This window comes from Carica papaya, chromosome 6 (assembly GCF_054855325.1).
Source record: "Carica papaya isolate Zhongbai chromosome 6, ASM5485532v1, whole genome shotgun sequence".
NCBI lineage: Eukaryota > Viridiplantae > Streptophyta > Magnoliopsida > Brassicales > Caricaceae > Carica > Carica papaya.
This window is the reverse complement of record NC_142314.1, coordinates 17100476-17244654: the sequence shown is the minus strand read 5'-3', so window position 1 is coordinate 17244654 and position 144179 is coordinate 17100476. Positions and strand designations below refer to the sequence as shown.

The 144179-nt window shown below is 34.3% G+C and overlaps 2 protein-coding genes across 32 annotated transcripts; one reads left to right on the top strand and one right to left on the bottom strand.

The window, feature by feature from the left end:
• The first annotated feature begins 30392 nt into the window (after positions 1 to 30392).
• Positions 30393 to 49748, top strand: GAUT7 (galacturonosyltransferase 7). The gene is made up of 10 exons (XM_022040880.2): positions 30393 to 30877; positions 31253 to 31284; positions 31374 to 31430; positions 31600 to 31659; positions 43459 to 43540; positions 43634 to 43680; positions 43771 to 44069; positions 47444 to 47798; positions 47886 to 48404; positions 48766 to 49748. The coding sequence occupies exons 1-10, from the start codon at positions 30745 to 30747 to the stop codon at positions 49042 to 49044; spliced, it is 1863 nt and encodes a 620-aa protein (XP_021896572.1). The 5' UTR covers positions 30393 to 30744; the 3' UTR covers positions 49045 to 49748.
• Positions 49749 to 51916: 2168 nt separating this feature from the next.
• LOC148253354 (uncharacterized) lies at positions 51917 to 138608 on the bottom strand. 31 transcript variants are annotated; one of them, XR_015812848.1, is made up of 6 exons: positions 138008 to 138561; positions 134744 to 137507; positions 90804 to 90933; positions 90542 to 90578; positions 59160 to 59232; positions 51920 to 52328 (listed from the first exon to the last, which is right to left on the bottom strand). XR_015812848.1 is itself a non-coding variant. In XM_088206417.1 (6 exons), the coding sequence occupies exons 1-6, from the start codon at positions 138065 to 138067 to the stop codon at positions 63394 to 63396; spliced, it is 321 nt and encodes a 106-aa protein (XP_088062543.1). In that variant the 5' UTR covers positions 138068 to 138533; the 3' UTR covers positions 62905 to 63393. The 31 variants fall into 31 exon arrangements, 3 of the variants coding, with proteins under 3 accessions (XP_088062540.1, XP_088062543.1, XP_088062542.1); XM_088206417.1 differs by lacking the exons at positions 51920 to 52328; positions 59160 to 59232; positions 90804 to 90933; positions 134744 to 137507 and adding exons at positions 62905 to 63400; positions 70022 to 70079; positions 96245 to 96355; positions 123909 to 123981 and having other exon boundaries at positions 138033 to 138533; XR_015812832.1 differs by lacking the exons at positions 51920 to 52328; positions 59160 to 59232 and adding exons at positions 70869 to 74130; positions 74239 to 80732 and having other exon boundaries at positions 138008 to 138570.
• Between the last annotated feature and the right edge of the window lie 5571 nt (positions 138609 to 144179).

Genomic DNA, 144179 nt, shown 5'->3' with positions numbered 1-144179 from the left:
AGGAAACTTTTGTATTAAAATTACACAAAATTTGTTGAGGGCGTAAGAGCTAATTTTCTATCACCTCCTTTCCTCCCTTAGTATAAAAAAGAAATAGAGAGAGGCGGAGAGACAACAACTTTCAAAAGGCAGCAGCTAGCGGGTAAAGCAGAAAAGATTGCAGAGCTTAGAGGAAGTTCAAAGTCACAAGCAAAAAAGAGAGCAGATCTAATTGCATAGCAAAATTACAAAACAAACAAGCATAGGTGGAGTGGGACTAGAGAGTAACAATGAAGCTGAAGCAGATACAAAGAGGAGAGAGAAGTTGAGCAAAAATTAATCATGTAATTTTATTTTATTTTCAATTTGCATATTTTGGCAAAATATTTTCAGGATTTTTTTATGAAACTTGAGTGTTAATGTTTATAATTTTTTAGACATTATTTTAAATTATTACATGATTATATTTTTACCAATGATAATTGATGTTGCTCAATTCACAATGTCTGGTTTTGCTGAAGTGATTGATGTAACACACTTGAAGGTACATTTCAGATTTAATTTTTAGCTTTTTTTCTAATTGCAATTAATAATATTGAACTTAATTGGATGTGAGAATTGGCCAACTCATGATTTTATCTATGAATATGGGGGTGAAATTTCATTAATGAAACTCATATTGTTAAGCATTAATTGCGACTTGAATGAGAGAAATATAGTCAAGTAATGTGGATTAATCGAATTATCAAAAAATTAATTGGATAAAATTAATAATTATTATAAAAGGTTAGTAATTGTTAATTGATAGATTTAGAGAATATAAGAAAAATTGAAAATATATTATGATAGTTTGATCATTGCAAATTAGATTAAATTGATTGCGAAATTAGAACTCGAATGTACCCAAAATTCAGGTGGAATCAATTACTCTGGTGCATTTATATTGATAATTGCCTTAATTTAATTATTTTGTTTTAATTAAGTCCGTTCAAACTTTTTCCTTTAATTCTAATTTCGTTTTCTAGATAATAGTAAAATTTCTACAATTTTAGTACTTGATACACAATCCATATGGGACGATCCTCTACTTATCACTTTATTACTTAAACGATTTTGTACACTTGCGAATTTGCCCATCATCATGGTAGAAAACCATCTGCTAATCACTTAACGATTTTTTGGTGTATTTTTATGCTTTGGTAAATTTTCAATTTCATCATAAACTTGATGAGAAATCTGAAGATGCTAGCTAGACTTAGCATGGAAGTGATGAGAAGATGCAACAAATTCCTCTTGGAATCTTTCTAACTAAAAGTCCAGATCCAACTCCTACAAATTCTCCAGTTGGTTCCTCTATGGTATCACAAAATTTATGGCATCCCAGATGTTAATTAAAGTATGTGGGTGTCATATACAGAAACGTATTACGAGTATATGATACAAATTATATACAGCAGAACAAATTAATACAAATCCCTTACAAAATATATGAGTTCTAAATACACATATAATTGAGGCCAGAAGTGGCTACAAAATACAAATGTCAAAATATGAAGAAAAAAAAATGCCACTTCTATCATTAAGCTATTGGACTCATTAGAGGGAAAAAACAATCATGCACTCAAAGCTTGTGAATCTATGGGATCCTCATAAACTTCAATGGGTAGGTCAGTTGACAGTCCCTCATAATCTTCCTCATCTATGGGGGCATAGAAATAGTGAGTTTTATCTGTTCAATAACAAAAACAGTATTTAAATAACATTGTAAAGTTTAAAAAGATGAATAATTATATCATAAACACTTACTATTAGATCGCATCAGAGTCCTATCATATCTTATGAAAATAATTTATTTATTAAGGAAACATCATGTCATAGTTACAACAATCAAAGACAAACAGCATACTTGACAATAGAGAAAATCAAATAAATCATAAATGCTCAGATTTTCGTGTCATGCTTCGTGAAGTCATTCTGACTTTCATCTCTAAGAGCAAATACAGATTTCTAACACTCATATGGAATGACCAGATCAGATACTGAAAACGACAATTTTCTTAGACACATTTCTGGTTTGCCAAACCATTGTACGATCTATGACTGCGGTCGTACCGATCATAGTGGCCCTATCAGATATTCTGTAGTCACGACAGTACTTAGCCAATGGTGACTCCTAACAGTTATTTGCTTCACTGCTCTCGTTAGAAGGTACACCATCATCTATAGAAAGCGGTCCTCTCACGTCTTTTCAAACTAGATGAGGGAGGGAGAAACAGATACCCCTCAGAGATAAAAAGTCTAACGAGAAACTTGATGTATTATACATGTCAATACATATATATATTTCGGACCATTCAGTCTTCATTCCATTTTTCTTTTCTTTTTTTTTTTGGTATATTTATTTTCCAGATAACCTTAGCAGTTTTATATTATTTTATTTATATGTAAATCATCAAGTGCTTACAAATCACATAGGATGCTTGAAATTAAGAACATTTTATTTTATTAAAACTACTAAATATAGAACATGCAAATAACACAAAATAAGAGATTTATTGTTTTAATTTCTAAAATACTCCCTAAGATGTCTAAAGAAATATCATATTCCTTACCGAAACCTCGTTAATTTTTCTTACACTATTCTTCTTCTCCTCCTCCTCTCCTCTCTCTAGATCACTTTTTCTCTCTCTCTCTCTCTCTTGGAAGATGGAAGAATGGAAGTGATGAGAAAATGGGAGGAAGGACAGGGATTTATAGAAAATAGGGGATGTCAGATTTGTGCCAAATGGCAAAATTTGGTGAAGAGAGATAATGTAAAAATGGGAGAGATGCTTTATTTGACGTGGCACAAAAAACGGATGAGAATCCTCCTCCACCGACGACAGCACACCCCAAGCGGCAACACGCCGCCATAAGTGGGCAACGGCACACTGCCTGAGGCAGTAGTGTGCCTCACCCGCCCAGTGCGCGCTGCAAGCCTAGCCTACAGGCGTTGGGCTACCACGTGCAGGGCCTATGGTGCTGGGGCACCGCAGGCTAGTCCTATCCATGCGCGATGTGACATGCACACAAGTCTGGCCCCGCACCTCGCGCGGATGGGACGTGCATACTGTGCGCATGTCCTGCGCCTGTCATGCGTGGTGCCCATGGAGCAATCCCTCTCCCCCAGGTGTTTTTCCCACGAGATTTTTCTCCATTTTTTCATTTTCTCCTAAAAAATTGTTCATTTTTTTAAAAAATTTAAAAATAAATAAATCAAAACAAAATTAGGTAAAATTAAATAAAATAAAAAATAACATAAAATATTAAAATCAGAAAAATTTACAAATTACGATATAAAATTGTGAAATAAAATTAAATGAGTTTAGTGTTTCCTTAAGTCCCAAATAAATAGGATTTTTCCAATACAATTTAGCATGGCAATGAACGGAGTGTTATAAAATTGATCATACTCAACATCAACAAGTTAAAGTTCTTTATCAAATGAGACACCATCCGAGAAATTTAGATCCTTGAGAGACATGCATCTTGCCAATTTGCTCTTACTATTTCAGATCCTATAACCTATGAAGAAGCAACTAAAAAAGAAGAATGATAAAAAGTAATGATGGAAGAATTGACAATAATTGAAAATAATGGAATGTGTGAAATGGTGGACTTACTAAAGAGAAAAATGCTATTGATTTAAAGTGGGTGTTTAAAACAAAATTTTGGGCTGATGGAAGTATAGAAAAGCAAAAAGTTCTACTCGTGGCGATAGGTTATGCATAATATGGTGTTGATTTTGAAGAAAATTTTTCTCAAGTGGCTTGCTTTGAAATTTTTAAAATTGTTTTAACGTTGGTTACACAATTACAATGGCCCATTTATCAATTTGATATTAAATAAGCATTTTTTAATGGTGATTTACAATAAAAGGTTTATATAACCCAACCAGAGGGTTTCATAGTGAAGACAAAAAAAAAGGTGTATAAGTTGGGGAAGGCTTTATATGGCTTGAACCAAGCGTCATATGCATGGTATAGTAAAATTGATGGATATTCTCAACAAAATGGGTTCTTGAGGCGTGGGAATGAGCCCACTCTTTATTCGAAGAAGGTAAAATTGATTTCATTATTATATATCTTTATGGCGATATTATCATTTATACAAGCTCCTTTAGTTCTTTTATTACTAAATTTAAATCATATATGATGCATGAGTTTGAAATGTCATATATGGGCCTACTGCATTATTTCTTATCCTTGAAGTTCAATACATTGAAGATGAAATTTTTATTTCCCAAAGAAACTGTCAAGGAGCTTCTTAAGAAATTTGACATGATTACTTGCAAATATGTAGCTACACCCATGAATGTTAATGAAATATTACAGCGAGAACATGGGGGAGAAATGACTAATGCTAAAAGTTTTATAAGCTTGGTTGGAGGATTAATTTATCTTATTCATGCTCGACCTGATATTGCATTTTTTATAGGTATAATTTTCAGGTTTATGCAAAATCCATTAAAGTTTCATTTTAGAGGAGCAAAGCGAGTCTTGCATTATGTTTCTGGAATTGTGGATTATGATATTTAGCATTCAAAGTTTCCAATTTCAATTTATGTGGGTTTATGGATAATGATTGGGCTAGTTCATTAGATGATAGGCAGAGTATTTCAACAAATGTTTTTATTATTGGATCAGGAGTAATCACTTGGAGCTTAAAGAAGCAAGCCATAACAACATTCAATTTCTCAGAAGCTGGGTATATAGTAGCCACTTCAGTAGCTTGTTAAGTCATTTAATTGAGGAGAATGCTAGCAAATTTACAGCAAAGGCAAGAGGAAGGCACACAGATATTATGTGATAACAAAGTAACAATTTTCTTGAAAAAGAATCTAACTTTTCACAGGAGAATAAAACATATTAATTTCGGTTCCATTTTATTTGTGATTTGGTTGTTAAGGATGAGAGTATTTTAAAGTAATGCAACACAAATGAGTAATTGATTGATATACTCACTAAGGTATTATCCAAAGAGGAGTTCACCTATTTTAGAAATCCCCTTAATGTGTGCAATGTTGAATCAAGGGGGAGTGTTGAAGTTTGATTTAAGTGTTAGTCAAAAATATGTTGCAGATATTTTTTGACCTTATGTAGAATAATTTTTTACTAATATTTCCTAATTTTATGCAAAATAGTTTTCCTTATTTTTCTGCTCTATGTTGATTTGTTATTAGTGACGACATTTCTTTATATTATGTGAGAATTTTTAGCCTTTCAATTTGGTTGTAAACCTATATAAAGGCATGTTCAGTTTTGGAATAATGCAACAGATAAGAACAACATGTTTTCTCCAATTTTCTATGTCTTTGATCTACAGAAACTCTTTTCCTTGAAACTCTATTTCTTAAATTGTTGCAGCAGAAAATACAACAAACAACAAGTGAAGACAGCAAAGAAATAAAGTAATAATCTAAGAGACCTTTAATTAAACATGTAATGAACATAGACGACTACTGGAATTTTTGCATACAGTTGTAAGAATATTTGATGCAAAAGTCAGTTTTTATTGAATTTAACACATCTTAAAAAAACGAATAGCAACAGAAAGTTAGAGGTACGTACCATTCAAAGAGATATAGCCATAACGTGATTGAGAGACTCCTTGATAAAATCCTTAATTCTCTGACTTATTTTGTCTCTCTATCTAATTATTATGCACAAGAGTTTTGGAACTTTAGTTGACATAAGACTCCTATAAAAGGAAAATTTGTACTCCTTTTATAGATGAGAGAAGAAGACAAAACACATTCATGATAATTGAATGTGTTGATAATCATTTCTATTATTATACTTCAATTCTCATAAAATACAATAATACTATAATTTATTTTAAGGTTACCCACGCCATCAAGGTACCTTTTCTTTTATAATGGTTATCTATTATTTTAAGTGTCATTTCAGTTGGCTTCAACCATTATGAGTTGATAAAAAAGATAAAACATCGGGTTAGTGGATCATCCACCTAATTACTGGAATTAACATTCTCTCACTTGACCCACTAAATCAATTATGAAACCAATAATAATATATATACATTTTCATATAAAAAATATATTTATTGATAAATAAATTTGATACGTGATCCCGGTAAAATTAACTAACAAACCCAAAATTACTATATAATAATATTGAAATAATTTAGATTATAAATATGAATCATAGCAGTCACATGACTTTAATGTCACATTTTCTTCTATGCACCACATCAATAACATTTACTAATTAAGTCCATAATGCCAAAATAGTCCCTATAATTTATCTTGCCAAGACATTCCCTGTTGATAAAATACTAAATTATGCACCCATAATTAAAAAATAAGAAAGAACATAAACGAACTTTAATATGTAAAATGTCAATTATTCAACCACTGAAATATCAATCATCATATTATGGAGTACTCAAAAGACAACATGTTCTACATATGTCTTCAAAGGTAGTCTTTTAGTTAATGGATCAAGAGTCATAAGCATGGTACTAATATTTTTAATAGACACTTATTATTTCTGGACTCTTTCTCTAATAATTAAGTATTTTAAGTCCATGTGTTTGGATCCACTAGAATATTTGTCATTCTTAGAGAAGAAAATAGATGCAATATTATCACAAAATATTCTCAGCAACTTGGCAATAGAGTCAACAACACCAAGCCCTAAGATGAAATTCTACAACCACAAAGCATGAATTGGGGCTTTAAAACATGCTATAAACTCAGCCTCCATTGTGGATGAGACAATAATGGACTACTTTTACACTCTTTCACAAAATTGCCCCATTTGCTAGCATAAAAACAAAACTTAAAGTAAACTTTAAACTATCACGGCTACCACCATAATCCAAGTCCGAGTATCCAATCACCTTTCATTGTTCTTATATTTTATATGTGAGCATATAATCTTTTGTCCTACCTTATAACCTTTTTTGCAGTTTTCCAGTGTTCAATTCTTGGATCACTCTGATATCTTCCCAACATACCAACAGCATAGCTGATATCTGGTCTAGTACAGGTTTGAGCATACATCAAACTTCCAATAGCAAATACATAAAGAATTTTCTTCATCTCTTCCCTTTTTAAGCTATTCCTTAAGCCTGAGTTTTACTTAATTTGTCATCCTTCAAAATAAGTGCAATACTGACTGAATAAAGCTGCATATTGAATCTCTCTAAAATTAGGTTAATATATCTTTTCTGATATAAAACTAAGAATCCTCAAGATTGATCTTTGAATATTTCTTTTATAATAACATAGGTTGCCTCACCCATATCAACCATCTAGAAGCTTTTAGAGAGATATTTATTAGTTTCGTATAACAAACCAATATCATTACTAGCTAGCAAAATATCATCCATATATAGTATCAAAAATATAATCTTGTTCCCACTAATTTTTAGATATATGCACTGATCAATAGTATTTTTCTTAAATCTGAAAGATGTAATAGTACCATTGAAATTTTGATACCATTGTCTGGAAGCTTATTTAAGACTATAAATTGATTTCATTAATTTTTAAACTAAGTTTTCTTTTCCTTTATTTGTGAACCCTTCAAATTGCTCCATATAGATATCTTCATCCAAATTCCCATTCAAGAAAACAGCTTTCATGTCCATTTGACGTAACTTTAAATCAAAATGTGCTACAAGTGTCATAACGATTCTGAGGGAATTCTTTTTAGAAATTGGAAAGAAGGTATCTCTATAATTTATACCTTCCTTTTGAGTAAAACATTTGGCTACTAGTCTGGCTTTAAATCGTTCGATACTATATTTAGCATCGCATTTGGTCATGAAGACCCATTTATAACCGATGCTTTTACAATTATTAGACAATTTGACAACATCCCAGACAACATTATTGATGTGATCCAAGATGAGTCCACCACCCTTGAATAGGCCCAAAATCCTGGCCCAATAAGTAGTCCAATAACGACCTAGGTCCTAAATTCATCTAAAGAGGGAGTTGAGATTCAATCAAAGTGCCTAAGAGAGAAGAACTTAAAGCTCTTGTGCATAGGGTTGAGTACCTAACCCAATGAGCATCTACAGAGGTCTAAACTTTGTGACCAAGTTTGGGTCAAGAAAGGAACAGCCTTGGAGGGCCAAAGGTTGCCTAAAAAAAGGTCCAAACTAGATCCCACTAAGCTTGAAGATCTAAGGCAAGATAAAAGAATGGGCTTGAGGCCCATGAGAGAACCCATCGACTTAAGGAATTGCCAAGAGGGATGGATCACTTTGGTCTGAAAAGAGATAGATTCAAGATCTTTACGGCCAAGGCAGTATTCAGCCCAAGAGAAGACCCAGGAGAGGCCAATCAGCCTTGAGGAGAATGGCAGACAACATGAGTCATGTATGTGACATACCTTTGGCACATGTGCTGACCACCACTGTAACAGCCCGAACCCCAATGTCAATGGGTACGGACATTAGTACAACATTTTCAATTAGTAGAATAAATAAATATTAAATATGTGGCGAAACTACACTTTAATACACATCCTTTGTGATTGGATAATTATTTGTTTACAAATAATTGAGGCATCTAAATTAATTTACAAATCTAAAAGAGAAACAAATAAGGTTTCCTTCTCCATCTTTTATTAATCTTGGACTTGTTTCTCATCTCCTCTAACCTGGATGGGGGGTGAATTGGGGTGAGCTTCACGAGCTCAGTAAGAAAAATAATTTTATAATGGAGACTTACATACATACATTCATGCAATATATAAAATATAATAATATTTATAATCAAGAAAATATCAAATAAAGCATCACAATCAAACTACACAGTAAAATAAATCATCACATGAAACATGTTATAATCTTCACTCTGATAACCTAATTGTTGTTCTTATTTCAAATCACACTTACACTCGAAATATTACAATACACTCAGAATATCACATCTAAGGTTTTATCACACGATGCCATTTATATCATCATCGAGGAGAGACGAAATAGATCCCCCTATCGCATGGATAAGACACACACAAAATCTCACATTGGCCAAAGAAGTTACATTTGTCAGGTGATCCACACTCACAAACACCTATCCATATCTGGACTAGGTTTCAAACTCTATCCATATGTAGGTTCACCATACCCGCTGAACTTTAGCCACACACGCACCCTCCTCTCCTCGATTTAGACTAAACGAGTAGGTATCTAAGGTCCTTACATTCTACATTCTTTCCAAATATCTCTTAGTTCTAATTCACTTATTATATATCTAAAATCTTAATTTCTACGCATAATAAAATAAAAACACACATATAAAATATAAGATATTATCACGCACATCAGAGACATACATTTCAAACTACTTTCTGAATCATCCTATATTAGATCACACAGTAAGCACAGGATACTCAGATTTCTCACACAACTGTACTAAATCACACAACAAGTATAGTGTGTCGTACATCTACACCAGATCACACAACAAGTGCAATGTACCCAAATTTCATACATGCACAGACTGTTTATACATTTCCCGTGCATAATATATATACACATATATTAATACATACACATATATTATAATACAGACATGTACTCTCACTACATGTATCACACAAAATATATATTTATATTTACACATACAATTTCTATCGATACATACACACATTCATAGTTAAACACATACACACAATCACACACAACATACCATATACATATTTATTCACACATTTGCTCTTATCAGTTATGTTCTTATCAATTCACATCTCATTCATCGTATATTTTTATATATACACACACACATGCGTAACAACATAAATATATATATATATTATATAAACACAAATAAATACAAATTAGACATACTAATTATATCTATATTACATTACACATACATTTAAACATTCACACATATTGCAGTATATATATACACATTCACATAAATATATAATTTTTGTCTTTATATGGAATACACATAATTCTTACCTATGGTGATCGAAAAAATATTAGAAATCCTTTCTAGCTCGATCTATGGTCCTCTCAAAAATTCGAATATTGTTTGGATAATTTTCTTTGTTTATGATAGACAAACCCATATATTAAATTATGAATAATTTTAAAAACTGTATTACACGAAATTAGGAACGAATTTTACCATGGGACACTCGGTCCCAGTAGCCAACGTCACCATGCGCCATCACATGCGTGTCATTATAAATGTCACCCGCTGATGTTGAGATCCGTGCTCATTGTCGTATATGGCGTACTAACAACATATTCGGTCACTGCACTCCCTTTTTTCTTCCCTTTTTTTCTTTCTTTTCTTTTCTCTTTTTCTTTTTTTTCTTTTTTAATCTTTTCTTCTTCCTTCCTCTTCCCCATGGCCTTTCCCTCTCCTATTCTTCTTTTTCTTTTTTCCCTTTTTCTTTTTCTTTTCTTGTTCTTCTTCTCTTCTTTATTTTTTCTTTCTTCTTCTTCTTCTTTTTTTCTTTATTCTTCTTCTTTTTTTCTTTCTTCTTCTTCTTCCTTCTTTTTTCTCTCTATCTCTCTCTCTCTCTCTTCTTCTCCTTTTTCTTCTCTTCCTTTTTTCCCTTTCTTTTTTTCTTCTTCTTCTTCTTTCTTTTCCTTTTTTCTTCTTTTTCTTCTTCAGCTTCCTTTCTTCTTCTTCTTTCTTCTCTTTTTCTCTCTCTACCCACTGCGTCTTTTTTCTCTCCCTCTTTTTTTCTCTCTCTAACCAATAATGATTCCTCTTTTCTTTCTTTCTCTTTTGATTATGGTGTTGCACAACACCGTGCGATCCTTTTCTCTCTCCCATCGATGCCGCTTAGCCCTCGCTCTTCTCTCATAGTCGTCTCTCTCTCTCCTTACTCTCTCCTCTTTATATTTTTTTTCTTTATTTCTTTTCTCCTTTTTCCTTAACTATATATACATATATATATATTACATATATGACGTGTTTTCTTCTTCTACTCCCAGAGTACACTCTTGGTTCTTTTTTTTTCTTTATTTTTTTTTGTTTAACTATATACTCCACATGTTTCGCTTTTTTTTTTCTTTTTTCTTTTGAATCTGCTACTAAAAGAATTCCTAATCACCTCCAAAAATAATCATCAATTTTGTAACTCTCTAAGGTCATTTCAACCAGTCACACTTTAATTGTTAAAAGTTAGAAAACCAATTAAATAAATTAGACACCTGAAACTTAATGATTGATATGCCTTTAGTTGAAATAATAATTACCTAAGTATATAAACTGTTTTTAAGAAAATCTGAATAAATCACCATCCCGTTTAAACTCACAGATAGAGAAACATGCCTTAGAAACTAATCTAATGGAATAAAATTGAGAAAAATATGAGTATGATTTCACCAAAGATATTTTCACCCAATGGAAATATTGTAACTTCACCACTTGATTAGAACCTAATTTCCTAAATGACTGTGCTTATGAAAATAAATTATGAAGAGAAATAAAACCAAGTCTCTAAAGATGTATTCTGATAATAGAATCAGTACCACGATAAATTTTAAAAAATAAGCTCCCTTATACTAAGGAAACAATAAAAAAATTGGGTACAAAAAAACACCCTTAAACCCATAGACCTTTACCTGTAAGAAATTGAAAAAGAAAATATCAAAATCTAAGACGATTCCAACTAAAGAAAATGTCATAATCACTCCAATCTATTAACATAAATATCAATAGAATACATGGATGGTTGTTTCAAGTTCTTGCAAATTGAAAATTTAAAAGACCAAATCTCCTAGGAAGAGAGGAGATTCACACATGAGATAAATTTTTCCTAGTAACAAAGATTCTCCAATAGAGATAAACATCTTCTTAGTGAGAAAACAATACTCTACTAACAAATAAAAATTTCTCCAAGTAGGGAGATGAGTGATTCTAATTCTTTAACATGCAATTTGAAGGACCAAATTATTTTGTGGGGGAGATTTATATTATATAGCTGTTGACCAGCTTGGTACAAAAGAAAAAAAACAAAACATGTAGAGTATATATATATGTATATGTGTATATATATAAATAAAATTAGAATTAGGATTTAAATGAAATAAATTTTTAAATTTTAGAGTTTTATTTAATTTCAAGGACCAAAATGAAAACAGGTAAGAAAAAAACCATCTGGAGTAAGCGTGAAATGTGCCATCCAAATCTCAAGCAAGCAAGGAAAGTCGCGGGGTAGCCGAGAAGACCATCCGGAATCAAAACTAAGGCCGAAGCGCACCACACTGGGAAGGTAAGCTTTTTTTTATGTGTTTAGTTTGTTGTTGAGCAATGGGGAGTGGGCAGCCAGTGATAGCTGGCCACGCGAGCTCGATCTAGTCACCCACCCACTCAGAATTGAGAAGCCTTCTTTGGGTATGGGAAACACACCAGTGGAAGCTGAGGGGCCTTCCTCAGGTTTAGGAACCCAATTCACCCACATAGGAATCTAATTCACCACACGGGAAGCCGAAAAGTCTTCCTCAGGTATGGAACCTGATATTTTTGGGTTAAGAATCGGGACAGTAAGGGAGCAGATTGCTCACCCTTACGTGGTGAGTCGGGCATCCCGTCGGGTTCTCATTGAAACCCATGATTTTGATTAAATTAGTTTCTGTTTGGTATTTAAATTATATTAATTAACCTGTGTTGTGTGTGTACAATGAATTAGAATGTTCAAGCGGATCCAGAAAGGTTGTTGTGCAAAGGAGTGGTAATTATTTCCAATTCTGAATCTATATTAGGATTTTGGAATTATGCATGTATTTTATTAATTTTGTGCATGTTTTAAAATAGAACGGATACTGACCTAATTTTTGATGAAGAACATAACCCGGACCTATGACAAGTGAACCTAAGCTATTAGAATTTACGAAAAGATAATACTAGAAACAAACCTAGGACTGAGGAATACGTAAACTATGATAAGAAATAAAACTTAAATTAAAAGGAATCATTTATAAAGCGGAAGATCGAGAAAAGAAAAGAAAATAATGTAAGGAATAATTATGGTTGTGAAATGATCAATTTAAATGAAATTTAAGAGAAAAATAAGAATAAAAGGGACGTAAATAAGAAATTAAAAACGAGAGGATACGAGTGATTAGGGTATGAACACTGAATACCTTTTTGTTTAGTCTAAATCGAGGAGTGGAGTATGTGTGTGTGTGGCTGAAGTTCAGCGAGCATGATGAACCTACACATGGATAGAGTTTGAAACCTAGTACAGACGTGGATAGGTGTTTGTGAGTGCGGGTCACCTAGCAAACGTAACTGTTGTGGCCATTGTGAGATTTTTTGTGTGTGTGCTATCCATACGATGGGAGGATCTGTTTCACTTCTCCTCAATGACGACATAAACGACATCGCGCGATGAAATCTTAGAAATGACCTTTCAAGTGTATATATCATCTTTCGTGTGTATGTGGTTATATTTTGAGGTTATAATTGATATTCGAGTGTATATATGTTTTTTCGAGAGTATGTAGTTGTACTTCGAGGTTGTAAATGAAATTTGAGTGAAATTAAGAAATTCGATCAGAAACATGTAAAAATGGAGAAAATAATAAATAAACTTTGCATTGAAAATATTTCTACTACATTGTCTCGTGTTGTGTGTTTTGCATAAAATCTTATATGGGTTGAAAGAATAGAAATACTTATTGAGTTAGTGAAACTCATTAAATTTCACCCTGATATTTTTTAGAAGAGAAAGAAGAGCCAGAACCGTGCCAGACGAATATAACCTGTAAAAGGGTTCCTATTTATGTACATTTTGCTCATATTCAAGATATTCTATTTTGTTTTCTTAAACTTTAAATTTTGACCTTATGTTCTATATATATAACTACTATATATATCACATGAGATGCTAGGTTATATGATAACTTTGAGCTATTTATATGTATATTTTGTGGCCCATTGTACGAAAATGGCATGAGCAAAAATAGCGCCTTACATCGAGTTTGGAGTGTTACAACCACATGTATAGGAAAGTTCACCCGCATATGTCGGGTCATTGCTCGCATGACACAGCACGCCAAGCGTTCGGATGAACAAGTCTACACACCCCATATGCATCCAAGCGTGAGCACAAGCATATATGCACACGCACGCTGCACGCATGCCGCCCAGCAGGTCAAACGCCCAATCTGTGCCCAACACGCATGTAACAACCCAGCCTGTGCATGCCCAGGCCTAGCAGGCCCGCACGCAGCAAGCCCCCATGCCCAATACGCGTTGGCTACCCAACTCCACGACATCGACAACCCATAAACACTACTTACATGCCCTTTTTGGGTCAATTCGCTTAGAAACCTAAATGCCACAACCAACGACCTGCACACCCATTCCAATAGGTCAACATGCCCCCAACTGGGCTGACCCGCGCAGGCCCATGACGCGACCCACGTCTCTTGCCTAGAGCGACTTGCGATCGAACTACCACCATATGGCAGCCCTTGAGCAAGTCCTCTTTCTTTTCTTCCATTTCCACAAGGACTCTTCTTAATTGCATATTTTTTATGTGATTTTATCAAAAATTTATACGAGATAATTTTGTAATTATTTTATTAATTTATTTATTATTATTTTAATATAAATATATCTCTTAGGATTATTTAATTATCTATTTGAACTCTAGATTAGGATAGATTAATATTTTATTATCTTTCAAGTGTTTATAACTATTTAGAACTATCCCGGAAAAAGTTAACATAAAGGTCTTTACTCACAGGTTATAAACACAATTGCTTGACTTAAGAATAAAATTAAAGTTTATGATTTTTCTTCAATTAGCAGTTTGCTAATATTTTTAGCTTATTCAAGTTTTTCAAGAAGCAGGAGTTTTCAGAAGTCTTGTTGAGGCAAGAAGTGAGGATCAACTTATCGGTAAGTTCGTGATGTTTTCTTTTTCCTTGTTTTAATTTCCTAGTTCTTGTATATGCATGCCTATCAAGTGTTGTAGATTCAAGTAGAATGAGAGATTTTCTAGGAGGTTAAGTTTTGATATTGCATATATTGTGTGAGTTATAAGAGTTGATTCAATCCTCCCCAATACCCTCCTGCATCAATTATGGTTCATAGATTTTAACTCTTCTTTCATAACTTCTATTCATTTATTAGACTCATCATTTTCTATGGCTTGTGAAAATGTAATCGGATATATTCTCATCCCAATATTAAAATAAGATTCTTATAGATATACCACATAATTATCGAATATAGCATATTTTCTTTTCCTTTGAAATCTTCTTAAATGTATTCATTGAGGTTTTTCTACAACATTTTCAATGACGACATCTTCTTTTGGTAATGAACCATTTCCATTATGTAGCTCATTTTTTTGTAACTTATTGAGAAGGTTGACCTAGAATTATTTTTCGAGGCAAAAAGAGTGGTGGGATATCCACTCTTATTTCATCAAAGTCTACTTTTCTTAGTTCTTCACTCTCACTAATTTTGCCATTCTCTAAAAATCTGGCATTACCGATTTTAACTATTCTCGTATCATGGTTAGAATAGTAAAATCTATACCCTTTGGACTTATCTAGATAACCAATAAAATATTCAGACATTGTCCTTAAATATAGCTTTTTCTTATGAGGATTGAAAATTCTTGCCTCCACTGGACAACCCCATATATGTAAATGTCTGAAACTTGATTTTCTACCAGTCTAAAACTCGAAAGGAGTTGCAAATATTGCTTTACTAGGAACTCTGTTCAAGATATACATTATAGTCTTTAACAATTCACCCCATAAAGAAATAAGTATAGAAGAGTAACTCATCATACTCCTAACAATATCTATTAAAATACGATTACGCCTTTTAATAACACCATTCTGCAGTGGCGTACCTAGCATTGTGTATCGAGCACAAATGTCATACTTTTCTAAGAATTTAGCAAAGAGGCCTGGATTTTCTCATGGCTCATCATATTTACTATAGTATTCACCACCTCGATCAGATCTCACAATTTTAACATTTATGTCTAATTGCTGCTTAACCTCTGTAATGTACACCTCAAAAATATTAATAGCTTGAGAATTATCATGCATTAGATATACATAACCATATCGAGATACATCATCTATAAAAATAATAATATATCTCTCTCCAGTTAAACAAGAAATAGAGAGTGGTCCACAAATGTTCGTATATATTATCTTAAGAAGCTTATTACTTATAACACCTTTCTTTGTATGTTTAGTTTGTTTTCCTTTTATGCAATCTACGGATACTTGAAAATCAATGAAGTCAAGATTTTTGTAAAATTCTATCATTCACTAATTTTTCAATCTTTTCCTTAGAAATATGTTCTAGACTTTACCACCACAAAAATGAAGAATTTTCAGAACCAATATTTGAATGCATGGTAATTAAAACTTGTGCAAATTAATAATTCAGGAAAATTTTATATAAACCATCATATAAAATAGTAGAATTAACTATCATTAAATGAAACATTAAACTTACTTTTCCAAAAATAAAATAAATTGAATAACCAACAACATTTAATTTAGATAGTGAAATTAAATTCTTAGAAATAAAAGATACATAAAAAGTGTTCAAAAGATCCATTTGATGACGAGTCTCTAATAATAAGCAATAGGTACCTACAGCTACCACTTCTGTTTTGAGACGATTTCCCATATAGATAAACTTTTCACTTTCTTTCAATTTTTGAGTTGTAAGAAATCCCTCATTGAATTAACAACATGAGTTGTGGCTCCAGAATAAATCTACCAAATATTAGAATGAACCTCCGTAGGAATCGATTCATAACATACAAAAGAAAGATTCATTACTTCTCTTTATGAACCAAGCCTAACACTTGGTACATTCATTTTTCATATGACCTTTCTTGTCACAAAAGTAGCAACTTAGAGTAAATTTTCTATGATGACTCTCTTTATTCTTCCTAAGTCTACTCTGTTTCTTTCATGGAATGTTATTTACTTTTCTGGATTTGCCTTTATTCTTCATGGCTTCATGAGTAACTGCAAGGGAAAATTTATGTCCATATTGCTTTAATCTCATTTTCTCCTTAATACACTTACTAGTAAGCTCATTCATGTTTCATTGCTCATTAGTAGTGTTATAATAAATTTTGAATTGAGCAAACTGTGAAGGAAGTGAGTTAAGGACAAATTTATACTAAGAAAGACTCATCCATGTCCATGCCCAATGCCTTAAGTTTTGTAGCCTTTTCAACCATGTTCAAAAAATGTTATTAATTCCTTTCTGATCATCATATTTCATGGTGGTCAATTTAACCATCAGCCTGCAAGAAACTTATCGGTGTGTTTGAAACGCTTCTCCATAGATTTTAGAAATTTAGAGGCTACCTCAGTTTGAGGGAGGGAAGTTTTGATGTTAGTGGCAATGGTCATTCTTATAAACATAAAACTGAGTTTGTTTAACCTTATCTAGGCTTTTAATTGTTCCATTTTACTCTTGAGTACTATCATCACTAGCTTCAGGAGGTTTTTTCAATTATTAAAGTCAGGTCAAGATCCAATAAACCAAGTGAGAATTGAACTTTTTTATACCATTATGCAAAATTCAACTCATCAAAAGTTGTCATTCTAGATGTAAGAGAATATAATGAAGTCAGAACTAAAAAAAATAGAACAATGCTCACAGTAAAGTCTCAAGTATAGCTATAATATAGAATTGAAATTTATAAACGATGAATTATTGATATCGCTGTATTTTTTTCCTTTATGCAAAGTGTTAGCATATCTAGTGTTCACTCAAACGGGTTTAAAATACTTAATATTTTGCATCATTTACATATTACCTTTGGGTATCCATCTAAATAACACAAAATAAACTATCAGTTTATAATTAGTAGAAAATAAATCTCCTTTGGATTAGTCTCAATCTCGTAATTGTAAAAATGTATATTATTCCTTTAAAAGTCTACCTTAATTCTTTAATATAGTTTAACTAACACAAAACTCATCAATCTGAGTTACTTTGGTAACTCGCCATATTAAATAATCTTAAGTCATAAAATTACGAAACCATAATTTATATAAAATATACATATATATTTACATTATGAAATTATTTGTTAATTTCAAATATATATATATAAACTGTTAGTGTAATAATAAATATATAAATTATTAGTATAATAGTATATACATATATATAAACTATTAGTGTAATAATATATATATAAATTGTTAGTATAATAGTATATATATATAATATTAGTGTAGAAAATATATATATATATATATAAATTGTTAGTATAATAATATATACAAATATATAACATGTTAGTGTAATAATATATATATATATATAAACTATTAGAGTAATGATGTATACATATATATAAACTGTTAGTGTAATAATATATACATATATATAAATTATTAGTGTAATAATATATATATAAACTATAAATATAATTTTAAGATGTCCAAATTCAACTTCGCTCTGATACCAAATATTAGAATATTTGACGCGTAAGTCATTTTTTATTGAATTTAATATATCTTAAGAAAAAGAAGAGCAACAGAAAGTTAGAATTGCGTACCATTCAAAGATGATGTAGCTATAACGTGATTGGAAAACATCTTGATAAAATTTTTAATTCTCTTAATCACTTTTTCTTTCTATATAACTATTATGCATAAGAATTTTGAAACTTTAGTTGATAGAAAACTCCTATGAAAATGAAATTTGTGCTCTTTTTATAAATAAAAGAACATGCTAAAATATATTTATGATAATTGAATGTATTGATAACCATTTATATTATTATACTTTAATTATCATAAAATACAATAATTTTATAATTTATTTTAAGGTTATTCACTCCATTAAATTATTTTTTCCTTTATAACGGTTATCTATTATTTTAGGTATCATTTCAGTTGTCTTCAACCTTTATGAGTGGATGAGAAAAAATAAAACATCATGTTAGTGGGTCATTTATTTAATTACTGGAATTAACAATAGTAACTTATTTATTCATCAACCAGAAAAATTCCTTCAAATAGGTTGTAAAAAACAACTGAAAACAATAAAATAACATAATAATCGTACACAAAATCCAGGTGTTATCACTACTAACAAGAAAATAGAATTTTTGGGAAAGAAAATATCTTAATAAATTAAAACTTGGTCAAATACCCAACTGTCAATTTTGAATCAATCTTTAATACTTCTCATTGATTCAAAGTTGCAAACACCAAATAGATTTTTAAAGTAGACATATTTTTTACATAAGAAAGATTTTGAGAGAGTGTCAATCACTTGTTCATTTGAGCTATATACTTCAATTTGACTAAACCATTTGTCATAAGATCTCTAATAAAATGGACTTGAACATCTATGTACTTTATTCTTCCATGGCATAATAGATTTTTTATCATAGTAATTGTAGCATGGTTGTCGCACAAAATTTCAGTTGCTCTAATATATTCTTGATAAAAATTAATAAGAATTCTTCTTAACCATACTCCTTAACATGTTGATGATGTAATAGTTGCATATTTAGCTTCTGATATAAGGCTGTTGTTGTTTGCTTCTTTGAACTCCAACAAATAGCATATGATTTAAGATTAAAAACATAACCAAATGTGCTTTTTCGATCCTCCAACCATGGCTATCTCACTCTAACAGCTTATATCATTACCTCTATTGCACTTTTTTTTATCATCACTATCATTCAGTTACCTATTTGAGTACAAATGAAGTAATGAGCTTAAGCTACTCACTTTGGTACTTAAGCTTGGCTTGTTCGAGCACCGAGACCATCGCACTCTAGCAGCTCAACTTGTTGTTTTTGCTTCAATATGCAAGCATCAAATGTCCTAATCTACTAGATCATGTATGTAGGTAAATTAATATGGATCTTAGTATAGAAGCAATAGAACAAGATGTTTGTTTTTCTGCCCATAAAGAATGATCGTTAATTGTTGACACCCTTTGTAACGATCCCAGAAATCCAAAAGAATATATATAATAATTTAAGTGCGGAAATGAAATAAAAGGTTAAGGTTTTCATCCCTTACACAACGACTTAAAAGTGCTAAATAAATATTACGGAATGAATTCTCTGAAAGGAACACGAGAAATACGAAAAGTAATTGAAAATAGAAAGTATCTAATATTTACTCGCAATCTTCCTACGGATCGGGCTTTAGAATTAGGTCCTCTTGATCTGAAATTGTTAGATAAGAGATGAGCGACACTAGCTCAGTAAGGATATCGCACTACATCACCAGCACAGAAGTAAAAGTTGGTAGAAAATCAAAACAACTGATAGAGCACTAAATTTAGCAAATTCTTTTATCAATTGTAAAATCATTTACCGTTCACTTACCATGGTGAAATTTATGAAAACAACCTATAGAGATAATAATATCATATAGATCATAGCTTCAGGTATAATTAGCAACATAAAATATGTCATAAATTCATATTTATTAACAATAAACTAAATCATAACCGTTTCTCGTTTTACCAGCCTACTAGTATCCGTGGGGATCCATAGGGGTATCCCCGCTACACGTGAACGCTTTTCTTTAACAATCTCAATTATAGGGCCGTCCCCATACCCCGTTCGGTATGAGGGTGAAGCGGGCCGTTCCCATACCCCGTCCAGTGTGAGCGTCAAATTACCAAGTCTCCATACCCCATCCGGTATGAGACAACATTCACGGTAGGGTTCCTTATGAACCCGGTCCGTTCACCATCTCCTAGGATATCTAGTGAAGCTGTCATCTTATCTGTTTATTTGATCACAACCCTTTCCTATTTTCCCTTAGTCTCCGTTACCAAATCAAACATAATCACATAAACAAATGAATATGCATATGGTAATGCAATCATATCTTAAATCCCAAAATAATCAATGATCAAGTAAGGCAGTAATACATGCATTTAAAGCATAAAATAGATAAACCAGATACCATCATCTTTTTAGACTGTAAAATAAATCAACAGAGAACAATGTCCGGTTCGGACTCCATTAGCAATCCGTAATTAATTATGCACATCTATTTAATTTGTATAAAAGACTGTATTATTATTTATTCAAATTTCAAATCTATGATAGGAAATAGGGTGAGGGGTCCTTACTTGATTTGATGCCGAAAAGCTAAATGGTTTACTGCGCCTACGGGCGGTCCCTGGTTCCCTGAATTTTTTTTCGGGAATTGAAACGCCCTTACAGTATCTACAAATGTCCCAAATAAACCCAAAAATAAGTCCCAAGGCCTACTCGGCCAATTTCAAAAATCCAACACAGTAGCTCCACTGTGCTCCAGCGATGGCGCCGCCTGCAGTGGCATTTTGCCTCGAGTCGACCGTTTTCTGCAATGTTTGGCCAAATTTGGTCGATTTTACATCAATTTTTATGAGCACACACGTTAAAGGGCCTCGGTGGGTCGAAAAAATACGAAAAATTGAAACTCACCGGCGGCGGGGTTCTCCAGTGCAGCGGCTCCTCTAGCTCATGTTGTAGTTAGGTGTTTCACTTTAATCAACCTATAGAGAGGAAAACGGTGATCACAACAGTGAAAAAATTACACGAAATTGGAATCGAAAAGGGCCTCATCGGAGGCGGTTTGTGAAATTCCTTGCGGCAGCGCCGCCAAGCTTCGGCGGTATTTTAAAGCCAATTGGCCAGTTCTTTCACTCCGATTTGGCCATGCGTGGGTTTAAAATTGAATTTTGTGCAAAATGAGAAAATTTTACCTTTTTTGGCAGTCAAAAAATATTCCAGTGCGACGGCGGGTGGCGGCGGTCGGCTCTCCGGCGGCTGGGTTATCTTCTCCAGCGAGGGGTTCTGGCAGCTAGGGTTAGAGTTTGGGTGCAGATGGGGTTATGTATACCCATCCACTTTTGATTTGGATCGTCCATCGCTTTTGATTTGGACCGTCCGACTGCGATTAAATAAGAAGTGAATCTGGACCGTTCATCGCGATTCAATCTGGGTCGTCCGTGAGCAATTTAATCTGGGTCGTCCGTGCGCGGGGGAACGGACCTCAGCTATTCGATCGCGCGCAAGCAGATCGCCTGCGTAGCTCCCCCCCGCATGGCCTCCCACGTCAGTGCCTCTGCCACTTGGCGCGTCCTGGTTGGTCGGGGCTGCTGACCGGGCGTCTGACGTGGCACAATTTCTTTAAATTACGTTTTGCTCCAGTTTCTGATTTTTCTTTCAAAAATACCCTCAGAACCCAAATTTTCATCCATTTTTCCCAAAATTATTTTCAATTTAATCCTTAACAAATTTTTACCCCTTTTTTCATTAAATTAAAATAAATTAAATTAAATAAATAAATAACTATATTTAAAAAAAATAAAAATAAAAATAAAAACAAATATTGGGTGTTACACCCTTGATTATTTTTATTTTTTCCTACATACTACTAGAGTTTCGGGTAGTTTTAACACCGCAAAACCCAAATATGTTTATGATTTAACTCAACGTGAGAGAGAGAATGGTAGTATATTATTTTTTGGGTGTTATCTTCTTCCTTTTTTTTAATTGAAGCAATTTTTTTCCTCTGTTATATACTCACCAAGAGTCACATTTTTTTACAAAGGGTTTCTCCCTTATAGACTCACAAAGAATAATGTCTTTTTGCAAATAGTGTTATGGGTATTCCTAATTTTATGCAACATCTCCCACTTGACTACACAAGCTATATTAACCACAATATACTACCACATCAACATATCTCTCACACTTCATACAGAAAATGGGATGTGTAACCAAAAAGTAACAAGTAGTGTTATATTAAGTAACCATCTAACTAATATAATAATTTCATGTTTTTAATACCCCAGATCATTTGAACATCATCGTTAGTATAGATTATCCCTCTATGGTATAATTATATTATTTGATTATATATAAAATATAACTGCTTAGATTTATATGATGATGTCAGAAAAATTCTTTTGTAGACACTCATGACAATCCATCTCAACTTGACTACTTTCCTAACATGCTCCACTGGACTATATAAGTTATGGCCCTTGGAAACATATTAAAGTATCAACACCGAGTCTTGACTTCATATGATAGCTTCAAGTCGAAGGGTATCATACGAGGAGGACACAAGAGTTCATAGATTTCACACAATAACAAAGTAGGAAATTATTTTGTCACTTCCTATATCGGTCATCATATAGCACATATAATATGATATGTAAGCCACAACATAGCTCCCACTAAGTTTGACATGTCACTCTTATATGTCGTGTGAATCATAAGTTTAGATACTACTTAAGTATCTAATTCGAGTCATTTGATCAACATACTCAATGTGTGACCTGACACTCGATATTCGGCTTTAAGACTTTGGTATAAAATTGGGTATATTCCATACTCGACTCTCTAGAGTCTCATTTTAAACATACTAAGATGACTATAAAATTTTAAAATTTTGTTATTAATACAACACAAGAATAAAGACAGTCCATATTGCACATACTTAACGCTAATATGATTTAATCTTATCCTACCCACTACTCAAGCGTTAGGGAGATCACCCATATAATAAATTCGATCATAAAGTTTGGTGACATTATTATGTGCCTAATCATATAATTATGCTCATGAATATTTCATAAGAAAATAACAGCTTTTATTTCATAAATGATTAATACACAAAAAACATAGGTCTATTACACATCAAATCCTAATAAAAAAACTAAAGTCTACACAAACCTAGACTCTTCACTTGACCCCGAAAAACATCTCTAAATCTGGGCTTAGTCAAAGGATCAACAACCATTTTGCTAGTGGATATACAATTAATATAAACCTTCCTTTTTATGGCACCTCGAATGAAGTGATAATGCCTCTTAATATGCTTGGTTTTCTTATGGAATTTCTGATCTCGAGTATCTTAGATAGTAGCAAGATTATCACAATACATTTCTACAAGTTCATTAACTTTAAGGATGATGTTGGGATCCTGCAGAAAGCTTGTCAACCAAATTGCCTCCTGTATAGTAAGATAACTAAGAATGTACTCTGCTTCCATTGTAGATAAAGCAATGTAATCTTATTTTTTACTATACTAAGATATGGCACCTCCACTAAGGACAAAAATATATCCTGAGGTCGACTTAGACCCATCCTAGTAGCCACCCCAATTTGCATATGAATATCTTTTCAACCTTAAGTCCCCTCCATGATAATAGAGGACTAGGTCATTTGTACCATGAAGGTAGTGCAAGCTTCTCTTGACTGTTTGCCAATAAGCAGGTTCAGGTTTTCTTTGATAATGACTTACCAAACCAACTGCAAAATAAATGTCAAGGCCATGTACACAACATGGTATACATCAAATTGCCTATTGCATTAGCATAAGGAATGTTGCTCATTTTTTTATTCTCTTCATTTGTCTTTAGGCATTGGTCAAGACTTAAGGCTAGACCCTTCACAATAAGAGTGTTAACGAGTTTAGAATGATACATCCGAAATCGTCCAAAAACTTTCTTAATATATGTTTCCTAGAACAATCCTAAAATTTTTTTGAGATGGTCTCTCATTATTTTTATGCCAAGGACAAACTTGGTTTCACCCATGTCTTTCATCTAAAAAAAAGGTACAACCACTATTTAGTGGCATTGATCATCTCCATATTTTTTCATGCCAATTGTATGTCATCAACATATAACAAGAGAAACATAATCCCTCTCGTTGTTTTCTTTACATACACACAATGGTCTTAATCTAACATGGACAAGCCAAACGAAATAATGACTTCATGGAATTTGAAATACCGTTTTCTAGAAGACTGCTTGAGACCATATATGGATATTTTAAGACGATAAACTTTATTTTCTTGACCTTTTGAAACAAACACAGTAGGTTGATCCATATATATCTCTTCCTCAAGTGTACCATTGAGGAAAGCAGTTTTAATATCCATTTGAAATAATTCCAAATCCAAATGGGCAAGCAGGGCTGGAAAGAGGCTAATAGAGGCAAATCTCATCACATGAGAAAAAGTCTCTTCATAATCTATACCTTCAATTTGGGTAAAATCTTTCGCTACTTTAAACTTTTCAATTGATCCATCTGCTCCATATTTTATCTTGAAAACCCACTTGTGTCTAATTAATCTATGCCAAGGTGAGAGATCAACTAGTTCCCAAACCTTATTTTTGTCATTGAGTCCATATCATCCCTAATGGTATCAATCCACTTTTTACTATTTAGTAAATTCATAGCCTCCTAAAAGGAGGTGGGTTCCTCAATTTCTAAAGGAATGCAAAGGAAAATTTTTCTTTTAATTTTAAAATATCGTCAAAAAAAATTTTCATGTTTACTCCTTCGAATTTTAGGACCTTCATCACCTGCCTTACTAGATGATAAATCTCTCATAATGTCCCTTATTGGCGTAGAATTTAGAACTTGAGAACTAACCTTATAGTCCAAGGATCTTGAGGACTAACTCCATTTTCTAGTGGGTTATCATTTGTAGGCAAGTTTCCACCATTTAGGAATAGGATCACTCTCATTATCTCTTTCATTTGGTTGAATATCACTATCCTTGGTGAATTAGTAGGTTCTCAATACCTCATTACCACCAATAGATAGTTGCATGTCTTCTTGTAACTCATACAATTCAAGATTCTCTTTTATTTTACAAATGCTTGGGAACTTATCCTCAAAAAAATCAACATTGTGAGAGTCAATTTCAGTCATGACATCATTCGAGTGTTCTCCAAATATTACTTATCATTTTGAATATTCGGGATACCTAATAAACACCATTTTGGTTGCTCTTAAACCTAGTTTTCTTTGCTTATGGGTTGGGTTATGCATATAACTTGCCAACCCCCAATAACATAAATGATCCAAAATGGGCTTCTTATCATTCCATAACTCATATAGAGTGATGGGTACACTTTTATTCGGTACACAGTTAAGAATGTAGGTTGCTCTAAGCAATGCATCTCCCCAAAAATTATTAGAAATGTTGGCATGTGCCATCATTGATCTAACCATGTCTTTATGCGATTCTTTCGCTCTACAACACCATTTTGTTACGGAGTATGGGGAATTATAAGTTGCCTACATATACCTTTTTTCTCATAATATTCTTTGAACATATCATAATGATGTTCACAACTACAATCGGCTCGAATAGTCTTCACTCTTTGATCCATTTAATTTTCCACTTCCGTTACAAAATATTTGAACATATCTAGTGCTTCATAGTGGTGAGATATTAGATACACATACCCATATCTTGAATAGTCATCTCTAAAAATGAGAAAATATATGACACCATGACATGCTTTAATATTTAAAGGTCCGCAAATATCATAATGGATTAATTCTAAGGGACTTGATGCCCTTAGAGCCTTACTAAAAGGTTTTTTACTCATTTTACCAACTAAGCATGACTCATATTTAGGTAACTTAATCTTAGTAAGTCAGTCCAAAAGACCTTCTTTAGACAATCTACTCATTCGATCTTGGACAATATGGCCAAGTCTTGCATGTCACTTAACAGATTCAGAATCATAATTAAAGTGAGAAACATAAGCAAACATATAATTATTATATATATTATCATCCAAGTTAAGAACAAAGAAATTTTTTCTTAAAGACCCATGATAAAAAACATCGACATGATATAAAATGTCTAAAGTATGAGGTTAAAGTTAAAAGAGATCCCAATCTCAACAAAGAAATAGTTGAAAGTAAATAGCATCGCACCCTGGATGCATAGAGAGTATCATGAGGAGTAAAATATTTTCTCCACGTAGCTTGAGCTGGTATATTTTGATTCTAAGGACGTCATCTTCATTGTCATTATCCAATACAACAGTTTGCAGACCCACTGGGACATGATGATAGCCCACGAATCCAGCCTGATTTTGAACTACATGTTTGGTTGCTCCCGTGTCTACAATCCAATGAGGAAAAGAATTATCAACTAATGCATAGAAACAAATAAATAAATCAAGAGTCAAAATAGAGAAATGTACCTTTTTTCGGTTTGAAACAATCACGAGTGAAGTAATCCTTATTGCCGTAATTGTAGCACTTCATACGCGCTATATTTTTTTCTCTATCTTAACCTTATGTTATTTGGCCACACTACCTTTAGGTCCATTAGCTTTATAAGGGCACTGACCTTTTTTAAATTGTTTAACACAATTAGGCTTATTTTCTCTATATTTTGCCCCATGAGCAACAAACGTTATTGGAAAGATTAAACACTTTGACGTTCAACCTCCATCTTAATGTGCCTAGCAATTTCAGAGAAAGTATTGATGTGTTCACTATAAACCATCAGAAGTTTAAAATTTTTCCAACATTCAAGTTCTTCTAGAAGTGAACGAATCACATTCAAAACCTACTCTTAATCTCTTATGTCACACCTTTTAACCTTAATACCATGAACCATAGCACTCATGACACTTAAGTATTCGGCTATAATGTGCTTTGGATCCTTTTCATATTTCATCCACTTTAAATCCAAGGCACAGAGTCTTGTTGCAGATGTTTAGCCATAAATGACCTTAAGTTTATCCCATATGTCCTTAACCGTGAAACAACTCTTGAACTCTCTAATGAGATTGTTTTGCATGTAATACAACATAGTATAGCGCGCAGAATGATCATTCTTAGACTATTCCTATAACTAGATCCTCATTGTACTAGTCACTACTGATATCTTTTGGCTTAAGTATAGTAGTGGTTAAGGTTTTCAAAACCTCGTGCTCATTAAGAAGATACTGAATTTTTTTATGTCATATATCATAATTTATCCTATCCAACTTCTCATTAGTGGACAGATTAGTAATCATATTTTTGGTTGCTATTTCTACAAGTATATAAAAAAAAATGAACATTAGACACCATTTTTTATAATTAAATTATCAAAATTTTATTATTTATAGCATATGTTAAAAAATTTAGCTATGCTCATAATTATCATATATAACACAAATTAGAAACATTATAAATTAATTATCATAATAAAAATTAAATGGAACATATATGTGGAACTCTTTAATTTTTCCAAACTAGTTAGCATAAAAAAAATAAATATCACATATACAGAGTTATCTCTACTTAACAAAAGAGACATAACTAACTAACTAATGTACATAAACTAATTAATACATGTTATTACATTGATGATAAAAAAAATGGCATAATAGACTACCAATATTGTTGTCCAAATAAAAAAAATATGCATGGATGGAATATTTTAATTAAAAAAATACTATTAGATTAAAAATACGATAATTATATAATTTGTCAATAACTATAGTACATACGTTTGTGTCAAGATGGCCAATTGGCAGGAAAGTTTTAAATTAAATTTTTGAATCAAAAGGTTGCGGGTTCGACTCCCACTCTCAACATTTGATTTTTTTATTCAAGAAAAAAAATAAAATAAGTGACATCATCATAGAGACAAAAAAAGAATAGTAAAATAAAGAAAATCCTTTTTTCTTCTTTCTTGCACACAATACACCTCTTTTTTTTTTCATGAATACATAGTGCATCATCCGCTTTTCCCTTTTCTTTTTCTTTCATGCACACACAATGCAACTTTTCTCTTTTTTTTTTTTCTTTTTAAATACCTTCATGGGGATACCAAAGTACTTAGATTTTTATTGTCGGCGACCATATCCACTGTAAATGTGTACATATATTCAGACATCTCAATACTTACATTCAAGAGCCAAGTCGAAAGAAGTCAAATGCGCCACTCAGATGAGTTTTTTTTTCAAATTCTTATAAAAAAAATATACATGAGCAAAAAGAAAAACATGTTTTCTAGATTCTTCATCATCATCAAGTTTTAAAAAAAATCAATGAACTTAATCTAAATTAGAGCATGATTATTGTCGGGTATGATGCAAATAATTAAGTTCTAATACCACTGTAAGCAAATTAATACGAATCTTAATGTAGAAACAATAAAACAATATGCTTGTTTTTCTATCCATAGAGAATGATCCTTAATTGTTAATGCTCTTGACTGCCTCTATTTTTTCCTAAATGTTACTAAAATTTCAGATAATTTTCACACTCTAAAACTTAAGTCTGTTTATGGTTTAACTCAATATAAGAGAAAAAATGATAATATATTATTTTTTGGGTATTATCTTCTTCCTTTTTTAAAATATAAATAATTTTTTCTCTCTTTTATGTTAAGAAAGAATCATGTATTTTTACAAAATATTTCTTCCTTATAGGTTCAAAAAGAGTCGTGTCTTTTTACAAATGGTATTGTAGGCGTTCCTGATTTTATGCAACAATGTAGAAATCATCTACGATGTTAGGGACATCTAATGTCCTCTTCAATATCTGTGTAATGTGTATATATTATCTATAAATTAAATTATCATAATGAAAATAGAGTAAGTTGTGTACAAAAGAGTGATGAAAACACATGGGGAATGTATCCCGATGTTTATATAGGAGGATGAGGAGAAAAAAATAAATGTTCGTTGATAATTAATTTAAAGATGTCAGTGATTTGTCCTTAGAAACTAAGATTTGAGCATGGTTCAAGTTGAAGGCCTTTGTCATTTATTTTTTATAGGCATCACGTGACGATAAGCTTACCGCTACTACTTCTTCTTTAACCAGATTCTCTTTCCCTTTCCTCCTTTCTACTGTTAACATGAATCGCGCTAGTCAATGTCCATAGCTAATATGATTAGTATGAATCTATTTAATTACCAAGATTTGAGATAAATTCAAAATCTCGAAATACAATGAAAAATGAGAACCCTAAATTTATGTAAATAAGTTTATTATTTGACAACAAAACCCTAAATTAATAAAAAAATTGTAAATTCACATAAATTTGAAGGAAAGAAGGGAGTTGAACATATATTTTTCTTAAAATTTCTTAAAAAAGACTTATTTTGTCGCATATAAATTATGTCTTCATTTTTTTTTCTAATTGTGATATGTTTGAACCAATTTGTATGCATATTTTTTACCATGTCAAATATCATATAACATATCGTGAAACATCTAACGTATATTATGACTTATAAAAGGATGTCATATGTCTAAAAATTTTGTAAGCGATATATAAAATGAGTGATGTTAGATATTAATAATATAGTAACTAAATTAATATAAAATTAAAGTAGAGATTCTATACAAAAATAAATAGTACAATAACTGAATTTTTATTGTATCCATAATATGGGCATAAATTTTTCTTTTAATTAAAGACAAAGCAAAATAAATTTTCAGATGAATTTTTATTATTATGAGAAGAAATCAAACAAGTCATAAGGATTTAGGAAAATAATGGGCACACTTGTTAGTTGTAGAGAGGTGATGTCACGCAACAGCCATGAACCTGCTGGTTACGATAATATCCCACGTGCAAAAGTAAAGTTGATAAATTCTCCCTCGTTAAATCCTTCCTATGGAAGGGATGCACGCAGGAGTGCACACAACAGTAGCAGGAGGGGACGCGGCTGTTGAAAGTGAAGCAAAATACGGTGTGAGAAGAAAGAAAGAGGGTGAGAAGCTTGGGCCGGAAGCCTGAGAAAGCAGGATTATCCTAGCTTCACAGACACGGAAGGGAACTGAGGGAGGATTGTCAGCATATGTCGACGCCTGTGATCCGTCGTTAACAGTGCTGGTTGTTAATGCCTGAGAATCGTGCTAGGAATTATGTTTTCTCCATAGCTAAACTAGAAGAAGAAGGAAAGGAAAAGAGGAAGCAGGGGAGTGAAGAAGAAGAACAGTTGGGGGGAGGAAGTGGAGGATGAAAGGAGGGTTTGGCCCTGCGAAAAGGAGATGGAAAGGGCTGGCAATTGGTGTACTCTTCCTCGTTTTCCTTTCAATGCTCGTTCCCCTTGCCTTTTTGCTTGGCCTTCACAATGGCTTTCACTCTCCTGGTATCTCTCTTTACGTTCATTCCTTCTGATCTGTTCCTATTGATTATTTCTTGTTTTCTTCTGGTTTTATATTCTCCCTCCAAGTGGGACATCTTCCAATTCCTTTGCTCAATCGCAGATCTGCAACCAATAAATAATGTTCGTCAGCCTCGGATCCATGTGCCTTTTTCTTTTTCTTCTGTTTGTTGAACTATTTATTCTCAATTTTACATTTTCTCGTTCGGATTAACGATAATTGATCACTAATGTGCTCCAGATCTCTCTATATATTATTCATTTCGGGTCTACATGATATTTTTATGCAATTCAGTTATTTGCTCTATTTTTCACTTTATTGTCGGTAAATATAATATCTTCTTTTTTGGGGTTTCCTAGGACTTGGGACTGCGCAGCAAACTCCGGCTCCGGTAAGAATTACTTTTTCTGTGAATTTATTGACAGTATGCGGCAATTCCTTTTCCTCTTACTGATACACTTCTCCCTTGAATGGAATCAGAATGGTATCAGGACTCATGGTAGATACGACTCCAAAAATGTCCCAAATCAGTCTGAGGTAATGTATTATTTTTACTCTTGGATGATGCTATCATTATCTTTATCAACTTTCTTTTCTGAGAATATGAATTTTCAATAGGAGTTCATTAGTTGTAACATTGTCAACTTCCTGCTTCAACAAATACATCTATGTCTTGGCTTTAATTACTTCTACCCTATTTTTGCAGAGTGATAAGCAGAGTCATAACAATGACCCCGTGGGAAAAGTTAGGCCCACTCTTCCAAAGGTTCATTGCTTAAGTTCTTATGGTTAATACTAACTTTTGGAATGTTTTAGAGTGTAGTCTTGTTTGTTACAATATGTTTGTTATTTATGTTGGCAATTCATATGAATATCAATGCATTGGATAAATTAGTGGATTTGAGAGCTATTTAGTTTTGTGGATTACAGTATCCTCCTCCTGTTCTAAAAATATAAGGCATCTGCTTTATGAACAGCAATCCAGCAATTTTTTGATGAATTTATTTTGTGATGGGTGGGAATCTCTTGTGCCTTTTAAATTAAAAAAAATGATGCCTCTTCCTGCTTCATGGAATCAAAGCTGTCTATGCTGATGAAAACTATATATTACCAGAATTACTGCAATAGGATCTTCGTAATTTAGATCTCTTTTTACTTTTATCACCATTGAAATAAAATTTAAGCTATAACTTACTATCTACCTTACATGTAAATATTTAATCTTGCTTATACTTTGGAATGTTCTAAATTTGTTCTTTCCTTTGGAAAATCAAAATGGGATGTGTTAGTTTTTATGGCCATGTCATTTTAATCCTCTATTATCAGATTGAAAAGTACGAAGCAATTGTCTAAAGATTTTTTGGCAGTAACAAAGATTATGGCATGGAGGGAACAAATTTATTGCAAGAGGTTTAGGCAAATGTACAAGAGAAGGATTTGTTTCGATATCTTTTCAAGAACCTCAGCAACAACTTAATATACAAAAGTACTTATTACTTTTATAGGTCCAAAGATATAACTGTCAACTAGACTTGTCTCATGGGTCAAGAAGGTAAACGCTTTTGGGGACTTCTCCATGAGAGATCAGAAGTGGCTGTGTAATTCTACCACTGCACTGAAAACTATCTTGTTATGAAGAAGCACTGCCATAATATCATCTCCGACTAACTTTTCTTATGGGATACTATTGATTATGTTACCCTTTTGCAGCAACAATGCGGACAAGTCTGTCCTAAATCTGAAAAATTAGAGACTTGAACAAATATCTATTGGACATAAACTTAAGCTGAATACTAGGAGTAGTAGGAAGCTTATGGATGGTCGGGGTACTTCTACGTGACATTCTATTAGGTCATGTTTTTGTTGTTTAGTGAGCTTGGAAGGATGTTCGATGTCACTCTTTTCTAAGTTTCTGGATCTTTGCGGTATTGATAGGTGCAAAAGTCTCTTTTGGGGGATTAACTAAGGATATCAATTTGGGACCACTTGTAAGTGCATAGTGTGGCCTCCTTCTTTAGTGCGTGGCTAAGTCAAATTTGGAAGATGATAATGTTGATTATTCGCTTTTGAAGCTCAATACTACAAAGACCTTCATAGTCAAGTCCTATTTTTATCGTCTTGCAACTATAGCTCATGATTTGGATGAGTTCTCCTGGAAGCAGATTTGCAAAAGGAACTCTAACATTTCTTGTTTTCTCTGCTTGGGAGACAATTAAGAGCAAGATTCTTATGATTGACAACCTTAGGAAGATGGGTGAGTGGACGGATGCTGCTTGTGCAAGCTGAGTATCTAGATCACTTGCTCTTGTCTATATCCTATCTTTGTATTGTACCACACTTGAATTTCTAAAGCTTATAAGTGGATGATTATAAGATGGGTGGCGATTGAGTTGTATGCTTGCGAAGGCATTTATTGAGTTTGAGTTGAAGTTGATATTCCTTATTCCTTTGTATTCTTCAGGTTTTTTGGCAAGAGAGCAATAAGAAGGTTTTTGATGGGATATATTTCTCACTGGTTGGATCAAAGATCTTTGGTCTTAGGGCCACGAAGGGTAGAGGAAGAAAGGGCAAATTGAGACTAGAGGTCAACGCTTTCTCTTTGTAAGAATCCTGTTATTGAATCTACTCCCAGTGGTTAAGTAAGGGTAGTAGGATTCGACTAGCTTGATAGGTGCAAGATGAGATTTCTTAACCTTGCAATGGGGACAATCTAGAGTAGATGAAAGAATGCTCGATTAACAAGCAAGAAAGCCTGCCTGGTGCTGGAAAGTCAAAAAGAGAAGCAAAAGGAAGGAAAATAAATTCCTAATATGTGTACTGTAGTAATATGGTTCTGGTCGGGGACCCTGGTATACTGTACTAATATGTGTAGTTCCCCGTAATTCGAGTGAGATTAGCTAGCTTAATTGTTTTAGACTACTTAGTCTATGTACTCTTATTACCTATTAATACAAACAAAAAGATAGTAATTATCATATGCCGATCGAAGTACTCCTTAGTAGGCATTGGCTATCCATCACTACAGTAATTTTCTTTGTGATGGTAACTACATGATTTAACTTGATGTATTGTTGATGCAAAATAGGAATATGCTAGAATGAAAACATTTACTATTATGAGATTTTTATATAATTGTAATGTTTGTGTATTATTAAGGGTAATTATTATGAAAATTTTTCACTATTATGATTTTACTTGAGTTGTTCAAGTTGCAATCATTGTCACAAGTCAATAATATTGCTGGAACCTCGACAATAGGAGGATCTTATGACTACAGCTCTTCGTAAATTTACCACGTATGAAAATGATTTATTTGATACTATGGGTGACTAGTTATGTCAGGACTATTTTGTTTTTGTAGGTTGGCTTGGTTCCTTGCTCTTTCCTTATGCAATTTTACTATATGGGCCTAGTAGGGTTGATTGGCGGATGCTTCCAGTTTTCCGAATTTGTATCAAATTTTTTCTTTCTCATCATCTACTGTTATTATAATGTCATCAATGTATATTAGAAGAGTTGTAACTTGCCTTGTTTATGAATGTTTGATGAATAGAGTATGGTCTTCTTGAGTCTACTTAAATCCTACATCTATCATCATCCTTATGAATCTGCCAAATCATGCTCTTGGCAATTACTTGAGTTCTTACAGAGTTTTTTTTAGTTTACATATGGAATTAGCTCTTCTCTGTCTTGGAGTGTGGCTGTCACTAGGAATTTGAAAGACTGGGAGGTTGAAGAATAAAAAAAACTTCTTCAAACCCTTGCTAACGTCAAAATGGGTACTAAAACTGATAAATTAAGGTGGAATTTAAGCAAAAATAACTCTTTTACTGTTAAATCTCTATATAAAAACTTGATGGACAGAAATCACTCTACTGCTGTTTTTTCTTACAAAATCATTTGGAATAGTTCCGTTCCACCCAGAATTTCGGTGTTTGCTTGGGAAGCAGCTATGGATTCTATTCTCATGCTTGACAACCTTATGAGAAGAGGTTTTATGTTGGCTAACTGGTGTGCATTATGCAAGCAGAATATGGAATCTTGCAGGTGAATTTTGTGGTGGATTCTGAAAGTTTTATTATGGTAATGGTGGAGAGTCATCCGCAGTTCACACTTGGGCAAAGACCCAATAGACCAGCAGAAGGCCAAACTCCTCTAAAGCTGCAGACTGCAAAAAAATGTCTGTTCTCTAAAAAAAAGTCTGAGAGATACAGATGAAGAAACTAATGGCAAGGAATTAAAGAGCTCCAATTAGTAAGGAAATCTCATATTCCAGTTGCACAGAATAGTTCTTAGAGTTGAGTGACTTCAACTGATATGTGGCAAAGGGTTGTGTGACAAAGATGGTAGGGTAAAGTCTATTAAAAATTTCGTATCATTATCTCCCAATATGACTCTCCTTGAAGATAAGGTTGAGTGAAATAGGATCTTGTCCAACAAATGTAACATTGTAGACATATAAGTTTTTGAGGAATGATGGTAACATTTGTACCATTTTTGAGGAGTAGCACCCCACAAATGTACATTTTAGACATCTGGGATCAAGTTTTTCTCTTTGATGAGAATGAATATGAACGAAAACGACATACACAAATATTTGATGTCTGAAATGGTTTGTGACACTTACTATTAAGTAAAATTTTTTGAAGTGTTTCTAGAAAAATTTTGAAGTTAAGAATTCTGGTGGATAGACATTTAATAATGTAAGTGACAGTAAGGATAGCTTTGCCTAATATTATTTTGAACACTGTTTTGGATAGAAAGGCTCGGTGGTGGTTAAAATGTTACTATTCTTGTGTTCATTACTTTGTCTTGTTGTGGAGTGTAGACATAGGATAATTCATGAAAAATTCCTTCTTGACGGAAGAATGATGAAAGTGTGATTAGAAAGATTTTTGGTTTGTTGTTGATGCGAAATCTCTTTATGGCAGTTAGAATTGAGTTTTTATCATGTTGTAGAACTACATATGATATGATTAACGTCAAATTTGGATTTGAGAAAAAGTAATAAGGTGATTCTAATGCAATCATCAATAAATAATACAAACCATTGAGTTCAGAAAGATTAAGTATGAGGGTTAGTCCCTAAATATCACTGTGAATTAATGAAATAAAGTTAAAAATTTTTTATTACTAATGAGAAATGTTATACGCATGTTTTGCAAACTCACAAATATTATCATGTAAATTTTAATATTTTGAATTTTTAAACAATTAAGAAAACATAACCTTTAAGATAGATAAGGATGAGTGCCCAAGTCTCTTATGGTGGAGTCAAATCGTGTGGATGAGATCCGTAGAAATGGGATAGAAGGCTCCTCTATGTGCATCCAAATAGTAGAGTCCATTTTTACCTTCAACACGTTCAATCATCTTTCCCAAATTCTAATATTGAAAGTTATAGTGAGAAAAGTCAAATGTTACTTTTATGGTTCAAGTCTTATGATAACTTATTGATTCACACAAGATCAATATATAATTTGGGAACATGTAATACATTTTTTAGAATAAAAGTAGGACTAATCTTAATGTTAACATTGACTGTTATAATATTGATGGAACCATCTGCACCGATAATCTTCATAGTGCTTGGACATAGAACATATGTACGAAAATATTGAGAAGTATTGATTATATAATTTTTGACTCCTAACTCTATAATATAAGAATTTTCAAAGGGTTTATTTGAGACATTTAAATCGTGTAGAAAGGAAAATATACATAAATGTTTTGTTACACTTGCATTTATGAACTTCTAAAGGTCCTCCAAACGACTTTCGCAATCAGTCAATCTTAGTTTTAAAAGCAGTAAGATCGACATGTGTTTCACATTTTGGGTTAGAGATAGGTTACCAAAGTTGTCAATAGTTAAAAAATAAATTCTCGGTAACCAAACAACCCAAAATGTGATGTCACCTATCTCTAACTTTATCACCCTCCTCCTCCACTATCTCAAAGCTTAATCCTTATGTGTAAATATCATTTTTATATGGATTGGTACTCCCTTGTGCCTGTAATTAATGAATACACTTATATTTTTTATTAAAAAAGGAGATCAACGTGTTTCTTCTTCTTGTTGGTTGACCATATGAGCCTTTGAGGATCTACTGAGATGTATTTTTATATCCTAACTTTTTACTGAAAATACTTGTCTTGCAATTTTCAATAACTTTTTTTTGTATGTTTGGGCTTTTTGCTAAAAGAATACAAAAGATTGTCCCTTCTATTTGCTCTTGGGTTGAGTCCTCAGAGTGACTCACCTCCTTTGTATGTGAGGTCAAGGTTGAACTATTGTGGGACGAGATTCTAACATAACTCATTTTCTACTTTCTTTTATTGTTACAATAGAAATTACCTCATTGAGTGGTGACATTTCATCTTTTCTAAAAAATTTTAGATTTGTATCTGATCATATTTAGGATTTAGTCCTACCAAAAATTGATAAGTATGGTCATTTTCTACAAACTTCTTGAGATGAGTTCCATTTTGAGTGCAATCCATGGAAGGTGATACTGGTCTAGTCATGCTACCAGTTTATTAGCAAGTTAAGATATTCATTTATTGACTTGTTTCCTTGTTTGGTGGACCGTGTATCTTGACCGTCAAGTTATAAATTTGTGAGGTTTCATTGAATTTAGTGTAAGTGTCGATGATTGTGTTTGACATTGTTTTTGCTGTGGGTAAGAACATCACGGTTTTACTTATATCTGAAACTATAGAGTTCTGTAGTCATAACATGATCATAGAATTTTCTTTGTCCCAAACATCAAACATATGGTCTCCTGGTTTTGGTCTAGTACCTAAAAGATGATTGAATTTATCTTTACCCTTAAGGATGATCCGAATTAATTGGGACCAACTCAAATAATATATGCCTTTAAAGAGATAAACCATCTTTCATTGATTGATATTCATTGATGAGATTTCCCATGTGGAAATATGTTTCAGTATTTGGAATGTTACCTTTGATATTCTTCAAGAATTGTATGGTAAGGTCGAATAAGAAAAACATGAGAGATTTTGCCAAAAACACAAGTGGGCGCGTGAGGAGGGAATTCGCAGCTTGAGGACATACGCAGTTGATGTGGTTCTGCTGATGAAGCATGAAGGAGGCTATGCACAGAGGTCAAACATCATGGACTAGTGTTCGGCTCAGCTAACTATGTTGGGAGCGACTAGGGCTGTGTGTCTAATTAGATGTAAGGCAAGGGCAAAAACATTGGTAGGGATGTGCTGCAGGAAACAACGGTTGAGGGGTGACCCGGTTGCTGGAGCAGAGAGTGGCGCAGAGGAGTGAGAACCATTTGACATGTGTGGTTGCTTTGAGATAACAGCCACGTCTGAGCATCAAGGCAGAACAGAGCAGCAACAAATATGAGTTGTGCGGTCACGACAGAGAACATTGCGTTTGGTCCAAGCCATGTCTGGTGGTGTAGTCGCGACAGAGAAGCTTACGTGTCTGGTGTTGCGGTCATGGCCGTGTTTGGATCAGAGAGATGTTTGTGACTGCACAAAAATATCTTTGGAACACAAAGGGAAGGTTGTGCGACCACACGAAAGAGGGGAGTCGTTGTGGCAAAGGGATGGTGTGCAACAGGATGCCGTGGCTAAATGGTTCTGGCATTAGTGATGAAGGCTGGGTTGGTTGGTCCTAGTAGCCAGTGGCTGTGGCTGGCCGCTGGTCTACAGTCTGCGAATAGGGATTTTCTTTTCTATTCCAACAATAAAGGCTTAATAGATATTGAGATTAAAGTTCTTTTAACCTAGTGCTCTGATACTATGTTAACAAAGATTTGACATATGTTCTATTAAATGTTATAAACCTATATATACAGACTTTTTAGGACGGAAAAAAAAAAATTAATTACAATTAATTCATAGGATGTAATTTACCCTTATACCCTTTAACCTAATTTATTATTTTTTACACAGTTTCCATTATGTTTGTTACCGAAGAGAAGGATGGAACAGAGTGCTTGTTATATCATCATAGGGAAGCTCAAAGGTCAATGTTTTATATCATTCACCACGTCGAAACCCATGGATGGAGTTTTCACTGATCTAGGAAGAATATTATGGAATGGATTAGCTCTAGATTGCTTAAATAGGTTACAAATTATAAGCACGTTAAATATAAAACTACTGTACTATTTAGGAGTTTATCGTTAGTAATTTTAGGATTTCATTTAATTAGTATTTACATTTCCTATTTGTTTAGTACTAATATTTGTTTAGTTCAATCTTGTCTAGGAAATGCTACCTTGAAGCATTATGAGTATCTTTACAATTTTATTTTTGAGATGTGTCACTTAATAAAATAATTTAGGAGCATTCGATTTTCTGGTTCTGATGCGCTCAAGCCCTTAGAGTTTAGGATTTCCTTGTTCAACTAATGAATTTCTTTGTCTTTAGGACCTTGCTAAGTTTTGTCTTTAAATGTATATCAAGAGCCATTAAAGTTAACATCAGATGCACATTGTCTATCACTAAAAGAATTGCTTACTGATCAATTTCTCGAGCACTCAAATATTTTTAGACACTTGAAATTGCTTATTGAATATGTGAGCCAACTAGAAGAATTGCCGCCATTCCTTATGACAATGCACTATTGACCAAGGGTTTTGGGTTCATTGTTCTGCATTTAAAATATTAGTTGGCAAGATGAGGGGTTAGCAGTTAAAGAGATCTTATTTCTTGAAAGCATTGCAAGACTTAAAATCTAGTCTCTGGATTTTGATTATGGGGCAGTAATTGAAAAAAATGTTTAGGCACTTCTTGAAGTCTAGACAACTTTAATGGATTGATGTTCTCTCATATATGAAGGGAATCATGGCTCTTTCTTTTTCTACTTTCTTCTCTCCTATAGAATGTCTAAACAGATCATAAAATTTTTTGTTAGTTGCTTACAAGTTAGCAGGAGAGGCCTTGAAATTTGTGCCTTCAAGTTATAACCATATGCAAGTTATAACCTTGAAATTTGTGCCTTCAAGCACCAAAATCTTCAGGCATTCCTCTGCATGACTACAGGGTTGTAGTTATTATCATATGCAAGAGCTATCTCTTTCTATGGAGCAAAATATGTTGTTACTATTGACCACCTAGCTAATGAGAGTAAGAGGGTGTTTGATATTTCTAGAAGAAATGTGGTTAAAGTAGTAGAGCGCTTTAAGTTATTTGAATAGTAAATTCTTATTAAAAAATTAAATAGGTACTTATTTGAGCGAAACGTTGATAGTAAAAAATAAGTAGCTGTGCTTTGGTAGAAAAAACAATGTATATGTTTTTGCCAAGGATTTATGACTTACATTATTATATTTATTGTTAATTTTAAACAATTCAGAGTATCATTAAGATAACCAGTTCGATAGAAAAATAAAAACCTAAATAGTTAGTAATATGGTGCTTATCAAATAGAGAGATTGAACTAGGATAGCTAGAAGTTGCTTATGGTTAGCTAGTCAGCAACACCACACACTATGATCTTTTCATGAGGTAACTGAAGAGATTATGAGATATGAATTCCACTGAAGAGAGTAACCACTAAATGATGGAACTCTTACTAGTAATAAGAACCGTCATCACTCAAGTTGAGGGATGTTGATGTCTTAGTTGATTTGAATTACATGAAGAAATAAGGCCTCACCTTAAGAGGTTCTATCAAAATTTTTTTGTGCTCCTAATAATGATAATGAAAGTTTGTTGATACTGGATTTATCATGCTTACTTCTTTCTTTAACACTTAGGAATACATGCTTTTGCAGACAATTTCATTTTCTCAAGACAGACTTAGATTTGGTGGAATAGACATGCCTAAGTTTTCGGCTTTTTGCTACTTTAACATTTCAAAGTTTGAGGTCAAGTTTTTATTTCTGTTGGAGAATGATGCAAAATAGGATCGTTCTGCAATGAAAATAGCTATTGTTAGAGTTTTTATTAACTTTACATATTACTGAGGATATTTTGTGTATTTTGAAACTATAAAATAGATTGTTTATTATTTTTAGGAATTTTATTTCGTAGCTAATTAGAAGTTTATTCTATTAACCTTGTTTAAAAATATGAGGTTGTGTAGACACCCTATAGATATGTGAGTTATTCATCACTGTCAAACAGACTGCTTATGGATAAAAATCTATTAATGTTCTTATTAAATTGAGTGTCTAACTCTATGGTTATGCTTGTGCCAATCCTATGATTGTGGTTGTTGCCAATCCTTGTTACTGTAAATCAGATTTATCTTATCCTTTCTTTAATGTCTTTTTATCTTTCTAAACCTGGCTGCATCAACAACTTTTGTCTACTTTTCATGTAAAACAATAATTTGATTTCATGAAAACATAGGAATTAATATTTTTCTACACTACCTGTTGTTTTTGCCATTTATTAGAAAAAGGAGAAAAATTTCCATATCTTTGTTCGTTATTGATAAACATAGTTCTTGATGACTCTTCCTACCTTTCAGTGGTATATTCGGAAGATTCAAACTTATGTTCCTTTCTTAATACAATGGAAGGACTATATTTAGACTTAGCAAATGCAATGTGGCAGATTTTGGAAACTGCAAAGACTGCTCTTTGATTTTCTTTAGTTGTTTATGGCTTAACTGTATAAGCAGCATAACATTTGAAGTGGTTGAGTAAAGGAATTGATGAACTGTAATTAGATAGATGGTGACTTAATTAACTTCAAACATTTAAAAAAAATTGGTTCTGTGTTATTTGGAGAGGTTTAGGAATATTTTACCCTTCCTTTATGATTCCGTTATAGCCCTGAGTTGGATCTAGTTATGGATTTCTTTTGGAAGAGGGTAAGGGCTCACTAAGGGAGAAATTCTCCAGAATTTAATGTTAAGGGCTGACCAAGAGGTCTCCCTTTGATCTCTTTTTAGTCGCTCGTTAAAGACCCTCTTCATCTATGAGTTTACAAAAGAAACTTAATACTCTTTGAGACAATTGCTTATCTTTTTATTCCAATCCTGTTTACATTTGTAGTTAGCCCCTAAGAAAGAGGTAACTTTTTTTTGGAGGTATCCAACTATCTATATCAACTGATACGAAGCAATTATGGTTAACTTGACTACTTATGGATTTGGTGGTAAAACCTAGATATCACATTGAAACTTTATTTTTGTTTGAGATGACACCTAAAGTTTCTTGGATATTTTTAAGCATTGTATTTAGGAGTCGATTGTATTAGGCATCTAGAGAGATTGGAAAAATTCTTTAAAATCTCTTTATTGAATAACTAACCTCTCGTCAGAAGTGAGATTAAGTAGGTATTTATAGTGATTCTTAACTAACCTTTCTAAAATAGTACTAAGCTAAAAAATAGTAACTCTAATGAGAATAGGAACTCAAATACTTAAAAAAAATAAAATCCTAAAATCCTAAAATACTAAAATTATAATAATTTGCTCCTAAATAGTTCATTTTATAATTAAAATAATTATAATTTCTAATTTTTTTAATACATCTAAACGTAATCTACTCTGCTTCATTTATAGGATATACTTAATACATATAAAGCTGTCCTAACGCCTGCAGTGAGAGAAAAAGGAATTGAAACATAACTGGCAAAAACTCAAATGAAGAGAACAGAATAATCTAATCTGCAGATTGCAGTTTCCTTCATTGAATCTAATTCAGGCATGTGATTTTTCCTGAATCTTTTATATTTCTTTCTCTGATATTTTGGACCAGTAAATTTCCCATAACATATTCTAGTAAATTTATGGATAATTTGGAATTGGATTCTATTTTTACTATGGATAATTTAAGGAAGAATGCCTGCATCATTATTAACCAGTGGCCATTTTGTCTATATGACAATGAATCCCCTAACCATCTTGCTTTTATGGTGTTTTGGAGGAAGACGGCTTTGGGATTCAGCTCTTAGTATCTTGGGCATTAAGCGGCAGATTAATGGGTTTATTTGGAATAAGCTTTTAGCTTGGGATGTAATCCACTGCCATAAAACCAAGAAGAAGATAATAGTCCTTATTCCTCATGCTTTTTTCAGGATCATATGGTGAGAAATGGATAGGAGAGTCTTTGAAGTCCTTGCATGGAATTTTGTTTGTATTAGAGATCAGTCTTTTGAGAGTTTTAACTATTTTGTTTAAAGACGAGCGTGTCCTGCATCAGGAGTCCCTTTCTAATTTCTCATCTCTTTTTGTATAACTCTTGTATATGGGTTGGCCTCCTTGATACCTGTTTATGTTATATTTACATTTTTCCGTGAAGAAAGGAGATAGTTTTAACATTTTCCTTAAAAGCAATTGCTTTAGCACCATATCGTTTTATGCATGATGGATATGACGGCAAGTTCTGCGATTGATAGGGTTAGAGATCACTGTTTCCAGATGAGTATTTAGTTAAAAGTTCATTCCCCCATGATGGATTTGAAATAGGAGACCTATTGGATATTTTGACTCACTCTTTTTATGAGTTCATTTTTATATTGGAAGATACTTTGGTGCATTGTGAATTTACGTTTATCTTTTCTTTTAAGACGTAATATATTCTGTATTATTGTTTTCTTAAACTTATTTTGTGTCACTTGCCAGGAAACTCATAGGAACACCACTAGCGAAGTTAAAAATGAAACTGTAAGATGGAATGCCACACCTAATAATCAACAACAGAAAGGTAATAATATTAAATGTGCTTTATCAGATTGCTTAAATATAACATTCATATTATCTGAGGGAGTCTTCTTTCTCGTCTTAATATGATTGACAGGGACTCCAGTGCATCCTGGTGATGTGCAATCTCTACCTAGTACAAATGTGTGTATGGATCTTGTAGTTTCCTGAATTCTTTGTTTACATGTTGTATTTGCTTTCAGAGCCTCTAACATTAGTATCCTACTCTCGCAGCATACAACTGACAGTACAGTTAAAAGTATTGAGTACAGAAAAGGAGATGTTGATGAAAGTAGAAAATTATGTGAACAGAAATTTGGGAGTTATTGCCTTTGGCGAGAAGAAAATAAAGAAAAAATGAAGGATTTAATGGTGAAGAAATTAAAGGACCTGCTTTTTGTGGCTAGATCTTACTATCCTACCATTGCAAAAATTCCAACAGAAAGCAAGTTCACTCACGAAATGAAAGTAAATATTCAAGATTTTGAGCGTGTTCTTAGTGAAAGTACTACGGATCTTGATCTTCCACCGCAGTAAGTCCTGGAAAATTTTGCATGGTCCATCTTGCATCACAGCAGTTATAGTTTGTGCTTTTGCACTAGGAGAGTGTTGAAAATATTAATAAATTACTTGGTGATTTTTTCATATCTTGTCGTGTCAAATCCATTAAATATAAAATTTTAGTACATTGTTTTAATTACATTGTTTTTCATTCCTTTTCAACCAAAGAAGTCAGCTTTGTAGAGATTGTCTGCATTTTCTACAAGTCAATATTTGTCAAATTCAAGTTCTTTATTGCGCATTGTTTCTATTGTATAATATTATAGATCACCCTGCTTTTGCATGCTCATTTCAGACCCGAGGATAGTGGAATGTCCACATCCAGCACAGGTAGGTAGTTGCAGATTGGGTCAGTTCATGTTAGATCTTGTCTTTAGGTACTTTGTCTTTAATCCGAATATCGAGCATGTCTATTTTTAGGGCTCATTTTCTGTTCGTACATGTTAACATGCTACATAATACTGTTTTCTTGACATGGCAAAATGATGCAGAATGTGTTATGACTAATTCTACTAGTTTACTATTTCTCAGTTTAATTCTAATTAGGAAAAGATTATTATAAATAACTTTAAAGTTCACTTATTGATCGTTCAAGTATTATATATTTTGGGAGTTTCTCATTTTTCTGGTTCTGTGATGCAATCAAACTCCTAAAAGTGATGTTTAAGACTTCTTAAATATAATGTGTAAGAAATTCTAGGTGCAATGTCTAGTTTTTTTTTTATCCCCAGATCTCTAATTGGACAAATCAACTTTATATGTCCTACATTAATTTCGTGTTAGAGCTAAAAGTATCCTATACATAGATTCTAAAAATCCTAAACCCAAACAGTTCCAAATCATCTGAGGAGAAAAAATAAAAAAATCATAAAACAGTTGCCAGCACCGTTCACTAGCCACCTGCCGGAGGTGGTTTTCATTGCCATCGCCACTTGCTCTAGAAGTGCCCGACCGGCCTCTCCTCGAAGCCGCAACGTGAAACTCCAACACAAACCACCACACTCGCTGGCTCAAGTTCCCTAGCCGCTGCCTCTCTTTTTCCCTAGTCGCCACTTCTGACTGAACCGAAAATCGTTGTGGTCCGGTGGCCTCTCCATGCACAAGTACTCGTTAGTGAGCATTGTAAACCGTGTTCTGTTTGACTTTTGTTAATCGGGGTTGACAAAACCGGTTTGGACAAACCACTTTATCCTCTCTCAGACTGGTTTTCAGCAGGATTCCAGGTATTTTGTTTGCTCATATAATTTGCAATTTCTTCACAGAAGTTAATGCAATGAAAAAGTTTAAACATGTGGAGTTATAAGGAGAATGAGTTATTGTTTGCGGGTAGTAGTATTGACAAGTCTTTATTTATAGTAGCTAAGCACAACTATGCAATTCAAGTGGAAAAGATCCAACCTATTCTCCAATTTTCCAAACTATAGTATGCTGTGAAAATAGATATAAAGAACTTGTCATTCATGATTTAGTAACTCAACAAAGTGTTGTTTCCATTTGTCATGGTACTTGCATTGATCCAATCTTGTGTGATGTAGTTCCTACGGCGTTTAGGCGTTCTTTTAGGTCAATCTTGGCTTTATGATCGAAAGACTCAGTATGGTGAGATTATTGACACCTATCGTTTTATGCATGACATAAAAGATATAGTTTTAAAGTTTATGAACAAATATAAACATCCAAGAGCACCTGCAATTAGTGGAAAAGATAAAGAGAATGAGTCCGTCGAAGTTGAAAAACAAAAACTGTCATATCTTCCTAAGGCTAAAGATATTCAAGTTATTCACTATCTTTCACTACCCACAGAGAGTTCTATAGAAGATCAATGCAAGAAGGAATCTAAGCCAATAATTGAGATGATGTTCAACTCAAGTATGAAGTTGAAGCGCAAATTGGTCCATATAGTGATTTCATCCTACCATTAGGATTTGACACTCGTAAACAGTACGTGTTTCCATCATGTTTGCTGTTGAAGAGAATGATCGAGCAAAAAGTTTGATTAATTTTTATGGAAAAGCTTGAGTATCAATGTTTTACATTGTTTATCATTTCAAAACTCATGAATGATTTTTCTCGAATCAGAGAAGAATGATTCAGAATAAGTTATGCCTAAATAGATTAGAAGTATAATTTTTTTAAATATGAAACTATTATGCTATTTAGAAGTCTATTATTTTATTATTTAGGCATATTATTATTGTTTTTGTAACTTAGAAATATTCTTAGTAGTATTTTCTTATTTATAATAGGACTAGTAGTCCTAATATCATTAATATTAGTTTCTTATTTTTATTAAGGGTAGTATTCCTAATTTTACTAGTTTAATAATTTCCTAGTTTAATTCTAGTTGGGAAAAAATTATTATAAATAGTTTTCTAATTTCACTTATTGATCATTCAAGTATTTAATAATATATTTCGAGTTTTTCATTTTTCTAATAGTATGATGCAATCAAACTTTAAGTGTGCGATGTTTAAAACTTCTTAGATGTGATGTATAAAAATTCGTAAGTGTGATGTCCATTTTTTTTGAATTCCCAAATCCCTAATTGGTAAAATAGACCTATTTGTCCTATCATAAAGTTATTTTTGTTGCCCTATTGCTCTGCAAATTTTAGCGGATAGTTGTATCTCGAGTGGTTTTATGTATTTTCGTGTACATTAGCTATCAATAGATGTGGCATTTCACATTATAAATCTTTTATGTTCTTGCTATTTAACATAACATCAAAACTGTTATTACTGTGAAACTTATCATAGTTCAATTTCTTGATAAGTTTGGTGACTTCAGAAGTAATAGTGAAGCAGTTAATATATCTGATTTATGTAAAATTTAAGTCTATTTAATAGATAAAGTAGGAGAACTATAGTAAAAAAATATGGTTAAGATGACTCTAGTTAATGTTTTATAGATGTAACACATTCATAATTTTGTACATAAACAAAGACAAAGATATGCAATCACTTTGATTTTTTGGGGCTTGGGTTTGTTGTTGGCCCGTTGCCTGATGGATGACATGGGAACATTTAGGATTTAGCAGTTTTTTCATTTTCAAAGCTCGTGTTCAAACAAGTTGTTTTAAGAGCATATAAATTTTTCAGAGCAGAGAATGACAAAGCGGCAAAACCTAAGGTAAATTCATAAGATGTCTGACTAGACAAAACATATGAGTTTGCAGAAACACCATGCGCTTTTTCATTTCTTTTTTTTTTCTTTCACATTTGCTTTATTTTTCATTATTGTTAATAGCAGAATGATAATAATCTGGTGTTGCCAGAGCTGAGATTCATAGTAGATGAAAAGAAACGTATCATTAAGAATGCTAAGTGCAATTTATTGGTTTAATCAGGATTGAGAAGAAGTTACAGAAGATGGAAGCTGTAATAGCAAGAGCTAAGTCTTTTCCTGTGGATTGCAATAACATCGACAAAAAATTGAGGCAAATATATGATATGACCGAGGATGAAGCTAACTTCCACATGAAGCAGAGTGCCTTTCTGTATCAACTAGCAGTGCAAACCATACCGAAGAGTCTTCACTGCTTGTCTATGAAGCTAACAGTGGAATATTTTAAATCTCCTCTTGAAATGGAGCTTTCTCATAGAGAGGTGTTTTCAGATCCTTTACTACAGCATTATGTTATAATCTCCAATAACGTTCTCGCGTCTTCTGTTGTAGTCAACTCAACTGTTAGGCATGCACGAGTATGTTTCAAGTTTCCTCCATAGATTGATTCCTACAAATGTTTAATTTTGGGTGCTGAATTCTAACCAATTTTCTTACAATCTCAGGAGAGTAGAAGTCTTGTTTTCCATGTGCTGACAGATAGACAAAATTACTATGCCATGAAGTTATGGTTCTACAAAAATTCATACAGGGAAGCTGCTGTTGAAGTCTTGAATATTGAGCAATTGAACTATCATGACAAAACAACTTCCTTACATCTGTCTTTGCCCGTGGAGTTTCGTGTTTCTTTTCACACCCATGATAAGATGCACTACTTAACAACTTTTTCACATTCTCACTATCTTCTTCCTAAGATATTCCAGAATTTGTCAAAAATTGTCATATTGGATGAAGATGTTGTTGTGCAGCACGATTTGTCGGCCCTGTGGAGCCTCAACATGAATGGGAAAGTGAATGGTGCTGTGCAGTTGTCATCCGTGAGGTTGGATCAACTAAAGAGCTACATTGGGCCAGGCAGTTTGAGTAAAAATTCTTTTGTTTGGATGTCTGGATTGAACATAATTGATCTGGCCAGGTGGAGGGAACTAGATCTTACTGAAAGCTACTGGAGGTTGGTAAGAGAGGTGAGTGAAGTTTACTTGGCAGCAGTGTCCTTTCAGCTGTTGTGTAAGCAATGGTAATTATATTAACATGGGTTGTTTGGTCTAATTCAATTCACATTCTCAGTAACTAGATCATGTCCGCGAAGTCTATGCATCATGACCTAGTATTGATTGGTTAATGAATTTGAATTGAATGGAATCAACGGAGTTGTTTGATATTAACTCCTCTTATGTCCAAGAATAGCTTTTTGCTTTTCTTAGTTGGATAGTAGCTTGGCTGGAACAGTTAATGGGTCTCTAATGTAATTCCCACATTATATTGATCTGTTTGAAGGATATAATATTGAAATTCTGACATTTGTTCTTTGATTATGTGTGCCAGATGAGTGTCGGAGAGGTATCAGCTGAAGGAGTTGCATTGCGTGCAAACTTTCTAACATTTCAGGGCCTAATCTATGCTCTTGAAGACTTTTGGGTTCTTCCAGGACTCGGTCATGACCATGGGATTAGTACCCAAGCCATTAGGAAAGCTCCAGTCTTGCATTATAATGGAAATATGAAACCTTGGCTTGATCTGGGAATTCCAAAGTATAAAGTATACTGGAGGAAGTTTCTGAACCGTGAAGATCCATACTTGAGTCAATGCAATGTAAATCCATAAGGAGCTGGTTAGGTGTATTGGTTGAATTCCTGGAAAATGTAGGGTTCCAGAAGCATGAATATGTTCATCTCAAATTTCTGGTGGTATTGAGATTTCAATTTTGTGCTACATTTCTAAAGGGTATTGGATTGAGCAAAAGTGATACCAGGGAGGATCAGCGGATATACCTTTTATTTGGTAAGCAAATGACTAGACAAATTGTCTGCTTTATGTGGAAGCAGAAGGCAGCAGGTTTCCTGTAGGCAACTGTTTTATTGGATTTGGAGAATGGAAGGTTTATCAGACAATCCGAGTAATGCTAATAAGAAGAGTATTACTCCCTGGTTGTTGGTCTTCTTGTCACTCCCTGCTTGTCAGTTTGAGAATTGAACTGGATTGGGGAGAGGAAACCTTGATGAATAAGCCTTTAGCACAAGGGTAAAATGGTGTGTTCATTTTGGAGTTGTGTAGATCATTGTTGACTGAAAAAATGAGTGGCATTATGGCTTCCTGAGCACGATATTCTTCTTTTACGGTTCACCATATATTTATTTAGAACTGTGTTTCTACTAAGGTCATGAGCTGATTATCATTGAATTTTGTATAATTAAATCAGATAGCTTCCTGTATCTGTTGAACTGATAGTTCTGATCAAATGCTTCTGAACCTCCCATTCAAGTTAAGGTAAACAGGTAAAAGTAGCTGCTGCTCACTTCATTTTGTCATTTACTTGTGGTCTTTCACTCAATGTGTTTGTTAATTTATAAGGGCAACAATAAGTTTGCTATTAAACCTGATGAGTTGTATATTTGTTTTTGTTTGTGGTATAGAAGTATCCAGTTGATTGGAAACTGTTGATTCTTGATCAGTGACTTCTTTCTATAACCAAACCAGAATGTGAACTTAATCCACCTAACTTATCCTTGATTTATTGGTCTAATCGTAGGCTTAGTATCTGTATCAGTTGTTATTTTTGGACCTTTTGCTCTGCTATGTTGACATTATGAGAGAGATGCTATATCTTCAGTTTCTTATATACTCTACCTTTGACATTCTGCACGCACCTTTTTACATTAAAAAAAGTAATTAACGGCAAATTATAAATGCATAACTGAAAATTAACATGACTTACAAAAAAATATAATTACATTGTGATAATGCTTAGTATCCAAGAAATTACAGATGTGGACTCGAAAGAATCTAGATTTATATTTGATGATGAAAAATGAAGGTGTGGACAGTGTAAAAACTATTAAATCAAGGGAGAAGGGGAAAAACCGTTCTTTTTCTAGAAAAAAATGAAGTTTTTTAAATTTAAAGTTTCTTTAAAGTTGTTCTGATATGATCAATTTTACATTAATTATTTTTTTTTATGGAAAATCTCTTATATTAATTTATGTATAATAAAACATCTTTACTAATTCATTTTCATTTATTAAATTTAAATTTGTGCTGAATTAAATATCTATAATTTAAAGATTGTTTTTGATTTAATCTGTTAATATTTTTATAACTAAACAATTAATAAACTAATTATTCAATTTAAAATTATATAATTTCGTAGTCTTTAAGAAAATAAATATACTTTAAGAAACATTAGAGGGGAATAAATAACTAGAGATTGACATTTATTTTGTCAAGATTCACGCATACTTTGTTTCAAGTGTATACCAATTAAATCTTTTCGCTTGGGGCTTTGGGGCAATAACGCAGTCAATAAGGTTTCTAGTCAAGAGTGTACGCCAAACAACACCAAAAATATTATGTTATTTTTTTAAGCTAACTATCTAAGCTCCTTTTGATCTATTCAGCCGCAAGTTTAAAATTATTCTCATGCTGTGCTGGAAATAAGGATAAAAATTTAGATAAATTACTCATTTATTCATCTAATTTTTTTTTTCCTTATAAAATAATATTGAAGTTTTTATTTTTCTTTTTTAAAAATACTAGCACTTAGAAAGATGCGAGTTCGCTCTTCTCTCCTTCCTCTTCTTTATCTGCAAATTAAAAAAGAAAGAAAAGACCTTTCTTTAGATGCAACATTTTCAAAATCAAATATCAATTATGCATTTGATTTACGTAAAATCTTTAGAGAAGTTCCCGTATTTTTTCTCCTTTGCTTTATTTTATGAGGCTGTAATTTGAATTCCTGTTCTTTGAGAATGGAGTTAAGTCGACTTCTGGATTTATCAAGTTCAATTTGGACCAACTTTGAGCGCTACTTCATGTTTCTCTTTTAACAACGTTGTGTTAGAGCATGGAGAGAAAACTCCCGTTGTCATTTTATAGAGGTAGGCTCTTATTCTTTGTTCCATTATTTGGGGGAAAAAATTGCACGGTATCTACCGAAGAAAAAAACAAAAATTAAAGTATATTTTCTTCTAGTAAATCTTATTTATTCTAATTAAATAACATGATATTTATGTTCATTTTTTTTTCAAATATTTGTGTATATATTTTATATATTTTTTCATTAGTATAATGTAATTTAATCTGTTTAGATGGTATATATTAATGAATATAGTGTTGATTTCTTTCATTAAATTAAATCTTAAAGCAAATAAAATTTTATTTATTTTTGAAATTTAATTGAAAATTACAAAAAAATAGTATATTTTTGTAATCTTTTAATTACAAATTATTTGCATAATTATTAAAAAAATGACCCATAGTTATAAAACCTGAACATTCACTCCAATTGGATTTCATAAATATAGATCATTCTCCATAACTTTAAAAACTATGAAATTTGCATTGCATACTCTAAATGAATTTTGCAACATTGTATCCTTTTCTTAACATTCAAAATTATGGAAAATGAGACAAGGATACTGAATATGGGCCATCACTTCACAAGAACTTTCAAACTATTACTGACTATAATATAACATCAAATATGTAGGCAAAATAGGCCACTTGATCCAACTTGAACTTTTATAGATTACATCTTTCCTAAATAATAGGAGAGCACACACTATGACATCCCGTATGTTAATTAAGGCATGTGGATGTGAGATACAAAAAATAAAATTACGAGTACATGACGAAAATTATATGCAGTGGGACAAATTAATATAAATCTCTTACAAATATATGAGTTCCAATTATACATATATATATAATTGAGGCTAGAAGTGGCTGTAAAATACAATATCAAAATACAAAAGAGGACCACTTCTTTCACTATACTATTGAACTCATCAGAATGCGAGGATGATCTCAGTTACTCAAATTTTGCGGATCCACAGAATCTTCATAAACTTTAATGGGTAGGTCAGTTGACGTTTCCTCATTATTTTTCTCATCTAGGGGGAAGGAGGGCATGAAAAGAGTGAGTTCTATATACTCAGTAAGAAAAACAGTATTTAGATAATATCATAAGGTTTTAAAAGGTGAATTATTTAAACATAAAAAATTACTATTTGGTTACACTTTAGATCTATCTTACTTTATGAAAATAATTTATTTATTTAAGAAAAAATCACGTTATAGCTAACAATAAAAATAAACACATAACATACCAAACAATAGAGAAAATCAAATAAATCATGAAATGCTTAGATTTTTCTGATATGCTTTATGAATTCGTTACAACTTTCATCTCTGAAGACAGATACAGAATTCCGACTACCCATGTGGAATGACCAGATTAGACATAGATAACGACAATTTACTCAAGTACATTTCCAACTTGCCAAACTATGACACGATCTATGATCACGGCCGTACAAACCATAGTGGTCCTATTAGATATTCTATGGTCATGATAGTACTTAGCCAAAAGTGACCCATAACTGATATTCATGTCACCATTCTTGTCAGAGGGTACGCCGTCATCCACAAGAACCGGTTCTTTTACATCTTTCCAGACTAGATGAGGGTCAGAAAAAACAAATACCCTGAATGGGGATAGGGGAATAGATACCCCTCAGAGATAAAAAACTTAACGAGACACTTGATGCGTTATGCATGTCAATACAGATACATACTTCGGACCATTCATGCTTCATTCCACTTTTCTTTTTCTTTTGTTCTTTTTATTTTTCGGATAACTTTACTGATTTCATATTATTTTGAATTACATACAAATTATCAATTGTCTATCACTCACATAGCATGCTTATAATCATGAACAATTCAACTTATTAAGCCTACAAACACAAAGCATGCAAAATAGATGAAATAACATAATTATCAATTTAATCTTTTCTTTTTTGTCTAAAAATACCCCTTTACACGTTTAAAAATATACTAAATTTCTTATCAAAATCTTAATAATTTCTTCTACATCGTTTTTCTTTTCTTCCTCTCCTTCTTTCTAGATCACTTTTCTTTTTTTTTCTCTCTCTAACTCTTAAAAGGTGGAAGAATGAAAGTATGGAGAAAATGGGAGGAAGGATCCCTATTTATAGAAAATAGGAGCCATTGAATTTGCGCCAAGTGACAAAATCTGGTGAAGAAGAGAGAGAGAGTAAAAGATGTTTGACATGAAAAATGGAGGAAAAAACCCTCCTCCACTGGCTGTGGCACCACTAGTAGTGGCACGTCACCCAAGGTGAGCGACGACACACTACTTGAGTGGCCTTACCCGCCCAAAATGCGAGCTGCAGGCCTAGCCTGCAGGCGTTGGGCTACCCTGTTGTGCACATTTGGCACGCTGAGGCACCGAGCGTAGGTTGGTGCACAAGCCTTTTTCGCGTAGGCCTGTTGCACGGACGGCGCACGCACGGTGTGTGCTGCTGCCTGTCTGTGCATGATGTGACTCATGTGGAAGGATCCTGCTTGCGCGCAAGAAGACGCGCGTGCACACATGCGCACAGGTGCTTGCCTTGGCAACCCATTCCCCTGGGATTTTTCTCGCGAGATTTTTTCCCTTTTTTTTTTTTTTTTTTTTTTTTTTTTCTAAAATTCGTTTATTTTTTAAGAATTGACGATTATATAATAAAACTAAAATAAAATTAAAGAAAATCAAAATAAATTAAAATCGACATAATTTACGAATTACAATAATAAGCTTCGAAATAAAATAAATGAGTTCATTGTGGTCTTAAGGCCCGAATTATTAGGGTTTTCCAAATACAAATCAAGCACAGTGGTCAACGGGGTGTTACATACATTATGAATCCATTTCAAAAATTCTTCAATTTTACCCATTTAATTAACTGAAAAGAATACTTAGAAATGTAGATAAAAATACTAAAGAATCCGTTACTGAAACTGAATCGACTTAGCTTTCAAAAGTGAAGGAAAGAGCTTCTAGAAATTCCTTGACAAGCTTGCGAAACTCTTACTTTTCTCCTTCTTTTTTGTTCATTTCTTTATCTAAAATTTTATCTTTCTCACTCTAAAATATCTTCCTAGAAATGGAAGAAGAATGAAGTGCCAAAGGAAGTGAGAAATGGAAGGGAGGAGGAATTGTGAAAGGAAGTGGAAAAGAGGTCTTGAAATAGGCACAAAAGGAGGTTTAGATGTGCGACAAATGGAAAAAATCCATAAAGATAAGTAGAGAGGTGGGAGAGAAGTGGGGCCCCTGGCCAAGTATGACTGACAGGACAAGGCAGTTAGTTATCTCATTAGTGACTGGCTGACAGCACGTAGCTGCGCGCACAGGTTGCCATGCTACACGCTGTGCGCGCATAGGTGGCCTTGCCACATATTGTGCGTGCGCAGGCTGCTTACCGCGTGTGTAGTCACGGCCATGCTATGTACTCTACACGCATACTGCGGGCACAATCGTGCCCAGTGTGTACGCAATGCATGCTCATAGGATTGCCCACGCAGGCTGTCCGCATGTCAGGCTGCGGGCTGCGTGTTTTCGCTTCCCCCTTTGCCGATTTTTCATCGATTCTTATCGTTTCTCTAAAAATTAAATCGAAAATAATTTTGAGAAAATAATGAAGATTGATAAAATTATATAAATTATTTAATTTATTGTAAGGCAAAATACCAGTAAATTTAAATACTAACGGAAATTTACCTAGCAATGAGGCCCAAAATAATGGAGTTTGACGCACATTAAAATGCAAAGCTTTTGAGGTGTTACATTTCCAGTGTCTAATTCTTGATCACTTTGATATCTTTCTAACATACCAACAAAATAATTAATACCTGATTTAGTACAGGTTTGAGCGTATATCCAATTTTCCATAGTAGATGCATAAGGAATTTTCTTAATCCGTTCCTTTTTTAAGTTATTTATTAGGCACTAAGTTTTACCTAATTTGTCACCTTTCATAATGAATGCAATACTAACTGAATATAACTACATATTGAATATCTATGAAATTCGGTAATATATCCTTTTGTAGACAAACATAACAATCCTTGAGTTCGATCTCTGAAGATTTCTATTTTAATAAAATAGGTTACTTCACCCATATCAACCATATGAAAGTTTTTAGACAGATATTTCTTGGTTTTGTATAACAAAGAAAGATCACTAACAACTAGCAAAATATCATCCATATATCGTATCAGAAATATAAACTTGCTTCCACTAATTTTTAAATGTATGCACTGATCAACAGTGTTTTTCTTAAATCCAAAAGATATAATGGTATCATTGAACTTTATATACCATTGTTTGAAAGTTTGTTTAAGACCATAAATGGATTTTTTTAATTTGCAAACTAGGTTTTCTTTTCCTTTCTTTTCGAACCCTTCAGGTTGTTCTTAGATATCTTCATCCAAAATTCCCATTCAAGGAAGTAGTTTTTATATTCATTTGATGTAACTCTAAATCAAAATGTGCTACAAGTGTCATAATGATTCTAAGTGAGTATTTTTTAGAAATAAAAGTATCTCTATACTCTATACCTTCCTTTTGAGTAAAACTTTTGACCACTAGTATGGCTTTAAGTCATTTGATACTGTCTTTAGTATCGCGTTTGGTCTTGAAAACCCATTTACAACCAACCCTTTTACAATTATCAAGCAATTCGATAAGATCCCAGACATCATTATGGTTCATAGATTTCAAATCTTCTTTCATATTTTCTATCCATTTATTAGAATTATCACTTTTCAGGGCTTCTAAAAATGTAACTGGATATGTTCTTATACCAATATTAAAATCAGATTCTTGTAGATATGCCATATAATAATCTAATATAGCATATTTCCTTTCCCTTTGACATCTTCTTAAAAGCATTGATTGTGATTGTTATACAATATTTTCAATGATGATATCTTCTTGTGGTAGTGAACCATTTCCATTATATAGCTCATTTTCCATAACTTGCTGAGAAGGTTGAGCAACAATTGTTTCTTGAGGCAAAAAGGGTGATGAGATATCTACTTTTATTCCTCCAGGTCTACTTTTCTTGGTTCTTCATTCCCACTAATTTCGCCATTCTCTAAGAATCTGTCATTGCTGGTTTCAACTATCCTCATACGATGGTTAGAACAATAAAATCTATACCATTTGGACTTATTTGGATAATAAAAAAAAAAGTCTAGATATTGTCCTTGAATCTAGCTTTTCCTTATGAGGATTAAAGATTTTTCCTCCACTGGACAACCCTATATATGTAAATGTTTTAAACTTGGTTTCCTACCAGTCCACAACTCGAAAGGAGCTACAGATATTGCCTTACTAGGAACTTTGTTTGAGATATACATTATGGTCTTTAAGGCTTCACCCAATAAAGAAATAGGTATAGAAGAGTAACTCATCATACTCCTAACCATTTTCATTAAAGTGCGATTACATCTTTCAGCAGCACTATTCTGCTGTGGCATACCTGGCATTGTGTATTGAGCACCAATGCCATGTTTTTTTAAGAATTTGGCAAAGAGTCTAAGATTTTGTCTTGTCTCATCATATCTACCATAGTATTCACCACCTCGATCATATTTCATAATCTTAATCTTTCTATCTAATTGTCTCTCAACCTCTATAATGTATACCTCAAAGATGTCAATGACTTAAGACTTATCATGCATTAAATTTACATAACCATACCAAGGTAGATCATCTATAAAAGTGATAAAGTATCTCTCTCCAGTAAAATAAGGAATAGAGAGTGGTATACAAATGTCTATATAAATTATCTCAAAATTCTTGTTGCACATTTTTTTGTATGTTTAGTTTGCTTTCCTTTTATGTAATCTACACATACTTGGAAATTAGTTAAGTCAAGATTTTGTAAAATTCCATGATTCACTAATCTCTAAATTCTTTCCCTGGAGATATGTCCTACCCTTTTATACCACAAGAATGAGGAATTTTCATTAATTAAGCCACGTTTTAAACCAATATTTAAATGCAAGATAACGAAAACATGTGCAAATTAATGATTCAGATAAATTTTATATAAACCATCATATAAAATACCAAAACTAACTGTCATTAAATTAAATACTAAACTTACTTTTCTACAACCAAAATAAACTGAATATCCTATAACATCTAATTTAGATAGTGAAATTAAATTCCTACAAATCGAAGAAACATAAAAAGTATTGAAAAGATCCATATGATGACCGGTCTCTAATAGCAAGCGGGTACCTATAGCTACCACTTATACTTTGAGACGGTTTGCCATATAGAGGAACTTTTCACTTTCTTTCGATTTTCAGGTTGTAAGGAATCCTTGCATTAAATTAGTAACATGAGTTGTGGCTTCAAAATCAACCCACCAAGTATTAAAAGGAATTTTAGCAAGATTTGATTCATAACATACAAAAGAAAGATTTATACCTTTCTTTTCGAACCAAGCCTTATGCTTATTACATTCCTTTTTCACATGACCTTTCTTCCCACAAAAGTAGCAACTCAAAGTAAATTTTCCATCATGACTCTGGTTATTCTCCCTAGGTCTACTCAATTTCTTTCGTGGAATGTTCTTTACTTTTTAGGATTTACCTTTATTCTTCACATCTCTATGAGTAACTGCAGGGGCAAAATTATGTCCATCTTGCTTTAATCTCATTTTCTCCTGAATACACTTACTAATAAACTCATTTATGGTCCAATACTTATTATTAGTGTTGTAGTGAATTTTAAATGGAGCAAACTACGAAGAAAGTGAGTTAAGGACAAAGTATATTAAGAAGGACTCATCCATGTTCATACCTAATGCCTTTAGTTTTGCAGCCTTTTTAATTATATTCAAAATGTGTTAAATTTCTTTCTAACCATCATATTTCATGGTGGTCTATTCAACCATCAATGTGCCTACAAGAGACTTATCAGCGCGTTTAAAAACACTCCTCCATAGATTTCAGAAATTCTGAGGCTATCTCAGTTTGAGGGAGGGAAGTTTTGACGTTTAGGGCAATGGTCATTCTTATAAACACAAGATTGAGTTTGTTTGACCTTGTCCAGGCTTTCAATTATTCCATCTACTCCAGAATACTATCATTGGTAGCTTCAGGAGATTTTTCAATTATTAAAGCCAGGTAAAGATCCAATAAACCCAGTGAGAATTGGACCCTTTCATACCAGTTCACAAAATTTGACCCATCATAAGTTGTCATTTCAGATGCAAGAGAATATAGTGAAGTGAGAACTATAAAAAATAGAATAATGCTTACAATAAGGCCTCAAATATATATATAATATAGAATTAAAATTTATAAAGAATGAACTATTGATATCACTATAGTTTTTCTTTTGGGCAAAACGTTAGTATGTCTAGTGTTTACTCAAAAGGGTTTAAAATACTTAATATTTTGTATCATTTACATGTTACCTTCGGGTATCCATCTAAATAACACAAAATAAATTACCAGTTCTTAATTAGTAGAAAGTGACTCTTCTTTGGGTTAGTCTCAATCTTATAATTATAAAAATATATATTATTGCTTTATAAGTCTCCCTTAATTCTTTAATGTAGTTTAACTAACGCAAGATTCATCAATTTGTGCTACTTTCGTAACTCTCTATGTTAATAAATCTTAAGTTATAAAACTACGAACCATAATTTGTATAGTATATATATATACATTTACTGACGTGGGAGGGTATGGGGACGATCAAATCAACTTCTGAAACCCACTCAACGTATGCAATACCGGAACAATAACCACCTAGAATTAAACTCCTCCCTCTAATTGAATCTACAATCCTAAAGAAAAGTAAAAATCAAGACTATAAAAATAAAACAAGGAAAGAAAAAACGCCATGGACTTACCGATAAGTTAATCTTCGCTCCTTGACTCAATAAGACTTCTGAAGACTCCTACTTCCCGAAGAACTTGAAGAAACTAATTTTAGAAAAAATGTTAATGAAGAAAAACTAAAGCACTCAAAAATTCTCTCAAATTTATTCTCAAATATGAGTACAAAATCTTGAGATAATTAATAAAATAATAACCTAGATAAAATTCTATATTAATCTAGAATAATTACATAATAAAATAATTATTCTATCCCAAATAAACTGATTAAATAATCTTAAGGGATAGACTTATATTAAAATAATAATTAATTTAAATCCATATTTATCCCACATGAAATTCATTTAAAACACATGTGAAAATTAATTTTAACACATGGATATTTTGAAAAGCGGGGCCCAAGCCTTTTTAAAAGATTTTAAAATAATAAAATAAATATTAAATAATTTAAAAAGGGAAAAAGGGGGTCGACCAGTTTGGACTACTTGGATGGGCTGGGCTAGCTGGTCCGTGCGGGTTGCGTGGGAGAAGACCCGCAAGAGTCGTAGGCTGGTGGGTTTGGGCCATTCGTGCGGGGTACGGGCATATAGCCCCTTGGGCTGTGCGCGCATAGTCGGTTCCAAACGAGCCTAAAGGGCCGCGTGCATGGGCGCTCCAATGTGCTCGTGCGTGCAGTCCGTGCAGGCACATGAGCATGTTCGCGGGTCATGCTTGTTCAGCGCGCATGTGGACCTCTTCTTGGGGCGTGGGCTTTCTTACAATTCTTTAGGCCATTAATTTTACTTGGACTTTAATATTTCTACCTTGGACAAATTTGGCCAATCTCTTCAAATAATCCCAATTGGGAAAGCGTTCAGGGATGAAACTACTCTCTTGTTCTGGGCATTCTTCATTAATGCAAGGTTGTATCTTTGGAACTAATTCTAGACTGTCTAAGATCACATCATTTGCATATATATAAACTGTTAGTGTGATAATATATACATATATAAACTGTATAATAATATATATATATGAACGGTTAGTGTAATATATACATATATATAAACTGTTAATGTTAAATTATATACATATATATAAGCTATTAGTGTAATAATATATGTGAATATAAACTGTTAGTGTAATAATATATACATATATATAAACTATTAATGTTAAATTATATACATATATATAAGCTATTAATGTAATAATATATATGAATATAAAATGTTAGTATAATAATATATACATATATATAAACTGTTAGTGTAATAATATATATATAAAATATTACTGTAATAATATATACATATATAAATTTTTAGTATAAAATTATATATATATATATATAACTACTAGTAAATTAATATATTCATATTAAGTGTTAGTATAAAATTAGATCCATAGATATAAACTGTTAGTGTAATAATAAACATATAAAAACTATTAGAATAAAATTATATATATATATATAAACTGTTAGTATAATAATATATATATAAACTGTTAGTGTAATAATATATACATATATATAAACTGTTAGTATAAAATTATATACAGATATATAAACTCTTAGTGAATTAATATATATATATATATAAACTATTAGTGTAATAATATATATATAAACTTAGTGTAATAATATATACGTATATATAAATTGTTAGTATAAAATTATATACATATATATAAACTGTTAGTGAATTAATATATATATATATATATAAACTATTAGTATAAAATTATATACATATATATAAATTGTTAGTATAAAATTTTAAGATGTGTGAATTCAATCTTGCTCTGATACTAAATGTAAGAATATTTGATGCAGAAATAATTTTTATTGAATTCAATACATCTTAAGAGAAATAAAAGTGATAGGAGTTTAGAGCTACATACTATCCAAAGATGATGCATTCATAGCATGATTGAGAGACCCCTTGACAAAATCCTTAATTCTTTGTCTAATTTTTTCTCTCTATTTAACTATTATGCACAAGAATGAAAAACTTTAGCTGATGGAAGACTCGTATAAAAGATGAATTTGAGCTCTTTTTATAGATGAGACAAGAGGCCAAAACACATTTATGCTAATTAAATGTGTTGATAAACATTTATATTATTATATTTTAATTTTTATAAAATATAATAATTTTATAATTTATTTTATGGTTACCCACTCTATCAATGTACATTTTTTTTATAATGGTCATCTATTATTTTAGGTGTCTTTTTAGTTAGATTTAACTGTTATGAATGGATGAGAAAAATAAAACATCTAGTTAGTGGGTCATCCACTTAATTGTTAAAATTAACATTCCTTTGACTATTATATCAATTAGGGATTTCTAATTCATAGTTCAATCCTGGGATAATCTCCATAAAGTCTTAAGGACCATTTTGAAATTCAGCATTTCCTCTCACGCTTAAATAAATGGACAATCTGAGTGAACTATTGAAACTTTAGAACATATATTGAGAGTTTGTGCAATTAATATGAAAGACTTTTAGAAACATCACATGCTATTGACTAGGTTTATCATAATAATAGCTGTTGAACAAGCCTTCAAATAACTCTTTATGAGACTTTATATGATAGGAAGTATAAATCATCTTTTACGTTGGGATGATCTAAGATGAAAGAAAATTTTTGTTTTGAGCTTGTTTAGGAAATTAGAGAAAAAAATTCCTACAATAAAAAAATGCTCTTGTGCAGTTTAGAGTAGACATAAAATGTTATATAAGTAATAGAAAATAGTATTAGAGTTTTAAATAGTGATAATGTCTTATTAAATATATCCAAATTAAAGGAGGGATGCATTTTTTGATATGAGGAAAATTAAGGCCTCAATTCGCTGAGCTATTCAAAATTTTAGAAAGAATGAATCATGTCCTTTATAGTTGGGTGTTTTTACATTCCTTATTGGGAGCCTTAATGTATTTCACATTTTAATAGTAAGAAAATACATTCAAGAGATTACTTATGTACTAGAGACAATGTCTTACAATTTAAAAATGACTTCAATTAGAATAAGAGATCTATCGACCCAAATCCTAAGGCAACCTGAGACGTGAATGAATTTAGATTTTCAAAATTTCACCCTTATAATCTGAATGTCTAATAATAATGTGAAATACATAAGTAAGAATGAAAAACTTGCTTTATATGCAAATTTAATGCTAATATATGTGAAATATATAAATAATAATGAAAATCTTACTTTGTATTTAAATCTCCAATGATAAGATTTACATAAATAATATAAAAAACTTGATTTGTATGCAAATACCGAAATATACATGTAAAACATGTGTAAGAATGGAAAACTTGAGCAATACATAACAATATATCAAAAGTAAACTTTAAAGAGTGAAGGAAAGGGAGTGCAGACCCGATTTATAGAGAAATGGTTACTACTTATGCATATGTCTTATTTTTCAAGGCAGTTACTTTAGATTCCTCTACTTTCTTTAACCTCTTAAATTAAACTAGTTGTTTTTTGTGTCTAGCTCACTAAAAACTTATATGTCCTTGACATAAGAATCCCTTAAAAGTTGTCCAAACTTTTCTTACAATATCTAAGATGTAGAAGAAGAAATTCCATATTTATTTTTTTAAAGAGTGGATTTACAAATTAAAAGCTCTATTAGGGTTCAAGGAAGGCTCAATAGAAAGGAATGAACCTTTTGTTAAATCTCAATTAAGAAATATAATTACTTGTGTAAATTAAAATAATCACTAAATTAATGCATAAGTTCCAATTATTATCCAAACCAATCAATATCGTAAATCAAAATTCAGTGCACAACCAATAAAATAATTACAAGTAAAGAAACAGTCACAAAGTATAGAGACACAAGATTTTATGTAAAAAATCCTCCAATGTAGAGGGAAAAAGCACAGGTCAAAGTTCGAGTCAAATCCATTGTCAAAGAAAACAAGTACAATGTAACATCCCAAATACCAAATGGGTAGAAGGGAGCCAACTATCTAAATAGTTTCGAGTGCTAAAACATTATTTGACATTGAAGTAGAAAATAAAAATCCCTTACAAAGCAATCTAAGATTTAAAACTTACATCAAAGGGCATAATTTGGCAATCTTAAGTATTAAGTACAAAAAGTAGAGTCTTTACAGGATTTTTAGATCAACATGTGAAATAATCATTACACTCGAATTATGTCATAAAGAATTACTAAGGATCCGTGAATGGGTCTAGTCAACCTCCAGGGGATAACTCGGGGAGCAGATCCTCAACTTCCTCACCATCTGGTGGGCATAGATTAAGGGTGTGTTCTATGTAAACTCAGTAAGAGAAACAATATTTAAAATTAAACATCTAAAGTTTTAAAAGTAACAACTTGAATAATATTTTATATACCTCTTATCTTTAAGAACCATCACAGTATGAAGACATTTAATTATTCAAAAAACGTTTTGTCTTTATTAAGAAAATCCAATGAGACAGTTATATAACCAACTAACAGCACCATCAATCAACATTTAAGTAGGCATGCTATATTACATTTGACACACCCAAACATATCAATTATCCAATGAAAGTAAAAAAAATAACATGCTTAGTAAACAGAGGAACCATCATACAAATCATCATAGAAATACAATTCATATTCTGAATCGTATGTAGATTTTATTAAGTCTTTTACTGACCTCCACACTAAGCCCTTACAATATATATCCACTTAGAGCAAAAGGGATCCTCGGCTACCACTGTGAATAACCAAATTCTCGGGTCATTCTCATTTCCCCATCTAAACTATAGCCACAACTATATTTTGCCACTATGGCCCTATATGTACCTAATGCATATCCTCTCTCATCAGAGGGATCGTCGATCATCATATGAAGCAGTTCACTAATACTTTTTAGAGGAGGGAGAAACATAAATCCCTAAGAGATAATAGTCAAACAAATTTTTCATTCTTTTCTCTTATTTATTTCATATTCACAAAAAAATTCCATATTCTTTTCCATTTGCATGTTATATGTTTAATGCAACCATTTCTGAATCTAATAGCGATTCCACAATCTATTCGACTCGAAGGCCAGGCCTTTTTTCACACATCCAGCTTGAAGACTCATTTTCTATGTTTGGACTGTAGGCTCATTCACTTGCGCTTAACCTTCTGGTCATCCTCTTGAGACAAGACCCATTAGAATTACCATATTCGCCATTACCAAGGTAAAGCGGAGGGCCAAACCCGCATGCATTTTATCAATCGTCATATGTCATGGTTTAAACAATGTTTAAACACTGAAGAGACTTATGCATAAATCATCATGTTCAATAATACTGTACATGTGAACAAGCATCAATACTAATAGAAATTCATGCATCATGGTCATATGGTACAACTACCATGTATTATACTTTACATAATCATAGATATTTCGTATTTCACTTCTAAAACTGGCCGGGGCTCATTAATGTATTCGGCCAAAGGCCCAATATACTTGGATTTGACCAATCGGGATATTCTTTAAAGCTGGAGCTCCTTAGAACAATTCTTTTGTCATTACCAAGAGTAAGTGTAAGGGTCAATCCCACATGTATCCCAAATCATCATTCTAACACATTTATCATAAATGGATCCTCATTTATCAACAATAGATCACCAAAGCAAGCACATAATTCATTTCAACAATTCTTTAATTTCATCAAATTAATTAACTAAAAAAAGTACTTAGAAATATAGATGAAAATACTAAAGAATCCCTTATCGAAATTGAGTCGACTTAGCATTCTGGAAGATAAGAAAGGAACTACTAGCACTCCTTGGTCGAGCTCTATAAACTCTTACTTTTTTCCTTCTTCCTCTCTCAAAGTTTTTCCCTTTAGGAAGCGGAAAAATAGAAGGGAAGATAGAGTGTTAAAGAAATTGGAAAATGGAAGAGAAAATAAAGTGTGAAAGAAAGGGGAAGGGAAGCCTTTAAATAGAGTTTTGGGGGTTTCTAGATGTGCGACAAATGGGGGGCATCCGTAAAAACAAATGAAGAGGTGGGTGAAAAGTGGGGCCTACTTTGCATGGCCAAGCATGGCCGATGGGACAAGGTAGCAGTCGTCTCGTCGATGGCCGACTGACAACTTGTAGTTACAAGTTGTGCGCGACCATGCTTCACAATGTGCGTGCATACTGTGTTCACAGTCATGCGCAGTGCGTGTGCAGTGTGTGCGCGCAGGCTTGTCCGTGCGGGTTAACTGAGTGTGTGGGTCATGGGCTACCAAGATTTTTTCTACTTTTCCACTTTGCCAACTTTACCGACTCTTATTATTTTTACTAAAAACATTATTAATTTGAAATAAATATTAAAAAATATAAAAATGAATAAAAATTATTTAATTAAGGTAAAGCAACAATGTTGCTAATTTTAAATATTAACAAAATTTAAATGGCCATTCGACCCAATTAATGGAGTTCGACACACGTTAAGTGTAAAGGATTTCGAGGTGTTACATACAAAATATTCTCAAGTAATCTACACTTGAGATCACCGATAATGGAGAAAATACATAAATACAATTCTAGTAAAACTAAATCATTTTTGAATTATCACACCAAAAAAGCTAGAGAATAACCCTCCAAATTTGATCTAAAATACACTTGTAATTTTTTGATAATTCACCAACAATAAAGCCGAAGAAAAAACCCATAAAACTTTGGTCCCCCTTTTTCTTAGTTTCTTCACGTGACTGAGAAAAACAAAAAAAAAAAATTCCTTTTTGCATTTTTTGACAACCACTTTTTCCCTCTTGGTTCCCGTGAATGTGTTAAGAGAAACAACAAAGCCAAATTTATATATATATTTTTTATTGAAAGAAGCTTCTTATTTTTGTTTCTTATTAGTCCTAATGGGCTAGAATCAATTGGCCCACCAGGCCATGACCAAAAATCTCCCCCTCTAACCCATGGAGAGATGTCCATACATCCATTGCACAATTGCCACTTAATCCCACCATCTTGGCGCATAACTGATGCTTACCACGAGTCACCACCTTGGTCAACATGTCAGCTAGATTTTTATCATTTTGAATCTTATTTAATAACATCTCTTGATTGTTCACTACTTTACGGATCCAATGATATCTTAGATCAATATACTTAGTTCAACAGTGATATGTGAAATTTTCTAGAGCATTTTCACTCTCACAATTCACCATATACTCATCTTGCTTCAAATCCAACTCTTTGAGAAATCTTTTCATCCAAAGCATTTTTTTACCTACTTTGGCCATAATTATGTACCTTGCCTCAGTTGTGGATAGAACAAAACACTTTTACAATTCAGACTGCTCATGAGATAGCTCCTCCTACAAAAAGAAACACATACCCTAAAATTAACTTCCTGTCATCAAGGTCACCTGCCATATCCGCATCTATATATCCCTCTAGAAATGATTTTGAGTCTCCAAAACATAAGCACATCTTAAAAATATGTCTCAAATACCTAAGAATCCATTTTATAGCCTCTTAGTGATCTTTACAAGGATTTGAAAGAAACCCATTGACCAAGTCAACAACATAAGTAATACTTTATCGGGTGCAAATCATAGTATACATGAAACTCCCAACTACAGTGGAGTGAGGAATGACTGTCATTTCTTTATTTTCCTTTCGAGTTGAGGGACAAGATTTCTTGGGAAGTGTAAAATGACGAGCAAGAGGTATGTTAATTGACTTAGCATTCTTCATATTAAATCTGCTTAGTATCTGCTTAACATACTTCTCTTATAACAACTATAACTTTGTAGCTTTCTCGTCACGAGTAACCTGCATGACCAAAATTAGTCATGCTGGTCTCAAATTTTTCATATTAAAGGAGCCAAACAACTCTTTGTTTTAAATTGAAAATCATTTTAGCATCTTACTCTACTATCAACATATCATTCACATAGAGCAAAAGAATGAAAAATTTACCATCTTAGAATGTCCTAAAGTACACACAATGATCCATGAAAGAGTTAAATTTCTTGCAGCATTGTTTTAGAGTTAGTTTTAACCCATACAAGCTTTTCTTCAACTTGTAAACCATGTCCCCTTTCTCTTTTATTTCAAATTCATCTAATTGATCCATATAGATTTCTTTCTCCAAATCACTATGAACAAATACAGTTTTCACATTTAGGTCCTCAAGCTTAAGATCCAAGCTAGCAATCAGACCAAGAATCATTTGGATGAGGCACATCTTCAAAATAAGAGAAAAAATCTCATCAAAATCAACTCCTTTATTCTGATTGTAACCCTTTACTACAAAATGAGTTTTATACTTCTCTAGTTTTTTCCAACCATCTTAAGCTTGTACACCCATTTATTTTTCAAGGCTTTTCTACCTTTTGGAAGTTCAACTAGCTCATAGGTATTCTTCTTCTTTAACAAACTCATCTCCTCCTTTATTACTTTCATCTACTAAACTTTCTCTTTGCGATTTTGAACTTCTTAGGAGCTATTTGTCTCCTCATTTTTTGTAATTGTGACATACTCAGAACTAGAATATCTAGTAGATGGATGATGTATTCTAGTTAACCTCCTAACCTGAGGTTCTTCTACAGTATGATGATGAAGGGGTTACTCCCATGTTCAATATCATCATTGACATCACTAGTGCTAATATATAATCAATCCCATGTTGTTTATGTAACTCTCCCTCATTTGTGGCATCTTTGATTAAAGTAGAGACTAGTATAAAAAGAGGAATATCTTCATTTTTTATAGTATTCTCTGATGTCTTAAAGTCCAATAAGGTCTTGTGTTCATGAAAAATTACATATATGGACCTGATGACTTTCTTTTTCACCAGATCACATAATTCGTACCCAACTCTACATCATTACCTAGAAAAATACATGGAACTATTTTGTTATCAAGTTTTTGTCTCTGTTTCTTAAGCACTTGCACAAATTCCTTACACCCAAATACCTTCAAGTGAGAGTAAGTAATATCCTTCCTAGACCATACTCTTTTAGGAAAATTAAAATATAAAGGAGTTGATGGATACCAATTCATTAAATAGTAGGTATTGCATAATGCCTCATCCCAAAATAACTTTGGTAAATTAGCCATTTTCATCATGCATCTAACTTTCTCTAAAATGGTTATGTTTGTTCTTTCAATTACACCATTATGTTATAGAGTACCAGGAACAGTTTTATCATATCTAATTCGTGCTGAATATAATAATTTGCAAACTCTTGTGAAGTGTATTTACCTCCATTGTCATTGCGAAGACACTTTAAAGATGTTCATTTCTCTTTGTCCACCATAGCATGAAACTGCTTAAAGTAATGAATAACCTAATTTTTGTTTCCAAAATAAACACCTAAACTTTTTGTGAAACATTATCTATAAAAGTAACAAAATATCTACTACCTCCTACAATTTTCATATCAATGGGACTATATACATTAGAGAAAACTAACTCAATGATATTTTTTTTCTTTTAGATGAACTAGTAAAAGAAATTCTATGTTGCTTGCCATGCAAATAATCATCACAAAGGTTTAAATTCTAGATCCATGACATGAGTAGAAATCGTATTCGCGAGCAAATCTAGCATAAGTCACATGTTTTTCTAAGTTAACATGCAACCAACATTTGTTAGTATGAAAACATCACTATCACCCACTATATCTGCATAGGTGGTGTTAGCCATCTTCACTTTGCAAGAATTCTCTGCTTTATACATAGTAAAGACTTACCCCTCCTGAGTGTAGTAAGTAGGATGCTGTTGAATCAACTACACTCAATATCAGGATTAGTAACATGGCTATAGTTCTCAACAAATGAAAGTACAACAAGCTCTTTATTATCATCATCTACAGTTGCAGTGGTATTCTGATTATCTGCCTTTTTTAAATTTTTTTCATTATTCTGTTTATTTTTTAAAGCCTTGTAATTTCATTTTAAATTCCCCTCCCTACCGTAGCGATAACAACTTAATTTCCCTTTTGACTGTGACTTGCTTCTATATTTATTATGCCCCTTAGGACCTTACTTTTATTTTTACCTCTGCTTTATATGGTTGTGACAAGAGCCAATAAAGTATTAATGCCCATATCTTTCCTTTTAGTCTTTTCATCATACAGACTACCATTTATCAAAGATAAAGATAAAAAACCGGTTGGAATAGAGTTATTAAGAGACACCACCAAGGTCTCCCAACTATCTGGTAAAGAGGTTAAGAGTAATAATGCATGCATCATCTATAGTTATCTTAATAGTGCTCAATTGATTTACCAAGTTTTGAACTCACTTAAATATTATATAATTGACCACCCATTTTGTAGCTTCAAGTTCACGAGTTTTCTAATAGCAAAAACTTTATTCTAAACACTTTTTCTCTCATGAATAGTTTCCACTTTCTTCTACAAGACCCATGCATTAACATTTTTGCTTATATGATGGTAGACACTAACATACACCTATTGCCGAATAATTCCTATAACTTTTTTTTTCATTTTCTCCTTATGATTTCCTAGTTAACTTGGCAGTTCCTAATTTATAGGGTCATATAATTCTTTACAATAAAGAAAGTTCTCCATCTTTGACTTCCAAATTGAATAATTTAAGATCGACAATTTAATCATTGTACTCCAGAATTCCTCTATCTTAATTCACATAATTAATCACATACCATAAATCAATGAGGAAACCAATCAATTTGACTATGATACCACTTGTTTAAGTAAAACAATAGTAAGTAAAGAAATAATCGTAAAGTAAAGAGACATAGAATTTTATGTGGAAAATCCTCTAGTGTAGAGAGAAAACCACATGCCAAAATTTGAGTAAAATCTTCTATCAAAGAAAATAAGTACAAAATATTCTCAATCCACACTTGAGATCATCAATAATGGAGAAAATAGATAAATACCTCTCTAGTAAAACTAAATCCTTCTTGAATGACCGAACTAAGAAAACTAGAGAATAGCCTGCAAAAATTGATCCAAAATCCATTTATAATCTTTCTATAATCCTCTAAAAATAAAGCCAAAAAAAGAACCACAAGACTTTAGTCCCTCTTTTTCTCAGTTTTTTTGTATAAGTGTTGATGCGGGAGGGTATAGGGAGGATCGAATCAACTCCTAAAACCCACTCAATGTATGCACTACCGAAACTATAACCATCTAAAATAAACCTCTCCCTCTAATTGAATCTATAATCCTAAAGAAAAAGAAAAACAAAGACTAGGAAAAATAAACAATTAAAGGAAAAACACTATAAACTTACTGATAAGTTAATCCCCGCTCTTTAGCTCAACAAGATTTCTTAAGACTCTTGCTTCCTAAAGAACTTGAAGAAGCTAATTTTAGCAAAAATGCTAAAAAAGAAGAAAAGGCGAAGCTTTCAAGAATTCTCTCAAATTGATTGTTAAATGTGCTGTATTTACATCCTACGGGCAAAGGTTTTTTTATAACATTTCTTGGGCATCTAGATAAGTATAAAATCCTGGGATAATTTAATAAAATAGTACCCTATATAGAATTCTATCTAAATTTAGGATAAATACATAATAAAATTATTATTCTATCGCAAATAAATTAATGAAATAATCTTAAGAGATAGACTTACTATAAAATATTAATTAAAATATGTTAATATTTATCCCTTCTGAATTCCATGTGAAAATCAAATTAAAATAATTAGATTAATAATAAGATTAAAAATATAATAAAATAATAGCTTCAGATGACCCTAAAATTAAAATATTATATAATTAATCTTTAATTTTAATAATAATAATTAAATCATGAGGTGATAATTACCATGTGAATTTTGTGATTTTGGGTTGAAAAATCATATGGGGTATGTGGAGGAAAGAAGTCCAAAACTTACCACACACACACCTCACCCATGTGGGCTAGGGAAGCCCGCATGTGCACACACAGCTTTAGGTTGGGTTCGTACATGCACGATCTTTGGGCCTGACAACTTTGCGGCCCGCCCAGGTCTCTCCTCAACTATGCACGCGGTTGCTATTGGGCCAAGTTTTTAGTCAGGTTTCTTCTCCTTCAGGTGCGGGTCAGCTGGATTAGGCTTCAGGATGAGGGCTAGCCGTTGGGTCTTTTTGATGGGCCTCGGTTGGCCCACCTGTTGGGGCGCGCAACATGGGCCTACACATTCTTCTCAGGCACGTGGCATGCTAGGCTGCGGGTTGGGCCTAGTGGGCCAGGTGACAGGCCGGGTGACTCAGGTTGCCCGCCTGCGGGTACCTCTCCTTCGTGCGTTGTCTCAGACACACCAGCTTTGTCTTATAGGATCAATTCGATAGCCTACAACTCATCATTGTTGATGTTTCCTTGGGTTGGTTGTCTAGGCAGCCCATAAGGCTTCCCAATCTTGATGGCATTGATGATCCATCTACCTGATCTAAGCTTGCACGAATTGGATCCTTGGGCTTCATGATATTGGAACTTGTCATCGAATCTCGACTCTGTTTTCTTGGTCCAGGCTTCTCCCAAGCCTTGTGTTCGAATTGGCATAAAATCTGATGGTTGGGTTCCCAGGTAACTGGAATTCCCTCTTAGGGTCACGTCAAGTGTGGTGCAACAAAGCGGATGTAGTCCATACATGAAGAAAAAAAGGTATTTGATTTCTTAATGGGGCTTGATAATTTTTTCTCAACTGTCAGGTTATAGATATTAAATGTAGATCCATTTCCAAACCTTGGGAGATAAGCAACGATCAGCTGTGGCAACTCAAATTCGCATCATTAAAGGACCTACAACACTGGTAAGAAGGAATAAACTGAAATAATAGAAGAGTGACAATGGAAGTAGAAATTAATTACCATGTGTTCATTGTGGGAAAATTACCCACAGTAAGGAATATTTTTTTTAAGATGATGGGTTACCCATAAGATTGACACAAACCAGGAAAGAAGAATGGTAGGCAAACTGAAAATGATTAGTCTCGTGCATGTGGAACTCAATTTTAGAATGTTGTTAGAACAAGGACATCTTACAACACAGCTTTTGTTACATCAGAAGACAACACAAAATTGTCAATTCCTAGTTTTTATTTTACACAACAGTACTAGTTGTTAGCTATTTTAAAAGGCTTGAAAATACTAGAAGGTAATCCATTTATGAATATGACAACCTCCAAATTTTCGGGTAAGGAGAATGATGAGTGGGTTGTGGATACAGGGGCCACAAATCACATGACTTGTGACATGGAATCTTAGTCCAAACCTATTATTTAACCCAATATGCCACTAGTACAAATTCCTAATGGTGCAATTGTTAAAATTTCATGCCATGGGTTAAATAGACCTTGGTAACAAACTAATACTTGCACGAGTTTTAGGAATTCTTAATTTTTCTTTTAATTTACTATCTGGTAATAGATTGACAAAAGATTTAAATTGTTTGGTAGTCTTTCTGGCAGATTGTTTTGTGATTCAGGACTTAGCCTCAAGGAAGCTGATTAGAATGGGTAGAGAACAAAATGGGCTTTTATTATTTGATTTAGTTTATTGTGATATTTGGGGCCCGTATAAAATAAAATCTTATTCTGGATGTCATTTCTTATTGAATTTGGTAGATAATTTCAATTGAACAACATAGTTGTTTCTTATGAAGAATAAATCAGAAACCAAAGCATATTTGATACAGTTTTTTAATTGGGTTTATACTCAATTTAATTTTAGAGTTAAGCTCTTTTGAATAGATAACAGACTTTAGTTCACACATGATGATATAAGGAGTTATTATTTTGATCATGGAATTGAGCATCAAACTAGCTGCATATATACACCCCAATAAAATGGAGTCGTCGAGCGCAAGCATACACGATTTGTGGAGGTGGCACGTGTTTTACAGTTTCAAGAAAGTCTTTTAATTTCATTCTAGGGTGAGTGTGTCCTTAATGCAATATATTTAATCAATCACATACCACCTTTTGTTTTAAAGGATAAAACTCCTTATGAAATATTGCTGAAGAGGATAAAAGGGATACAAAATTTATGATCTTGAAAGTAAAAGGATTTATGTTTCTCGAGACATACAATTCTTTAAAAAATATTCTCATTTGCAGATTAAATATATTTGATGTTTCTGATGGTAAATTAAATGATACCAGATCTGTAATAGAGAATTTTGGGCTCTCAAAATTAGGTTTGAATCCATCTTATGATCATTGTTTAATTGCTTGTACTTCAATATCAATAGATGCTTCTTAAAAACTCGAACGAATTACTTCTACCTTGTCTTAACCACAAGTCCAGAAATTGTTGAGATTGAAAGTGTTGAAGAAAGATCATTATCTCCACAAAATTAATCACATGATGAGATTCATAATGTTAATTCGAAATCTACTCTAAGAGCATACAAATGACAAAGATATGTCTCACGTCATTTGTTGGTTGTGAGTATACTTTGCCCCCTCTCATAAATCCTACATCTCTCTCTCTTCTTCCATAAGCAAACTTGACAGTATATCATTTTTCACAATTTTTTCTTATTCAAACTTTTTTTGCTACTAACACTGCTTTTTTAGCGGCCATAACATTTAATGATAAGCTAAAATCATTTTCTCAAGCAATCAAATTTTAGCATTGGAGAGATGTAATGGTTAACAAAATTTCTGGATTGGAAGCAAATAATACTTGGACTTTAGAACCTTTACCTCCTAAAAAAGGCTATTGATTCCAAATGAGTTTATGTAACATCCAAAATGCTAATTAAGGCATGTGGGTGTCAGATACAGAAATAGGATTACGAGTGCATGATAAAATTTTATACAGTGGAACAAATTAATATAAATCCTTATATATAAGATTTTAAATTACATACATATAACTGATGATAGAAATGGCTACAAAATACAAAGTCAAAATACAAAAGAGGACAACTTCTTTCACTATGCTATTCGACTCATCAGAGTGCGGGAACGATCATGCACTCAAGTTTTATGGATCTATAGGATTCTCATAAACTTCAATATGTAGGTCAGCTGGCGGTTCCTCATTTTCTTTCTCATCTAGGACGAGGTATGGAAAGAGTGAGTTCCATATGCTCAGTAAGAAAAACAGTATTTAAATAACATCGTAAGCTTTTAAAGTTGAATTATTCTAGCATAAATACTTACCATTTGGTGACTTCGTATACCGTTCTTACACTATGAAAATAATTTATTTATTAGAGAAAATAACATGTTAATATAATCAAAACAAACACACATCATACCAAATAATAGAGAAAATAAAATAAATCATGAAATGCTCAGATTTTTATGTCATGCTTTGTGAAGTGAATACAACTTCCATATCTGAAGGCAGATATAGATTTCCAACTACCTATATAGAATGACCAGATCAGATATATCTAACGCCAATTTGCTCAGGCGCATTTTTAGCTGGCCAAACCATAGTACGATATATGACAACGACTGTACCAACCATAATGGCCATAAAAGATATTCTATAGTCACGACAGTACTTAGCCAAAGGTGACCCCTAACAAATATTTGCGTCACCACTCTCCTCAGAGGGTACACCGTCATCCACAGGGTATAGTCCTCTTACGTCTTTCTAGACTAGATGGGGGAGGGAGAAATAGATACCCCGGATGGGGTTTGGGGAACAGATACCCCTCAAACATAAAAAGACTAATGAGACACTTGATGTATTATGCATGTTAATACAGAAACATACTCAGACCATTCATGCTTCATTCTACATTTCTCTTTTTCACTTTTTTGTTTCTTTTATCTTCCGGGTAACAATACCGATTTCATATTATTTTTATTACATGCAAATCAAGTGTCTATAAATCATATAGCATGCTTGAAATAAAGAACAATTTAGCTTATTAGACCTATAAACACAAAAGTATGCAAAATAAGCAAAATCACAGATTATCAAATAATTTTCTTTTGTCTAAAAATACTTTTTAAGACATTTAAAGAAATGCTAAATTCCTTACCAAAACCTTGATAATGTCTTATACACTGTTCTTCTTTTCTTCCTCTCATTTTCTCTTTAGTTCACTTTTTTCCTTTCTCTCTCTAAGTCTTAAAATGTGGAAGAAAGAAAGTGTGGAGAAAATGGGAAGGAAGGGCCCTTATTTATAGAAATTAGGAGCCGTTGGATTTGTGCAAAATGGTAAAATTTGGTGAAGAGAGAGATGAAAAAGATACTCGACATGAAAAATGAGGGAGAAAAATCTCCTCCATCAGCGGCGAAGCCCGAGGTGATGGCGGTGCACTGTTTGAGGCAGCAATAGCCCGTCCGGCGCACTGTAAGCTAGCTTGCAAGCACACGACCCTCCCTGCCCTGCATGTTGGGCTTTGGCACGCTAGGAGCCATGCATGCAGGCCTACTGCACGCAAGCCCCAAGTGCACAGGAGCCTATTTACGTAGGTTTGTTGCACGGATAGTGTGCATACAATGTGTAGTATCCGCGCGCGAGGTGATGTATGGACGACCCCGCTTGGGCGCATTATACTCACGCAGGGTTGACCCTGCGCTGCGCACGAGGATGGGACGTGTGCGCTATGCGCATGTTCTGTGCCTGTTGTGCGCACGTGCGCGTACACAGTGAGCAGGCGCCCGCGCAGGCAACTACCCTTTCCTACTGGATTTCTCTCATTTTACTGTTTTTCCACTTAATTATAATAAAACAAAATAAATTTAATCAAAACAAAATTAAATAGAATTAATTAAAAATAAAAATTTAAATAAAATCAAAATAATTAAAATTTTTTATAATTTACGAATTATGATAATAATTTATGAAGTAAATTAAATGAGTTTAATGCAGCCTAAAGGCTCGAATAAATAGGATTTTCTAAATAAATTAAGCATAGTAATGAGCGAGGTGTTAATATCCTCACCTTAGAAAAATTTGATCCCCAAATTTGTCTCGAACAGGTCGGAAAACTTCTCACTCATCTCGCTTTCCAACTACCATGTTGCTTCTTCCAAGGTATGATGTTGCCGTAGTACCTTCACCATGGGAATCGTCTTGTTGCGCAAGACCATGTTGGCCCACCCAAGAATCTCCACAGGGGTTTCTTTATATGTCATATCAACTTGTATCTATGCGTCATTGTGAGGAATGACATGAGAAGGGTCAGGGTGGTACCTTTTAAGTATCAAGATGTGAAAAGCATCATATAAACCTATAAACTTGCGGGGTAGAGTAAGGCAGTACGCCACGGGTCCAATGCACTCAATGATCCGAAAATGTCCCACATAATGAGGGCTTACCTTGAGAAAAACTTGATCTTCCACGGTGAATTCCATGGGTCGCTTACGATTATCAGCATAACTCTTTTGATGGCTCTGGGCGGTAGCCAAATTCTTGTAGATGATTGCGACTTTCTCAATAATCTCTTGTATGAAGTCCGGTCCCAAATAGTGCTATTTTCCAGATTCACTCCAATAAGTGGGAGAACGGCAAGGGGTAATACAATACTTCATACGAAGCTATATCGATGTTGGAATGATAACTGTTATTATAAGTGAATTCGCACAAGGGAAGATACTCATACTAGTTATCACCAAAGTCAAGGACACAAGCGCGCAACATGTCTTCCAATGCCTGGATTATACGTTCTGACTGACTATTTATTTAGGGGTGATAAAAGATGCTAAAATACAATCTAGACCCTAGAGCTTTCTGAAAGCTATCCCAGAAGTGGGAGGTAAATCGAGGATCTTGATCATATACAATGGCTAAGAGAACACAATGAAGTCGGACAATCTCATCAACGTATAGGCGGGCTAATTTGTTGGTGGAGTTAGTGGTCCTGATGGGTAGGAAATGAGCGATCTTGGTAGTCTGCCAACAATGACCCAAATAACGTTCTGACCAGAATAGGTCCTCGGCAATCTTGTGATAAAATCCATGGTTACGTACTCCCACTTCTACTTAGGAATCGGAAGACCTTGTAACAAATTGCCGAGTCTCTGATGTTCTGCCTTAATCCTCTAGCAGGTGAGGTATTAGAAAAAGTAGTCGACTATATCTTTCTTCATTATCAGCCACCAGTATTGACACTTCAAGTCCCAGTATATCTTGGTACTCCTGGGATGGATGGATAGCTTAAAAAATGGGCGGTCTTGAGAACATCTGCCCTTACAGTGACGAGAACAAAAATTTTGTCCAAAAATCTAAATAGTCCATTATCTGAAATCCTAAAATCAGAAAATTCGTCAGAATAGAACTTATCTAGATTTTTGGTGAGTTCTAGGTTCGTGGACTGAACTTCCCAGATTTTCATAAAGAGATATGATAAAGCTTGGATCTGAGCGAGATAAGTGCTTTTGCCATAGTAGCTAAGGTGGAGAGATTGCATAATATCCATTAATTTTCAACTGGAGGCCATGGTTTAGGCTAACACTGCAGATTCCTTTTTGCTTAGTGCATCTGCGACTATATTTTTTCTACTGAGATGATAGATGATCTTACAGCCATAGTCCTTTAGAAGATCTATCTAGCATCTCTATCTCATGTTTAACCCTCTCTGCGAGAAAATGTACTTTAAACTCTTATGGTCAGTGTAAATCTCGAAAGTTTGACCAAACAAGTAGTAATGCCATATCTTCAGGGCAAAGATAATTATTGCCAACTCCAAGTCATGGGTAAGGTAGTTTCACTCGTGAGGTTTCAGTTGTTGGGACCCATAAGTGACTACTCTGCCATGTTGCATCAAAACACATCCCAAGCCAATATGGGATACATCGCAATAGACCTAAAATTTTCCAATATTGTTAGGAAGGATCAATACAAGAGCAAAGATGAGACGATGCTTCAATTCCATGAAGCTTTCATTGGATTCGTAATTATAGACAAATGGTACACCCTTTTGGGTGAGTCGGGTTAATGGAGCAGAAATCTTTACAAATCCATTAATGAATTATTGATAGTAACTTGCCAAGTCAAGGAAACTACGTACCTCAACTACATTAGTGGGCGGATTTTAGTTGACCACTCTTTCACCTGAAATTATATAACCAATGAAGGGAACTCGATCCAACCAGAAAGAACATTTGCTAAGTTTAGCATACAATTGGTTCTGGTGAAGGGTCTCTAACACTTCAGTCAAGTGCACTACATGTTCCTCTAGGCTCTTGGAGTATACTAAGATGTCACCAATAAAAACGATAACGTACTAATCTAGTGCGTGTTGAAAAACTCTGTTCATGAGGTACATGAAGGTTGTAGGGGCATTGGTTAACCCGAACGATATTACCCTAAACTTGTACAAACCATACCTGCACCGGAAGGCAGTCTTTAAAATATCTTCTTCCTTAACTCTCAGCTGGTGATATTCCGTCCTAAGGTCAATCTTAGAGAAGACCGTGGCTCCTTGTAGTTGATCAGAGAGGTCATCAATCCGAGGTAAGGGGTACTTGCTTTTAACTATCACTCGGTTGAGTTTTCAGTAATCCACACAAAGTCTGTGGGAACCATCCTTCTTTTTTACAAATAACACCGGAGTGCCCCAAGGACAATGGCTAGCGCAGATAAACTTTTAGGTAATTAGTTCAGAAAGCTGATTTTCTAACTCTGCTAACTTAGCATGACTTATACGATAGGCGAGCTTTGATATTGGCTGGGTTTCAGGAAATAATTCAATTAGGAACTCTATTTCTTGCAGGGGAGACAAACTAGGAAGTTCGATGGGAAAGACATCCGAAAAGTTGTAAACAATTGGTATGGAACACACAACAGGATCAACACCCATATTTCTATTTATTCAATTGTTAGGAAAATAATAACAATAAATTTTATTCCTTGTTTGGGAATCCTAAAGTTACAATTTTACTTTCACAATCGATTATTACTCTATACTTTTCTAACCAGTTCATTCCTAATATCACATTAAATCCTAAAAAATCTAACAATTTTAGATTTTCAAACACTTTTATTCTTGAAGCCTTTATCTTACAGTCTTTATAGTGAGCTTTTAATATTCTCCTAGAGGGAGTTTCTACCATTAATATTTCTGCTAAAATTTCTGCCCTAATTCTAAGCTTACAAGTAAATGCATAGGGAATAAAGGAGTGAGTAGCACCTGTATCGATCAAAGTCTTGACAAAAATATCATGGATAGAAAACATATCCTGAATAAGAACAAGAGTGGAGAGAGTGTCGGGTTCATCTAGGTGGTACACATGACCCTGTGCTACAGGCTTGGCTTTGTCCTTCGGTCGCTGGGGGCATTCTTTTATAAGATGTTGGGTGCTTCTGCACCGATAACAGACGTGATTAATGCGCTGACAGGACATGTCACCATGCGAGTGACCACAACACTGATAGGGTTGGTTAGGTCGGGTAGGCTCAGCTGTAGGTGGAGGCAAGGTAGGGAAAAGGGCAACTCTAGTTCGTTTATCAGGGTGGCTACTTATTGGATTAGACAATCTCCTTCTAGGCTGTTGGAGTTGTTGTTGCTGGGTACAGTCTCGGGTAATGCATTGGTGTTTGGCCGAGATGAGGTCTTCAGCCAACTGGGCATGTTCTAACACCTCCACATGCGAGCTGGGTCTCAGCGTCGTAACCTGATCATAAATGTCAACACGAAGGCTCTTTAAAAACTTCTTAGCTTTTCGACTTTCGGGGGTGACCATTAGAGGGGCGAATCTAGATAGTTGGACAAAACATGCAGCATAGTGGATAACGGTTAGGTTTTCTTGGCGGAGATCTTGAAATTCCTTCTCCTTCTTTTTTCGAACATAGGCAGGGAAGAAGTTATTAAAGAATGCATCCATGAAAACTTTGCAAGTGGTAGGGGTAGGTAGGACTTCCTTCTTAAGTTGCCACTAGTATTCTACTTCACTGTTTAACATAAAAGCTAATAGGGGAACTTTCTGTTCCTCAGTCAGGTTTAATACAGAGAAAAACTTCTCTATCTGTAGGATCCAGGCTTCGGCTACTAAGGGATTAGAGCCACATTCAAAATATGGCAAGTTAAGCTTCTTAAACTATGTTGTGGGAAATAGACCTTTCGGTTGTTCGATATTCTAGGGCATGAGGTGGACAAGGGTTGGCTTGATTTTATCCTACAACTGCAATCAATCCTTGAATGGCTCGAAAGAGTTCGACAAATTCAGCCTTGGTCAGGTGATCTAAGGCTTCAAGTTGCTCGGTAGCTCTATGAATGATCTTTCTCGCGTTATTCCTATAAAAGAAAGGAAGACACGAATTGGTGGTCTAATTTTTGAAAAGAGGACTTATTCTTCCTAGGTACTCCAAGGGTTTTTCTACCTAAGGTCTCAATGTAAAGGACTCGATCTGTGCTATGATACTATATGTGACATCCCAACTGCTAATTAAGGCATGTGAGTTTTAGATACAGAAATAGGACTACGAGTGCATGATAAAATTTTATGCAACAGAGCTAATTAATACAAATTTTTTATAAATATATATGTGTTCCAATTACATACATATAACTTAGGATAGAAGTGGCTGCAAAATACAAAGTTAAAATACAAAAGAGGACCACTTCTTTCACTATGCTATTGGACTCATCAGAGTGCAGGAACAATCATACACTCACATTTTACGGATCCACAAGATCCTTATAAACTTCAATGGGTAGGTTAGCTGACAGTTCCTCATTTTCTTCCTCATCTGGGTGGAGGGCATGGAAAGAATGAGTTCCATATGCTCAGTAAGGAAAACAATATTTAAATAATATCGTAAGGTTTTAAAGGTAAATTATTCTAACATTTATACTTACTATTTGGTTAATTCGTAGACCTATCTTACCTTATGAAAATAATTTATTTATTAGAGAAAATATCACATTAGTATAATCAAAACAAACACACATCATATCAGATAATAGAGAAAATCAAATAAATCATGAAATGCTCAGATTTTTGTATTATACTTCGCGAAGTCGTTACGACTTCCATCTCTAAAGGCAAACACAAATTTCAACTTATTTAGGTGGAATGACTAGATCAGATACAGATAACGAAAATTTGCTCAGGCAAAATTCCAGCTGGTCAAACTATAGTACGATTTATGACCACAACCGTACCAACCATAGTGGTCTTATAAGATATTTACAGTTACAGTAGTACTAGCCAAAGGAAACTCTTAATAGATATTTGCGTCACCATTTTTGTGAGAGGGTACGCCATCATCCACAGGGAGTGATCCTCTTACGTCTTTCCAGATCAAATGAGGAAGGGAAAAATAGATACCTCAGTTGGGGTTAGGGGAACAGATACCCCTCAAAGATAAAAAACCTAATGAGACACTTGAAGCATTATGCATGTCAATACAGATACATACTTTAGACCATTCATGTTTCATTCTAGTTTTCTCTTTTTTTTTTTTATTTTCCAGGTAACCTTACCAGTTTCATATTATTTTAATTACATGCAAATCATCAAGTGTCTATAAATCACATAGCATGCTTGAAATCAAGAATAATTAAACTTATTAAGCCTACAAACATAAAAACATGCAAAAACATATAAAATCGCAAATTATCAATTTAATATTTTCTTTTTGTCTAAAAATACCCCTTAAGACATTTAAAGAGATATTAAATTTCTTACTGAAACCTTGATAATTTCTTCCATACCGTTCTTCTTTCTGTCCTCTCCTTCTCTCTCTAGATCACTTTCTCTCTCTCTTTGTCTCATTCTTGAAAGGGGAAGAATGAAAGTGTGGAGAAAATTAGAAGGAATTGCACCTATTTATAGAAAGTGGGAGCCGTTGGATTTGCAGTAGGTGATGAAATGCAATGAAGAGAGAGAAAAAATGTTGGGTACGAAAAACAAAAGAGAAAGATCTCCTCCACCAGCAATGGTAGCGTGCTGCCCGAGGTGGGCAACGACACACTACCCAAGGTAGCAGTGGCCTCCCTGCCCGGTGCGTTATAGGCTAGCCAGCAGGCGTAATGCCCACCCTACCACGTGCACAGGATTAACCTTATGCCGTGCGCGCGGGTGGGATGTGAGCATTGTGTGCACGACCTGCGCCTACTATGGGCGCGTGCGCGTGCACAATGCACAAGCGCCCGCGCGGGCAGCCCTTTCCCGTGGGATTTTCTTTTTTTTTTCCAAAATTTGTTTTAAAAAAATAAATAATTAGACTAAAACAAATAAAATAAATAAAATCAAAATAAATAAAAATCGGTATCATTTACGAATTATGATAATAATTTGTGGAGTAAATTAAATGAGTTCAATGTGGCCTAAAGGCCTGAATAAATAGTGTTTTCTAAATAAATTAAGCACAGTGATGGGAGGGGTGTTACCTAGGGTCACATCCCGATGGGGGTCTTGAAGGCTGTCTTGTAGGTCCATAAAGCATCATCCAATTGTAGGCTCTAATCCTTTATGTTAGGATTAACTATTTTTTCTAGTATGGACTTTACCTCTCTGTTGAAGACTTCTGCTTGCCCATTGGTCTGTGGATGGCAGGCAGTGGAAATATGGTGGGTGACATGATACTTTTTGAAGAGGGCCTCCACGACTGGGTTATAAAAATGTGTTCGTCGACTCATCGCATGAGGCATCCTAAGCCTAAGGTGAGTTTTGATGAAGCTGACAACAACCTTAGCATCGTTGCTTCTGGTTGCCTTAACTTCCACCCACTTGGTGACGTAGTCTAATGCAAGCAAAATATAGGAGTTGCCGAAAGAGGATGGGAATGGTCCCATGAAATCTATATCCACCATACATCGAAGATCTCACAAACTAGAATGGGGGTCTGTGGCATTTAGTCTTTGTGACCTAGTTTCCTCTCCGTTGGCAATTCTTACATGTTTTCTAGTAAGTATATGTGTCATGAAACAAGAAGGGGCAAAACAAGCTGCATTCCAACACCTTGCGATCTATTGGCTTAGGACCAAAGTGCCCCTCGCAAGCATGAGAGTGATAGAAATTCAGGATTGAGGAGACTTATATTTCAGGAGTACAATAATGAATGATCTAGTCTGTGTAGTATTTCCATAAATAGGGTTCATCCCACATATATTACCTAACTTCTTTCTTGATTTTATCCCCCTGCGTTCTGGATAGCTAGTGTGTTAATAAATAAGTAATTGACAATATCAACATACCAGGTGTCAATTGTTGAACAAAGAAAAAATACTCGTATGAGAATTCATCCTTCAATGGTAAAGGCTCCTCATTCAATGGCAGTCAACTGAGGTGATCAACAACTAGATTTTTTATACTTTTTTTATCTTGTATTTCTAGATCATATTTCTGTAGTAGGAGTAACCACCGAATGAGCCTTGATTTTTCTTCTTTCTTTTTTAGTAGATACTTCAATGTTGTATGGTCTAGAACACAATGACCTTAGTGCCTAGAAAGTAGGCGCAAAATTTCTCTAAGGTGAACACGACAACCAACAGCTCCTTTTCTGTGGTTGAGTAATTTATTTGAGTATTATCGAGGGTCCTTGAGGGATAGTAAATTGCATGTACATCTCCGCCTATTCTTTACCCAAGGACTACACCTATGACTTGATTGCTACCATCATATATGATTTCAAATGATAGTTCTCAGTTTGGTGGTTGCATGACAAGTGCTGACACAAGCTTCTCCTTTAGTACATCAAATGCTTCCTTCTAGGATGCATCAAATTCAAAGGCTACTTCCTTTTGAAGAAGCCTACAGAGGCTGGGTGATCTTGAAGAAGTTCTTGATAAACCTCCTGTAGAACCTGTCATGCCCAAGGAAGGATCGCACTTCTCGCACACTCGTGGGGTAAGGGAGGGATTTAATCACATCAACTTTTGCATTATCCACCTATATCGCTTTCAAAGACACCACATGTCTAAGATTAGCCTTTGATTGACCATGAAGTGACATTTTTTATATTTCAAGAATACGTTTTATCAAAGGATACATTTTTTTATCCACCTATATCGTTTTAACACTTTTGTGATGTTAGCGAGACATTCATCAAATGAGTCACCATAAAATGTAAAGTAATCCATGAAGTCTTCTAATATGCGCTCCATAAAATCAGAAATGATGTTGACCATGCACCACTAAAATGTAGTCGAGGCATTATAGAGTCCAAAAGGCATTTTCTTGTAAGCAAAGGTGCCAAAGGGGCATGTGAAGGTGGTCTTCTATTGATGTTCAAGTGCAACTAGGATCTGCTAGAAGCCTGAATAACCATCCAGGTAGCAATAATGCATTCGTTCAACCAACCTTTCTAACATTTGGTTGATGAAAGGTAGGAAAAAGTGGTCCTTTATGGTGGAAGCATTCAGCTTCATGTAATCTATGCAAACCCTCCATCCATTCTGTATCATGGTTGATAACTTCTCACCATCTTAGTTTTCTACCACCGCTATCGCCATTTTCTTTAATGCCACTTATATTGGACTCACCCATTTTCCATAGGAGATCAGGTAGATGATTATTGTGTCAAACAGCTTCAAAACATCTTTTTTCATAACTTCCATCATTGGTGAGTTTAGGTGCCTCTGTTGCTTGTCTACTAGGCTTGCTATTTTTCTCCATTAGTATCTGATGCATACAAATAAAAGATGATATCCTTTTAATGTTAGCGATAGTCCACTTGACTACTTCCCTATACTCCTAGAATACCCTAATTAGCCTTTCTTCTTTCAGTTTGCTCAACTTATTGGAGATTATTACCAAAATAGTTTCTCCCTCTCCTTGGAACATGTGCTTCAGTTGCCCGACAATAGCTTTAGCTCTAGCTTGAGTTCCTGCACAACAAAAGGTGGAAGTCTCATGTGAGAAAAAGGTAGATCAATGTGTGGGGCATTGCCTTTTAACTGTAAGTGATTCCAACTTGAACAACCTCCTACAGATTCTTATCAGCAACATAGTCTGCCTTTAGAGTCCCTAAGCTATCAACATTTAAATCATCACAAAGTGCAATTTTCAACTCATCACCATGACATAAATCAAAATGTTTCTATTATAAGGAATCTAAGATGTCCACACCGTATGCACAAGATAAATTAGTGAGATACTTCATGAAATCATAAACATTAAATTTAACCAACTCTCTATCAAATTTATGGTGAGGGTACCATCTTGTACATCTATTTTTGTCTTAGCACTGCTAAGGAAGGGTCTACCTAACAAAAGATCTAATGAGTTCGAGGATTTATCATCCTCTATATCTAGTACATAGAAATCAACTAGAAAAATAAAATTGTCTACCTAAACTAGTACATCTTTTAAGACTCCTTCTGGGTAAACAACCGACCTTTCAACTAGCTAGATAATGACATTGGTCTTCTTCAATGATCCAATGTTCAACTTAGAGTAGATGGATAATGCCATTATATTTATGGAAGTCCTTAGAATCACACATGGCTTTTCTTATGCCTAAGGTGCCTATTGTGCATGAGATGGCTAACATACATTGGTCTTTACACTTGGGAGGCAATTTCTTTTGTATAATGGTCGAGACATTTTCTCCCACACTTACTTTTTTGTTAAAGCTCAGCTTTTTTTTGTTAGTACATAGCTCCTTTAGAAACTTACCATATAGAGGCACATGTTTGATTGCATTAAGTAAGGGAATCTTCACCTTGACTTTGCATAAAGTTTCTAGAATTTTCTTGTCCTCCCTCTCTTTTTTGGTTTAGATAAACTTTCTAGGAAGGGTGGAATGGCTGTGAACGGCTTCGGTTAATCAAGATCCCATTTTGTTTAGTAAGATTGCCATCAACGACAACTTCAGGAGCCTTGCCTAAGGCTTCTGGCGGTGTGTTTTTTGTAAGTCTTGCCCAAGGCTTACATCACGAGGATTTTCCTATAATTATCTACCACTCTGTAGTGTGAATGCACTTACGTTGGGCCTTGGATTCACTTTTGTCTAGGAGGGTAGTTTAATTTTGGGATTCTAGTTTGCTCATAGATGTCACTAGTTGACTCATATGGGTTTTCAAAATTTGGATGCTACCCCTTGTCTCCTGTTAAAAAATGTTGGGTGTTAGTGGCAAGAGACTTGATTATTTCCTCAAGAGACATACCTTGTTTTGGAGGTGAAGGTTGTTGCTACTGAGATAGCCTTAACTGATATTGCTGAATGTTCTGCTATCTTGACCGATAGCTAAAGTTTGAGTGATCTCTCCATCCGGGATCCTATGTATTGGAGAATGGGTCGTACCTCCTCTGCTACTGGTTAGGGAATCCTCCCACTGCATTAACATACTGTTAGTCGTTCTCTTGAAGTGTAGCACACATATTCCATAGACTCTTATTCGTGGGTTATTTTTTATAACCATGTTCTAAATCAAATGGGCTAGTTGGGAAATCTGAGACTCAAGGGAGGAAACACTTACCTTATTTTCCCTCCTCGGAGTGTCCCATATGGTCCCTAACTGCTACGAGGTGGCTATCATGATCTCTATCAGCTCCCTAGCTTCACGTGGTGTCTTGTTTACTATTGCACCATCACTGGCTGCATCTAGCACTTTTCTTTCCAATGGAAGCATCCCTTCATAAAAATAGTTGATGAGGGACTGTTATGATATACCGTGTTGTGGACAACTCGCACATAATTATTTAAACCTCTCTAGTAGTCATGAAGGCTCTCCACATTTTTTTTTTAATCCCATGTATCTCCCTTCTTATCCTGACATCTTGGGAAGGAGGGAAAACCTGTCCAGGTTGTAATTAAGCCCTGAGGTAGGTAGAATAATCAATCTTTGGTTGCATCATCAAAAAGAAAGGGAACACTTTTAGTTTGATTTGTTCCTCTTATACCCCTTGCAGCTTCATACTTGAACATACCACATGGAAATCCTTCAGATGCTTATGCGGGTTCTCGTTCTCTCGACCTTTAAACTTAGATAGTAGATGAATCAGGCTAGATTTTAGCTCGAAAGCAACGTCTAGGTCAAGGCAGGTGATGTAGAGACTCTGCTGATTCGCAGGTGGAGTAGCCGACTCTCTCAAAGTACGTTCCTATGCCATCTATTCTATTTCTTCAGCACTGTTTTCTTTAAAGCCCGTATCCTATTGACACGATCTCTTTTTTAGCTTGGTCTATTTTCTCAAGTCTTTGGCCATTTTCTCTATCTTTGGATCATAGAGGGGGGGTTCTCCAAGATAAGACTTCGTCATAAAAAGGAAATAACATAGTTAGTTACTTTAATTCCCCGACGAGAGTGCCAAAATTTGATGGGTGTCGAATCCACCAAAAATAATTTTTTTTTATTCTATTAACAAACTAAATTTGTAGTAGTGGTGAATAGAGTCAAATGCTCAGGGAATTGAGAACCATTTTTCTTCTATGGCCACTAAATAAAAAGTAAAAGTTGGCCGTTTGTTTCAATTCAATGCAAAAAAATATATCAACATACTAGACTTTAAATAGGAAAACAAAAGGTGCTGTCCAAAAACAATTAAAGCAACAAGTAGATATGAAGTGATTCCGGTTAAAGAAGTAGCTAAATTCTAGTTATCAAATTGATCATTGATGTAATGGCTTATTCTTCTAAACCTCAGTAAAATAGTTCTAGTTGTCAGAAACGTTCTCACAACCAATCCTTCCTTACTGTTAAATCAACCAAGAAACATTTGTCAATTAATTTTTTTTAATAAACAATCTTGAAAATGATCCGAGAGTTTATTTTACCAACAACTTCAATAACTAGAAGGACTTGATTCTAGTTCATGGATTCAACTGCATGACCCATTCATACTAGATTCCATATTCCCTTAGTATAAAAACTAATTCACCACTAAGCATTGAAGCAACCTAAATAATTACGAATTCGATGTTTTCGAATGGTAATATGTTGTTGTGTTGCACGTGTAACGGGACCCTGTTTAAATGATTAATGGACAACAATAATAATATATACAGAAATATATGTAAATATTGAAATTTAAACAAGAATGGAAATAAAACAATTAGATCTCACAATATAAAACTGGAACTTCAACCAAAACTGTGAGTGGAAAGAGTGTTTAATCAGTCACTCATCAAGAGTCGGATACACAAAAATAATATTTTCAATGTTTACAGAAAGAAAGAATAATATGAAAAAACAAAGCTCGTTGTTGTCCTTAGCAGCCTCCTTTCTTTTCCATTTCTTTTTCTATTTAAAGGCCAAGAGGATCAAGGAATCTCTTTGTGAAGATAGGGTTTCCATGATGATTTCGCTTTCTTCCTCAATTATAAAATTTTCTCTTATTTGATTCTTGATTTCCCACCTCTCAGATGCAACATGATATTATCTTTTAAATTTAAAAGTGTCCTAGATTTCAAATTTACTCCTGCCAAAGTTTAAACCTTGGTCAAGGTTTATCTGTGTATGACTTGGTATTTCCTATGGCTATCAAGGCATTAGCTTTGCCTATGTATTGACTGGTGCGTCTTTCTACTACAAGAATACAAACCTTGCCCGAGGCTTGTGAACTGAGACCTGTTTCCTTTGATAGAGTATAAGCCTTACCTGAGGCTTACATCAGAATTAATTATAGCTTCTGCACAAAATTTGCTTATGTTGGGCTACTCTTTTGGATTTGAGCTTTATCCCTTTGACTTGCACCAAAACTGACAAAACCATCTATATGAGGCAATAAGCAGCTTAGTTACGTCTTCAAAATAAGTGGTAAAGATGTTGTTTATGTGCATTATCAGTCAGTTTTTTCTTCTCTCTTCAACAATTTGTATGTAAGCTTAATTGTACCTAAAAACATGATTAACTGTACGAGATGATAAATCATCTTAATAAGGATTAATAAGAACTAACCTAAAACTATGGATACTTGAATACTAATACTTGTTGAGATAGTTAATTTAAAAATAGATAATTAAATAATTCAGAGTTCTATCATCATATACATGAAAAGAAGTTGACTTCATTCTTTCAATATTTTTAACATTGTGGATGTAGGTGAATTCAATTCCTAATGTTCTCTTATTATTTGATTTTATTCTCAAAAGATTCTTACAAATAGTTTATTATTTTCTTACTTGCATTATTTACTTAAAAGTTCAACTTATGAAGATTTCAATTTATCAAATGACATCATTAATATAGACAAACTAATAACATAATCAATTCAATCCTCATGGGGAGGATATCTCACTCACTAATATAGTTACTTGAATTATTAATGTGCTTGTTAGCATATATTAGTTGCATCCCAACATTTTGGCACTACTCAGAAAATTCTCGTCGTAGCCCCAAGTAGCCAGTTAAAACTAAGAATTTTTTTATTTATTTTGTATTTTGGCATTGTAACTTAAGGATTGCTCACTATGGTGCAATTGGTTTGGGTTTATGGTCCATTTCGTTCTTAGATCTTCATTGTGGGTAAAAACTTTCAAGCTCTAACACCTAGATTTAGGTCTTCGTGTCTTTTTTCTTCTCTTTTGCTTCTTTTTCATGCGTAAGGGTTCAAGAAGGAGAATTTATCTATAATAAATAAAATACACAAAATAAATGCCCATTTAATGTAAAAACTAACAAAACTTATCTTGGAACTATAGTAATAAAAACACTCTATAATTGCCAGCAATCCCACTAAACCTAATGAGCTAAATATGATTAAATTGGTGGCTTAGGAAGGTAGTGATTGATTCATCAAGGAAATTAATATTACTTTTGTTTTTTTGAATTGTGTTTGTAATGAAACTAAGAAAGTAAAGCTAGAAATGGAAAAAATAAAAAAAAAATCTTTATAGCAAAAGAGTGGACTTTATGTTGAATGTCATGTCATTGAAAGTAGTAAGGGGGATGAGTTAAGTTTGCTTTGGGATTATGATTTCCACATTCTTATCCCAATAAATTGATGTGATGCTTGAAGGGATTAGGGATTCATGTTAGAGATTTACATCATTATTTAAGTGGCCAAACAAATAAGACTCTAGTTTAGGTATTGCACTTAAAGTCAAGAGTTTAATTTGCATTGGGTGATTAATGGTAATTTTAAAGAAAAATTATACAATCAAAAGAAGAAATAAGGTAAAATAAAGATGAGTATATGCTTTGAGATTAGAAACATGATTTTTATTTTGGCTTGATGACTTGAGGTTGCGGGATTCAAAATTTACCTATTGTAACAGCTAGAATGGAATGGAGAGCATTTTCATTAACATTTAAATTAATTTGTGGCTAACTCTAGTTGGCTAAATTTATTGGCCACATATTCTATTTAACACGTACTTTGTTATGGTACAAATATTAAGGCATTGGGTTGAGTTTGGAATAAGAAATTAAAAGATGTTTTAAAGATTTAAGTAATGGGATAAGAATGTGGTAGGTTGTACTAAAAATCACATCATGTAAGTAAAATAAGATATGACAAGGTTGTAACAACAAAATGGGTTAGGAGTAGACATGGAGATGCTTAGAGCAATGGAAAAGGAACTGGATTAATTACACAAAAAAGAATGACCTTCTATGAGTTTAGAGATTGAGAATTGATTTATTAAAGTGTGAGGCTAGGAATACTTACTTTTTCCTTGCAAAAAGCATCCAAGAGAAAAAAAAACCTGATCAATAAAGTTAAAAATGAAAAAGAAGAATGGTTAATTATAATGTACAAGATACCTAGTATGGTAAAAAAGAGTCTGATAACATAAACATATATGAGTGCAAATACTAGAACATATATGCAGCAGAAAATATAATCCCCTACAACAAAACCAAAGGTTCAATTTACACTTGAGGCCAAAAGATGGCTACCAAAATATGAATATACAAAAGTAAAGAGTTACCTCAATAATTACAAAAAGGTGTCATCAGAGTGCAGACAAAATAAAGCACTCGTAATCATCCTAAGGATCCAAGAAGGGATCCAAATAAGCTTCAAGGGTAAATCAATGAGCAAATCACCACTTCCACCATCTAGAGGGGGCATGAATTAGGGTGAGTTCCATATAACTCAATAAGGAAAACAATATTTAAACTACACAGCTACGATTTATAAAGGTGATTAACTTTTAAAATAAAACGTCATTTCTCAATCAAATAACTTACCTCAAAATTTGTCACTGGATGAGCTCAATTCAAATATTTAGAAAAGACCATTTTTCTTTAAGAAAAACTAAATAGACATCATCAACATATCGAATAATAAAGGCAGAGAAATCATAGTCAATCATAATAAGGTATTGTAATATAAACTAATTGAACCAACTAAAAATACGATAAGATCAGGATAAAATAAAAGAACCATCATACAAAATCACCACAGAGTATCAACAACTATCTTAGTCATGTTTGTGTTTTATTTAAGTCTTTTATCGACCTTCACGTGAAACCATTCCAACATATATCTACTAAGTACAGAGGGGATCCCCAACTACCACTATGAATAACCAATCAGTTCCATTTTCCTGCTGGCTATAATCTATGATTGCGGTTGTACATCACCACTGTGGCCCTACATATCATATCGTGAATCCACTCTCGTTAGAGGGAACACCAACCATTCACAGGGAGCAGTTAACCAACATTTCATATTCAGAGTAAGGAGAGACAAAAACCTTTCAGAAATAATAGTTAAACAAATTTTCATTCTTTTCTCTTCCATATTCAATGTTCATTCATAACAGTCATGTGTTTATAACCTAATGGGGGATCTAATAAACGTTTCAGTTTAAGGCCCATTTTACTCAGACTTGACCAAAAAGACTTGACCTTTTGGTCATCCTCTTGAGCCAAGACCCACTAAAGTAACCTTCTTCATCATTACCAAAGGTAAGGCAAAAGGCCAAACCTGCATGCATTTCCAATCATTGTGTTTTTATATATCATGCTCAACATTCCATATTTCATATTTAAATAAAAAATAGTCAATCACAACAAAGATTCATGCATCAAAATCATTCAACATTTCAATTTATCTTTCTAGAAAAGCTCATTTAGAAATGTAAGAGAAGATACCAAAATAATCTCTTATTGTAACCATAATTTGATTTGTCTTTCGGAAGGGGAAGAAAAGGCTTTTAATGGTCTTTGAGAACTCCTTCTCATTTATCTCCTTTCTTGCTTTTTTTTTCTCTCTAAAGTTTCTTGGAAATATGGAAGAAAGAAATGGAAATAAAGAAAAATGAAAAGGAAACCTCTTTAAATAGCCATAGAAGAGACCTTGGATGCTCCCCACGTGGTGTCCATCCGTGAGGATACGTGCTGAAGAGAGAGAGAGGCAGTTAGTGGCAAAATGGTCGATGGGACAAGTCAACATGGCAACTGATGACAAAATGGCAGGACATGTGGGCACAACGCGTTGATAAGCGTTAGCGTGCGTGTCAGTGCACGCATAGTGCCCTTGTGAGCGCGCGGGCACAATGACGGGTGGTCGCGGGCTTGCAGGCTGCTTTCCTATGGACTGAGGAGATTTTTCCCCTGTTTTTCGTTTTCATATTTTTCTTCTGATTTCTCTCATCTTTGTTTTTTCTGAAAATAATTTTAAACAAAAAAAAATTTAAAAATAAAAATAAGTAAATAAAAATAAGAATAATTAAATTTATTGTAAAGTAAAAATACTGGGAAATTTAAATACGGACATAAATTAAATGAACAAGAGACCTAAAATAATAAAGTTTTTTAACATCATGTTTAAATGCAAAGCTTTGGGGGTGTTACGTTTCCCACCTTAAAAAAACTTAGTCCTTTAAACTGATAAAATTTTTAAAATAGCTCAGGAAACTTGTCATGCATTTCTTCTTCTACTTCCCATGTGACCTCCTTCGGAATTTGATACTGCCATAGCACCTTGACCATAAGAATCCTCTTGCTGCATAGAATCTTCTTCGTTTGATCGATGATTTCCATAGGATACTCTGCATAAGTCATGTCTGTGCAGATTATAATTTTTGGATGCGAAATGATGTGAGAAAGATCATGATGATACTTCTTGTATGGAGACATGGAAAACATAATGCGGGCTGGCACATTCTGGGGTCAATGCAAGGTGGTACGCCATGGGCCCAACATGTTCCACGATCTCAAAAGGTCTAACAAAGTGAGGACTCAGCTTTTCTTTCTTTTCAAACCGCATTCTTTCTTTATAAGGAAAGTCCTTTAGAAAAACATGGTCACAATAGCAAACTCCACATGTCTCCTTCGGTTATTAGCATAACTCTTCTGACGACTTTGTGCAGTGATGAGGTGTTTTTGAATGACATCAACTTTTTCAACAATTTCTTGAACATAATCCGATATAGGGAGACACCTTTTTCCAACTTCATTTAAATAGGTGAGATCGACAAGGCCTACCATAGAGAGCTTCAAATGGAGCCATACCGATGCTAGAGTGGTAGGTGTTGTTATAAGAAAATTCATAAAGGGGAAGGAGCTAATCCTAACTGCCACCAAATCTAGTACATAGGCGCGCAACATATCATCTAGCGTCTAAATGGTTCGTTCTGATTGCCCATTAGTTTAGAGGTGATAAGCAATGCCGAAGTACAAGTTGGAACCAAGAGCTTTTTGGAAGCTATCCCAAAAGTGAGAAATAAAACTAGGATCCTTGTCTGAAAACATGGAAGCAGGAATACCATGGAGTCGAACAATCTCCTTAACATACAATTGGACTAACTTACTAGTCGAACAATCTCCTTCCCCTTCCCTTCCTCTCCACACTTTCATTTCTTTCGGTTTTCAAAGGTTTAGAGAGAGAGAGAAAAAAAATAGTAAATTAGTGAGAGAAGAAGAGAACAAGAGGAAAATGCTGAAAAATAAAACATCAAAGTTTCAGTAAGGAATCTAGTATTACTTTTAAAGTCTTAAGGAGTATTTTTAGATAAGAAAATTTAATATGATTATTATTTTACCTGTTTTGTATGCCTCTATGTTCAAATGAGTCGAATTGTTTTGGTTTTCAAACATGCTATGTGAATTATTGACACTTAATAAATTTGCATGTAATAAACATAATATGTAATTCGTAATAGTAAAAGTAAAAAGGAAAGAAAAAGAAAAAAGTTGAATGAAGCTTATATGGTCCGAAGTGTATTTGTATTGACATGCATATTGCATCAAGTGTCTCATTGAGCTTTTTCTCTTTGAGGGGTATTTGTTCTCCTTTCCCTTCGAGGTATCTGTTTCTCCCTTCCCTATCTGGTTTGAAAAGATATAAAAGGACCGCTCCTAGTAGATGACGGCGTGCCTTCTGACGAGAGTGGTATCGTACTATCTATAGGGGTCACCTGTGGCTAAGTAATATGGTGACTATATATATCTGTTAGGGTCACTATGGTTGGTACGGCCATGGTCGTAGATTGTACCATGATTTGGTCAGCCGAAAGTGGGCATAAGCAAATTACTGCATCTGTATATGATCTGGTCACTCCACTTGAGTAGTTAGAAATCTGTATCTGCCTTTAGAGATGGAAGTTTGTAACGACTTCTCGAAGCATGACATGAAAAATCTGTACATTTTATGATTTATTTTATTTTTCCTATTATTTGGCATGATGTATATTTGATTTTTTCAGCTAATATATTATTTTTGTATTCAAATAAATGGTTTTCATAATGGTGAGTTAAGTAAACGAGGAAGCTAAATAGTAAGATAAAATAATAAACTTTTAAAATCTTACGATGTTAAATTAATTATGTTTTCCTTACTGAGTATATGAAACTCACTCTTTCCATGCCCCCACAAATGAGGAACCGCAGACAGACCTACCCTTGGAAGTCTATGAGGATCCCGTAGATCCACAAGTCTGAGTGCATGACTGTATCTACACTCTGATAAATCCAGTAGCATAATGAAAGAAGTGACCCTTATGTTTTGTATTTTGTAGCCACTTCTGGCCTCAGTTTATGTATGTATTTAGAACATTATATATATTTGTAAGGGATTTGTTATGATTTGATTCTACCGCATAAATTTTATCATGCACTCGTTATTCTAAATCTGTATCTGATACCACATTTACCTTAATTAGCACTTGAGATATCACATCACGGGCTCAGTAAAAAAAAGGGGCAGCGTACATAACAAAAATATGCATACACTCAATCACACAAGATCAATAAAACATATTCAAATTTATTTAAAACCAAATCCCAAACATGGAAAACAATACAGTAACAATACTTTCACATATCTCAATAATTTCATCACTAACATATGATTTCTTAAATATCACAAATATCTTAAAATCACATTCACATAAAATAATAATTTCACTGGAATACAATTTACTAATTTTATAACACTTGTATTTACATTTTTTGACAATCACTTACACTTTTCATTACACATGTCAATGTCACTTTCACTTTGCACTCATCACCTTTTGTTTATATTTTCATTTTCAATAACATTTTTATTATGATTTACAATTTCTGGTTTTATGTCTTTTAAGGGTTTTATCGTGCAATGCCATTTTTGTCGGCATTAACAAGGACAGTAAGGATCCCTTTTACTATATGAATACATTACAGTTCAAAGTTCACATAGTACTTATAACTTATCACTTTTTCTAATTCACTCGAACATGGAATGGTCAAAGAAAAGACTTTCCAGCCACACGTGGTCGAGACCATACCTATTGGTAGGGTTTACCACAGTCACATGCCAAATTGGCGACACCCACACACCGACCTCTCTTTGATAATAGTTAAATGGGCTTTCCACATATTTTACTAATTCTTTTACTTTTTATATTTCGCAATTCAATTTCATAAATTAAGCATACCTTAACTTTAACATTTATACGTGTATAGTTTAAATGAATATATATTAAATCTCAAAACACATACATACAATTTTGTAAGATTCATACATTTAATGCGCCCACACTCACTTACAATATCTAGTTTTACATGCATATACATAGACAAAAGCAATGCATTTAATTTCATGTCCACCAAGCACCTGCATATAATAAATATACATACATATGATAAATTTACGAAAATGCCAGCAAAAAAATTAAATACGTTGTGATATCAATAAATAATTCAATTTAAGGAAAAAAATATTACAAAAAATGAGGCCCTTTAAATTAGACTAACTCAATCCCTTACCTACAATCTGGTTAGAAAAGGTGTTAGAATCTTTATTAGTTTGGATTTATAGTCCTCTCTACATCTTGGTTACTACTTGAATATTTCTCTCATTTAAAAACAAAAAAACACGTGTATTAAATGCCAAAAATTTTCGAAAATAAATTTAACACAAAGGCATATTGATAAGAACCTTGAACACGTGATCCCGATTGTCGAAGGCCCCACGCACCACGCACCACCAAACATGCCACCACCCGAAAGTCACTAGACTCCCACGTGCCGCTGTTGAAATCACCACGAACTGACCGAAAATCACCACAAAAGTGTTCACGCACTTAAATCCGGCACAAATGTAAGGAAATCATGGTCAAAACATGTGACATCCCCAATGCTAATTAAGGAACAGGGGTGTCAGATACAGAAATAGATTATAAGTGCATAATAGATAATTGTATGCAACGAAGCAAATTATTACAAATTCCTTACAAAATATATGAATACCAATTACACATAATTAAAGCTAAAAGTGGCAACAAAATAAAAAATATCAAAATACAAAAAGAAGGGCAACTTCTTTCACTATGTAAACGAACTCATCAGAGTGCAGAATAAGTTATGCACTTAAGATTTGTGGATCCACAGGATTCTCATAGACTTCAAAGGATAGATTAACGATTGGTTCCTCACTATCTTCCTCATCTAGAGAGACACAAAAATGGGTGAGTCTCCTATACTCAGTAAGAAATACAGTATTTAAATAACATCATAAGATTTTAAAAGTGAACAATTATGTCATTAACACTCACTATCAGGGGTCACGTCAGGGTCATTTCTTAATTTATGAAAATAATTTTTTTATTTATAAAAATATCAGATCCATAATGTTATGATCATATCAATTAAATCAATCATGCTGATAATATATAAAATTAAATAAATCATGATATGCACCAATTTTCGTGTCATGCTTCACGAAATTGTTTCGACTTCCATCTATTGAGGGCAGATACGAATTTTCAACTACCCATGTGAAATGACCAGATTAGATATAATAACAATTTGTGGCTTGCTAAACTAGCAGCACATTTACGGTTTGCCAAACCATGACACGATCTATGACCATAGCCATGTTAACCACAACAATCCTATCAGATAGTTTATGGTCACGATCGTACTTCGCCAAAGGTTACTCATAACAGATAATTTCTATTACCACTCTAGTCAGAGGGTATACTGTCATTAATAGGGAGTGGTTCTCTCACATCTTTTGAGACCAAATGAGGAAGGAAAAAATAAAAATTTCTCATAGATAAAAAGCATAACAAAACACTTGATGCATTATGCATGTCAATATAAATATATATTTTTCATACCATTTCATACTTAATCTCCTTTTCACATTTCAGTAATTGATTACAAATATTATATCTTTTAAATTATATGCAAATCATTAAGTGCATATACGATCATATAACATGCTTCATCAAGTAAAATTTATTTCATTTGGACATTTAACATAATCATACAAATCATAATTTCAAGCTTCATAATTTTGACTCTATAAATGCTCCTTAAGATATTTTTAAATAAATACTAAATTTTTTACCGAAATCTCAAAGTTTTTCCTACACTTTTTCTTATTCTCCTCTCCTTTTCTTTCTAGATCACTCCCTCTCTCTCTAAGCTTTAGAGGATGGAAGAATGGAATGGAAGTGATGAGGAAATGGTGAAGGAAAGGTCCCCATTTATAGAAAATAAGGACCGTTGAATTTGCGCCAAGTGGCAAAATTTGGCAAGGAGAGAGAATGTCAATGGAAAAAGAATAATATGATGACTAACGAATGTGACCGATGGACAGATGATGTGATGTGACAGCAGCGCAAAAAATAGAGGTACGCTACCCAAACGACAGCGGCACGTTGCCCAATAACAACAACACACCACCAAAGATGGTGGCAGCTCACCACCTAACTGGTAGCGCACACCACCTAAGACGACACACAGCGCCCAAGGGGGTAGTGTGCACTGCCCGAGGTAGCAGCACACCACCCCAGTCGGCCACTCGCAGGACTAGCCTGCGCGGGAGAGGACCTATAGCGCGTAGGGTGTTACGCGTAGGCCCATGTGCGCATGCCTACTGTGAAGGCCTATTGCGCAGAAGGCATGTGTACACAGCGGACGACGTTGCACCAGTCTACACCTGATGGGACCCGCACAGACTGTGCCTATTTCTACGCGTTGGGATATGCGCGCAAACCAGCCTTGGGCCTCACGCGGATAGGATGTACGCACAGGGTGCACGTCCTGTGCTGGCTATGTGCACACAAGCACGTGCAGTGCAATTCCTACGCAGGCAGACCCTTTTCTGCGGGCGTTTTCCCATGGGATTTTCGCATTTTCTCGTCTTATCTCCTGAAATTTTATTTTTAAAATAAAAAAATAAAAATACAAATCTTAAGAATAATTTAAATAAAATAAAAATGCAAATTTAAATTTACAAAATGTGATAAAAATTAAAACTACGAAATAATTTAAAGAGTTTAAACGATTTTAAGGTCTGAATAAATAGGGATTCTCAATTACAAATGATGCACGAAGATTTTGCGGGGTGTTACATTCCCCCCACCTTAGAAAATTTGGTATCCAAATTTGTGATGAATAAGTGTAGGAACTTCTCTCTCATCTCAATCTCCAACTCCCACGTTGCCTCCTTTAGAGTGTGGTCCTACCACTACACTTTCACCATGGGGATCCTATTATTGCATAAAACCTTGTCGGTCCAATCAATGATTTCCACAGAGAGTTCCTCGTATGTCATATCAGCTTGCACCTGCATCTTATCATGAGGAATTATATGAAAAGTGGTACCTTTTAAATGTGAAGACATAAAAAACATCATGTAGACCTGCAAACTCTCGAGGAAGAGCAAGGTGGTACGCCATAGGTCGAACACGTTCCACGACCCAAAACAGTCCCATATAACGAGGCTCAACTTTTCTTTTTTTCCGAACCACATTTCTTCCTTGTAGGGAGAAATCTTGAAGAAGACTTGGTCACCAAGGACGAATTTCAAAAGTCTTCTACCGTTATCAATGTAACTTTTCTGGCGACTCTAGGTAGTGGCCAAGTTCCTATAAATAATAGCAACTTTCTCTATAGTCTCTTGGATGAAGTCAGACCCCATATGACTTTGCTCAAGGAAGTGGGAAAACGACAGGGTCTACCGTACAGGGCTTCATAGGAGTCATGCCGATACTGGAATGATAACTGTTATTATAAACTAATTCATACAGGGAAAGATACTCATACCAGTTATTACCAAAGTCGAGGACACATGCACGCAACATGTCTTCTAACATCTGCATAGTGCCTTAAGACTAACCATCAGTATGGGGATGATAAATAGTGTTGGAGGACAATCTAGACCAAAGTGCTTCTTGAAAACTTTCCTAAAAGTAGGAGGTGAATCTAGGATCTTGGTCGAATACAATGGATAAGGGAATACTATAGGGTCGAATAATTTCATCGACATACAAGTGGGCTAATCTGTTGGTGGAGTCAGTGATTCTAATGGGTAAGAAGTGGGCAATCTTGGTTAATTTATCAACGATGACCAATATGGGTAGATCGGTGACAAAATTAATAGTTACGTGCTCCTACTTCAATTCCAGAATCAGAAGGCCCTGCAATAAACTATTGGGTCTCTGGTGTTCTGCCTTAACTCATTGGCAAGTAAGGCATCAGGAGATATAGTCGACAATGTCCTTCATTTTTTGCAACCAATATTGACGCTTCAGTTCCTGGTACATCTTGGTACTCCCGGGGTAGATGGACAGTTTAGAGGCATGGGCAGCCTTGAAAGATTCTTCCTGACAGTGACAGGGCCTAAATACGGTCCCAAAATCTACGTAACCAATCTTCGGTAAGCTTGAAATAAAAAAACTCGTCAGAAGTGAACTTACTCAAATTTTTGGTGATTTTCTGGTCCGTGGATTGAGTTTCCCAAATCTTCACAAAACGATCAGGCAAAGCTCGGATCTAGTTGAGATAGGCACCATTGCCATACTAGTTGAGGCGAAGTGCCTGGATAGCATCAATTAAATTTCAACTAGAGGCCATGGTTTGGGCCAACACAATGGACTCCTTCCAGCTCAGCGTATCTGGGACTACATTCCCTCTACCAGGATGGTAGATGATCTTACAGTTATAATCATTCAGGAGATCCATCCAACGTCTCTGTCTCATGTTCAATTCCCTTTACTAGAAAATATACTTTAAATTTCTGTGGTCAGTATAAATTTCAAAGGTCGGACCAAACAGGTAATGATGCCATATCTTCAAGGCAAAGACTATGGCTGCCAACTCCAGGTCGTGAGTAGGGTAGTTACGTTCATGAGACTTCAACTGTCTGAATCTATAAGTGACTACTCTACCATGCTGCATCAAAACATATCCCAAACCAATGTAAGATGTATCACAATAGACCTGAAATCTTTCAGTGTTGTCGGGGAGGATCAATACTGGAGTAAAGGTGAGATGATGCTTCAATTCTATAAAACTTTCACTACATTCATAATCCCAAATAAAAGGTACATCCTTCCAAGTGAGAGGGATCAATTGAGCAGCAATCTTAGAGAACTCATCAATGAAACGTCGATAGTAACCTGCTAAGCTGAGGAAACTATTCACCTCGGCTACGTTGATAGGTAAGCTCCAATTGATCACCATTTCAACCTTAGTCAGATCCACAGAAACTCCTTCGCTTGAAATTACATGGCCAAGGAAGGAGAATCGATCCAACCAAAAGGAGCATTTGCTGAGCTTAGCAAACAACTGATTCTGACGAAGTGTCTCTAGTACCTAAGATAGGTGGACTGCATGCTCTTTCGTGCTTTTAGAGTACACTAGAATGTCATTAATGAATACGATGACGTATTGATTCATTGCATGCCGAAAAACCCTATTCATAAGATCCATGAATGTAGCAGGGGCATTAGTTAGTCCGAACGACATAACTTTAAACTCGTACAACCCGTATCTAAGTTTGATCTTCGCGAAGACCGTGGCTCCTTGCAATTTATTAAAAAGATCGTCGATACGAGGTAGATGATACTTATTCTTTATTATTACCCGGTTGAGCTCTTGGTAGTCTATGCATAGTCTGAGGGAGCCGTCTTTTTTCTTCACAAATAATGCCAGAGTGCCCCAAGGGTAATGACTAGGAATTTCTACCCAAAAAGTTTGAAAAACTAGTTTTCCAATTCTACAAGCTTAGTACAACTCATACGATAGGTAGGTTTCGATATTAGTTGTGTTCTAAGAAGCAGGTCGATAAAAAATTCTATCTCCCCTGGGGGAGATAGACTTAGTAGTTCTTCCGAAAAGATTTTTGGAAAGTTGCAAATAGTAAAAATGGAATGCACAACAAGATCAACATCATGTTTATTCAATAGTTAGATAATGATAAAAGTAGATTTTTATTTCATTTTTTGGATCGCGAGGTTACAACTTTACTTTCACAATTAATAACTATTTTATATTTCTCCAACCAATCTATTCCTAGAATAATGTCAAACCCTGAGAAATATAAGAGTATCAGATCTACTAATATTTCAACTTCTGAAGATTTTATTTTATAATTTTTATACATATAGTGAGCTTCTAATAATCCCCTATAGGGAGTTTCTACAGCTAGTATTTCTCCTAAAGGTTTAGGCGTAATATCTAATTTATAAGCAAATGCACAAGAGATAAAAGAGTGAGTAGCACCTGTATCGATAAGAGCTTTGGGAGAAGTGTTATGGATAGAAAGCATACTCTGGAAAAGGACAGAAGTGGGAAGGGCACCAGGTTCATCAAAGTGATACACAAAACCCTGGACTACAGGTTTGGCCATGTCCTTCGGTTGCTGAGACAGTCCTTAATAAGGTGTTGGCTGCTTCAACATCGATAGCAAGCGTGATTAATACGCCGACAGGGTATCCTAAAGGGTTTTCTACCTACAGCCTCAGTTGTAAGGGATTTGGTCCGCATAATTGCTCTGATACCATCTATGACAACCTCAATGTTAATTAAGGCATAGGGATGCCAAATACAAAAACAGATTACGAATGTATAATAGATAATTTGTATGCAGTGGAGAAAATTATTTCAAATCTCTTACAAAATATATAAGTTCCAATTACACATATAATTGAGCCAATAAAATATAAAATATCAAAATACAAAAAGAATGACCAATTCTTACATTATGTAAACGGACTCAACAGAGTACGTGACAAGTTATGCACTCAAGATTTGTGGATCCACGGCATCCTTATAAACTTTAAGGGGTAGGTTAGTGATTAGTTCCTCACAATCTTCCTCATATGGGGAGGACATGGAAAGGGGTGAGTTTCATATACTCAATAACTAAAATAGTATTTAAATAACATCATAAGATTTTTAAAGTGAATAATTATGTTATCAACATTAATCGTCAGGGGTCACATCAGAGTCATTTCTTAATTTATGAAAATAATTTATTTATTTATAAAAATATTAGATCCATTATAGTCATATCAATCAAATCAATCATGCCGATAATAGAAAAAATCAAATAAATCATGATGTGCATAAGTTTTCGTGTCATACTTTACGAAGTTGTTCCGACTTCCATTTACTTAGGATAGATACAAATTTCTGATTACCCATGTGGAATGACTAGATCGGATATAACAGCAATTTGTAGCTTGTTAAACTAACAAAATATTTACGGCTTGCCAAACTATGACACGATCTATGACCACGGTCGTGCCAACCACAGTGATCCTATAAGATAGTCTATAGCCACAGTCGTACTTCGCTAAAGGTGACCCATAACAAATAATTTCTGTTACCACTTTTGTCAGACGGTACGCCGTCATTCATAGGGGGCAGTCCTCTCATGCTTTCTAGACCAGATCGGGAAGTGAGAAAATAGAAATCCCTCTTAGAGATAAAAAGTGGAACGAAATATTTGATGCATTATGTATGTCAATACAGATATATTTTTCATACCATTTCATACTTAATCTCCTTTTCACATTTCAGTAATTGATCACAAATATTATATCATTTAAATTATATGCAAATAATCAAGTACATCTACGATTGTATAAGATGCTTTACCAAGTAAAATTTACTTCATTTGGACATTTAACGTAATCATACAAATCATAATTTCAAGCTTCATAATTTTAACTCTATAAATGCTCCTTAAGACGTTTTAAAGTAAATACTAAATTGTTTACTGAAACCTCAAAGTTTTTCCTACACCTTTTCTTGTGTTTCATATATTCATTAGTGTTTTCACACCATGTAAACAATTTCACATAATCCCTTCTTGTTCCAATTTCATTTCAATTGTTCATGAAATAATGATGTAAGCCTTTACACAATGCATGACATCATACCCTTAAAATTATATCACAAGTCATGCAATAAAATCAATATTCACTTTTATATCTTTCTAGAAATGCCTCTTACAATGTGCAAGAAAATACTGTATTCTTTACCTATTACCAACGACTCTTTGTAAGCTAGCCCTCCCCTTTTTTTCTTCTCTTTTTCTTCTTTCTCTCTCTAACTCTCTCTCTAGAATTTTGATCTTGAGGTTGAAAATGGGTGAGGAAGAAGGGTGAAGAAAGTCCTTATTATAGAAAAAGAGGACCATCAAATTTGTAACAAGTGTCACAAATCCATGAAGAGATAAAATGATGACATCATCATTATGTCATCTAAGTCAACCGACAAAAGGAGGAACGACTTCCAAGAGGGCAGTGCATGGGGCTCAAGGCACCACATGCGCTGTTCAAGTTTACTGCGTGGCAGCTAAGCCTAGTATGCGCGCAGGCTACAGTGCACGCTCGAATGGCACACTAATATGCCCGTAGGGTGGGGTTCATACAGGCACAGGCCATTTCGCACTGTCGTGTCGCATAAGCATGTGTGGAGCTCCACGCCTGATGTGAAACGTCTGTGTGCAGGATCCGTGTGCGAGATTCGTTCATTGGGCGAGCGCTGGGCGACGCACCTCGCGCACGCAGATTGGGCACGGTATGGGCGCTTTGGTCAATGGGATGTGCGCCTACATGCACGTCCTGCAGTCCCCACACTCGTTCACATGGGCACACGACGCATGGCGCACGGGCATCCTACGTGGGCTAGCTTTCCCGTGGCATCAACCTCTCCTTTTTTTTCTTCCTAATTTTCCTTTTTTGGAATCCTCAACCCCTTTTGAATATCTTTCATACATAAAATAAATTAAAATAATATAATAAAATTTTCGATAATATTTGAAAATAAGAAAAAATAACATAAATTTAAAATAAAATAAAATAAAATAATATTACTCCACAGAAGTTTAATGGCCAAAGGCCCAAATAAAATGGAGTCTTAATACTGTATGAAGCACAAAGGTGCGGGGTGCTACATTCCTCCCACCTTTAAAAATTTTAGTCCCCCAAAATTATCATGAACAAGTGCAAAAATTTCTTCCGCATTTCATCTTCCAACTCCCACATAGCCTACTCCAGGGTGTGATGTTGCCACTGTATTTTCACCATCGAAATCCTCTTGTTTCTCAGCATCTTCTTGGTCCATCCTAGTATCTCTCTCGTGTACTCTGCGTATGCGAAGTTGGAGTTGACAAGAGTTTCCTGAATTGGGACAATTTGATAAGGGTTAGGGTGGTACTTTTGTAACATGGAGACATGAAAGACGTCATGCACACCGTTGAACTCTCAGGGCAGAGTAAGGTGGTATGCCACAGGGCCAACACGCTTCAAAATTTTTAAGGATCAACATATCAAGGGTTCAACTTCCTTTCTAACCTCATTGCTCCTTTGAAAAGAAAGACCTTAACAAATACTCGACTACCAACAGCAAATTCCAAAGGTCTTCTGCGGTTGTCAGCGTAACTCTTCTAGAGACTTTGGTTAGTGAGGAGGTTCTTCCAGATAAGATCAACTTTATCTATAGTCTCCTAGATAAATTCTATCCCTGTATACTGTCTGTTTCCAATATCATTCCAGCAGGTAGGAGATCTACATGGCCTACCATAAAAAGTCTCAAATGTAGCCATACAGATGCTGGAGTGGTAACTACTATTATAGATAAACTCATAAAGAGGGAGGTGTTTATTCCAATTACTTCCAAAATCTAGAATAAAAGCACCCAACATATCTTCTAGTATCTAGATTGTACGCCCTGCTTACCCATCAGTCTGGAGATGATAGGCAATACTGAAACATAAGTGGGTGCCTAGGGCCTCCTATAAACTGTCCCAGAAGCGGGACGTAAATCAAAAATCTCTACATGACACAATAGAAGAGGGTACACCATGAAGTCAAATAATTTGGTCAACATACAAGCAGGCTAACTTACTTACAAGATCAATGATTTTGATGGTAAAGAAATCGGCTATCTTGGTAAATCTATCCACAATGATCCCAATAGCATCACAACCATTATTGATCCTTAGTAGACCAGTGATGAAGTCCATGGTCACGTGTTTCCACTTTCACTCAAGAATGGGAAGGTTATCTAATAACCCACTGGGTCTCTGATGTTCAGCCTTAACCCTCTAAAATGTGAGGCACCGAGAGATATAATTCACAATATCCCTCTTCATTCTTGGCTACCAGTACCGATGCTTCAAATCATGGTATATCTTGGTGCTTTCTGGATGGATAGACAGTTGGGATGCATGAGCTACCTGAAGAACATCTTTCCTAAATGCGGAGGAACCCAAATATAGTTTTAAAACCGATATAGGTCATTGTCTGACATCATGTAATTAGGAAATTCATCCGAGGTGAACTTAGTGAGGTTTTGCACAAGCTTAGGATCAGTGTACTAGGCTTTCAAAATCTTCATAAAAAGATCTGGTAGGGTGCGAATCTGGGCAAGGTTAGCACATTTACCATAGTGGTTTAGATGGAGAGACAACATTGATTTTATTAACTTCCAACTAGACATCATCATTTGACCCAACATGACTGATTCCTTCTAACTTAGGGCATCAATGACTACATTACCTTCACTGGGGTGATAAAGGATCTTGCAGTTATAATCCTTCAACAGATCAATCCAACGTCTTTACCTCATATTTAATTCTCTTTGCAAGAATAGATACTTCAGGCTCTTGTAGTCGGTGTAGATATAACAAATTTGGCCATAAAGGTAATGACACCAAATTTTCAAGGCATACACAATGGTCACCTAACTCGAGGTCATGAGTGGAGTAGTTGTACTTATGAGATTTGAGCTATCTGGAACCATATGCGACTACCCGTCTATGCTTCATAAGAACACAACCCAAACCAACATGGGAAACATACAGAATACCTAAACCTTCTTGTGTTGTTGGGGAGGACCAACACTGAAGTAGTGTAGAGTCGGTGCTTCAACTCCATAAAAGATTCTTCACATTGTTCGTCCCAATTGAAGACCACTCCCTTCTTGGTAAGGCGAGTCAAAGGGGTCGCAATCTTAGAAATTTTTTTAATAAAATGCCAGTAATAACTAGCTAAACCAAAGAAGCTTTAGATCTCGACGACATTGGTCGGCTGGCTACAAATCACTACTGCCTCGACTTTAGAGGGATCGACAGAAACCCCATCATTAGATCTCATGGCCTAGAAAAGATATTTGGTTCAACCAAAAGGAAAACTTACTAAGCTTAGCGTAGAGATGGTGTTCACGAAGAGTGATCATGACATAGGTCAGGTGATCGGCATGCTCCTTCGAGCTCTTTAAGTACAATAGGATGTCATCAATGAAGACAATGACATATTGATCCAGTGCATGGTAAAAAACTCTATTTATCAAGTTCATAAATGCTGCAGTGGCATTGGTCAGTTGAAATGGCATAACCTTAAACTCAAATTGACCATACCTACAGCAAAAAACCATCTTAGGAATGTCATTTTCCTTCACTCTTAACGATGGTAGCCAGATTGTAGATCAATCTTCAAAAACATAGGAGCACCATGCAACTGGTCGAACAAATCATCTATATGGGGTAGATGGTACTTACTCTTTATGGTCAGTTGATTGAGTTCGCAGTAGTTAACGCACATATAGAGGGATCTGTCCTTCTTCTTAGTGAACAAGACAGGTGCACCCCAAGGGGAATGACTGAGGCAGATGAACCTCAGTCCTTATAGTTCAAAAAGTTGGTGCTTCAACTCTGCACGTTCAACATGACTTATGCGATATGGGGTTTTTGAAATAAGTCAAGTACTTGAAATCATGTTAATTAAAAACTCTATCTTCCATTTGGGAGGTAGGCCTAGTAGCTCCTCTAGAAAGACATCCAGGAAATTGTATACAACAAGGATCGAAAAAATTGTCCGATCGTAATCCATGTTCCTGTTCAACACAAGATGAGCAAAGCAACGAAAAGTTTTGGAAGAAAACACTTTTTTATTCATTTTACATAATTTTTACAAAACAAAACAAGTTTACTACCTAGGTGAATGTATTCTTACAATTTTAGTCTCATAATCAATAATTGCACTACATTTTTCCAATCAATCCATACTTAAGATTACATCAAACCCTGAAAAGTCTAATAATATTACATTTACAGTGAGTTCTTTCTCTGAGGTATTTACTTTACAATTTTTATACACACAAAAGGCTTGTAATAATCTCCTAAAGGGTGTCTCTATAGATAAAATCTCTTCTAAGAGTTCCGGCTTAAGGTCTAATTTACAAGTAAAATTACAAGATACGAAAGAGTGAGTAACACATATATCAATAAAAGCACGTGCAATACAATAATGAATAGAAAGTATACCCTGAATGATAATAGGAGTGGTGGGGACATCGAGCTCATCCAAGTAATAAACACGTCCTTAAGCAACTAGTCTGGTGAGGTCCTTGGGTCTCTGTGTGAAATCTTTCACAAATGTTGTGCATTCTCACACTTGTAATAGGAGTGGTTCAAATGTTGACGGGGTTGGTCCTTATGGTAGCGACCACAATGTCAACAAAAGGGGAGAAGTTCGAATAGGATCTCTAGTAGGAGGCAAAGCAGTAGGGGCTGGGATAACACGGGGTCTCTTTTTTGAGCAGTTAGGGCGAAGTTTAGGAATTCTCCTCTTTTGCTGCTATTGTTGTTGACTGCAGAAATGGGTGATGCAATGGTTGTAGGCCAAGATAAGGTCTTCAGCCAACTAGGCATTCTCCAGCACCTCACCGTAGGAATTGGGCTTAGCCATAGTAACTTGATCAAAAATATCTGGGCAAAGACCTTTCAAGAATTTTCAGACCTTTCAAGCTTCGATGGATACCAACAGTGGAGTAAACGTTGAAAACTGAATTTGTCAAACTTCTATAAACTCCTCTTCCTTTTTAATCCTGTACATAAGTTGGGAAAAAAATCTAATAGAAGGCATCCATAAATATTTTCCAGGTGGTGGGAGTCGGCAATAAATCCTTCTTCACTTTACCACTAGTGAGCCGCTTCTCTAATAAATATAAAAGTAGCCAAAAAAAACCTTCTACTTCCAGTACTATGAAGAGCTTCTCTATTTCCTGGGTCCAGGCTTCGACGACCAAAGGATCGGGACCGCCGTCGAAGTGAGGAGGGTTTAACCTCTTAAACTCTGCGATGTGTTGGGAGATAGAACGATCAAGGGGACTGTAATACCTCAAAAACCTTTGTGCTTAATTTGTAATACGAACACCTATTTATTCGGGCTCTAAGGCCGCTTAAACTCCTTAAATATTTTGTAATTTTAATTTTCGGATAAATATCTATTTTGTATTTTAAATTTTTTAATTTTATAATTCTTAAAATTTATTATTTTAGTTCGTCGTAGAAAAATTATGTTTTGTATTTGTTATTTAAAATAATTTTCAGGAAAAAAAATAGAGAAAAGGCAGAAAAATCCCTCAAGAAGGATCCCGCCCGCACAGGCACCGCACACCACGCACGCATAACCAGCACAAGATGTGCGCACTGTGCGCACATCCCGTCTGTGCGGGGCGTGAGGCCTGATCTACGTGCGCATCCCATCATGCATAGACGAGCGCGACTCTGTGCGCCCTGTGTGCGTGCCTTTCACACAGTAGGCATGGCGCGCAGAGCCCTTCGCTCAATAGGCTAGGCCAACTCACCTACAAGCTAAGCCTGTAGCGCGCGGCCGACTGGGGTAGTGTGCAACTTCCTCGGGTAGTGCATGCTGCCCTTTGGGTGTCGTGTGCTGCCTTAGGTGGCATGCGTTGCCGATTGGGTGGTGAACTGTCACCGGCTTTGCGATGTGCCACTATTGCTTGGATGACGTGCCACCATCGTTGCGTGGTGTGCCTTCATTTTTCAAATTGCCATCACATCATATCGTTTGTTCGTCGATCACATCCATCAGTCGTCACATCACTTCTTTTTCCATTAACTTTGTCTCTCCTCACTAGAGTTCACCACTTGGCACAAATCTGATGGTCTCTATTTTGTATAAATAGGGACCCTCTTTCACCATTTCCTTATAACTTTCATTTCATTCTTCTATCCTCCAAGAGCTTAGAGAGAGAGGGAGTGATCTAGAGAGAGAGGAAGAGGAGAAGAAGAAGAAAAGGTATAAGAAACTTCAAAGTTTTAGTAAAGAATTTAGTAATTACTTTTAAATATCCTAAGGAGCATTTCTATAATGAAAATTTATGATGTTTAAATTTATTTTTTGCATGGTTGAATTTTATGCCTAAACGAAGTAATTTTATATGATAATGAATTCTTTATAATTATATATGATCTTGTCAATTTGCATGTGATTTAAAAGATTTAATACTTGAAATTGATATTGATATATGATGCAATTGACAGTGGAAAAGTGATTAGGCAAGAAATAGTGTATAGACATGAGAAACATGTATTGGTATTGACATGCATAATTCATAAAGTATTTCATTAGGCTTTTTATTTTTGAAAAGTTTCTGTTTCTCCCCCATCTAGTATGAAAAGATGTGAGAGGATCTCTCTTTGTGGATGACGATGTATCCTCTGACAAGAGCGGTGACGCAACATGACTATAGGGGTCACTGTTGGTGAAGTACGATTGTGGTCATAGTTAACTTATAGGACCACTATGGTTGGCATGACTGTGGTCTTAGATCTCTCATGGTTTGGAAAGCCGTAAATGTGCTGTTGGTTTAGCAAGCTGCAAATTGCTATTATAAATGAACTGGTCATTCCACATAGGTAACTGAAAATTTGTACTGCCTTCAGTAGATAAAAGTCAAAATGACTTCACAAAAAATTGTGCATATTTTGATTTGTTTGATTTTTTCTATTATCAGCATGATTGATTTGATTTGATATGATTGTGGCATGATGGATTTGATATTTTTTTTAATAAATAAATTATTTTTATAATTTAAGAACCCTGACATGACTCTTAATGGTAAGTAATATTGACATAATTAATCATTTTTAAAATCTTATGATATTATTTAAATATTGTTTTCCTTACTAAGTATATGGAACTCACCCATTTTCATATCCCTCTCTAGATGAGGAAGATAGTAAAGAACCGATCGCTGACCTACCCCTTGAATCTCGTGTATCTATAAACCTTCAAGTCATGCACTTTGATGACTCTTTTTACATAATGATAGAAGTGACCCTTTTTGTGTTTTGATATTTTGTATTTTGTTACCACTTCTGACCTCAGACATATATGTAATTGGAAACTCATATATTTTATAAGAGATTTGTAATAAATTGCTTCATTGCATACAATTAACTACTATACACTCGTAATCTATTTGTATATCTGGCACCCTTTATGCCTTAATTAGTATTTGAGATGTCACAGAATGACACTCAGAAGGTGGATAAGGCTGACCATTGTTGATCTTATTGTGCATGGCAACTGTTGTCAAGCCTTGAATGGCTCAAAATAGCTCAGTAAATTCGGCCCTAATTGGTGTATCCTAGGCTTCGATTCTCTCTACTAACGACCTCCTTGTTCCATTTCATACAAAGTGAAAGGGAGACAATAAGTAGGGATTTCAAGGAAGCTTCTAAATAAGGTTTATAAGAAGAAATTTCCTATACTCTAAGATTTTTCCTAACTCTAGATTGGCCTCAGTGTAAGGGACTTTTATGTGTATTCTACTCTGATACCACTTACCCTTGTAGCGATCCATGGGAGTAGGATTAATATAACAAAAATATTTATTTAGAAATATCAAGATCATCAAGATAATGTAGTAATACAGATAACACACCAAGAGAGAAAATCAAATAAATCAATATAATGATTGCTATGAAGTCTTTTACCATACTCTACGTGAAATCCATTACAACTTTTTCATCTACTTGCTAGTATAGACCCCCAACTACCACTGTGGTGACACTATCGGCAAGTAATGGCTTGCTCAACCACAATAGATTTGCGGCTCGCTACACCATAACAAATTTGTGGCTTGCCATACCATAAAAGATTTATGGCTCGCAACACCATAGCACGATCTATGACCACGACCGTTCCAACCATTGTGGTCCTAAAGACTATGATCACAACTATACTTCGCCACAGTGGTCCTAAGATTTCCTACGCGCTTTCAAGTTGTCATCCATAATGAGTGGTCATCTCACGTCTTTTCAGACAAGATGGGGACAACAGAAGTACATATAATAGTCTAACAGATTAATTTATGTTTCATGTATCCGTTCATGTTTTCTTACCATGCCAACAATTTCACATAATCCCTTTTTGTTTCAATTTGATTTCAATTCTTGTTCACGAAATAATAATGTAAGCCTTTACACAATGCATGTATTTAAAACATCGTTATAATTAATAACTCATTACACACTCAAAATCATATCACAAGTCATGCAATAAAATTAATATTCATTGTTATATTTTTCTAGAAATACAACTTACAATGTGCAAGAAAATACTGAATCCCTTACCGATTATCGACGACTCTTTGTAAGTTAGCCATCTCCCTTTTTTTCTTTTTTTTTCTTCTTTCTCAGTCTAACTCTTTCTCTCTTTAAAATTTTGTTCTTGAGGGTGAAAAAGGGTGAGGAAGAAGGGTGTAGAAGGTCTTTATTTATAAAAAAAGAGGACCATTGGATTTGCAAGAAGTGTCACAAATCCATGAGGAGAGAGAAAATTATGACATCATTATTGCATCATCCAAGTCAGTCGGCCAATGGAGGAGCACGACTTCCAAGAGGGCAGCGCGTAGTGCTCAAGGCACTGCGTAGGCTGTCCAAGTCTATTGCACGGCAAGCTAAGCCTGGCGCGGATGCAGGCTACTCTGTGCGCGTATGTTGCCTGCTCGCGCATGTTACTTGCATGCCATCTGCGCGCCTGCCCGCTATCACATCGCACGCACATACCTATCACATGCATGATGTTCATCCGCTCTGCCTGCAGCAATCGCCAACACATCGCCCATCGCAGGTCATGTCGCCAGTTGTCGTACCGTCATGTTGTAGCCACCGACAACCGCTTGCATCGCATTGCAAATTGCCATGTGGCATGTATGCGTGCTACCAAAGTTTCCCCTTTTGATATTTAAAGCCTTTCCTCTCCATTTCTCCCACCCATTTTTCTTTATTTTTGTTCTTCTCCATTCGACCAAGAGAGAGGAGAATGAGATAATAGTTAGAGAGAGACAGGGACGAAACCAAAAGGAAATTGAGAAAGCTTTTCCATCCGCATGGGAAGCCTCTTTTTTCTCAATTTTGTTTCGTCACTAAAAACTTTTAAGGACTCGTTCTTAGACTCTCCTTTACTTAAACTTTTAGAAATCTCTTTTAAAACCTATGGTTGTCGAACGACCTTCCCATCTCCTTCAAAATACGTAAACAACCTCGTTGTGGAAAAATCAAAAGCTTTGTAATTAGGTAAGGGGACTTGGTATTTCTACGTACTCTTCTAAACTTGTTTTCTAGTTAGTGAGAACATTTAAGGATAATGAAACATATGAATGCTTGATTGGTTTTGTAGCATAAAATGATGTTGTATTTTAAGGATCGTAAATTGCATGATTTTTAAGTGCTTATTTTCGTAGCATATATAAGTTATTATTTGCATATTGAGATTGTTTTATATGATATGCCATGTATGCGGGTCATACCCTCGACCTCACTTAAGGGGCGATGGTTTAAATGGTTACTCATTTGGGTTTTAACCTAAGAGGGTAACCTGATAGTCTAATCCGGGTATATAGGCCCTTACCAAGATAAGATTGGATTGTGGACCCCCACCAAGTTTGGATCATAAATTTGATATTGGATTAGAACCGATAAGAAATATGGAAAGATGAGAAAATTCTTTTGACCATTACCATTGAGAGGTTACCAAATTGACTGCTACTGACTGTTGGTGAACCACTCCTTGTGAAATACGACCATATTCATTAGTCTTTAACTGATTATAGGGGTCACAATGGCAAAGTACGACCATGGTCATTAGTTTTTAACTGTTATATTGAATATTGAATTGAACTATTTCCCATTCACATTAGTAGTTGGGTATCCTTTCTGTCTTACGTTGATAAAAGTTAAAACAACTTCGCTCGAAGATGTGTAAAAGATGTAAACGAATCAAACTATTTGATTGTATAGTTAGAATTCTCAATTGATTTCCATGCTTGGATAGTTTTCTTGAATCAAATATGTTTTTGACTATTCTGTCATGTCATGTCATGTTTAGTTGGTTTAACTAATTTCTGTTATATTTATCGTTGTTCCGTTGTGTTATTGGTTCTTTGATGTTGCACTATTCTGTCTTTACTTCTTATAATTGAGACTACAAATTGAATGTTTTTAATTTAATTTAGAAAGTAAATGTTTTCTCAATATTTCAAATAAATATGTTATGCGACAAACCTAGAGATAAGTCACTGATTTCGAAGGTAATGACATGTTTTGAAAATTAATAACTTTTAAAACTTTAGTAGTGTAGTTTAAATACTATTTTTCTTATTGAGTTTCATGGAACTCACCCTAATCCATTTCTCCTACATGATGATAGTGAAGAATCGCTTCTTGAGGTAGCACTTGAAGCTTGCTTGGATCCATTTACGGAGCTGTAGCAGACATTTGAGTGCAATTGGATGATTGTACTCTGATGAACTATAACATCCCGAATCTTTGTGCTTTAACGTATGTGCAAAACTCTATTAATTTGAGCATAATAGCCATTTTAAATTTTCATCACTAATTAATTTCTTTGTATTTTAAATTATTAATATTTCTGCATTTTAATTTTTATCGTGTTTTATTTTATTAAATTTGGTATTTGTTTAAATTTGGTATTTGATTATTTAAAATAATTAAATTTGATTTTATCTTTAATTTATAATTATGAATTTTTAAAGGGTAAAATAAAATAAGTTTTTGTTTAATTAAAATTTTCAATTATGATCTTATCTTTAAATTATATTTTTGAATTTAAAAAATAGGAAATGGAAAAGAGAGAAAAGAAAGGAAACCAAAAAAGAGGAAAAACCCCATACCTCCCCTACATCATGGGTCCCACGAACACCCCCACGTTTACTCTTCCTTCTTGGATGCTTGTCATGTGGCGCACATCCAAGCCTTCTCCATACCTATTTAACGACTCTTTTTTTCCTCATTTCCCACACTTCACTTCTTCCATTTTTCACTTTCAAGAAAGAATTTTAGAGACAGAAAGAAGCAAGAAAGAAGGAAAAAAAAAGTAGGAGTTTAAAGAGCTTGACCAAGAAGTGGTAGAAGTTCTTTTCTCCCCCTCTAAAAGACTAAATTGACATGATTATAATAAGGGATTCTTTAGTATTTTTACCTACAATACTAAGTGCTCTTTTTAGTTAATTAATTTAGTGAAATTGGATAATTGTTGAAATGGATTTCTGTGCTAGTTTGGTGATTTATTTTTTATAATCATTTACGATAAATGTGTTATAATAACGAGTTGAGATACACGTGAGATTGACTATTTGTCTTACCATTGGTAATGCAAAGAGGGTTGTTATAAGGAGCTCTAACTTTAAATAATATCTAGACGGTCAAATCCAAGCATAATGGGTCTTTGGCTAAATATGTTATTGAAGCCCCCACCAGGTTTTGGATGTGAGGTACAATATATGATAGCGTGTCGTATGACTATGATGCATGAATTCCTACAAAGACTGATGTTTGGTATTGTTGAATATGTTGGTTTGAGGTATAAATCTCTACGATGAATGATCATAGTTTAATCATTGAAATAGTGAACATGATGCTTGAAAATATGATGATTGAAAATTACATGAAAGTTTGGCCCTTCGCCTTACCTTAGTAATGGTGAAGAGGGTTATTCTAGTGGACCTTGGTTTAAGAGGATTACCCAAAGGTCAAGTCTGAGTAAGATGGGCCTTCGAGCCGGATATGTGGAATGTGAGATATGTGTAAAAGGGGCCTACGGGCTGGATAAGTTATGGAATCCCTGTGGATTCAGAAATGTTTGCATTGAACATGTAGTATGCATATGAAAGAATATGAAATTGTTATGAGCATGAATTAAACAAGTGAAAAGAATGAAGAAATTCGTTTAACTGTTATCTCTGAGGGATTTTTGTTTCTCCCTCCTCTGAATTTGTTATTGGTGAACCACTCCCTGTGAATGATTCGTATTTTCCTCTAACGAGAGTGGACCTGCGAAATGAGGTGGTCATAGAACCATATCTCAGAAAGTAATAAGATTATACCTTAGAAAGTTATGGAACTATACCTTAGAAAGTTATGGAACTATATCTCATAAAGTTATGGAACTATCCCAAAATGGGAAATAAAAAAGCCCCAATGGAGAATAATAATGATAAAATGTTTGGGTCATTCACAATGGTAGCCAGGAATCCTCTCTGCCCTCAGTAGATATATGTCGCAACAGCTTTACGCGAAGGTTAGTAATGACTTAATAAAACCTAGTTGCAGTTAAGGGTGTTGATCATAATTCATATGATGATTCTTCTATTTAATAAATATGTTACTCGTGTTAGTTCAATCTCTATGATGATTTGTACGATGGTTCTTCTGTTTTCTGAGTCTATTGCTTGTACTAGTTGAATCTCCAGGATTATTTATATAAAGGTTCTTCTACTTATGAAGTGTGTTATTTGTTTGATTTTTATTGAATTATTTGATATCTTTGGCTATGCCAAATGTGCTATAACATGCCTGCCTAGATGTTGAATAATGGTGCTCATAGCTTAGTTATGTAATTGTTTCACCGGATTTCCTTAATAATAAAAGATTTTTCTGAATAATTAAATATCTTTATCCCACAACAGTTCTCCGAAGTAGGAGGTACATAAAGTATTATTCAAGTTGTTTACTTTTTAAAACTTAGCCGTGTGATGTAAATATCGTTTCCCTTACTGAGTTTATAGAGAACTCGCTCCTAATTCGTGCCCCCCTAGATACTGAGTAAGTTGAGGATTTACTCTCCGAGTTATCTCGAAGTTTGATTAGAACCATCCACGGATCCTTAGTAATTTTTTACGATATAATTCGAGTATAATAGTTATTCTGCATTCTGATGTAAAAATTCTGTAAGAACTCCACTTTTGTATTCAATTAATTAAGACTGCCAAATTATGGTCTTTGATGTAAGTCCTTAAAACTTAGTTTGTTCTGTAAGGGATTTCTAATTTCCGCTTCAATGTCAAAAATTCTTTTTAGCACTAGTAACTACTTAAGTAGTTGATTCCCTTTTATCCATTAAGTATTTGGGATATCACATGAACTATTCTTTTTGTAATGTTAGAAGTGGCTGGAATAATGTTGTGTATATTTTGGTTAGCCATCTTCTTGGCCTCAAGTGTATCTAAACATCAAATATTTTGTAAGGGATGATTTTTCTTCCATTGTATAAATTTTATTTGTACTCATATCTGTTCGATTATCGGACTCTTTTACCCATCGAGTAATTGGATGTCACAATTTGGTATCTGAGCAAGATTCTCGGACATCTCTTACACTAAGATCTAGGGTTTAGGTTTAGAAAACTAGAAATTTCTTGAAATTAGAAATAACCTCCCCCCCCCCCTTAGCAAACAACTTTTTTTCTAAATTTTTGTCTCCCTTTTGTAGGTAATTATGACTCAGGGGAGATCTTTCGTAAAAAATCCCGATGCCCAGGATGTTCTAACCCAGGAAGAGTTTACTGAATTGTTTTGGGCAATTCAAGGTTCTATAGCCGCTGTAGGCCATAACTTTGCCCATAACACCGACCAGCTGCCTCTTGTGAATGGCATCATCATCTTAATGATCATACTATCTCCCACAATATCTCAGAGTTTAGAAGACTGGACCCTCCTCATTTTGATGGTGGACCAGACCCCATGGTTGTCGAAGCATGGATCATGCAGATGGAATATATTTTCTCTGTTCTCAAGCTCACAAAAGAGCAGAAGGTTTACCTTGCTATTTTATGTTCATAGGAGAAGCCGAGCACTGGTGGTGTCTCAAAAAAGACACCCTGCCTACACCGACTACTTGGGACCAGTTTATCATGCTTTTCTCAAGAGCTCCTTGCCAATTTACTTTCGGAAGAAGAATTTTAAAATTTGCGCTAGAAAAGTATGACAGTGAGCTAATATGCTTTCAGATTCATTCAACTATCTAGATTTACCTCGGATATCATTGCCACAAAGAAAAAAATCCTGAAAGTTTCTCAAGGGTCTGAGAGCTGACATCTTCAATCGAGTGGCCATGATGAGGTCAAAAACCTATGCTGAAGCCCTTGAGCATTCCTAATTAGCTAAAGAACTTCTTGTTGTCTGGCACCGACGCATCAACAATGTCTAAATCCAACACCAACAAAAGAGGAAGCATAACAACCAGGGTCAAATTGACAAGTGATCTAGAACAGCCCCTACAGCAGTTGTTGCCCCACCTCCACCTCTTGATAACCCTTTCAATCTGCTCAAGCATGCTAACATTGTGGTAGAAACCATGGTAACCAGCCACATTTTAAACTAAACAATGCTTGCTATAAGTGCAAGAGTACCCAACATTTCGTGAAAGACTGACGCGGGAGGGTATAGGGAGGATCGAACCAACTCCTATAACTCACTTAATGTTATGTAATACAAACTTAACCGCATAGTAAAACTCCTGCCTCTTATTGAATTTACAATTCTAAAATGAATGCAAAAACAAAGATTAAAAAAAAATAAAACAAGGAAAGGAAAAATGCCATGGACTTATTAATAAGTTGATTTTCGCTCATTAGTTCGACAAGACTTCTAAAGGCTCCTGCTCCTCGAAGAAATTCAAAAAGCTAAAATAGCAAGAATGCTAATGAAAGAAAAGTTTAAACTTCCAAGAATTTCTCTCAAATTGATTGTAATTCGTGTATGTCTATAACTTACGAGCAAAGGCCTATTTATAGCCTTTCTCGAGATAAGTCTAGATGATTATAATATCTTGAAGAAATTAATAAAATAATATCCTAAATAAAATTTTATCTAATTATAGGATAATTACATAATAAAATATTTATTTTATCGTGTCTAAATACAAGATAATTAATTAAATAATTATAAGGATATAATTTACATTAAAATAATAATTAAAAATCGGATAGGTTTTATCCTATGTGCTTTTCATGTAAAACACATGGAAAAATTAATTTAGACATATAGGAATTAAATTAAAACATAAAAATTAAAAAGTAGGGTCCAAAAGCCTTAAATTAAAAATAAAATATTAATTAAGTAAAAAGAGGGGTGAGGGCTTGTTTGGGCAACTCGTGCATGTTGGGCTGGATAGTCCACGCGGGCCTCGCAAAGGAAGCCCACAGGTTGGGCTTCTGCGTCGGGCAGGCTTGTGAGTCGCGAGGGGTTGCTGCAGGGCATGGGCTTAGGCCACACACATGATTCCTTGCCGAGAGTGTGCCGGATGGCCAGCACACATGTGGGCTAGTGCACGTATGTGGGCTTCCCTTTATGTGCATGTGCGCGTGCACCATGCGTGAGCCCTGTTCACATATGTGTACGGATCTTCCTAAGGTGCGACATGGGCTTGCCTTTTGCCTTTAACTTTGATCTTCTTGGGCCATGGCCCACCTTAGTCGTATAACCTTGAAGTCATCTTAGGTTGGGCCAAAAACTGGATTTTCCTTTCAATTCTTCAAACCCATTAATCTTACTTGGGTTTTAAGCCTTCTGAGGATTCCTCATTGAAGCAAGATTGCATCTTTAGAAGTAATTTTGGACTATCTAGAATCACATCATCCCCTCTTCTTCAAAAAAATTCATCCTCGAATCTGGGCCTTCAGCACAAGGAAGAAAATTAGTGATTATTATGGAAAACACACCATACTTCCCCGACATGTTCATTTTGTTGTTGATGCATGTCATGACTTGATTCACAATTCCTTCGGGATCTGGATCAAATCTTCGTAGCCCACTTTTCATGGTAATTATCTGTACGAGGAAAATAGTACGACTATGTAAATAGTGATTATGATCAAAATGAATCTCCGTGTAGGTAAGTACAATCAAACTTTCCTTTTCACATGAGATAATCCTAAACATTCTATCCCTGCCACCAGAACACTCCACTGTTTTCTTTCTCCATTTTTCTCTTAGTGGACCATCTTTAGATGTCTGGTGGGCAGCTTTTATGCTCATTGGACCATTAACTTTCTCTTCAGGCTTTTTTCTCTCTTTTGTCCTTCTTGAGTATTCATCAAAGGATCATTTAATTTTGACTTGATCTTCATTTGCGTCTTTTGGTGATAAAGGCATAAGAACATGATTCATACCGTCCTTTCGCAATGAATATCAATTGGTATGGTCATTATGTTATACCACTCTATCAAATTGCCAAGGTCTCCCGAGTAGTAGGTGATTGGCATGTATAGGTACAATGTCACAACATACATCGTTGTGATATTCTCTGATGGAGAACAACACTATGACTTACATGTCGACCCTGCTAATCCCACGAAGAGAGTGCTTGCTACATTAGCACAACTACCACCGTCAATAACCATTCCTTAAACCTTACCATTGACAAGGCATCGTCTTGTGGAATATGTTCTCCATTTGCTCGTTGTCCTTTCCCTGAGCTTGCAGGTTTGCTATCGTTTAGACAACAAGGATACTTTCGTCGAAAGGAAGTATGGCACTTTGTTGAAACATAGTGAATTTTCCTGCAATGTAAAAGTTAATGATGAAAATCTCTCCCTCACCTTCACTCGTGCTTAACCTCACAATCCCTCAACACTCATGTTTCAAGTTGAGCCTTTGGAATTAGATCTCCTTAATCTGGACCTATACATTAGTCTCAAAGACACTAGCAAGGAATCCTAAAGGAATGCTAACTCTAAAGCTCAAACTTTAAGCTCACGAATAAAGAATCGTTATGCTTAAACAATACAAATGCAATATGAATTATGCAAACAGAATGAAAAAACAAAAGTTTTCAGTCTCACCTAGTAGATGACTTACTATTCCTCTTGATGGCTTTCCAACAATCTAATAGGCAGTTACTCTACTTTTGTCATGCAAAAATACAAACGTGTCAATTGCCTTATAGGATGCAATTGAGATATTTTTGAGATATTTTATAAATATAATTTTTTTAATAATAAATACAAACCATTTGAATGGAACGGATAGATATGAATTCAAGGGGGATGCAATACGAATCAACAAACTAAAAATTAATTTAAATTGTCAATTGAAGAACAAAAAAAAATGATGAAACAAATAAAGATTATTTTGGTTTCAAGAGACTAAACTATGATAACAAATGACATGGAAGGGTATGGGAAGGATCGAATCAACTCCTATAACCTACTCAACATTATCCAATACCGAAACTTAACCGCTTAGAAAACTCCTCCCTCTAATTAAATTTACAATCCGAAAAGGAATGCAAAAATAAAGATTAGAAAAAATAAAAAAATAAAATAAAAAATATCACGGATTTACCGATAAGTTGATCCTAACTCTTTGGCTCAACAAGACTTCTGAAAACTCTTACTAATCGAAGAACTTAAAGAAGCTAAATTAGTAAAACTTCTAGTAGAAAAAAACCTAAGCTTTCAAAAATTTCTCTCAAATTAATTTTAATTGGTGTGTACCTATAACCTTTGGGCAAAGTCCTATTTATAGTCTTTTTTAGAATAATTCTAGTTGATTATAATCTTTTAAAGAAATTAATAAAATAATATCCTAAATAAAATTCTATTTAATTATAGGATAATTACAGAATAAAATATTTATTCGCTTCCATTTAAATACAAGATAATTAATTAAATAATCTTAGGAATATAATTTATATTAAAATCATAATTAAAAATAGGATAGGCTTTCCTATGTGGTTTTCATATAAAACACATGAGAAAATTAATTTAGATATATGGGAATTAAATTAAAAACATAGGGAATTAAAAGATGGGGTCCAAAAACCTTAAAAATTAAAAATATAAATATTAATTAATTAAAAAGGTGGGTGAGGGCCTGTTTGGCAACCCATGCGGATTGGGCCAGCTGGTCCACACTGGCTACACAAAGCAGCCCTGCAGGTTGGACCTACGTGTGGGGTGGGCTTGTGGGCCGCGTAGGGTTGTTGCAGGGTGCGGGCTTGGGCCACATGCATGCACCCTTGTCGGGCGTGGGCCAGATGGCCAACACACATGCGGGCTGGTGCGCGCATATGGGTTTCCCCTTGCACGCATCTGTACACACACCGAGCGTGCGGGGAGCCTTTCCGCATGTGCATACGGTTCTTCCTAAGGCTACATGGGCTGGCCTTATGCCTTTGGCTTTAATCTTCTTATGTCGTGGCCCACTTTGGTCGTATGGCTTTGAAGTCATCTTAGGTTGGGCCAGAAGTGAGTTTTTCCGTTCGATTCTTCGAGCCCATTAATCTTACTTGGGCCTTAAGCCTACTAGTTTAGACAAACTTCACCCATTTCCGAGAATAATCTCAATTAGGAAAGCATTTAGGGATAAATTTACTTTCTTGTTCTGGACGTTCCTCATTGAGGCAAGATTGCAGTTTTAAAATTATTTTTGGACTGTCTAGGATCACATCATCCCCCTCTTCTTCAAAAAGATTCATCCTCGAATCTAGGCCTTCATCATAGGGGAAAAGATTAGTCAATTGAAAACACACCATACTTTCTCGACATGTTTACTCCGTTATTGATGAATGTCATGACTTGATTCACAATTCCTCCAAGATCTGGATTAAATCTTCGTAGTCCACTTTTCATGGTAATTATCTACATTAGGAAAACAATACAACTATGCATATAGTGTTTAAGATCAAAATGAATCTCTCCATAGGTAAGTACAATGAAACTTCCCTTTTCACAAGAGAGAATCATTAATATTTTGTCCCTGTCACCAAAACACTCTTTTGTTTTCTTTCTCTATTTTTCCCTTAGTGGACCATCTTTAGATGTCTGCTGGGCAGCTTTTATGCTCAATGGACCATTAACTTTCTCTTCGACCTCTTTTCTCTTTTTTGCCCTTCTTGAGTATTCATCAAAAGACTGCTTAATTTTGACCTGATCTCCATGTGCCTCTTTTGGTGATAGAAGCGCAAGGATATTATTTAGATCATCCTTTCGTAATGAAAATCGATTGGTACTGTTGTTATATTGTACATATCTATCAAACTGCCAAGGTCTCCCAAGTATCAAGTGACTGGTATGCATAGGTACAATGTCACAACATAGTAGTCATGATATTCTCCAATGAAAAATGACACTATGACTTGGTTGGAATGGGTAAAGATTTGGATGTTTAATGCATGTCAACCCTACTCTTTCCATAAATAGAGTGATTGCCAAATTAGCACAGTTACCACAGTCAATGACTATTCTACATACCTTACTATCATAAAGGCATTGGGTGTAGAATATGTTCTCCCTCTGCTCATTGTCTTATCCCTAGGTTTGCAGGTTCGCGACACTTCAAACAACAAGGTTGCTTTCTCATAAGAAAAGTATGCCACTTTATTGAAACATAGTGAATTTTCTTGCAAGGTAATGGTTAATGAAAGAAATCTCTCCCTCACCTTCACTCGTGTTTAAGCACATATTACCTCAACACTCATGTTTTAAGTTGAGCTTTTGGAATTGGATCTCCTTAATCAGGACCTGTACGTTAGTCTCAAAGACACTAGCAAGGAATCCTAAAGGAATGCTGACTCTAAAGCTCAAAATTTAAGCTCACGAATAAAGAATTGTAATGTTGAAACAATGCAAATGCAATATGAATTATACAAGCATAATGAAAAAATAAAAGTTTTCACTCTCACCTAATGGATGACTTACTCTTCCTCTTAATAATTTTTTGACAATCTAATAGGCAATTACTCTTCTTTTGCCTCTCAATAGTTTTTTGATAATCTGATAGGCAGTTACTCTACTTTTGTCACGCAAAAATGCAGACAACATGTCAATTACCTTATTGGATGTAATTGGGATATTTTTGGTATTTTTGATATATATAATTTTTTTTCAATAATAAATACGAACCACTTGAATTCAACGGATAGATATAAATTCAAACGGGATGCAATAGGAATTAACAAATTAAAAATTAATTTGAATTGTTAATGGAAGAACAAAAAAAATTGCTAAAAGCAATATAGATAGATTTGGGTTTTAGGAGCCTAAGCTCTAATACCAGATGACGTGGGAGGGTATGAGGATGATCGAATCAATTTTTATAACCCACTTAACCTTATGCAATACCGAAATTTAACCACGTAGAAAACCTCTCCCTTTAATTGAATCTACAATTCTAAAATGAATGAAAAAATAAAGAATAAGAAAAATAAAACAAAGAAAGGAAAGACGTCTCGAACTTACCGATAAGTTGATCCCCGCTCCTTGACTCAACAAGACTTCTAAAGACTCTTGCTCCTTAAAGAACTTGAAGAAACTAAATTAGCAAAAATGTTAATAGAAGAAAATCTTAAGTTTTCAAGAATTTTTCTCAAATTGATTGTAATTGGTGTGTGCCTATAACCTATGGGCAAATGCTTATTTATAGCCTTTTCCGACATAATTCTAGATTATTACAATCTCTTGAAGAATATAAAATAATATGCTAAATAAAATTCTATCAATTTTATAATAATTACATAATAAAATATTTATTCTATCCATCTAATACAATATAATTAATTAACTAATCTTATTAACAGAATTTATATTAAAATAATAATGAAAAATATGATAGGCTTTATCCATGTGGTTTCCATGTAAAACACATAGGAGCATGTGAGAATTAAAAGGTGGTGTCCAAAAGCCTTAAAAATTAAAAATAAAATATTAATTAATTAAAAAGGTGGGTGAGGGCAGATTTGAGCAACTCGTGCGAGTTGAACCGGCTAGTCTACACAGGCCACACAAAGCGAGCCTGCAGGTTGGGCTTGCATGCGAGGTGGGCTTGTTGGTCGTGCGGGATGTGGGCTTGGGCCACACGTGAGTGCCCTTGCTGGGTGTGGGCCAGATTGTCAGCACACATGCGAGCTAGTGCGCGCATGTAGGCTTCCCCTTGTGCGTGCACCATGCTTGTTGGGAGCCTTGTCCTCATATTTGAACAGTTCTTCCTAAGGCGCGGCATGGGCTGGCCTTTTGCCTTTTGCCTTTTGTTTTGATCTTCTTGGCCCGTGGCCCACTTTTGTCATAGGATCTTGAAGTCATCTTGGGTTGGGCCAAAAGTGGGCTTTTTCTTTCAATTCTTCAAGCTTATTAATCTTACATGGGCCTTAAACCTTCTACCTTGGACAAACTTGGCCCATTCCTGGGAATAATACCATTTAGGAAAGTGTTTAGGGATGAAATTATTTTCCTATTTTGGACGTTCTTCATTGTGGGAAGATTGCATCTTTAGAACTAATTTTGGAATGTCTAGCATCACATTAAGGATTATCCCCAGAAGTCTAAGGATGCTTCTAGACCCGTTATTAGAGGAAGAGTCTTCCACCTCAACGAGTCTGATGCCATGGTAACATCGACTATCATTCAGGGTACACTTTAAATTCATAATTCTATTTCTCGTACTTTGATACTAGTGTCATCCACTCTTTTGTATCTTGTAAATTTGATAACAATTTGATAATTGAGCCTGCACCTTTAGTACAAACATTGATTGTGGAAATACCATCTAGAGAACTTTTAAAAACCCATGTAGTATATACATCTTGTAGGGTGAAGATTTTAGTGAGACAATTCACCGTAAATCTTATACTCCTAGATTTTTCTAGTTTTAACATTATTTTGAGCATGGATTGGTTAGAGGTCTATCATGCCATAATCGACTATTGTGATAAAACTGTAACCCTCTGTTCCCCTAAAAAGAAACAATCGTAAAGCCAAGGCAAATAGGAAATTCTGTTTTGTTTGAAGCTATATTTTTGTAAATAAAATTGAAAATTTTAAATTAAGCATGTTTAACATTTTATATGAAATGCATGACAAAGTTTTTAAAAAGGTACATTAACATCTTTGATGCATAGGCATGTGGACCCTGAAAATTCAATGTAGACAATCTCTATTGTTTGTGACTTCCCAGATATTTTTTCTGAGGAGTTTTCAGGTCTACCACCTAAGCAAGAGATCAAGTTCTTCATTGACCTAGTCCCTGGGACACACCCCATTTTCAAGACCATTTACTGGATGGGTCGAGCAGAAGTTTGAGAGTTGGGTCATCAGATTGCAGAACTGAGAAAAAAAAGCTCTATCAGACCAAGTCATACACCAATCCTATGAAGAATGTTGTCTTCTATTGGGACCTTAGCTATGAAGAAAATTTTGTCAGACTCAAGCGTCGACTTACCATTGCTCCGGTGTTGATTGTTTTTGACAATACTGATCGATTTCATGTGCATTGTGATGCATCTCATGTTGGTATAGGATGTGTGCTCATGCAACATAGTCGAGTACTCACTTATACTTCCAAGCAGTTGAAGCCGTGTGAGTGGAACTACCCCACTCCCGACCTTAAGCTTGCCGTCATAATCTTTATATGGTGTCACTACTTATATGGTCAGACTTTTGAGATTTATACAAATCATAAAAGTTTAAATTACTTATTGTTTAAAAGGAAATTGAATATCAGACAAAGACATTGGATGGACCTCTTGAAAAACTATGATTGCAAGATTCTATACCACCTAGGTAGGAATAATGTAGTCATGGATGCACTTAGCAAGATGAACTCAACCTTATTAGCACAGATGATGGTTTCTGGTTGGAGGATGCTTGAGATAGTTCAGGACCTCTAGTTGAATCATTATGGCAAGGGTGCGTACCTTGCCCAAATTCATATCTAGCCCACTTTTATAGTGTTCGACAGGGATCCTTGTTTTACTTCTCGTTCTTGGGATAACTTCCAATAAGCTCTTGACTCTAACTTTTACTTCAACACTACTTACCATCAATAAACTAATAGCCAATCTGAACAAACTATTCAGATGTTGGAGGATATGTTACGAGACTGTGTACTAGATTTTGACAATAGTTGGGACTAGCATCTACTCTTAACAAAATTTACTTACAACAATAGTTATCATTCTAGTATTGGTATGACTCCATATGAAGCCCTCTATGACGAGCCATGTTGATCACCTTTGTTAGAACAAAGTTGGGAACATATGTCTTCAGGAAACATATCTCATTCAAGAAATCATAGACAAGGTTACCACCATCTGCAAGAATCTCATCACCACCCAAATTCGACAGAAGAGTTACGTAAGCAATTAGAGGAAGGACTTGGAATTTGCTGTAGATGATCATGTTTTCCTCAAGATCTTTCCATACAAGAAAAAAATGCAATTTGGAAAGAGAGGGAAACTAAGTCCACATTTTGTGGGACCTTTTGAGATATTAGAACGTGTTGGCCCCGTGGCTTGCCATGTCGCTTTGCCACATGAATTTAGGGGTCTACACGATGCCTTCCATGTCTCAAGCTCAGGATGTAGCACCATGATCCTTCTCACATCATTCTGCACCAGCGACTCCGAGTCAATTTGGGAATGACCTACGCAGAGTATCCTATCGAGATCGTTGATTGAAAGGATAAAGTTTTAAAGAACAGAAGGATTCTGATGGTCAAGGTGTTATGGCAATACCACACCCCTTGATGAGGCCATGTGGAAACTCGAAGATGAAATGCAAGATAAGCATCCCGAATTGTTTTGAAAATTTAACTATAAATTTCGAAGACCAAATTTTTTATAAGGGGAAGATTTGATACCCTTGAACCTTTAAATATTAATGTTGTAATGTTAATTGGTTTTATTTTACAAAATTTTCTTAAATTTGGTATTGCAAATATTTTATCATATTTTTTTATTGTTGAGTTTCAATATTCAAAATATTTTGTGTGAATTAATGTGTGCTTTTAGCAAAGGGATATATAAAATAATTAAAAATAGAAATAAATTTATTTAAAATGACAAAAATGGGAGAAAACCCGTGGACAAGCCAGTGGGGGAGTTCCCACGCACGCCCGCACTTCACAATGTGTGATGCAACGAGTGCTATATGCGCATCCCACAGCCGTGCGGGCAGCGTGCCATTGTGAAGTGCGGGTCCACGTGTTATACGCACGCTCGCACTTCATAATGGCACGCTGCCCGCACGGCTGTGGGATGCGCATATAGCACTCGTCGCATCACACATGCGCCCTATGCGTACGTCACGTCACACCTGAGCTCGCCACTAGCACGCTGCAGCCCGTCCCATCGCCCACACGCATGTTGCCCACACACCAGCACGTCCTGTATGATGCGCACGTTGTCATGTCGCTCGTGCATGCCTGTTGTATGCATGATGCGCATCTACCTCACCGGCCATAGCCACTTGCACACCGCTTGCCGCACGTTGCATCCCTAGCTGTCATCCCCTCATGCTGCAGTCATCAACAATCACCTGTACTACACCGCCAGTTGCCATATGGCACGCATGCCTGCTGCCATATGGCGCGTATACAAATTTTCCCCTTTGGCTATTTAAAGCCTTTCCTCTCCACTTCTCCCACCAATTTTTCCTTATTTTTCATCTTCTCCATTTGACCAAGTGAGAGGAGAGAGAGAGTAAAGAGAGAAGACTAGAGAGAAAGGGACAAAACCAAAAAGAAACTGAGAAAACTTTTCCATCCACACAATAAGCCTCCTTAAACTTTTCCATCCACACAATAAGCCTCCTTTTCTCGATTTCATTTCTTTTAAAGACCTTTTCTTAGAATCTCGTTTCCTTAAATTTTTAGAAATCTCTTCTAAAACCTACAGTTGTCGAATGACCTTTTCGTCTCCTTCAAAATAAATAAACAATATCGTTGTGGAAAAACCTAAAGCTTTGAAATTAGGTAAGGGATCTTGATATTTTTATGTACTCTTTTAAATGTGTTTGCTAGATAGTGAGAACATTTAAGAATAACGAAACATAAGAATTCATATTTTGTTGATTGAATTCCTTAATGATGTATCGAGTAGAGATGTTAGGGATTTTAATCAATGGGATTTCAATGCATGATTATTAGTATTTTGTATAACAAGTTTAATAACAAATTTTAATCGAAAGATAATATGAAATTGACTTGTGACATGTATTAATATTCCTAAATAAGGCTGGATAATTTAGTTGATTATATGCAGATTTTTATTGAAGTATCTGAATAAAAGTTTCATTTAAATTGAAAGATTATGTCCCTGAATAATGTTAATCAGGATTTAGAATTAACCCACCAATGTTAACTCAGATTTCATTATCAATATTGATATTTAGGCAAGTTTAGGGAGATTGTGGACTCTAACGTTATTTTATTAATTTATTTATTTTTAATTTATTGTGGTTATTTAATTTTCTGCAATTTTATTTAGTTTTATAATTTATTTTAATTTACTTTTATTTGATTATTATTTCTCAAATAACAGTCTTAATATAATAATTAGTTTATAAAATTTGGTCTTCGTGGCACGATACTCGAATTCCAATATCTGTATTACATATACAACTAGTGTACTTGCTAGTATTGTTTAGGATGCATCAAGTTTTTGGCGCTATTATCGGGGACCAAAGATTTATTTAGAAATATTATATTGTTATTAGCTATTAATTTAAGATTTTTAATTTTTAATTTGTTTCTCTTCTGTTTCAGGTTGTGCTAGTCTATGACCAGGAATTCTGAGGAGCCATTAACAGAATTTGATCTGGAACTTGAACGAACTCTTCATTTAAGAAGAAGAGTAAACCGTCAACTCAACATGGTGGAAAATCAAAACAATCTTCTTGAAGGAGACGGGAACAATAATGGTGCTAGAGATGCTCAAACTATTCGCACCATAAGAGACTATGCCATGCCATCATTGGAAGGTGCAAGTCCAAACATTTTGAAGACCTGCTGTAACACTTGGAAATCCTTTGCATTTAACATGTGTCGATCTCCATTAATTAGGTCTCATGGCCATTTAAATTCTGTTAGTATTTAAAATTACTGATATTTTTGCTTTATGTTAATTTATATAAATTTCATTCATTTTTAATGTTTTCCAAAATTATTTCCAAATTAATAATATTTTTAGGAAAAATGATAGGAATTGGTGAAACTAGCAAAGCAAAAAAGCAGAGAAATGCCCATAGCCTGTAGTCCGCAGACGCACGTGATTGCGGCCTGGCGCGAGGTCAGCATGCTCGGGCAAGCCCGCGAGCGCGCACTGGGTGCGATTGTGAGCAGTAGGGCCACCTGTGTGTGCACAATGCATAACATGGCCGCTCACAGCGCATAGCTGGCCACTGTCGGCCGACCATTAACGGGACGACTGCTGCCTTGTCCCGCCGACCATGTTTGGCCATGCCAAGTGGGCCCCACTAGAAAAAACTACTTTCCTTAACCATTTTTAGATCAAATGTTGGAAAGGCAAGTAGGTAATAAGTTTTATTGCTTTTTAGATGGTTATTCCAAGTATTTTCATATTCCTATCGCCCTGAAAAATCAAGAAAAAATAACCTTTACTTGTCCTTATGGTACTTTTGCTTATAGGCATATGCCTTTTTGGGTTATGTAATGCATCAGCTACGTTTCAGCAGTGTATGATGTCTATTTTTCATGACATGATTGAAAAATTTATGGAGATTTTTATGAATGATTTCACTCTCTATGGACTAACATTTGATTCTTGTTTATATAATTTAGAGTTAGTTTTGCAGAGATGTGATGAGACAAACTTGGTGCAGAATTGGGAGAAATGCCACTTCATGGTGACAGAAGGAATAGTTCTTGGACATAAAATTTCTAAAAGAGAAATTGAGGTAGACAAAGCAAAAGTGGAGGTGATAGCAAAATTGCCACCACTAACAGATGTCCGAATTATTGGGAGTTTCTTAAACCATGTGGGTTTTTATGGAAGATTTATCAAGGATTTTTCTAAAATGGCCAAACCTTTAAAAGTAAGTTTGCTTATGAAGGATGCTAAATGTAACATTGAAAATGATCATTTGCAGGCCTTTAACATATTAAAGGCGAAGCTAGTTACAACCCTTGTGACTGTAGCACTGGATTAGAGTGAGTCTTTCAAGGTTATGTACGATACTAGTGACTATGTAGTAGGAGTTATCATGGGGCAAAAGAGAGAGAGTTTTTAGAACCATTTATTATGATAGTCATGCTCTCACAGGCCCATAACTCAATTATATTACAACTGAAAAGGAGTTCCTAGCAATTGTTTTTATATTTGAGAAATTTAGATCATATTTAATAGGTTCAAAAATAATTGATTTCACTGACCATGCAGCTTTGAGGGATCTTTTTGCTAAAAAAAGACTTTAAACCAATATTGATCCATTGGGTGTTGCTACTACAAGAGTTTGATGCAGAGATTACGGATAAGAGAGGAGTGGAGAATCTAATAACTGACCATTTATCAAGCCTAGAGAATTTGTTACCTACAAAAGATGAGATTTCTAAAGTTTTTCTTGATAAAAAGTTATATGTTGTGTTCTCCAGCTCTTCTAAATTGCCATGGCATGCTGATATAGCTAATTTTCTAGTGGATACCAAAGGATTTTAGTTTTCAACAAAGGAAAAGTTTATTACTTTATCTGGGATGATCTTTATTTATACTACTTAAATTTTTTGAAAGTTTTAGAATTTCTTGTATTATATTGATATGGAGATTAATCTTGTGAACACTATAAGTAGTATTAGTTATGTTTTTTACTAACTTTTGTGTTCTTTATACTTTCTTAGTTGTCCCAATTTTCTCAGAAAGAGAAAAATGAAATAAAAAAAGCACCATAAAAACCTATTCACTGATCACTCAATTTTACACTACCAAGTGGCGTTGCTTAGTGGTTCGGCGCCATGCTAGCTTAACCAGAGGTCTCAAGTTTGAGCCCTAGGAACACAGCTACCTTTGGTAGGGAGGGCTTACATCTTAGTGCACCTTAATAGATTGATTTGGCTCAAAAAATAAAATGGTGGTTATGAATAAAGCTAGTAGCCATCTAGAATTGTGACTAACTGAGTAACTGGGTGCCGAAATCACCAATATTTACGCTCGCGTCAAAAGGTCAGATGACACTCTAGGCAAACCAATAAGGTGCTAAAAATATAAATAAATAAATAAAATGACATCAAAATAAAGAAAATTGTCAATTTTGGAGGTTAGAGGCCATGATTGTTAATGATTTGCAATTCTTATAGTCTTATGGATGAATGAAGCTTTTCTTCTATGTTAATATAATCTTTTCATCCTCTAACTTTCATTTAATTGAGTTTCGATGGAATTTAAATGACCGAAGTTGAGTATGAGACCTATGTTATTAATTTTAAGAGTTCAATTGTTGTGTTGAGATGATTCTTCATGTTGGTCTAATTCTAACTTTACTTAAGAACGAGCAAAGAGCTAGGTGTGAGGTGATTTGGTAATTGTGCATTTTATACACAATCAGGATTGTTTTTGCTTTATTTTTTATTAGTTTTGACTAATTTTAATTATTTTTTCATTTTATTTTAATTTATTTAGTCATTTTAATTTATTTTATGAATTTTAAGTAATTTTGGGAGAATTTAAAAAGTTTTGGATGAAGACAAAAAAGGGAAGCAACCTGCACTAGTAGATGCATGCTCATGCAGGTAGTGATGCACATACATCTTGGAGTCTCTCCACACAGAACTTTGAAGGCAGTAATCCACGAGTAGGTGCACGGTCATGCAGATGGTCATGCATGGAAAAAGTAGAAATTTTATTTTTTCTAAATTACTTAGGATGCCTTGTTTTCTTTCTTATTTTACTTAAAATTTATATTTAGTGTATTTTGTTATTTATCCTAATATATATAGGACACTTATTCAGCTACTCTTTATTATTGGAGAGATTGTTCTAAATTAGATAATTTCTTTTTCTTCTTCCTTGAAGACCCAAAACTCCATTGAAGAGGAGATCAAGCTCAAGACAAAGAAACAATGAAAAGTTTTATTTTTATTTTATCATATTTTCTTTTAGTTTCTGTTTTTGCTTTTTGTATTTAATTATGGAGTAAATTTGTTTTTGTTAAGAAAAACATAAACCCTAAACTATAATGGATATTAATTTTGCTTAATGATATTTGAGTTAGCTTTATGCAAATTTATTGAATTTAATGCTTGTATTGATATTTTGTTGATTAAATTCCTTAATGATGTATCGAATAGAGAAGTTAAAATTTTTAATCAATGGAATTTCAATGCATGATTATTAGTGTTTTGTATAATAGGTTTAATAACAAATTTGTTCGAATAGATAATCTGAAATTGACTTATGGCATATATTCTTGTTCCTGAATAAGGTCGAATAATTAGATTGATTACATGCAAGTTTTTATTAAAGTGTTTGAATAAGATGTTCAATTTAAATCTGAATAGTTATTACCCTAAATAAGGTTAACCAAACTTTAGAATTAACCCGTCAATCTTAACTTATATTTCATTATAAATATTTATATCTAGGCAAGTTTAGGAAGATTGTGAACTCTAACATTGTTTTATTGATTGATGTATCTTTGATTTACTGTGGTTATTTATTTTTATGCAATATTATTTTGTTTTATAATTTATTTTAATTTACTTTCATTCGATTATTATTTCTCAAAAAATAATTTTCGGTATAATAATTAATTTATAAAATTTGATCTTCGTAAGACGATACTCGAATTCACATATGTGTATTACTTATATGACTAGTGCACTTGCTAGTATTGTCTAGAATGCATCAGTTTCCTTCAATCGAATATGTTTCTTACTATTCTTTCGTGTCATGCCATGCCTTCGTTGGTTCAACTAGTTTTGTTATGTTACTCACAATTCTGTCATATCATCTCATGTTTAGTTAGTTTAACTAGTTTCTGTTATATTACTCGTTGTTCTATTGTGTCATTGGTTCTTTGATGTTGCACTACTCTGGCTTTACTTCTGATAATTGAGAATAGAAATCGGATATTTTTTATTTAATTTAGAAAGTAAATATTTTCTCAATATTTTCTAATGAATATGTTTTGCGACAAGCCTAGAGGTAAGTCACGGATTTCGAAGGTAATGACATGGTTTCAAAATTAATAACTTTTAAAACTTTAGTAGTGTAGTTTAAATACTACTTCCCTTACTAAATTTTATAGAACTCACCCCAATCCATTTCCCCACAGATGATAATGATAGTGAGGAATCACTTCTTGAGCTACCCCTTGAAGCTTGCTTGGATCCATTTACAGATCTGTAGTGGACATTTGAATGCAATTGATGACTGTACTCTGATGAACTATTCTTTTTGTAGTGTTAGAAGTGGCTAGACACATGTTGTATATATTTTGGTCAGCTATCTTCTTGGTCTCTAGTGTATTTGAACATCAAATATTTTGTAAGAGATGATTTTTTTCTTCCGCTGTATAAATTTAATTTATACTCATATCTATTAATGTATCAGACTCTTTTACCCATCAGGTAATGGGATGTCACATAATCCATTGATACCCCTGACTCATTGTCGGTCAGGTACCCAGCTCCTACAAATCCCCTGCCTCATCGACTAGGTTTGCTGTATAGCTCCAACTAACACAAATTCCTCATCTCATTGCTTAGGTTCAATGTGTAGCCCGTGCAAATCCCCTAACATATTGTCTAGGTTCACTACACCCACCTGGCATGCTATAGGTGGGAGCCGAGCACTCTCCCCAGTAGGTGATGCACCCTCAAAACTAAATTCATCATAAAAGTCACAATATCCCAGTCTCAATAAAAGCATCACATGATTAAATTTTATCATCATCAATATACATGTAAATCACAAATCCATGTAAATATATATAAAATTACTTCAAAGCTACCTATACTAATGCAATCACAATATCTACTTACCTTAAGTCCTATGCAAAGTTAGACTCAAAGAGAGTCTCTACTTACACAATCCTTGAATCTGTTTATTTACTTTAGCAAAGTCTCCCCCTAAGAATACTTCAATTTCCTATTTTCAAATGGGCAGTGTCTCCCTTTAGTTTATTTCAATTTTTTACTAGAATTTTGACGAAGTCTCCCCTTAGTTTTTCTCAATTTTCTACCCAAATTGCAATAGAGTCTCCCCTTAAAAATATTAATAATGTTTAACTCAAAAATTCCTTCTTGATATAGAAATCACATATCTAAAAAAGGGTTTAAATGATCTTACCTTATATCACCCGCAACCTTAATTTTGGCAAAGTCCCAACTCAGTTTTTAACTTTTTTCACCTAGAAATTCGACAGAGTTTCAGGATATTTTTGAGAAATATCTAACCTCAAAAATATCTCTCACATTAATATAAAACTACTCTCAAAATTTAAAGAAAAACCGAATTAAAATGAGAGAGATATGCTTTCCATCACCCCCGATCAATAGGAGAGGAAAGCCAAGGTGTTGATTGCCTATCCAATGTGGGACATTTTGGTTTGCACTTTACTTCCTAACAAATGTGGGATATTTGTAACTTTAACTTCCTAATCGATGTGGGACTTTTGTTGTTATGATTTTTCTAACCGGTGTGGGACTTTTGTCATTCTAAAATTCTTAATCGATGTGTGATTTTTGGATCTTAACTATCACACATTATTTTAGGGTTTCTTCCCGCTCTAGAGGCTTTCAAGCTCATCAAAACTCCTCCCACCACTTTATCCTCCTTTGAGGTGCTTCCATACAAAATTTGGGCCATTCCAACTCTGTTGGGTCACTTTTGTGTAATGTCTCAACTCCTCCTCAAAGAAGGAAACACTATCACAATATAACATTCACCTATAGCATAACAATCTAATAAAAATGCCAACTCATTTCATCCTTGTACAAAATTACAACGCATGAAACTCTATATAATCTCTTTATAATTAATATTGATTTCTATTATATTTTTACAATCAAAATAACTAAACTAAGAAATTTTTTAAAAGTCTTCTACTCAATCTTGAACTTGATTCAAACCTTTCTTAATCTACGATGACTGTGGAAATTTGGGGTGAAGATTCCACTACCTCAACAAGAAAAGGGGCATCGTCCACAACAGAGATATGCAATAAACATTCATATGGATAAAACAATGTAGAGTTTATTTAAGAAAATTTCAATGTGAAAAACATTCATAATCATTGTCATCCTCGTAAAAAGAATAAAACTTGAAAAACAACCACAACTATCATCTTTTTTCAATTATCATCTCACTATTCGAAAGAAAACAATCATAATCATCAATACTAACACTTTCACAAAAGTAAGACTAGAAAAACAACCATAATCATTATCATTTTTCTTTTACCTTTTCGCATATTCAATTCTTCCACATGGATACCTATCTCATATTCCATATTTAAATCACAATTTCTCTCTCCTTACATGTCCAATTCCACATTTCCACCATCATTTCTCAACATTTCGAATATTCCCAATTCAAATTCACATAATACTTTTTAGAATTTCAAACACAATTACACAAGGTTTGTCAAAATCACAAACACCATTCAACTATGTACAATTTTCAGTTATTTACACATTGTTCTTTCAACTTATTTTAATGTTTCACTATTACCATTAAGGCCTATTGGGGTTTTCTCTACATGTGAATACTCAACATACTCTTATTCCCCGATGGGTTATTGGCACACCATCATATTCTTAATCAAAACACCCTATTCCTTGGAGGGCCATAGGCACACCATCATATTCTTCATCAACACACCCCTATTCCTAGAAGGGCCCATAGGCACACCGTCATATTCTTCACCAATATACCCCTATTCCCTAAAGGGCCATAGGCACACTATCATATTCTAAATCAACACACACTTATTCCTCGGAGGGGCCATAGGCACATCATCATACTCTTCATCAACACATTCCTATACCACGAGGGCTATAGACACACCATCATATTCTTATTATCACACTCATATTCCCTGGAGGGCTATACACACACTGATATATTATCCATCAACAACTCCTATACTGCTAGGGGCTATAGCATACCATCATATTCTTATCATCACACTCATATTCCTCAAAGGACTATAAGCATACCGATATATTGTTCATCAACCACTCCTATACACCGAGGGGCTATAGGCACACCATTATATTCTTATCATCACACTCATAATCCCTGAAGGGCTATAAACACACCGCCATATTGTTCATCGACACACTCCTATACCCAGAAGTTAGGCACACCATCACATTCTTATTTAGATTCTCATTCTAATGCCATTTACATATATTCCCTAAATGCTTACGTATTCAACATATAACTCATATAAACAATACTCACATATTTATATACACCATTTGAAATAACTATATGTTCAAACACCAGATAACTTACATGCATAGTCCCATGTACTTATACATACTTTATTCGCATATACATTCTACAAATAATTTATACATACATACACACTCTTCATATTACATGTACATGCACAAACAGCAACATACATAAAATCAACACCTACGCATATTACATATGTGATCATATATACAAACCACAAATAGAATTCTTTTTTCATACAGATTCGCAAATATATATATATTATACATACAAATTCTCTTTTACACTTAAATACATATAATCACAAACACATAAATATATTCTTGTAAATGCACATCCACCTATACAGTGGCTTACATACACATAATTCAACATACGATTAAACATACTCATGCCAATGTAAAAATCACAGAAAACCCATTCACGTACAGTCCACATACATATATTGAATTTTTCAGAAAATACACCAAAACATGATTTGAAATTAACCTATCAATTCTAAAACATCATTTTGAAATCAAATAACAATTTTCTAAAAGCATGAAGTCTCCGAATGAAAACTAACCCAATTTTTACCTTGCCTGAACAGATTCGATTAAACTGATCAATCCTCACAAATTTTGATCCTTAAACTGGTTCTTCAAACCTGAACATAAAATTTCCCATTTGTCAATGTTATGACCTAATCTTTGCTTTGACTTCCCATTTCCTCTTCAAACCTTTCCTCCTCAAATTTCAGAAATTACATGCCAAAAAATCCTAGTCAAATTCCTTTCTTGAAAATTATAATTACATCGATTCATATTGTCCCTCGCTCATTCAGTCTACTATCCACCTTCTTATGCCCCTAAGACCCATTTTCCTTACTCACAGTTCAATAGATCTGGTTAAACAATACACCTTATCAATACTATAATCAATTAGTCCCATATTTCTTAGCAACACTAACAATTACTCTAGAACAGATTGTTGAATAAGTCACAGGAATGATATTTATTGTTAACTAGCTAACTTAGTAATTCTAGGATTATATCTGACATCTCCTAATTATCCCCTAAATCGGATCTAACTCCAATGCACCAAAAATTATTAAAAAACAAAATATGATTCGAATTAAGACAATAAATAAAGGAAAGAGGAGTCTACATGTTAAACATTAAGTTGTTCTCACCATGAATCCAAACCTGCCCGTCTCATACCTCCCATTCTCTACCTCTATTAGTCTATCTGCGGTCCCCCTCTTTTCAGCTGAGCGATTGTTCTCTGCCGCAGCAGGTCATCGGAGATTCGATAAGGCTCCCGGTTTGCTCCAGCTTTTTCGCACTCTCTTGGTTTACTCAAAATCGTGCCTCCCTCTTTCCACGATTCTTCCTTATTTTCTATCTCTCTCTCTAGATTGTCGCTCTCCCTTATCTCTCTTATATTTCCTTTCTGTCGTTCCCCTCGGCCACGCACGCAGTCAGCACCACCACGCGTTCTCCTTCAGGCCACGCACGAGTCTGCGTTCCTCGCAGATCTAGTCGCCTACGCTTCTCTTCTTTCTGTCGTTTCCCTGCCCAGAAGGAAGAAGGAGATTTCCCCTTCTCTGCCAGCTGTCGCAGGCATTCCTCCTCCCTCACATGCCCCTCAATCCCTTAAGGTTCTTTCTGTTGAAAGAGACAAGAAGGGAGATTTATATATGTGTTTTGGGGGCTGTTTGATCTCAATGGTAAAATTTAAACCGTTGATTTCTTATTTCTTTTTAAATTCCCATATTTCCTTTCCCTATCCAAATTTTGTATAGTCCAACCATCATCTGTTCCCATATTTCCCCCCTATTATAAAAAAAATCACAATTTAGTCCTTTCCATTTTTTGGTTCTAAATAAATTTTTTCTTATATCCTCCGAAGGTCACCGTACAATTTTTTGGAATGTTACATATTCTCTCCCTTAAAAAAAATTTAATCCCTTAAATTTGCATATACTTGGAATTTTGAAACCCTTATATTTACTTGTTTCATAATGACTTCTTTCATAAAATGTTGTAGCTATAATATTTTATTTGTATAAGAAAATACCATCTTGGTTTATGCTGAACCTCAACATGCATCAAAGCCTAACGTCTCTCAGTTACGTTGTATATAATTGTCATTTCTATCTGACATGATTTGAAAACATCATCTCTAGGTCAATGATCATTTTGAAAGTCTCTTAAACTAATATATATCATATCCTAAATCCATCACTAGAATAAATTCTTGATTACTTAAATAACCTCATTACGATGGTAATGTTTCCAATCTCTCAAATTTCGTGTGTCTACTTTAAACTATTGTTTCCTAATTTTTAAAAGTTAATATTTAATTATTTGAGTATATTATTTAAAATCTTTATAAAACCTCTAGGTATCACCAATGTGCACATCATTAATAAGGAATTAGGGTTTTAATCTACTTTTGTTATTCACCAATATGATGGTTTAGCCGTACTATTCTGTTTCATATTTCTATTCTTTTAGGATAGGTGAGTATGTAAATTAAGTGGGTTTGCTAGCTTCCGAATTCCCGAGTATTACTTATGGGTTCGTTACAGTACTAAGGTTCTCAATAACTTTTGCTCTTTTATTTCAAGGACCTGGCACTAATAATGGTGTATTTTATATTTTTTTGGTTTAGTTTTTGTTATTTTTAAGTAATTTTTATTAGTTTTTCATTTAATTTTAGTTTATTTAGTCACTTTTGTTTATTTTATGAATTTTAGGTATTTTGGAATAATTTGAAAAGTTTTGGATGAAGAAACGAAAACGACATAAACCTGACTAGCAAATGCATGCTTGTGCAGGTGGCGATGCACATCAGTTCTGGAGTCTCTCTCTACACAGAATTTTGAAAACAAAAATCTACATGGGCAGGTGCATGGTCATGCAAATGGTCACACGGGAAAGCCATAATTTTTAAGTTTCCTATATTGCTGAGGATGTTTTATTCTCTTTCCTATTTCACCTAGGATTTGTATTTAGAAAATTTTATTATTTAACCTGGTATATATAGGACATATTATGACGCGGGAAGGTATAGGGAGAGTCGAATCAACTCTTATAACCCACTCAACGTTATGCAATATCGAAACTATAACTGCGTAAATAAACCTCTCTCTAATTGAATCTACAATCCTAAAAGGAATATAAAAACAAAGACTACGAAAAATAAAAAAGAAAAAAAATGTCACGGATTTAACGATAAGCTGATCCCCGCTCCTTACCTTAACAAAATTTCTAAAGACTCCTGCTTTCCGGAGAACTTGAAGAAGTTAAATTAGCAAAAATACTAAAAGAAAAAAAAGCTAAACTTTCAAGAATTCTCTCAAATTGATTGTAATTGGTGTTGTTACAACTTAAGGGTAAAGGTCTATTTATAGTTTTTTTTTTCGGAATATCTAGATGAGTAAAAACTCTTGAGATAATTTAATAAAATAACGTCATAGATAAATTTCTATCTAACTCTAGGATAATTACAAAATAAAATAATTATTCTATCTCAAAAAAATTAATTAAATAATCTTAAGGGATAGAATTACAATAAACTAATAATTAAAATATTTTAATATTTATTCCATGTGATTTCCATGTAAAACACATGGAAAAATTAATTTAGGCATGTGGGTTTTAATTTTAAAACATGGATAATTAAAAAGTGAGTCCTAAAGCCTTTTAAAAAGTAATAAATAATAAATAATAAAACAACTTAATTAATTAAAAGGTGGAGAACGGGTTGGTCGGGTTTCGGTAACCCAGATGGGCCGGTCCGCATGAGCCGCTGACAGTGTGCTCGCGGGTTAGGCCGCGGGTCGTGCACTGGGCCAACTAGGCCAGCCCGAAACCCATTTGCACTTGTGCACATGCGGTAGGCTCCGCGTTTGGTGCTTGCAGTTCTTCTGTGTTATGCGGCTGAGCTATTGGGTCTGCTTGTGCGCGAACCTTATTGCACACATGTGGGCAGCGCACTCTTGGTTCGGCTGGGCCATCTTCCTCGGGTGTGGGCTTTTGTACATATTTTCAAGCCCATTAATCATACTTGGGTCTTAAGTGTGATATCCCCAATGCTAATTAAGGCATAAGGGTGGTAGATAAAAATATAAATTATGAGTCCATGATAAAAATTTGTATGCAGCAGAACAAATTATTATAAATTCCTTACCAAAATATATGAGTTCTAATTATACATATATATAACTGAGGCTAGAAGTGATAACAAAATACAAAATATTAAAAATACAAAAAAGCCACTTCTTTCACTACGAATGGACTTATCAGAGTGTAGGATAAGTCATGCACTCAAGGTTTGTGGATCCACGGGATCCTCAAACTTTAAGGAGTAGGTCAGCAATCGGTTCCTAGCTATCTTCCTCATCTGAGGGGCATGGAAAAATGTGAGTTTTATATACTCAACAAGAAAAATATTATTTGAATAACATCATAAGATTTTAAATGTGAATAATTATGTCATTAACACTTACCATCTTATCACGTCATGATCCTTTCTTACTTTATGAAAATAATTTTATTTATTAAAGAAAACATCATATCCATCATGTCATAATCACAATAATCAAATCAAATCATGCTTAACAATAAAAAAAATTAAATAAATAATTAAATACTCAAATTTTCGTGTCATGATTCACAAAGTCGTTCAAACTTCCATCTACTGAGGACATATACGAATTTTCGACTACCCATGTGGAATGAACAAGTCAGATATATAACGACAATTTACTTACGGCACATTTTTAGCTTGTTAAACCATGGTACGATCTATGACCATGGTCGTAGCAACCATAGCGGTCCTATCAGATATTCTATAGCCATGGCAGTACTTAGCCAAAAGTGACTCCTAACAGATATTTGAGTCACTGCACTCGTCAGAGGGTACATTGTCATCCATAGGGAGCAGTCATTTCACGTCTTTCCAGACCAGATGGAGGAAGGAGAAACAAAAACTCCTCAAAGATAAAAAACCTAATGAGATACTTAATACATTATACAAGTCAATACAGATACATTTATTCTTTGGACCATTTCAGGCTCATTCCCCTTTAATATATATATATATATATATTTCAAAAAATTATCACCAGATTCATGTTATTATTTAATTTATATGCAAATCATCAAGTGCCTATAAAATCAGATAGCATGCTTAATCAAGAACAAATCACTTTATTAGAACTATTAAGGATAAATCATAGAAAACATAAAACTCAAATTTTATAATTTTGATTTCTAAAAATATTCCTTAAGATGTTTAAGAAAATACTAAATTCCTTACCGAAACCTTGAAGTTTTTTTATACTTTTCTTCTTCTTCTCTTCTCCTCTTCTTTCTAGATCACTCCCTCTCTCTCTAAACTTTTAGAAGATAGAAGAATGAAATGGAAGTGATGAGAAAAATGGAAAAAAGGGGTCCCTATTTATGAAAAATGGGGATCGTTAGATTTGCACCAAAAGATGAAATCTAGTGAAGAGAGAGAAAATTTAGTAGAAGATGAATGATTTGACGCGACACGATGACAATGTAAAAATTGAAGGAAGAATCCTCAACTGCCGGTGGCTGTCCACACAACACAGTGATGGCATACCGCCTAAGGTAACGTAAAGTACCCAAGGGGTGGCGACACACTGCCCGAGGCGGTAGTGCGCCTCTCCAGGCCGACTGCACACTTCAGGCGCCATTTAATCCTACTATGCGCAAGACAATGCATGTAGGTCCATGAATGCAAGCTTATCTACATAGGCTTATTGTGTGGACGACGCACACATAGGGCACACGATGCTTGGCCCTGTCCGCTCACAATGTGACACGCACAGACTGGTCTATCTACGAGCGTGGGACGCACGTGCATACTAACCTCGCGCCTTGCACATACGAGATGTGCTCACAGTGCGCATGTCCTGCACTAACCGTGCGCGCACGGGCACGTATGATGTGCGATGCCGGCATGGGCGAGCCTTTCCCACGGGCATTTCAAACCTGTGGGATTTTTTCTCTTTTTCCTGTTTTTCTCATGAAAATTATCTTTTAATAAATAAAAATAATAATAATAGTAAAAAAATTAAATAAAAATAAATAAAATAATAAAATCAGAATAAATTACGAATTTAAATCCCGAAACACGATATAAAACTACTAGATAACTTTAAATGAGTTCAAATGGTCTTAAGGCCCGAATAAATAGAGATTTTTAGGTAGAAATTTAGCACGACGGTGAGCAGAGTTTTACATCCTCCATCGCTTTAAAAAATTTAGTCTCCTAAATTTATTTCGAATAGGTTTGGGGACTTCCCTATCATCTCACTCTCTAACTCTCACGTTGCCTCTTCTGAAGTATGGTGCTGCCACTGCACCTTCACTATGAGGATCATCTTGTTATGTAAAATTTTTTCGGTCTAACCAAGAATTTCTGCAGAGAGTTCCTCGTAAGTCATATCAGCTTGTACTTGTGTCTCAGCGTGAGAAATGATATGAGAAGGGTCAGGGTGGTACCTTTTGAGCATAGAGACGTAGAAAATATCATGTAGACCTGCAAAATCTCAAGGAAGAGTAAGATGATACGCTACGGGTCTAATACGCTCCAGGATCCGAAAAGGTCCCACATAATGGGGGCTCAACTTTTCTTTTTTTCTAAACTGTATTTTTTCCTTGTAGAGAAAAATCTTGAGGAAGACTTAGTCTCTAATGGTAAATTCCAGAGGTTTTCTATAATTATCAACGTAACTTTTCCGGTGACTCTGGGCAGTAGTCAAGTTCCTATAGATGATCGCCCTTCTCAGTAGTCTCATGGATGAAGTTTGATCCTAAATGACGCTAGTTTCTAACTTCGCTCCAGTAAATGGGAGAACGGCAGGGCTACCATACAGGGCTTCATACGGAGCCATATCAATGCTGGAGTGATAATTATTATTATAAGTAAATTCACACAGGATAAGATAATCATACCAGTTATCGTCAAAATCGAGGATGTAAGCACGCAACATGTCTTCCAACATTTGGATAGTTCATTCATACTGACCATTAGTTTGGGGATGATAAGTAATGCTGAAGTACAATCCAGACCCAAGTGCTTCTTGAAAGCTATCCTAGAAGTGGGAGGTGAATCGAGGATCTCGATCGAATATAATAGATGAGAGAACACCATAGAGTCAAAAAATTTCATCGACATAAAAGTGGATTAATCTACTAGTGGGGTCAGTGGTCCTGATGGGTAAGAAATAGGCGATCTTCCTTAGTCTGTCAACAATGACCCAAATAATATTATGACCAGAATAGGTCCTGGCCAGGCT

Excerpts from the sequence above, each read along its gene's own strand:
- LOC148253354 (XM_088206414.1), bottom strand. The coding sequence starts at position 138,067 with ATGGGAGGTATGAGACGGGCAGGTTTGGATTCATG. Across the intron at positions 123,982-138,032 it reads CGGGCAGGTTTGGATTCATG|TTTCTTCAAGTTCTTTAAGG; the intron begins GTGAGAACAACT and ends TTGCTAATTTAG. Across the intron at positions 96,356-123,908 it reads GAGCGGGGATCAACTTATCG|TTCGTGGTGATTTCAACAGC; the intron begins GTAAGTTCGAGA and ends ATTTTCGGTCAG.
- GAUT7 (XM_022040880.2), top strand. The coding sequence starts at position 30,745 with ATGAAAGGAGGGTTTGGCCCTGCGAAAAGGAGATGGAAAGGGCTGGCA. Across the intron at positions 44,070-47,443 it reads GATCTTGATCTTCCACCGCA|GATTGAGAAGAAGTTACAGA; the intron begins GTAAGTCCTGGA and ends TGGTTTAATCAG. Across the intron at positions 47,799-47,885 it reads CAACTGTTAGGCATGCACGA|GAGAGTAGAAGTCTTGTTTT; the intron begins GTATGTTTCAAG and ends TTACAATCTCAG.